At 40.5% G+C, this 139,302-nt stretch overlaps 1 protein-coding gene across 1 annotated transcript; it reads right to left on the reverse strand.

Annotated features, from left to right (window-relative positions):
- Positions 1 to 2,048: 2,048 nt before the first annotated feature.
- MBOAT2 (membrane bound glycerophospholipid O-acyltransferase 2) lies at positions 2,049 to 88,134 on the reverse strand. Its single transcript, XM_084513620.1, has 13 exons — positions 87,986 to 88,134; positions 72,710 to 72,855; positions 70,096 to 70,173; positions 31,099 to 31,194; positions 27,527 to 27,582; positions 20,253 to 20,307; positions 19,246 to 19,429; positions 13,975 to 14,167; positions 11,177 to 11,280; positions 10,772 to 10,836; positions 5,768 to 5,900; positions 2,964 to 3,115; positions 2,049 to 2,625 (listed from the first exon to the last, which is right to left on the reverse strand). Exons 1-13 carry the CDS (start codon positions 88,055 to 88,057, stop codon positions 2,403 to 2,405), a joined length of 1,557 nt encoding a protein of 518 aa, XP_084369746.1. The 5' UTR covers positions 88,058 to 88,134; the 3' UTR covers positions 2,049 to 2,402.
- Between the last annotated feature and the right edge of the window lie 51,168 nt (positions 88,135 to 139,302).

The raw sequence follows: 139,302 nt of genomic DNA on the forward strand, positions 1-139,302 counted from the left end.
CCACTAGCCTAAATCTGCTTATCTCCTGGGAGTGCTTACAACTGATTTTGTATTTCTTAATGAAGAATTCAGAAGCCTCCCTTGCAATTATTGGCACTCCTGCCAAAACAAGAAAAGAAGAATAGCAGAATAGTAATGGAAAAATGGCACATGAGATGTACTGGCATCCAAAACTGCTTGTTTGAGTAGATACATAGCCTGCACCAACAAGAAGAGGAATTCAAGTCGAACAGCAACAAATACTGAAAGAATCAACCCAAAATCTACTCACGCACACAGAAATGTGCAGTTCTATTTGTTATTTAACATGGATGTCCTTCCAAGAACAGAAAGTGGAAAACGTCTTTCCTGATTCTCTCTAATAAGGATAAATAAGCAGAAAGAAATTAGCGTGCCCTTGCTTATAAACAATGGAAGAAAAAAAAATATCATTTTGTAGAGACAAATGATTACAATGGCAACACCATGGGGAGGTCTACTTGGGTAAGCAACAGAAGGATTTAGAAATTAGATTATTTTCTTTTAAAGATAATACAGAGGTCACTGAAACACTCAATGTCCCTGCCCACCTATGACTCATTCCGTATTTAATTCCACCTTTCTGTGTCAGTTCAGCAGTGCTAACCTACATGTAATAATTTTAAAAAGTGTGTTTTCCTCCTGTGAGTTTTAAGCAAGGAGACAAAGGACAGCCACAGAACTACCACAGCAAGGAAACAGCTCTGACTTGACTTAGGGTTTGGTTCTTTAGAGAGTAAGTCAGACAAGTATCGTGACTAATTCTGCATGGCAGTGTCCCTAGAGGGCCGATGATGACCATTACTGTTCCCCTGGTATTAGGAATATTGACCCCACCAGGCCAAATTGATCAAAAATTTCAGCATCAAAATAGTATGACAAAAGTTTCATTTGCTTCATTCATTCACAGGTTACTAACCGACAAGCTGCATTATTTTTCTCCAGTAGTATTCCTTTTTTAGCTTTAAAACTGATACAATGTGTGGATAAACAGTTCATTTACTAAAATAAAATCGTATGAAAACACAGAATATATGCAATATGTAGCCCTTTAACACAGTACTTTTGCAGGGACAATCATCACAACAAATGGTCTGGAATAGATATAACCAATGCATTATTCCTTTGACTTTCTTCCAGAATTCAGTCAGTTAGATATTCTCAAGGATTTATTTCTTTCACTACGTTACCCACAAATACTATGTGAAATCTGCATTTTAAATCCTAATTTAAAAAGAAATCTTTTCCTCTAATTCATATACTTCTTTGCATAAAGGGCCATCAATGATTAAGCATAAGGAACTCGGTTATCATGGGGATTTCACATTTCACCGTATGAATTAGATCTCAAGTTATTTTTGACATTTTTACACCTCAAGCATCATCAACTAACTACTGTATGCCTTAAAATTCAAAATGACTTTGTTTTTAAGTATTAAAAATCATTTTTTGGTAAAATAGTTCTATTCTAGAACAAGTATTTCTGATATTTAAGGGTACAAACACGTTTTCATTGAAGTCCTGCTGCTTGCACAATGTCTTCAGTGTCCTACAGCTGCCTTTCCTTCTCTAGCTGCAAAGCCTACTTGGTGATGCTTTGTAGTGGTTTTATACTTTAAAGTAAAGAAACAGTATGGAGCTGTCAAGCTCTGGAAAAGGTGAACCTCCAGGTGTGTGTGGTGTTTTTTTTAATCCATTCAGAAGGGTTATGTGGAATTAGACTCTTCATCACAGAAACCTAACTATAATTTGGCATCAGTAAAGTTTACAGTTCCATAATGTACTGTAATTGTTTGAGATACTTTAAGAAAACCCTCCAAATACTGAGATGCTTATTGCAATTCCCTTTTAAAGAGGAGGTTCGAAAACCTTCTAATGACTTTGCATTTCATATTTGTATCTTCTTTATAGCATATATGATCATATATTTGAAATACGCTTTCCACAAAATCAGTCTTGAAAATACCACTTAGAAACAATTTTTCAGTAAATCGAGGGTTTAAGGCAAGTCATTCATTTGGAAAACTTCATTTCCATTTGTTAATCCTAGATTGACACAATTTTATTTTCACCCCATCAGTGCCTTGGGATACACAACGTACATTCAGCAAAGGGCACACATATGACCCTATGGACATACGTTGCAAGTCCTGAGTGCCCATTGAAATAATGGTAATATCTTCATATAAGGCGTGACCCACAGGGACATGGCATGGGAGGGGTTAATCTGTTTTGTTTCCAGTCTTGCTATTGTATGTGATTTTCCTAGGTAATGCATTCTTTTCATACTAAACATCTTTGCAAACAAATACAAACCCCTTTAAAAGGTGCTAAAAATGGGTTTCTGAAAACATACAAAATATATTCATCATAGTATTCCTCAATCACTGCTTTAGTGCTTGATATCTGCAGGTTATTTCTTCTTTCTGACTGAAACTATTATTTGTTGTGGAATAACTGTTCTTTTGCAAAAGGTTTTCTTCTTCTAGTTTTTTGGACCACACAGGCTGGGTGCTTTCATGCTTTTTACTTCCTTTTTGAGTTCTTTTCAATGGAAATACCAACAGCACCAGGATGCTGGCAATATGAAGACAGAAATAGCAGGAGCTAAAAAAAATTCAGAAAAAACACAACAACAAGTAAAAACACTGGTTCAACAAAACTCTTGACTAGTCTTATGAGATACTTAAGGAGACCTATTTGCATACAGTACTTTTCACGGTTTCTTAAACATCTTAGTTTAAACATCATGGTTTCTTAAACAAAAGTTCATGGTTTCTTAAACAAAAACCAAGCTCACATGTTAGAATACAAATAGCTTGCTCAACTGACAAATCTGATAATTATCACTAATATGATTCACTAGTATGATTCAGAAATCTTCTGCCACAGAAAATATATCTATTTCCTTTGAGTTAAAGAGAAAGGAATCAGAACGTGCTTACCTGTAAAAGGTGAGAGACGGTTTCACAGAAAGCAGTACAAATGGCACAACTGTGTAACTTATTGCTACTTGAGTTGTCATCCATGTTACAATATCATAACATAGTTTAAGAGTAGGAGATTCAACAAAATAGTGTCTGATATTGTTTCTTATCTGAAAAAGCAGATAATAGTAAGTTAGATTAGTGATAAACTAATTACTGCTATATTCCTGTATAGATTTTTTCCATGAAGTTCATAGGATGAATAGAAATGCTACCGTCTGGACAAGCATCTTGTCCGTTTAAAATACTTAAAATACATTAACTTCAAAGGGAGTCAATTCAAATTCCTTGCCTTTTAGGATAGCATGCTTCATCCAGTGCAAGAATTTTAACTACTTAGGAATTTAAACCAAATTAAAAGAATGCATACGCACCCATCTGCCCTAAATCCAGTGCATCTTCAGACTAAAATGTGGCAGGCATTCTATTCTATACCAAGACATTTTGTAAATACACAGTTTTGGAGTAAATGAAAACCAGAAGGCTTCTGCTGAAAACCCCTGTGTAATAAGCAGCTAACATAAATGGCTACGATGTATTTTAAGACTAGTGGGATAAAAACAAAAACAAAACAAAAACAAAGAAACAAAAAAAAAAAAAGAGAAAGAAAAAGAAAAAGAAACCAGAATATTCCAAATGTCAGTTCTAATGACACATGTCAGGAGTCTTAATAATAACTAATATCAGGAGGAACTATTATAAAAAGATTCATTATTTCCTATGCTAAGTCTTCTTTTGCTTGTAAAATCCTGTTTGAATAATGGAATACCGAAGGTATTTCAAAAAATCCCAAATTAGACTTGAGTTCAATTTTGTTTAAGACGAGACAGAACCTCTAATATGAGTCCACTGAACAAGTGTCTTAAGTAGGGATGTCATCAATCCCTCTTGGTAATATAGATACAAAATTGATTCCTCTGAGGTTTACGTTTTCCTCCTACTTACATTTTCCCCCCAAATAACTCCTAAATTATCTCAATCATCTGCTGACTTCCAGACTCCAACAGGGTTCCTGCACCTGACAAATACAGATTTTAGGATTGACGTGGAGGAAAATTAACTAATGCCCTCCATGAAAGGTTGTTCCACTAACGACTCCTCCGAAGGCTTCCTGCCAAAACGTAATTCTAGTCTGGCTTATGCTGATTTCCTTAAAACCCTTAAAAACATTAAAACCCTTTTTCAGTTTTCTTGCCCTTTTTACCCATATTCCCATGTACGTATCACATTCCCACTCCGACTTTGTTAGTTAAGCTAAGACAGATAAATCATTCTAGCCTCATATCCTTCTACCTTGCTGCCTGTCATCTCCCTTGCTTTCTCCTATCACCACGTACAGTGACTTGTTCCTGAGTCTGTAAAGCTTCATCCAAGTTTTACAGAATTTCTTGTAGAGAAATGGAGTACTGTAGGACCTGAAGGATGACATTTAAGATAAATCTATAATTGCCCATAGTAAACATCTGATTATGAAGCATGTAATGATTAAAGGGAATAAAACAAGTTGAATACACATTTAGGCATGACAGGAGAAGAAAATGTGAATCAGAGTTGCCAATTTGTTCAGTCTTAATAAAGGCTAATAGAGTTAAATACAAATATGCTAAAGTGCCTCTAATGTATCTTACCGGTTAGTATTAAGTACCTGTTTGTACAGCAACAGAAAATCTTTTTATTTAATATTTTATTGATTGATGGTATGAAATGGGAATACAACACAGCTTCCTAGCAAAGCCCAGGACTCAGTGCAGGAAGCGGTCTGATTTACTGGACCTGTGCTGCTGAGAAAACACAACTTCTACCTGCGAACTGTCCCTGAACCCTGGCTTTTGCCCCTCGTTGATAGATGCCAAAGTTCACTGTGACAGAGACTGGAATGGAGATGGGAAATACACTTATTCTAAAGAAAGGAGTCAATTCTGTCAAACAAAGACTATACCCACATCTCCATGAAGTAAGAGAAGCAGCTGTTTTATTACTGTTAGCAACAATCTAAATCTGAAGTACCTACCTTCCCCTAGCTATTACAGCAAAAAAGAGCAGTCTGCTTCCTTTCTCAGTCTCCTGGCTCTTTCAGTGGAAAAGCGGTCTGCTACTCTGCTCTGGGCTGACATCTGAATATTTTGCTCCTCTTTCCCCTTGAGCAGCTGAAAAACCTGCCTCTGTTCTTATTCAGCTTCTCCAGCAGGACTGTGAGAGATTTCTTGACAGATTTGCTGGGTCCATTTTGCTCTAAATAGCAGCAGCAAAAGCTTGTTATTATTACTGTGCTGCTGGTTGGACAGCTTTAAGTAGTAACTGCACTAGAGATGTTTATCTGCTGTTGAGGGGGAGTGTTCTTTAGTTGCCATCATTATAACAGTATTGGACAGAAGTTAGGGACGGGATGGAGTCTATAAATATCTAGCACTGACCCTCAAATTTAAAGCTGATGATCATCAATGATAAGAGAGTTTTTTTCAGAATGATCCTAGATAACATCTTGTTCAGCATGGCATAATAACACACAATCAGTTACAAGAGACGAAGAGTTCACACAAAAGATATGCTACAAAAGATGTTATAGGATGTGCGCACACTTGCTTGATTCTGCTAATTACTCCCTCTTTATAATTAATAATTCCCACTGTTCTCATAACTAAAAAGTAAACATTACCAGACACTGTTTGTGTCATCTGTAAAGCATATCTTTGGACTACAGAACAGTCTCAAATTTATTTCACAAAACTCATTATTTAAGAAGAAACTTGGCTGGTACTTACAGCTCGTGCTGCTAGTGTCATTAGTACTCCTGTTAAAAACGTTAAATAATATCCCGGGTAAACCCCATGCCAAATGGCAGAAAGGATGAACGTCTGGATGGTTGGGCTGAAGGTGGCTCGCTCATAGCACACTCTAACAAAAGAAAAACAAACCAAGACAAATAACATGAGAGACAGATCATCAATCTTTCCTGTTACTATTTATACATTTATACTTTTTGCAGGTTCACCTCTAACATAATATTTGTAATGCAACTGTAGTTTACTATTATTTAACAACATTGCCATTACATTATGTCGTACAAAAAATATCTAAAGCTACTCAGAGCTGCAGATTTAACCCCTCAGTGCTAACGTAAGCTGAGTGCCATCATTTGTGGTACTTATTCAGAGTGAAATGATACAGAAGCATCCAAAGACAGGTGTTGGTATTAATAAGGGATCTTGAGCCATCTAAAAATATGTTGAAAAGCTAGACTGAAGGCACAGATTATCCCACAAGCTCTTGCAGTAAGTCTGATATATATATTTCATAAAATGAAATCTGTTTACGGGTGAAGGGGAAAAGTAACAACTACCTTCAATTTTGAGTATCAGAGAGATTGTAGTTGTACATGTGTGTGTAGGGCAATCAGGTGAGCATGATGATGAAGTGATAATTAACGAGTCTAGGGACACAGGAATATTAAATAAGGAGAATGCTGAACTTTGCTGTTTAAAAACAGACTCTGAATTACTTGGCAAAGTCCTACAATAAGGAGTTCTAGAAGGACATAGGGAAAAAGGAATCCAAGAGAGGCAGTAGCTTCTAAAAGACAACATTAAATGACACAGTGACAAACCATCATGATGTGGAAGAATGATAGGAAGCATGGTAAGGTCCTGATATGGCTTCATCAAGAGTTCTTTAATGATCTGAAAACCAAAAAGCAATAGGAAATATGGAAACAGATGCATACTAAAGTGAAGCAAAAATAAACAGCACAAGCATGCATGAACAGAAATCTAAGACTAACATAGAAAAATGAGTTTTCACTAAAAAAGGGCATCGACATCAATACGTGAAAAGGTTTTTATAAATACGTAGCATGTAACAGGAAGACAGAAGAGAATGCAAGTCTATTATTGAAAGAGGAAGACAAGCTAATGATACATAAAACTGAAACATTCGCTATTTAACTATTTTACTATTTCTATATATAGAAAAGATTGTTAGGGCTAAGTAATACAGTCAGTGTTAAAGAGCAGAAGGTAAAAAGATGGGATTTGAACAGGGAAAGATCAAAAGTGTATTCTGCTAACTTATTTCAGACAAATAGATGTGATGAGTTTTATCTCACGAGTTCTTCAGTGTGGGGCACCAGTACAGCCCCCTCCCAAAGGGCTTTGCTAACAACAGCTGTTAAGATAAGAATGTGGGCCTGAAGTAGGGTGCAAGTGTATACCTGTAAGTAATACACAAAACTATCTGAGGTAATTTGCCCAAAATAGATAACCTTAATGAAGAAAGTAATGTTGGCCGGATTAAACAATAACCAGGAATTTCAAAGAGACTTTTGAAACAAAGAAGGTGTCAGCCTGAAAAGAAGTACAAAAGCAGCATGAAAAATTGCAGCAATTCAGAGATGCCTTGGAATAATACACCCAGAGCCAAAATCTGGTTTCACGTTGCCAGAGGTCACCCCACAAGCCAAAACCAAGACAGAGCAGCCCTCCATGTGGGCACCACGTAGCCTTCATCCAGGAAGGGGAATGTCAGTACAGTGTGCAATACACAGGGAGCAATATCTCACCCCTATCAGCTGCATGCTTGTGAACTCGTTGTCTCTTTTTCTAATTGGCATGTGAATCATCGGGTTCACATGAAACTGGGGAACTCACTCTCCCACTGGCAATGTGCACAAGCAGGAGGCTCACACGTGGAAAAAGGAGGTGTGTTTTTGTAACCTGCATGCCCTTTGGCGTGTAGGCAGGCTGCATGTAACTGTGGGCGTGTACGTGCATTTTTAAAACTCTTTGGGATTAGCTACAGAAAAGTGTTTAGAAATTTATTAAATCACAACATGCAGTTACAAAATTTTACCTCTTCTAGTACTGATATGAATCCTGAATGTGTATTTCACTGACTGCTGGTTAATTACGTAACATTAATATATTGATAAATGGATTAAAACTCGTTTTTCTTTAGTTTAAGCTACTTTAACTGAGCAGAATTTCCCCTGTAAGAAATTCAGGAGCTAAATATTTAACTTCATTAACTAGAAAAATATCAGTCATATCAACACAAGTCAGACAGGATACATAATAGAAACAATCATCAAGCTTCAATTCCAGAGAGTTAAAAGTAAGCTTAAAAATGCCTCTGTGGATTTTTCAATAAGAAATTCTGTTCAAATGCTTCACTTGACATTCCTAAAAGCAAACCAAGGAAACAGGGTCATCATAACAGGCTCAGAAAATCTGTTCAGATGTGGGTTGTTCAGGCTATTTGAGATTTGCTCTAGCAGTGCGAAGATGCATCAACTGCTCAGCAAGGTACTGTCCTTGGCCTGGTTCTATACGTTTATTACTAGCTTGGGTGGTAGGCTAAGAAGTGTGTTTTTCACCTTGTCTTCCCTTCCTTCTTTCTGGGAGGGAAGGTGAGGTAGAGAAGATGTGCATTGTATTCTCATCGGATAAAGAACTAGAATCCAAAATGATCTTTGACAGATGTGAAATGGTTTGAAATCAGTAAGATGAAGTCCAAAGTCTAGAACCTCTAAGAACAGTGGAAGATACAAACCAGTAACTGTGTATGTATGTAACACTAGCGGAAAAGTAATGATCATAAAGATGATGAAAAACCTGAGTATCAGCTGAGCATGAATAAAGTCGATTGCTGCTGCAAACAGAGACAGATGCAATACTGATGTACTAGCAGGAGTGTTATCTAAAGAAAAGGAAGGTAATTAAGCCATTTTAATAATTCATCCTGCCTGTACCAAGTCAGGGAAAGACCTTGGAGGTCTTAGAAGTACTACATCTACTGTAAGAAGACAAGAAGTCTGGGAAGAAGCCAGAAGAGAGAAACAAGGACCATTCAAGTTTTGCACACATAATTAGATGTTTCCTTTCAAAAGAAGAATGAACAGGCTGAGGAATTTCCCAATGAGGAAACATTATCATGATATATACATATTGCTGATGCATGCTAATGTGTAAATATCTATTTTGAAATGCATGCGTCTAACCATAATACTTCTGAACTGCTAGATTTTTCTGATATGCTCGTTAAACTTTATGATCTGTAGACCAGTTAACTGTGTAACAGTCTTTATAAAAGGGTTTGTTGTTTTTTTTTTCACACCATCGGGATTTAAAACCTATAATTCTGATGACTTCTCTTCTGAGAGCATCAGAAAAGAAACAGAAACAATATTTCTGTTTGGCATTTCTATATTTCTTGTGAGATACATATCTAAGATTTTAGGTACTTCTCTGAACGGTAAATAAGTGAGGTATTAAAGGTTTTTATATGTTTAAAGTGATGCATGAGCTTGTCTTATTTAAACTGCTGTAGCATTGCAACTAGCAAAGTGATAGGCAATCGTATTATATATTCTGTGTCACTACTTGTAGTCCTTGTGTGTAGTCATTAAAACAATCTTTTATTCAAAATTTAACTTTAAGAAAACTTTCCACCTATCTCTCTTTCACTGTGGCAAGAATCAATACATATTTAGACTATCCTCAGAGATTCTTCTCCAATTGTTCTAAAAATATTTATTAAAGAAGATGCATTAACTTATTTTGGCACCTTATTTTAATGTAAGTAAGAGCAACTGATTTGCCTTTTCTTCTCCTTCCAGTTCAAAGGTAACGGTAATATTTTCTACAGTAAACCATTTTTCCTTTAAAATCATTCAATGTAAGGGTTTGAAAGGTTACTGAAATATAACCTTACTAAGTTTTAATACTGATAAACTTCTATTCTATATATAAATTTTAAACTTGCTTTATTAAATTATATACTTTTGTATCTGTGGCATACAATTCTTCCTTGCTGTCCTAACAACAGATTCTAGTGCCTATGGAGCCAACTAGACTCACATGAAATTCCATTTCTGTTGTGTGTGTTTTGTTTTGTTTTGTTTTGTTTTTCCTGTTTGTTTAAATTTTATTACTAAGTCAGATAAATAATTAGGGAAGAAATTATGGAAAAAAAGAGCATTGACTACAAAGAAATTTGATGGAGGCAATTTCCTGCTGCCAGCCATCCAAGAATGAGATGAAGTCCTCTGAGTGATCCCAACATGGGGGGTCTAGGTTAAACTTGCACCTATTTTTAAAAGACTATCTATACGAAGATATAGATAATCCAGAAGAAGGGAAACAAAACCCTTGTACTGCTCTCAAGAACACTTTGTTTTACTTTCTAGTTACTACAAAGAAGTGGTAGAAGTAGAATCATTTACTTCACCAGGCACTATGCCTGTTTTCCAGACAAGGGAAGAAATGCATCTGGGGGATATTCATTTATCTTTTTTTTTTGACAGTACACTGTACAGTTTGATATTGCCCATGCACCCATGGAGGTGCAGAAGGAGTGCAGAAAGTTCTCTCAGAGAATGTATGGAAGTTCCTGTATCACTGTGTGGCTAAAAAACTCAGAGCTTCCATAGGCTAGAAGCCAAAGATGTATGCTTTGCCTACTGCTCTCAACTACATGCAAAGCTTTGAATGGAAACAGGAAAAAAAGAAAAGAGATTCCTCCGTAGATTAATACTTTTAGGTTCCCTATAGCCAGTGCTGAAGTTAAACAGTTTCCATCACTAGCTGACAGTTTACAATAAGTGATCAAAATTCAGAGGCTTTAATACAAGTATTATGAGAAGAATGTTCTATGCAGTTGCTAAACAACTGTACTGTTTTGTGAGCTCTAGTTTTAAATGCTAAATTATCTTCAAAGAAATATTTATTTTAGAAACTTCTGTGCAGAAAAGCTTGCCTTTAAGAAATAAATACCTTTTAAGCCAAAGAGCTGTTTGGATATTCCAGTTATCAAGAAACATCTTGAAACTTGTGGAAGACTGTAAAACAAAATAAAAACAGTTATTTCAGTAATTGTGAAATGTTACAAAATATTCCAGAATTCTGGCATATAAACTGCTCAAAAATATTTTGAGATTAACTGAATAAGGAATGTACTCAACTATTTATAAGCACAAAATATTTTGGAAATCAACCGACAAGTTAAACATATTCAAAGCAGATTCTATTTTCCATTCTTCCCTAAGGGTGTGAACTTGTCATTTCTGATTTAAAACATACTCACTATCTTGATAAACAAAATGCTTAGATAAAGTTAATGAAGTTGCAATTAAATACATACATGGGCACGTATTTTATTTAAAAGAGCAGTGAACAAACCTCTATTTGCTGGATTCTCAGATTTGATATGAGATCCCAACGTGTAACTCCATTTTTGTCGTAGCCTCTAAAGCCAAACCCTGCTGCATTATTGATTGCATCTGCTGCAGTGGGACAAAAAGAAACAAAGGAATTATAAACTGCCAGTATTACAAACATTGTGCGGTACACAGCATGTAGTTGTTCAAAATATTTGTAACATTTCAAAGGCTACACACAGATTTTTAAGTACTGAGGATCACTGCATTAGATGCTTGAACAAACAGCAAACAATCCAAGCAACATACTTGCTTTCAATTAAAAAAACTTGTACTGAAGCAAAAGAATGGGTGGCATTACTACTTGCCTCACAGTACAGATGCTTCCCTCTCTCACACAGCCTACTTAGATCTGCTTGAGCAATTTGACCGAAAAACAAACTCAATGAGATGCATCAAGACTACAAAACCATGGCTGGTTGTGATGACTTGAGACAGCAGCTCAACTCTCAGGTACACGGCTTCAGTGTTTGTTATGCAGCAGTAGCGATGTTTGAAGCCCAATAAACCTGCACGATTCAGTTAGGTGCACATTCACAGCACCACACGTAACCAGTGAAGGCCTAATAAAGTACACAGCAAATTTACTAAGCAGTGCACAATTTGTCAGACTTCCACTGATGACACGAGGCTGCTGTTAACATCTCACTTCTGAGTGTTTACAATGCATGTCAAAGCTCAAATACTTCCAAACAAAGCATATTTTTTCTGCAGGAAAGCAGCTACCATCATGTGGACTGTGCAGGAAAAAGCAAGGGGTCTCACCCTGAACATCACCTCTCGCTTTCAGTACTCACCTCTGGCTCAGCTTTGTCAGCTCAGGCACTAAAGCTTCCTCAGCTGAACTTCTCAAATTAGGATGGCCACTTAAACATAAACTGAGTCCTTCCCAAATATTGCCTCTGCTGAGCCAGGCATTGGGTGCATGCACCCAAACACCATAACCCTTTTAAAATTACATCTAGCAAGGCAAGAAAAAATCCTCAACTTTTATTACTATATTAAAAAGAATTTACTTTATACAATAGTGATACATAAGTGAAATTCATCAATTCATTTTCCTTTCTTCTCAACAGCTTTTTCAAGGTACTAATCCAACATACTCAGAAAATCAAAGATGTGATTGATCCAAACACTCTAACAGTTCTTTTCCTGAGGCTGAGTTTCTCCAACTATTCACAGGTCTTGAAGAGGGCTTTGTGATGGTTGATTTAATACAGGGTAATTTATAATATTTTTTCCCCTCATCAACAATTTTAAAAGATATCTATCTGGCTGTCACCTGCAAAGATTAGACAACAATTTTACGCTGTTAGCTGAATACATGAACTCCACAATCCCTTGCTGGCTAGAGCACAAAGACTACAGCTAGAATGCTCATTTTATTAGCTAGCATTTAGTAAGTATCATTTTATTAACAGATATTTTTTCTTTAGTGCAAAAAATAGTGATGTGCAACTTAAAAGTGTAACATCCAGTAAAAACGTTAAGGGCTCTGCACATTCAACTCGCACCATTAGAAGTTTAGATGAAGGAGAAAGCTGAAAAAAGTTACTTTGCAAACCAAAAGTACAGAATTCATATGGTATATTTTTGTCAGTATTTTACCAAAAGAATGCTAACATTACTCTGCTAGCAAACAGAAGTAGAAATCTATCTGAAGAATGACAGGGAGGAAAAGAAGAAAATTATTCAATTTTCAGCTGACTCCTGCTTTTGACAGACAATGGTATTGGTGCATAAGAGCATAATATTCAAAAATATTTCATTCCACAACAAGCCCCAGAATTACTATATCCAGACGTGCTGAAAGCACTTCATTCATTGACCGGGAATGAAACCAGCAGCTGTAAATGAGTCACGCTGCTCTGCTACACTGAGGCTTTCTTTACTGCATTGTTTCCCACAGATTTTCTCTCCTAGGACTTATGAAACAAATATGTAAAACTGAAGAGGAGGAGGAAACCAACGAAATCTGTTTTGTGAGACACATCCAATATGCCAGCTTATATAAATACAGCATTCAGTTTTCCTGTTTTGTTGTTGTTGCTGTTATTTGTTTTGTCTTTCTTTTATTTTAAATAACATATGAAAAGCAAAACATAGTTTAAACTGTATCATCTATTCAGTGTCTTAGATGGGTGACTATGGGTGCCCTGTCATTTGTCAAGTAGAATTTTTCGCAAGCAAAGACTAAAAATGAAGTGTCATCCATCAAATTCTGGAAACACCACTGCCAACACTATCTACTATTAACAACACTATTACACATCTGAATTTCAATATACTCGTTTTCCCTTCATGCTTGAAAAAAAAAAAACATCAAGCAAATTACTGCTAACGAACCAGAGAAAGAGGCTTAGAATAAGGCAAAGAATCAAAACCAAATACAAAACAAAACACAAAAGCACCCCCAGGGACTGTACATCAAACTAGTTCCATAATTTTTAAAAGGCAAAAAAGACATTGCTCATTAAAACACTGCCACTCTCCAAAAACCCTCACGTTTCACTCAGATTTGTTCAGTAGACCACGATCTCATTTGCAATACTGTCACAACATTGTGCTTAGTTTTATGATAGGTTTTGTTTCACAAAGAAAAGACACTGTTCAATATATTTGACAATCCCTTGTAATACTTAAATATAATAATGTTTGCCTAAGGCCTCAAGAGGGCACTGTCACTTCTTAATACATAGCGTGCAGCATCTCAAATGAAACTCAATGCATATAGCTGTGGGTGGTTTTTTCTGTACTTACCTAAAGTCCATGCAAAATAATATTTGGGTCTGGCAGCCATAAGAGACACGTATAGGTAGAAAAACCTTACAGGCCATGATGCTGTAGCTCGGAAGTTCTCATCAATGTTGTATTCCACAGGCAAAGTTTTGGTAATAGTCATGTGAAAGAGTAAGGAGAGTCCACAGACTAAGAGTTTCTGTGCCACAGCTATCTGAAAAGTTTAAGATAAGAGACTTTGTAAGCTTCATTTTTAGTTAGTCTTATGGTAACAAGGGCAAGTTATAATTCTCCTTCCCCAACCAAATGTATATATACAACAATTTTTCAGTAACGTTTACTACCAAATTTAAAACAGTTGGTAACATTTTATAGAGGTTCATGAAATATCTTTGTCTTGATGACACTGTGAGCACCACATCATCTGGCAAACTCAGAAAATCAAATTCAACTGCACTGAGCCACTAGAAGACCCTTTCAATAATGGGAAGATCTTTTGCAACACCAGTTTCTATTCCACTGTCAAACTGCCTAACCAAGATGCTAAGACATCGCAACACAAAGAACACAACCTAGCACAGAATGAGATGAGTACAATTCTTGCAGGGATCCCAGAAATAATGGCAAAATTTTAGTGCATTTTTGGTAATCTTTGGCGTAATACAGGTGTTCAACTGCTGCCCACCTCCATATATCAATCATCTCTGTTGGGTTACTACAATATCTAAATTCTAAACCAGTAAAATAAAGAAATAATTTATGAATTTACAACCAAAATGCCTCAGTACTATAAAGATCTGGTTTCCCAACTAGAATGATCAAGCTATATGCTCACAGACACATTAAAAATAAGTTCTTCAGCTAGAATCTGGACTCAAACTGCCCCAAAATTCAGTTTTGCTATAACCACCACAGTAAACTGTATGCTATTTTTAGGAACCCAGCATTTCTAAGTTTCTGTTATAAGATGCACAGAGCACTAATGCATGACGTTCACTGCTTTGAGTAGTTGCTATCATCCATATTCCAAGGGTGGATAGCACGGGCTGTGCAAATTCCTGTAGGAACACACTAACCAAGCACCTCCAGATCAGATGGTAACTGCTGACTTCAGAGACTGCATGCATTTCACACAGATCATCAGAGAGGATTAGAAAACCCAGCCAGTTAAACAAACCAGCTGGATAATTCAGGAGGCAACCACCTATCAACAACTAAAGCTGGGGTTTTGTTATTTTTTTCTACTTGTATTCTAATTATCTTCTTTTCAATACTTTATTACAAGAGTTCAAAGTAGTGGGCATTAGCTTTCTAAACGTGTTCCTTTGTTTTTCCAGCAGCTATTAATCCATCTCCTTCTTTGCAAGAGCAAAGAGAAAGTTCAGTTGACAAAACTTCTTGACTTCATTTTATGTAGAACCAAATGTTACTCAGTTATTACTAACACTAATCGATCTTTGATTTTGGTAGGCAATATCTAATAGATAAAAAGCTGGCTATTTATAAATACAAAAAGTATCGATCCTAAACAACGAAGACAAGTTGCGAAGACTTAATTCAATAAAATTTTCAATGAAATTCATCTTAAGAAAAAACAAGGAGCTCACACAGCTGTACTTTTACAAAATAAACTCTGCAGTTTTCAGTTTGTAGTTGCAGAACTCTACGTACTATAGGAGGGTGTTTTTATTTAAATGATGTATTTCTACTTTTTTTTTTTTTAGCTGCAACATTTAACTACAGGGACAAGTATAATAATATCCAGACACAACATGACACATTATTTAATTTTGTTGTTGTTGTTTTGGGGTTTTAAATACTACTTCACTCTATAATTTTTTAAGTCCCAGAACCCCAATCAAGCATGCTGACACCACTCAGAGGGATCAGTATAGGTGTATTAAAGTTCTTAGCAAACAAGGATGGAGATAAGCTCCTGACCCTACAAAGCCTGGGAGCTGCAGTTTCAGGACTGGTTTAAGCAGAGTTTCTGAAGAGCAATCCAAGCACAGGCTGCAATGCAAAGCAGCAGTCCTTTCTTTTTTCCTCACCTTGGCTGCAAGTTTTTCCTTCAAATGGGGTGAAATACCAATACCAGGTTTTGACTTTTTTTTTTTTTTGATAAGCTAGCTTTAGCTGGGATCAAGTGATGTGAATCAGATCACCAAGCCATGGAATGCACATTAGCATTTATATGATAAGCAAATGACTTGGAAGCCCCAAGTTAATACTTGGGTTGGCCTCGATGGATTATAAAATCACAGCCTGAGACTTGTTTAGCATACTCAAGATGTGAATACATTTACACAGAAACAGAAGGCCTCACCTGACACCACAGTAATCTATTGTTCAATTGCCCATATAAATGCATTTGGTAAAGCATCGATTCACGTCATTTTACTTAATCAGCTAGGCTATTGCTATAAACCTCTTTGCCAATGCATAAATGGGTAATAACTGGCTTTCATGTTCCTGGGAGGATTGGTCAGTTTTTACAGGGATGAAGCAACTAATTAAAAAAAGTTTGAAGTTCATTTCACTCACTCTTCAAAGTTTTCAGTGCATCAAGTTGAAAAGTAAAATGTGTTTATTGCGAAATAACTCAAAAACTGCACTCCAAAACAATTGTTCCATTAATGACTTAAGAGAACATCAGCTGCAGGATATCTTTCGCCTCATGTGAAGTAGGATATACAATTATTTTAAAACAAAAAGGTAGAAGGGCCTGACTCATTTAGTTTTGATGAATAAAAATTGAGCATACCTGTATAAAAATATCAAATATGGTTAGCACTGGGAAGGGAAAAAGATATTTAAGGTAGAAAACAGTGCCAGGAGAAAAACAAATGTGCATAAATCAGATGGCAACGCAAGCAGGTTGAAAGCTGAATTCCTAATCAGTGAAAGGAGTTCGGGAACAGCTTTCTAATTGAGGCCATAAACACTTACTGAGCTCCAGATTATATAAATATATCACTGTATGAAGAATGTAATGTATATAAAATACATATAAAAAGTAGAAAAGGATCTTCTAAGTTTATGTGAACATTTTTTGTTCTTGTTCTTGGCTGATAAACAGTAAGGAGCTCAATATCATATTGAAGTATGTTAAAGCGTATCGTTTTGTGGAGGATAGCACCTCAATTAAAAATTACAGGTAATTAAGCAAGAACTTTATAACTCGTAGGAAGAGTCTGCATAATATGCAAGAAAGCAGATATCTGCTGACAGGCATCTTGAATTTTAAGGGTAGCCATAATAAAAAGAAACTTACAAAGACAGATATTAATTTCTGAGAGTTGACACCACTTTGAGCACCAACAATTGATAGCTTGCAAAAAGGCACAATAGGAGGGATATAAGAAATGAGTTTTAATATGTTGACTTGATTCATTTAACATGCAATGAGCACAGCAAATATACTAAACCAAGTTAATATCATGCAGTCAGCACACAGTATAGAGGAGGAGGCTGGCATGAACTACTTTTGTTATATAAATGACAATTAACAAGAAATGAAACTTATATTATTACACTCAACTCAGATGAAGGATTTTTTTTTCCATTTACTACATTAACATTTGCTGATCCCCTTTATATTTCATTTTCTGAGTTACCTAACAATTTATTCTTCTTGAAATAATTAAGTAACAAGGAACACATTTAAAATATTAACATGAAGTTAATGGGCTGTAAGCATTCGTCTAGAACAAAACAATGAGTACTTTAATTGATGCAGCAAATGCAGTAAACAAATTATATCATCCATATTTCTCCAAAAGCACACAATACTCGCTGGTGTTATAAAACGCAGCCAGATTTCTCTAACACCAGTCAGGAGATGAAGTATCAACAGCATAGACAGCTTCTCTTTATGTTTATGTCAAAGGGTAATGCAGCATAAATCGCAAAAAATGTCAAGCACTTTAAGAGCAATACATTTTAAAGAAAACTGCTTACCTGAAAGAAGAACACGTTACAGGTTCATGCTTTTATTTTTATTGACTTTGTTCAAATCACTAGCAAGATTATGTGGTAAAAAGCTATGAAGACCTACCAAGCACTCAGTAGACGAATGTCCAGAAGTAGTGATATTGACAGGTTTGGTTAGTTCCATTGTTTTGCAATAAATTTACTACACAATATTTTTCTCCAGAAATAGAATTTTAGTACATAAGATGGGATGCATCTATCTATTGAGCCAAGAGGATGTTTAGAAACAAGTGTGCAACTTTGCCGACACAAGATATCAATGCAGTCTACGGACAGACCGTGAGGTGCCCATCTAGGCAGAGAAGTCTTGTTTGTCCTCCTCCCTTCTTGACGACTTGCTCAACAGCACGTTTTTATGACCTTAGGTAATTTGTCAACATGTGGAACAGCTTCAAATATTATCATTCTCCAACCACTAGTTTACATTCCTGTGGTGTGAGTTACTACAACCACACGAGGCTCGTAGAAGAGAATGTGGAAAAATCATCACCCACATGCAAAGGATGGAAGTGGATAGAGATCCACTTAATTCTTTGGATTAAAATGGAAAAGTAACAACCTTTGGGAGCTTTTGATTTTAACTCTGATCAACTGGACTTTCTTCTGTACAGATGTGTTCTCTTTTCCAACAAAAGAACAAAGAGAAAATAAAGAGACTGTATGGATGACTAGCCATACTGTTACTTTTTTCTTTTTATTTGAAAGTGTAGTAAAAGATGGACTATCCATTACAGTATACAGTTTCAGACAAGTTTGTAAACTCTCCATAGCATTATTGCTAGTCCATCTCTTACTATACCTTCAGATAAAAGAAAAAAAATATATCCATCCTTAGTACCTCTCTAGACATGTAAAACCAAAAAAGAACTATTTTGATGAGTATTTTTCAACTTAATGCATATGAATGTTTTCTACTTGCTGCATGCAGAAATGAAAAACAGCAGAATTCAAGAATTTTCATGGAACTTTGCTGGAACTGTTAAGATGTGCAGTTTGTACACGGTATATGCTTTGAAGAAAAGATGCATTAACTGCTTCATCAAAAGATGGCTTTTTACCATATAAGCTTGGTAGGAAGCACCAATTTCATTTGCTTTTGTCCACAAGATCCAGACTGGAAACCATGGAGAAAACCTGCCTTAAAGAATAAGTATTTAACTTCTGGAACAGAGAACTGTACTGTTGCTGAATGAACTCCAGATACAGCTTGGAAGTTATGCCTGTAAATGAACAGTGCAAATCAAGCTTTTCATGCAATGATTACATCAGCATCGGCACTGCAAGAGTCATACATCTTACATTTGGAGAAGGATCCGTTTGTTCATATTTTGTATCTTCCTTCCCATTTGCTTCAGACTGTTGCAGTTGGTATGATCTGCCTTCAATGAAATTAATATAGTCTTTGTAAGAGCATAACGGGCCTGCCAGGATACCCATGAAATTACAGTTGTAACTTAAATACTCCAGTAGACTTGGCATGCGTCTGCAATTCAAAGACAAGCAGCTCGTGAGATGGCATGTGTGTTACCACAGAATTTCCACAGTAGGAGAAGTCATACTGCACGTCATTGCTCACTTTAATTGCAACAAGAACCAAACGCAGAAAAGCACTTCATGTGCATTTTGCAATCACAACTTAAATCATTCTAAACACAGCATTGCTTTCCAATCTCTACTGAGCATTTTCAGACTGATGTCTTTAACTCTGGTGACTTTCTCCTTGCTCTGAGGAGGTATGTGACTAAAGTTGAGACTGGGCAAGGAGAAGAAAGGTGTTTCCCTAAGTGTTCAATTGTTTCTGTTTTCTTTTTTCCCCTCAATAACTGCATCAGTAAACAAAGGTGTGTGTTAACTGGCGATAAATTAAGTTAAGCAAAACTCCTCAAGGCAAGACTTTTGCCCAGGACAACATATTATTTTCAAGCCTCCTGAATAAAGAAAGGAAAAAATGTAAGTTAAATGCTGAAAAACAGAAATTAGACAAATATGTTCCTTCACCAACTACTTTATATGTGTACTAAGTGTTAACTAGTCTCCTATCTGATCTGGCATTAATTTGCATATAATGCATAGAACTTTGGTTTTATACTTAAGAAAAACATTCCATTTCAAGTGGTATTTTCTAGGAGAATAAATGCATGTAATTAAGTTATAAATATACAAAGCATGGACCTGTTTTAGATGAGTTTATAAACTCTCCATCTTGAACATGAACTGCAGCAATTTCACAAAGCATCAATAAAGCACACAAGCCACTGGCTTCTCCCCACCCCTAAAACTAAACTCTCAGATCACTGAAAGCCTACCTTACAGCCAAGCATCTTTGTGATGGTGTCAAATCTTCATTTTTTCGAAACATTCCTAGGGAAGAGCACAGGGAAAAGGAAAAATGAAGAAAAGCTAGAATACCACAAATTAATTAGCAGTCTTTAATCAGTAGAGCAATCCTCATGCTACAGTGTGATTATTTTTTTTATGTCCTCAAGTAGTTTCAGATATATTATAAAACATAATATTTTTGCTGGAAGTTTTGAAAAATACAGTTCCCTTACATTTTTAAGATTTCAAAATGTACAGGTTTCAAAACCTTTTACTACCAGTCAGGGAAGTCAAACTCCAAACCCCATTAACCCCGCAGTGGGACACCTCACTAGTCACACACCTTTGAAGTGTATATGAACACAGTCCAAGACAGATTTATGTTACCCAAAGCACGATGCAGACCTAAAAACCACCATCATGCTGCAAGTAAAGTTTATAAACAAGGTCCAGTGAAGCAGACACGACAGTAAAGGGTGCCTGAGTCTTCTCCATGAGCCTTAACCCCTGCCAGCAGAAGGGGGCAGGCCAAGCCCAAGCAGAGCAGCAAGGCCTAAGTCACATTCCTGTCATACCTGGCCCTTTGTGAAATGCTGGTGGCCTACTCCTGAAAAACTAGTTTCTGAATTCGTGCTGCTGTAAAAGAGAAAGGTCAACAATATAACCTTCAACACTAAATAATTATAAAATACATTAATCCGAGGGCAGGGCGCAGAACAAGCTGAGCTTCCTTCCAACAGGCCTGGATGCTTCAGCTCCTCCTGCAAGCTCGCCTCCAGCCCAGCCCCTTGTGGGGGCATCCATTCTGTGCTGTTCACATCTGCAGGCTTCCTTTGTGGCTGCAGACACTCCAAAAGTTATTTTCTAAAGCATCGCTTCCTAAGGGAAATTAAGTTTGTGGAATCCCACTTCAATTATCTTCCTCTCTAGCAGGTTCCTAAACCCAAAAGCGAATTTCCAATCAAGTGTAATGAAAGAGTAGAGGTAATATAGATATGAAATTCTAATGTGTTTTATAAAAATAGGTGATTATATAGATAATATAGAAGGAAAAGATCCTCCTCCGCTCACAGGAAGATTACCTTCAAGGCCTGCCCCTTGATGCCAGTAAATCCAAAGTCTTTGTATTTGATGTAAGCTTATATAAGGAAAGTCTTAACTGGAGTCTTTCTCTATATATATATTAAAAAACTATATATATATATGTAGGATATCAAAATCAGTAAAGTAAAGAGACAGTAAAGAGACAAGAAAAAGAGGGGGGAATCAGAACTTGCTTATACTATGGCTCATGGCAATACTTTTTACCTAAAAAGAAGGTACCTGCTGTCTTCATGTGACTCTAGGAACTGTGACCTGTAGACACTTAGGACTTAAAAACTTCACTCTTAGTCTTCAAAGCTGAGATAATAGAGGGGGCTTAGCAGACTGGCATCTCCTACAACCTGAAAAAGTGCCTTCTTCACTCCTGATCCTCCCCATTCATTCATACTCAAGGGAAAAAAAATAAATTTTAGCACAATCCTTAATTCCACACAGGCACTTTCTCTTCCCCACAATTACAGTGTCATATCTGCTCCTTAATACTACAGCAAAGATTTTTATGCTGATAAAGTGCACTGAACAAAACACGTGGGAGAAGCTTCTTGGAAGGTCCTTTAACCTTTAAGGCTGTAGCATTACAGGTCTCAGGTACTAAATCCTGGAATTTAGCACAATCTAAAAGAGAAATTCAACACAGAGACTCACATAAGATGTGGATCACACAACACAAACCATATAGGAAAGAACTTTGCAACCCCTTAAAAAACAGCCCAGAGCAGGATCCTCCCTAGCGGTTGTATCCTACTTGGATACCTTCTTCTCTGAGTCAGAAGGAGGAAGCAGTGACCACGTGTGTCCAAATTAACTTGCCCAAAGCCAGACGAATCACTAAAACAAGTTAATTAGCCAAACCTGTCTCAAACCTGTACAGTGTACAAGTAAGCCTCCTTGTAGTTCTCACCTCCCTGTCTCACTAACATTTCACTCCATCCATCAGCTTCGTGGAGGTCAGTGGCTTTCCCCATAAGCTTTTTTTGATGTCTTTTCAGTGCCTGTGTCACACTCTTGAAAGCTTTCAGGAAGCTGCTGTTAACACTTATTAATGGACAGAAAAGGGCAGAAGGTGCTTTTAAAATCATACAACAGCCCAGGCTGGAAGGGACCTTGAAAGCCCATCAATCCCAACCTTATCTAACACGAGATAAATGCATACAAGTCCATTCAATATTTCCAAGGCAGGGTATCTGCCCACGGGGTCAGAGGCCTCAAATCATAGCTGTTCCCACACACAAGAGATAAAGAAACCCCGTTTCATCAGCACGCCACTGCCAGGGAATTCATGAAGTTTTCTAACTTTTCTCTGGGGTTTGTGAGAAGTATTTTCTCCTGTCCTAAAGCAGCAAACTACTGCGATGGCTGCATCTTTCAGTTGCTACCAAAGCACACAGTGGGGATGAGAGAATACAGGTTTTATCGAACATCTGTTAGAGAGGTGAAATGATTTGGCCACTCAGCAACTATAACTCAGTTTTCTCATCTGTAAAGTAAGAAACAAGCCCACATTCCTTCCTTGCTGAAAGAATTTTGTAAATCACCCCTAGCAAAATTTATCCCCATTGGTCTAAATCATGAGGAAGCTGCACCTGTTCATTCCTCCTCAGGAGATCACATCCTAAAGGTAGCAAAATCAACATCTTTAGGTACATGCCAACATCCTTCCCTCCCTATAGGCTTTATTAAAGCCTGTTTTGACTACCACCATGCATCCTCACAATTACAACGTTATCACCACATCCTGGTATTACCTCAGCTTTGTAGTTAAGCTGCTTGAATATATCTACCTTTACATTTACATGGAAATCTGGCTATTCAGTAACTCATTAATAATGCTTAAACATGAGATTATATTACAGTAATAATACTTAAATGTGGAGATCCTATCACAAGCCTCGTCGTAACTCCAACAAATTTTAATTTGAGGTTCTGAAATGGATCACCAGCTGAGCTCAGATGCTTGCTGCTACCGAAACATTTTAAGACCTGAAGAAGACCCAGACATTCAGTACCAGTTTTAGTTGTTACTAGCACATTGGAAGCAAACAGACAAAGATGCCAGCTGAGTAAAATTGCACAGAAAGTACAAAAAAAAAGAAAGAAAAATCAGAAATTTTGAAATCCAGAAAGCCACAACAGTGAACATAGGCTGAAAACAACACTTAAAGACTTAGGGATGGAGAAATACAATATAATCCTTTAAAAACTAACGATGTGTACAGTAGTGAATGTGATTTGGTAAAATGGCCAATGTTGTCACAAACACAAGAGAGAACACTTTAAAAAAAAAAAAAAAGCTTTACAAAAATACAGATACTGCAGTTTGGATAGGACTACTCATTACCTGCCAACCAAGAAGAAATTTGCCCTTTTTTCTTTTCAATTATATTGCTTAAAAATATCCCAAGTGTATGGCGTGCTGCTACGACTGGGTGAAGCTGGTAACAACAGACAATCAAGATAACTGCGACTAACATGGGGTTTGCACATCTCCAACTTTAGGCTTCTTTCTTTTTCCTTATCTGTTTTTTCCCATTTTTCCATGTGTTTTCTCTATCCATTAAAAATATCTTCCTCCCAGGGGCCATATGGGGCAGAGACTCTGCTTTCATAATTTTCTGGGGAAAGTAGCTCTAATGGCCAATTTGGAAATCTTACAGCACTATAATAGTGCAATAGTAATACGAGCACAAAACAATCCAGCCATTGTCCTCATATGCTGCTGTTGAAGTGAAGTAAATGTGGGGAGATCAAAAAAAATATTGGTGTACGACTAGCATATAACTAAATCTTGCCAAATCATGATTCAAAGGAAAAGGCAAAAGCTAAAAACAAAGCAAACACACAAAACCCAGCCCTTTAGAGTACACTGAATATGCAACTCATCTCCTTCTAGCTCTCACAGTGAATGCAGTGCCTTACCAGATCAGCATCAATGTCTATTCTCTTGCTTTTAAAAATAGAGGGCGCCAGATACATCATCATAATGAGAAAAAAAGCAAGCAGTCTTCCAGGAACAGCACATTTAAGCACTACAAAGCTGAAAACTAATACATGAGGGATGGCAGAAGGGTGCATACAGGACAGGAAAGTTTGTTTTTTTTGTGGTCAGAAAGGATACGAGAGATAAGCCTTCAGGAACAAAGAAAAAGCTGACAGAAGAGTGTTATGGTTCTGGTCTCCTACCTGTGTCTGAATACATTTTTCTGACAAATGCAACATGGAAATATGAAGAAATAATTTGGAAGAATTACACTTCTTTCTTAGTAGATGAGTATTACATTTAAGAAGTTACTACTTTTCCTGTTTATGTCTTATGTATTATTTAATTTAAGTTAGAGAAAAGAAGTAAGAATGAGGTTGGAAGAAGCTGTAACCATTTTGCCCCTTTTAAATAGCAAATATCAAGTCTAATGTTCCCTGTTTTTGCTGACTGAATCTCTTGGTGATTTAAAAATAAGTATGTCGTGAGCTCCAGAACTTCCTTGGGTTATGAATATAACTGATGAAGAGACTCTTTGTTAAAGATTCATTAAGCACGAGAGTTCAAAACAAGCTGTCAAAGTCCATACAGATTAGTGAGATTAGATTTTGATACGGGTCCTTCCTGTAAAGATCCCCCAGCTCATACAGAATTGCAGAAAATGAGCGAGGCTCATGTGCGGGTGAGTGCATTATAAGCAAACGAGGGAGAACTCGGTATGTAACTCATCACAAATTGCAGGCATTAAGCAGTCACAGTAACTTTCTTCTCTTCTGCTCAACTTTTCTTACTTTATAATTGCAAAAGCTTCTCTGCTTGACACCATCTTCCAGCTAGGAATTTTGCATGCACATTTTTAGCCTTTCTAAACCAGCTGCAGACTATCGTCGTGTTTCTGGAACATCTGCAATGCACCCTTCCTTCTCAAAAATATGCCAGTTTTAAATTTGGTGGAAAAACGTACTTCAGACAGAATCTGAAGTACAAAAAGTTCCCTTTTCCCCCTAACTCTGTCATTAGCCTAACAAATCTGTATCTTATATCTATATTAATACACAAATCTAGATCTTGCCATACAGAATGAATATGGACACAAGCAGTCTCCAAATCATGTAAATATTTCTGCCTTTAAAGTGTGCATGTGTGATGCCAAAAATAATCTGCAAGAACTTAACACACTGACTGTTCATTTTTGGCAGTGCTCGTTTAAGCAGCAAGAACCTGTATGAAGGCAAGAACTAGCAAGGGCTTAAGTTCAAGACATAAATCACAGTACACCAAAGACATAGTCTAAGTTTATGCAGGTGTAAATTTGTGATCCAAATTGTGATTCTGAAAAGAATCATAAAATTATTAAGGTTGGAAAAGACCTCCAAGATCATCTGGTCCAACCATCCCCCTACCACCAATGTCGCCCACTAAACCATGTCCCTAAGCACCACGTCCAACCTTCCCTTGAACACCTCCAGGGACGGTGACTCCACTACAAAGCAAACTTGAATTATTCCTATGTAATTTGCATAGAATTCTCCTGCTGTAGTAAAAAATAAGCCCACAGGAAGTACCCAGGGTTGTAACAGTTACAGGCATTGTCAGTGTTTCTGTACAGAAGTACTAGAGTTGGACTTGGTATCAAGGATACCCACCAAGACTAGAAAGATTCATTAGCATGCAATGTGAGTGAGTGGCCTTTGTGATTATATCCAGTTCTTTCCAGGACCTTCATATGTAATACCAAAACCTGAACACAACGAGTAGGCTGCCAGGAAAAGATCAGGAGACTTGCCTTTACCACAAAACCAACTGTTTTCATTGATTTCTCTTGATGGATCCCTTATAAGTTGTGTCAGTTGTCTGGGGTTAAAAATCATTGTTTTAATACAATCTCATTTTCCCTTGTATATCTTTTCTCGGCATCTCCTGGCATCAGACTCATAGTTGCTCCTGAATTTATACTGGTCTCACCAACCTTTGAAATTCATGCTCAAACCGTGCTTCTAGCAGCTGTCCTTCTTCAGCTCAACTCAAGAGCTCTGCTAAACAGCAAATGCAACCAGAGAGAAAGCTTTCCAGTATTTTATCAGCTACTCCCCAGAGGCTTACAAAAAATCTAGAGGATCTCTGATGTGGGGGCAGAAAGGAAAAAAATTTCAAGATTGATGCTCCGAATTCAATGACATCCCTGAGAAATTCAGACAGAAAATAACCTAGACTTACTAGGAAACTACAAATTTTCTGTATTAAGTAGGAAAAAAAAACTAGCATAGTCTGTAATGAAACTTAAGAATAGAGCTGACTAAATGAAACATTTTTTTCAAGACTACCAGAAACACCCACATGCTTGTCCCATACCCCAACTCCACTACTTGTGCATGATGTCAGCAAGTCTAGAATAGCTCCTTCCCCTAGCAAAATAATAGTAGGAGGAAGCATTTATCTTTGATACTAGAATTATTACTTCCTTAGAATAAGTTGTTTCCTCTAATCTGCATACTCTGTACTCTAATTGATTGTAGCTTGCAAAACTAATACTGTGTGTGTTTCCTCTGGAAGTTAGACATCAGATTTTTGACCAATTAGACACGTCTAGCATTATTCATTCATTTTTGTTCATTCAAGAATTCGTACAGGAAGTGTTTTCCAGGCTTTTCATCTTTATGAATGTTGTTGCCTACAGGCTTCTCTAGGCAGTGTCTTATGAGAAAGGAAAAAAATGCAGTAACATCACTAAAGCTTGTTCGCACACAAGACAAAAAATATATTAAACTCCAAATATAACATTACTAAAGACTTCTCAGAAAAACAGGTGGCTTAATCCAGGTGTCTGGGGCCACATACCCAAATCTTCAGGTGACAGCTGTAGTTCAAGAAATTCAAGCTGATTAGATAGGTTCCCTAGATACTTCCAAACTAAGAGAAAGACAATTACTCCTTTAAATTTAAAAGTAACTAAATACCTAGACATCCTACCCCTGAAACATACATTAGGATCCATTTTTGTCACAACTAGGGCTCATTTATCTGCTGGAAAAATTTGGTAGGAGAAAAGACAAAAACATGATTATATATACTCTCCCTGTTTGCACTTTGACACGTGAGCAGTGAGTGACTAACATTCCTTAAATTCATTTTGTTTAGAACATTAAATGGAAAATTAAAGACGGTTTAAAGAAATCTTACCATCATGAATCTCAAAAGCCAAACTAGTGATCTTCTGCGTAATTATCATCATGGGACTGTTACAAGAAAAGAAAGAAACAGAAAAAAAGTTCAGAGTTTTCTTTCACATGTAAACATATCAGAGAAAATTTATACTACTAGACCAGGTTAACTGCTCTATACTGGAAGATTTCTAATACAAGGACAAAGTGGTTAGTTGTTAGAGGTCAAAACATTACAGAGTTTTCAAACTATGAAAATAATTTTCTCCTGAGATACAGTATTTGAAAAATCATGCCTTTTGTTGGTGCATTAGGTTCCACAAACACAGCCAAAGTGTTTTACATTTTACTTTCTAATAGCATAGTCTTTTGTTGTTGTTCTTGTTGTTTTAAACAGCAGGAATAGTAAAGAAAAAAAGGGCTGTAAGAACAATCTTGTGCATTATAAATTAGGGCAGGATACCAAAGCTGAACAGCAGAATTATTTATTTAGATATGCAGACCATTTTCACTGTTTCTCCTAAGAGCTGGTCCTGTGCTTAATTTTTCAGCTACAATTATTATGTGCTTCAAGTAAACATATCAGGCAAAACTAAAACCTAGCATAATTATGCTGACTCTAATGGAATTCAGTTTGTGCTGAATTTGGTACACTTGATCGGATCTTAAGCTTCCCAAGAGAGATTATTCGCTGGCTAAGTAACTCAGCTTCAACTGTATTGGAAAACCAAAAACTTTATTGTAAAATGGTAACCATCTCCATAATAGCTAAGAATTATCAACTGATAGAAATCCCAGCATTGCTAACTCCTGACAGGGGTAGTGGAGAAAAAAACATAAAGAAGGCTACCGGAATAGAATTTGGAAACTTAACTTTGAAATCAGATCTTAAAAATATATTGGAGACTTTATTTGCCTCGTAGTATCTGAGTTGCAGATATAAATAATACATATATTTAAAATATAAAATATGATATATAATTTATATGAAATATGAATAAATAAATAAATCATACTGTAGGATGAGCCCATAACTTTGTTCAAGTCTTGACTGCACTCAGCCTTTTTCACATATTTAAATTACAATAGAAAAGTAAATCCAATAGCTATCAAGTCCTCCTTTACTGACAGTATTTTGCCAGATGGATCAGTCTGTCAACTGGTATTTTTTAGGTTTTAGGTTATTTTGAAGTGCAACATATTTTCAGTCCTCAAAATGTAATCAGGGGAAAAAAAAAAAAAAAAGTTTTGCATTGTATTATCAGTGCCCTAAAAATCCTGTTATCGAGGCCAGAGTGACAGGCAAGTGTCAGCAAGAAAAGAACCCAGATGAGAATAGGCAGACTGGGAAATCCCTCATATCCCTTTCCAGCATTTAAGCTGAAGACCTGCTTGGTAGTGTCACAGATCCCTAACTGATTCTGAACAGAATGGGTTTTCCTTCTGTAATGGACATTTTCAGTAGATGGACAAGCAGAGATCCTGCTTGGCTGAAGGATGGAGCCCAGGAGGAGCTCGGCCAGACCTTGCATAAATTCTAGCTCATGCATCTGTTATTGTTATCACAGCAGACCCTGGCATTTTTTCCTTCTGAGGTGGCTATTCCAGCATCTTCAGAGGCTTGGCTGAGGAGCAACAATCTGAAAGAGGAAGAGCCCTTCCTGGAACAGTGAGGCTGTGTAGCAGAATTTTAATTTCAATTTTAATTTCCCGTTCAGGTGCTGGCAGAAGGGCAAAGGAACCTGTGGAAGGTTTGCTGGCAGCTGGGATCTGTCACTACCAAAGCCAGGATTGCAATGCTCTGCACAAGCGATGGCACCTCCAGCACGGGGTCAAATTTCCTTGGCAGATTCTCTGGGCTTGGACACCTCCAATTTGCACGATGGGCTAGGAGAAATATCTAGGTATTCATTCAAAGTTCTGTCAGGGCTAACCACTATATGAAGCCATGCTAATTTCTACAGTACCAAGAACAAACTTGAGGGTACTGGGATTCTACAACTGTTTAGGGCATTTTTGTTATTTTTGAGATTATTCTCTTCCCCTGGAACTAGAGAAAATTGGTGGAACATAGCCTTCTTCAGTTCAAGTTGCAGCATGTCGTTCTCCTCCTGTTTTGGAAGTAACATCTGTCTCAGGCCTCAAGGGAGCAGATGCAGTTTATGCCAGAGACTTAATACAATATGCATGCACCAAGCTCCCAAACCAAGGCATGAAAGGGTATTTTAAATCAGGCAGCTCCAGCACACAAGCAGAGAGACGGATCTAGGCTTTACAACAGTTCCATCCAGAGCAGACCTCATGAATCTCTGGACATGTTTAGAAAGAGGGTTTAGAAATCTCTGAAACAAACCAACACAGCCACAAAGACAGCTGGTATCTGAAAGCAATACAGTCCCATTTGAGCGAGTGTGCTCGAGCTGCTATTAATAGTTTGAGAGCAGCAACAAGCAAATGCAATTACACTGCTTCCTGGTACAGCTCAGAGCTTTGGTCACTGCAAGGCTGTACCCACTTTGGCCCTACAGTGACCTGGGAGGGACAGCATTTGGATTCTTGTTCCACTCCTAACGGTGGCATTCAACATTAGTAAATCAAGCTTTGTGTGTCTTTATGCTCATGTCTGCGTTGCAATCTCTCATTAAAGCAAGCGGAGATGTAGACAATACAGTCAGGGGCATATGTCAAGTCATCCAGCTCCCATCAAGGTGGATACGTGGTGGTGGGTCAGCTGAAATGCCCTCCAGGCTCTGCTGTCTGCATTGATTAGATCTCCTCTGCCTGGAACAACAACTTGGGTATCTGGCTCGAAGGCAGACACTTGTTTGTAGACACAAATACAGAAAGATGTTTCAGAAGGTTAAGAGCCAGCTTATAACAACAGAAAATATTAACCACAAAAGCTAGAGGCTTCAGCCTACAAGGTAGTTTCTGGGCTCTTACCAATGAGGATTGAGAAGTGACAAGGCTAACACACACAGCTGCTAGACAATACAGGTACCACTGAACTACAAAGACCAATGCCATTCACAGTATTCCTGAAAAGTATTTAATACATTTTATTATTTTGTTTTTCAAATAGGCTTGCAAATATTTTTCTTGCCTTTTTTCTTTTCCAAAATGCTCCTTTAAATCAAAGCACCATCAGGAGAAAACATTTATAGAAAATGTTGTGCTTTGTTTCTGTCTGCAGTACAAAGAAGAATCACCATTTTTTTCTTATTTTTACTTTGCATTTTGATTATATTTTGCTCATATAGAGCTCCAACCAAATATAGGTTAAGCTCATTACATAAAATGAGGACACATACAGGCATAGCTCCCTATTTCCAAGGGCTGTGTGATTACCAAACCACACCTCTGCTTGGCTTTCACTTTCTGAAACACTTCACATAATACCCAAAACAGAGCAAAGCTAAAAGCTAATTTCCTTAAAACATTCAGAGTTTCCTCATGTTGTGGGATCAGACTGCGTAAGACATACATGCAGACACAATTCAGGTTTCATCATGTGGTAGTAACGGGAAAAAAAATACAACAGATACAGCATCCCATAGCAAGGCAAGATGGGAAGATTTTTTTTCTCCTTACCCAGAAAAATCAGCAGAATACTGTCCATAATCAAAGATATAGACTCTAGTAATTTGGCACACAGTGAGGTATCCCAAAGCAAAAACGAAGCAATACCTGGAAGGAAAAGAGGAAAAAAATGCTTTTCAATTAAAAAACATTAACATTTCTCCATTAAGTCAGCAATCTTTAATTAGCTTTTAATCTCCAATTATCTCCAACAAGTATTACATAATTTGCATGTGCAAATACACTTTCATCCCAACTACTTTTGGTAATATTTATCCTACAGAACCATGTAGGTTTTTTTAAGTGCACAGTATTAAATTACAAATGCTGTTGTCATTATCATATTTGTATTCACATCAAGCATAGGATTTATAATTTAAATCCTGCTGTAAAAACCAGAAGCTCTAAAGAGAAAATGAATTTATTATTTTTAGATCAAAGTCAATCTTTGTCCATATGAGTACACAAATTAGGCAAATTATACATTGAACATCATCTCCATTGAACGTACTTCTATACATTTAAAATTCAGCACCACAAATCCCACTGCTTCTGTTTTCAGAGATTAGAAAAGATGATTGATTTTCAAATACACACATTAAAACATATCTGAGTGAAAAGGGAACAATACACCTTTATGCCTCCTGTTAAAGCTGATCCTTGCAAATATAAAAAAGATAAAAATAACCTTTTTAAAGTATTATACATTTAATTTCACATATCGTTTTTCAGTTCAGTTTTTTCTCCCTTTTTTAAGATGTAAAATGGTAAACTGATGAGGCTTGATTTGCCAATATACCTCCCAAAATTGTCAGAATCTTTACATTTAAAAAGAATGGTGAATGCCAGCAGAAGCTTCACTAACTCTGTAAAACTTTATATATGAACTTTACAGTCTTGAATATTCCCATGCAGCTAATGAAGCATTCATGGTAATGAAATCATGCTCTTGCTTAATGTTCACAAGACTAATGTTCAGCCCTGCAGCAGACCGTGCTGTACAATCAAAATCCAGTTAAAATGAAAATATTCGTACACCAAATGGAAAATCATGGGTAGGACTGTATTTAGATGAAATAGTGAGGGACGCTACAGGAGGAGTTTGGAACAAGCTTTTCCTTTCTTTTCAGAATTATTATTTTAGCAAAAAAAGTGTTTACATAATTAATTCTAAAGTCTTAGAAATTATTCTTCAACCTGGAAGTGATCCCCACCTTTGGCACACAGAACACTTGCAATTTAACTTCCAATTAAGAATTATACTAGGTATGAACTATTTAACGTTTACAAATGTCCAACCTTCAAATTAGAGAATTATTTCCTACCATATATAACACATCAGTAGCTACATTAACACTTGCTTTTTTGTGGTTTAAAAGTTTTAGGTTGCCTGCTTTAGCAATAAATAGTAGATCCTGTTTTCACCAATATAAACAATCCTTAAACAACTATTAAACTGGGTGGCTAATTGGCACAAAAACGCCTGTAATAGAAATCCAACACAATTACACAATACTTGGCTCCTAACATTTCTGAATTATTTCAGCAAGGAAAACAATTTCACACAATTAAGTACAATGTAGTGGACAGCCAATATCAGGAGCAAGATACATTGTAGAATTGAACTTTTCATGAGGTATTTTAAGATTATATTCCCAAAAATCCCACAGGTTTCACATGAACGATGACTGCGCGTTTGATTTGCCCGCTCTGAAATCGGTCCCAGTTCTTTCGTTTGCTAAAATTTCAACATGATTTTAGCTTTACCAGCCTCTTGGTTTACACACTAAATAATCGCAGACAAAAAGCAACTTGTTACGTGTAGGGATATCTACATACCCACCCATAGATACCACAAAAAAATAAAAATTAAATACTGTAGTTAGCCTATTACATTATTGCTTATTGTAATATTAGCCTACTGTAATAGGCACCAATGTCGACCACATAGTTTATCTTGTAAATACATTTACACCAAGTTTTTAACAAAACATTATGAAGACTTCTTTTACAAAGCAGAAAAGCCACAGCTGAAGAAAAGCAAATATCCTAAAAGAAGAAAAACACTGAAAATTATGGCAACCTTAGGTTCGTTTCTATATAGTCATTATGATACAGGCCTGCAACACTATATGAACATCCAGCTGAAAATTCAACTGTGAACATTCAACTGAAATGGCCAGTCATTATTTATATCTAAAGCAAAGAGTTTAAAGCGAGTTGCATTATACATTTTCACTCAGGAACATAGACTGAGGCAATGATCCTACCTGGTTATGGGCCAGTAAAATGTGCAAGAGTTTTAGAGGTACTGGCAGGTGGCTATGGATTTGCTTAAATGCCTTAGGACTTCTACAGCAGGTTAACTTTCTACAGTGAAATGATCACCTTGGCAAACAAGTGGAGAGCCACGGATATTATATACTTGGATTTCAGTAGGGTTTTTGACACTGTCTCCATAAGATTGTCACAGAGAAGCTGTTGATGGATGGGCTGCATGGGCAGCAAGGTGGATCAGAAACTACCTCAACAGCCAGGCCCAGAGCGTGGTGATAGCGGCCTGTAGTCTTGTGGGAGGCCAGTAGCTGGTGGTGTTCCTGAGGGGTCCATACACTCCAGTCCTGTTTGACACCTTCGTTAATGATCTGGATGATGGGACAGCACCCTCGGCGTGGCTGCCGGTCACACAAAACTGGGAAAAGCGCCTGATATGCCACAGGGTCACACCGCCATCCTGAGGAACCTCAACAGGCTGGAGAAATGGGCTGGCACGAACCTCTTAAAGTCCAACGAGGGAAAGTGCAAGGGCCTGCATCTGGGGAGGAACAACCCCAGGTACCAGGATGTGCTGGGGGCCACACGTGCTGGGAGCTGACAGCTGGGTCAGCTCCAAAAAAGACTCAAAACCTGAATTCAGTTGCAAGCTAAATTTAAAGCTCTGATTAGTCAAAAGTCAAACAGATTCTGACATCAAAACCCTGTGTGTCTGCATTTTGCCTAAGAATTTATTAGTTAATATCCCCATCCAAACCACAGCTTCAGTGATAGCAAGGATACTAAATGTGTCGGTGGTTCATATAATAGCTCCCAGCAGAAGATAACACAGACCCTTCTGTCCTGCTGTGACACGCTGCAGAAACTGCTGAAGAAGAAGGTGAGTTGAACCAATTTGCAGAAGCGAAGGCCATCCAGTTGGCTTTAGATATTAAACAGATAGATGTTAGATTATTTATTATTAATATCTATTATTTAGATATTAGATAGTTCATGCAGTGGCCCTCAGGCCAGTCTGGGCAGGGCAAGATGTAAAAAAAAAATGTGCTGCACACCTCAGCTGGGGAGAACGGCCCCACCTGGGACCTCTGGCAGAAGGAGCCCAGGGAGACTCAAGGTCAGCCCCTAGGGTTTTGGAGTCAGGCATACAGATCTGAGGCCTGCTGTACTCCACCTGAAAGAAGTATTGGCATCATGTGAAGGGTTTCAAACTGTTTCTGAAGTGATCGGTACTGAAGCACAGCTCCTCCTGCCTGTTACGTGCTGCGGAAGGGGAAAATGTCCCTGTGGTGCACATAAAGAAGCTGCTGGGGAAGACAGCCTGGGCTAGTCCTGCCTCAGGCAAGGCAAACCCATCCGTGGGACTGCTTTTGTTCAAGGATCTGCGCAGAAGGATGGGGAAGTCTGATGTGTACCTCAAGTGGGCCTGATGCTGGGTGAGAATAGCCCATGATCTGAATTGTATGGTGCTAATTGGTGCTACGTAATACTGTATGTCATCACTGCTACGGTTGCTATATGCCAAATCAATGCTATTACAGTAAGAACCACCCAGATCAATGAAAAATGAATTTTGACAGCACCAGACAAGCACAGCACTGAGGGAACCAGAACTGGCTTCAGCCACAATCTGATTGCTACAACAGATGGAGCCCAAAGTCATGGATTAAATGAACTCGACAGACATTTTAGAGGGATGGCTCATAGATTAAGGGCAAGTTATCTGTGTGTGTATGTACCAAGGGACAGGAAAGATACGGGTGATTAATTGGGATGTAGTAGAAAGTAGAGGACCTGAGGATGACATAGTATAGAATAAGGGGTGGATATTGTCCTAGTTTCAGATGGGATAGAGTTCGTTTTCTTCCTACTAGCTGGTATGGTGCTGTGCTTTGGGTTTAGGGTAAGAATGATGCTGCACACGGGTGGCTGAGCTGTGGCAAAGCAGTGCTCACACTGCCCGGGGCTGTTCTGCTCCTCACTGCCCTGCCAGCGAGTACCTGGGGGGGCACACGGCCAGGACAGGTGGCCCAGGCTGGCCAAAGGGGTGTCCCACACCACAGGGGACGATGCTCAGCAACAGGACTGGGGTAAAGGAGGAAAGGGGAGAATGCTTGGGGTGATGCCATTTGTCTTCCCCCAAAACCGTTCCACGCGCTGAGCCCTGCTCTCCTGGCAGTGGTTGACACCTGCCTGCCGAGGGGAAGCAAGGAATGGGTTCCCTGGTTTGTTGGCTTGCACAGGCAGCTTCTGCTTGTCCTAGTAAGCTGTCTGTGTCTCAATCCATGAATTCTCACATTTTTACTTCTCCAATTCTCACCCTCATCACATCTGGGGAGAGGGAGCGAGCGGCTGGGTGGTGCTGAGCCGCCTGCCGGGGCTAACCCACAACAACTTCTTATGTTAGGACACAACCATGCATCACAGCCAGGTTTGAAGAAACAGGCTTCTGAGATTTATTCATTTTTATTGCTTTAGCACTGCAAGTTTGAACATGGGACATAATTCTATGCAAAGACCTTCAGTAATAACTGAAAGGTCAATACATACACAAGTAAAAGATACAAAACTTGGTGCTTCATCACCTAGCGTTTCAAAATCACCTTTGCTTTACATGCAAGTGAGAAATACACCTCTCTAACCTGATGTAACCTGACATTGTCAACACTTGGCATTAAAGTCTCAGTAGGATTATTGTAGTTTGTCATGTGGCAGACCAACAGGTCCATGTAAAATAAGAAAACAATACCACACACTTTGCAAAGGCATAGCAACAACTAAATATTACCTAAATTGACCTGAAAGAAACCTGAGATTGTTTCTGGATGGAAATACAGACTTTTTACTGTTAGCAATGTCAGTAAAATAAATCACAAGAACCATATGGCAAGACACAGACAACAAGTGGCCAAAGTAAATATAAGTAATCCTCTAAGGATTTCTTACATAGATAAATAAAATCAGAGAACCACAGCAGTAATGCCTCCAATTCTATAATATTGAGTTTACTATTATTTTTCATTGGGAATTTGCCTGTGAATTAACTTGTAGTTATTTCTAAAATATTTTATGTTTACCTTATCAATGAGGAACTTGAACTTCCCAGGTAGTAAAACTAGCAGATTGTTGTTTTCTAAACATAACAAAAAAAAAAAGTTGTTCATCACTGTAAAGCATGGTAACTGGACAGAATTCGGCATATTTTTTAATCACAAAATATAAGAAAAAATAAGAAATCCATAATTATAAGCCAATTACCTTGTTCCCCTACATTTGGGAAAGGGGGGTGTCAATGACATTTCCCTCTCTGCTACCTCCCAGAGAGATAAATAAGTTCTATACTACTTCAGACGCAAATCTAGGTTTGTGTTCAAGATTCAAAGGAAGTCTTTAGGGTGCACAAAGTTGCTATAACCATCCATGGTGAATCCCACTGTCCATATAGCAAAAACAGAGATCAGAAGCCAAGATGAAAACCAAGATCATAAGTTCTCTCGACGTCATGAAGGGCTAGAAATACAAGGACACCTGCCTGTAATGAACCTGACTGTCAAATGTGCGTATGAATCCTTCAGTAATCCATGAATACAGCTCCAAAGCTTACTGGCTACAAGCTCCTGGTTTGTTCTCCCCTTTTTTCTCTTTCTTCATCAGATTTACTTTCAAGTTTTTCTAAATAAGACAGATAATGGAAACAAGGTGATAAACTCCAAAGAGAACTAAATGAGAAACCAGTGATATTTTATCCCCACTGAATGAAGATACCAAACCCAGCCATAACAACCAGGAGCTGACAGGCAGTTCGGTCAGTTAATGACAGAAAAAAAAAACAAACAAAGCAGAGCCATGTGCTGAGGACAACTATGTACATGATCAGCCTGTAACAAAAAGTAAATAAATGCAGCTTTTATGACATACTTAGTGGGGAAAAAAAGGTGCCCAACTGGCACCTTGCCTCAAGGAGAACCAGAAACATCTATTAGATCCTGCATCTGCTATGCCTACCAATATCCTCTTCCAAATCAAAGCTTAACTTTAATCATCGACTGACCAAAGCATCAGCCACCTGGGTACTTCCAGATAACCTTTGAAGTAGATATTGGCCATCATGACCTACGTGGTAGGTTTTTTTTTTTTTTGCCACATTCAGATTATGTCCACGCTGAAGTTACCATGCGGAAATGGAAAGAAAAACCCTCAGACTTCTTGATGGGATTTCAGATTCCCTTTTATGATTCCTCTAAAACAAAGCTGTCTTCCCAGAGTAGTAAAATTTACTGCTGTATTAATGAGTTAAACTGAATTGTAACTATCTTCCTGCTATGTCAACCACCAGCCCCGAATTACACAGAGCTCTCAAGAGTTTAGATTTTTGACCAATGAAGCAGATGGAAGAACTTGCAGTAGTCCATACAACGGTTTTCATTTTCCAAGTGAATCACTGCACTTCTGCCATGCAACACCGTATGCCTTGTTAATGAGAACTGTAACTCGACCAGGGAAAGTGGAGCAATGTGTTCTCCCCAGAGGAGAGCTAAAAGGTTTAGAACAGCTTGCGTCAGTCCTGTTTCTCCTGCAGGTTTATGGTGCAATTTGCTGAGCATCTCAACTCCTGTGTGTGTTCAGGTTTACTTGAAAGGATTCAAACCAGATGTGAAAATGCTTCAAAAACATCCAGGAGTACCCTTCCTGTATGCTGTCCTGATGTGGAACCAGAAAACAAGCTAAACGGACCCTTTCACCAAAAACATCCCACAGAAAAGATCAGAAAAATGAGTAAAGTTTTGCAGAGCTCAAATACATGAAGTTTTTTTACCCAACTACCACATTAATCATATGCTGTACATGAACGCAACATTACTCAATGTTAAATTTTCTCCTCCAGTACAAAAGCTGTTGGTCTTAAAAAAATCAATGTTATTCTTCTACCTATACCTGCTACTAGGTAAATAACATTCTCATGAGCAGAATTACAGAAGTAATTCACATTGGACATGAATTACTAAAAACAAGTTGCAATATGGTTATACTAATAACTAAGACACAGTGACCTGTAATGTACATTGTACTATATATAAATATTAGACACAAAGACATGAATTTAGAATTTGTCTACGACTAATTCACAGGATCTCTGTCAAAATGACCTTGCTTATCTATCAACAGATGCAACGAAATCAGGCATGTCTGAGACACTGCAGTAATGAAATAGCAGAAAGCAGAACAGATTGTCTGATATGTCTAACTTCAGCTTTTAAGTTTAAAAACAAAAACAACCAAAAGAAAAGAAAACCACCACCAACGCCCTCATACACCAGAAAATAGATTATAAGCAAACAAAACTAGATACCCCATTAGAAAGAAGGTTTTTTGCCGTACAAGTCTGCCATATTATGTTTTAATTCATTACTATTTTGAACTTCACAGACAACTAAAAATAGTCATATTTATTTTCCGCACTGAATTCAATCCTTTTAAAAACAAAAATATTAAGTAATGAAGTTTATGTTTTAATGTATTATACATTAAATATAACATTCCACATATATACACACATTTTACAATATATTAAAAAAATGCTAAGCTGCCTCTACCAATGGTACTCTGCAGAACATGCACATAAAGAGAATTTCCGTTTAACTTTGCTTAAAAAAAATAATAAAATACAAAGGTCTCTCTTATTAGCAAAGAAAATGCATTGCCCTATAGTATTACTTCTTGTCCAATCTTTTTTGGTGTTGAGTGACATCAAAAAAAGTTTGTTTTTTTTAAACCTGTAAATATATATATATACACACACACAAACACACACACACGAGTCTACATATGTATACCAAAAGGTGTTTTATTTATGTATATATATATAAACACACACACACACACAAACTTATAAACACACACATACAGATATGCACAGGCTTTAGTTCTTCTACACCACATGGATTTTCTTTTGGTTTCTGAACTTCTCCGTGGAATTCAATATATATTTTCTATTACACTCTGTATTGCTAACCAGAGTGACTACATTTAATAAATTCCTGGGCATCATTTCTGCCAGTGGAGAATATTTCCTAAAGCTTGTCCCTGTATAATCTTCTTGATTGTCCCCACAAACAGCAGAACCACTAGCACAGTTCACACCAGCACAGACCACCTTCCACTGAAATAAATAAGCAGATTTTGGTTGAATGGCTAGTTTTGCTTTTACAGGCAACCCCTTTTTAATTTAGTGTGGCCTTATTAATTCATTCCACTTGATAATCCTGCTATTTTGCCCAGCACCTCATCTATAACTAAGAAGGACATAAAGGCCCCATACAAGCAGCAGTACTAGGTCAGGCTAACTCTCCAGCTAGATCAGCATCCAGGTTTGTGTTCCTCCCCAGAAGTGGCTAAATGCAGATGCCCATGCAAGCACACAAGCAGACCAAGGAGAGAAACTACTTCTCAATGCTCTCCAAGACTCAAGCCATCAGCATCTTAGAAGCCTGGAGTCAAGCATGGCATCTACACATTTAATAACCTTCTATAAACTCCCCTCACTCCTCAAAAAATGCACATCCTTATCTTTACCACCCTCTGCTGCTCCGAATACAGGGCAGAAATAACTGCTCAGCATTTCTAAGTTTCCAGCAAAACTCCATAAAAATTAGGTACTGAAGAATCATCAAGCAGAAACACCTGCAGATACAAAGCTTCAGTCCCCGTGTCCCTCAGAGCCTTTGGTGTGCCAGCTAAGAAAGAGCAACCACATCCATCGGCTAAGCCCAGAGCTTTGCATACGCCGACCAGTCACGATCCCAGGCTAACCACAACATACATTAGCTGGCTGTATTTGTATAACCAGGGGCAGGAGTTGCATTTTTGTTTGATTTTACACTTCTGGGGGGACTCGTCATCTTATAAATAAAATATTTGGCCAAGTACCTAGCATACCTATCTCTATTTGCACAAAATCCAATGAAAATAGGAACCATGACCTTGACAAAGCCACCCTTCGGGAGCTGTCGTAACAGCTTTTGTTATTTTAGGCTCTTCCCTTGCCGTGGAAGGACAACAGCATAGTACGCTATCTTGCTGGAAGAAAGTTAAATAAACCAACCAACCTAGGGCAGTTTTTCACCAGCTAGTCGGCACATCCTACAGATTTAGCCTTGAAACAAAGCTTTCATGTCCAGTCAAAATCCATTCCTTCCATTACATTAGGAAACAATATAGGCTTATTTTTTTTTAAACGTCTAGTTACACGGCTTTAAAAGGCAGACCTGACCACCACGTAGCATCACACAATTTTTTCTGAAATTCATTTTCAGAAAAGGTGACAGAATAGCCTCAGAGTTTCCCCGTGGCTGTGTTCCAGCCCTGTGCTGAAAGCTGCCGCCTGGGTTAGGTGCTTTGCTTTTTTCCCATTGCTTGTGCCAAGGTAAAAATTGCTAAGAAATAAAGTCTTGTCCCTAGGGTCAGAGCTGACTTGTTATTAAACGCAGCTATATTAGCTGCTTCACTCCTAATGAGCGTAATTAGCTCTCATTGCTCACACTGCAAAACTCCACTTGATGCAGTTACAACATACAGTATGTTTGCGAAACTTCTGAGGGAAAAACATCAAGCAAAAAGGTCCAAAGTGCCAAAGCTCAACATCTAATTCTGTCAGCATCAAGTCCAGGCCAATAAAAATACTGATTAGAATTACTTCTGGCTGTGTAACATTTCACAGGGTAAGCTAGCCTGCCCCAACCTGTTGTTGTTAGAGGCAGAAGAGATTCCTTATTTACACAATTCCTGTTCAAAGTATAGATACACCACTGACGTACATCCTCTGGATTGCTGAGCACATGGAGCAGCTTTTAGGGTGCAGATAACCAGTCACAGAGTCAGATTATGTGGCCTTAAGCAAGTCACAATTCTCTCGTTTCAAGAGACCACCCTCTAAAACGTGAGCAATATTAATCCTTGTAATTCATCTGGAAGTCTTCTGACCCATATGCTAGTCTGTCCTCTCATTACTTCAAGCAGAGATCCAAAATGCATTGAAAAAAACGCCAAAATAGACAAAACCAGAGTGCCTATTAGGCTGTGGCCAGAAGGAAGTGCTTAAACCATCGTGCTTTGGCGATGAGCTACCTGGTCATCCTACCCTCCTCAACCTCCATGAGAAGGCTTTTGGGTCTGACAGCTGTCCTAAAGTACATTTACCAAGCAGACACATAGAAATAACAGCAGTCCTACACCACTTTTGGCACCTGCAAAGCCATTTGTTCGGCCTACCTGCCGCAGGTTGGCTTGCTCAGCCAGTCAGGCAGGGCGCAGTAAGATGGCGCTGACAGGCCTAGCAGCTGGCCTAGCCTCAGGGCCTCGTCTCCGGGCTAATTAGCGTCTGTACGAGATTCACTCAGCCAGCAGAGAGAGATAGCCAGGCCCCTTGGTTTCCCTGCACACAGCCAGGCACATGAAGCCAGGGGAAAGGAGGCTTCGTTAGCTCTCCTACACCCAGAAGCGCTGAGGATCTCTGAAGAGCTGGCTTTGTTTACTACAGATCAGCCGGAGATGTTACCCCTCACCTAATGGATTTTGATGTTTTGCTACAGAATGGTAATGTAGTGGCCTGGTAAAGTAAATCTCAAACCAAGCTAAATTAAACAACCAGTCCATTTCTATCTGCAGGATGCATTCCAAATGCACCATTAACATATGACAGCTACAGCCACAGACATTGTTGTCAAAAATGAATCCTCAAATTTTGCTATTATCCACATGCTCTCACACAGTGCTTTCTCTCACTTTGACCTCTCCCCCCTGCTCCCTCCAAATCTGGAACATCTCAAGGACGAGGAGATCAGCTCTGGGCTCTCATACACAGGAGGAACATCAACCGCAACTGAAGCATGGGGGGAGCGCTTTCGTTGCTTCCCTGGGATGGAAGAAATGCGTTGTTCACTTCATTCTTCCTCTGTGTCTCCAAAGGAACATGGAACCAGGAAGGATGGGAATAGAAAACATTGCTTTATCCTTTACTGGACTTGAAGCTGAGAGCAGAAGTTGATCCTGTCCAAAGTCTAATATTAAACTGAGATGATACCTCAGAGGTCACCCAAGTTCTGTCTCACCAGTGCGTACCGCAGTGTGTCATACCAACCCGTATTTCTGCAATCGCTTGGAAGTGTAACAGTAAACAGTGGAGATAAGAGCACCAGATCTGACCTTTATATTTTAAAAGCTGCTAACAGCATGTAACAGTTAAAAAACGTGCACAAAGAAGAAAACCTAACAGCTTCACAACATGAAACACAAAGGCAAAGTTCTCTGACCTTGGAATCTGCCTTACAAACCCCAGGCAAAGGAAGGAGATCCCTTACGCATCTTCTGATCAAGATGAATAGACATAGCTCAGAAATAAAATAGCTACTAAATTCCACAAATGCTACTATTCTAGTGCTGTGAATTTTCAGCTGTTCACCTATATTGCTATACAATATTTGCCTGCCTATATGATATTCCAGCATCACAGCACGCTGTTGATTTTATCCTTCCTCTTTCTTCCACGTGATAAACACCAGAAACATGCCCAGTGCCTTTACTTCTACAAACCAGCAGAAATCCATGGATGGAAAACAGTCTCCCTTAAGGAGGCAGGCAACAAGACAATTTCTGTAGAATATTTTTAAGGAAATAAACACGTTGGTACAGAACACTGACAGTAGGAGGCCTATTGATGAGAAAGCACTATTTTAAAATACAGCCCTACTAGCCATAATAGTTCAGCAACTGTAGACAAAAACTGCTAAAATATAAAATATTTTATAAGACTAAAACATTTTGTTTCAGCAGACCATCGAGTTTCATACAAGAACTTCAGGCAAGCACACCGGAACAAGTTCTCAACTGGCAGACCCACAATGAGGTCAATCATTAAACCCATTACCGTCGTAATCTCAGTACTTGGCAAGTATCGTCTTGGATAAAGATAAGAGCGAGCTGTTATTTTCATTCACCCACTCATCGCCCCGCTCCAGCTCCACACCCCTCCCCGGCCCCACTCACACCCCCATGTGTCACAGCTGTTGTCCGTCCTGGCCCCGGCCCAGGGCACAGTCCCAGCTGTCTCAGCCTCCCCAGCTCTGCTGCTACCCCCACATCTTCTGCAAACACCTGAGAAGGAGAAACAGGGCAACTGCAAGCCCACCAGGAGAGAGGGGGAAGTCTTGCCCAGTCCCGAGGTGATGCCAGCTGGAGTTTGCGTTCAGCCAGCCAGGAGCCGTTCTCTGCAGGCGTTAAGGATGGCAACAGCTGTGGGGATGCGATTTGCAGAGAAGGTGGTTGTGCAGCCAGAGTCAGGGCACGCAGCTTGCAGATTAATAAACAACCCAATTCCCGAAAGGTGGAATATGCAAAAGGAAAGGCCACAGGAATCAAATTTAGTTACAGGAAGGGAGGATTTGAGTATCACGGGGAAGCCAGGCGTTTGTGTTAACAGCCTAACATATCCAGAACACTGCTGAATTTTCTTTTACATTGTTTATCACAGCAAAATGCCTTTTTTTTTTTTTTATAGAGGTACTCACCAGAGGGAACAATGGCATTATTTCCCAAGCCTGTTTCTTGCTTCTCCAGAAAGGACAGACCCAGTCTTTTGCTTTCAGCAGTAACTCTCTGCCCTCTTGCCTGCAAGCTGGTCCAACCTACACCAGATCTGGAGCTCTACTCCCCCTGAGGGAGTGATCTAGTAGTCAGGCACATACCTCAAACACTGCAGCATTTCAGATAGACACTTCTCCAAAAAAAATCTGATTCATTTAAAATATAGCTTGAATGAAATGCCTGCTTTGTTCCGATGCTTATAATGCCTTTAACCTGGAAACACCTGTTCCTTCAGGTGACTTGTTTCATTTCAGGCTGGTCTTATTACATCTCAGCCCCCCCCCCCCCAAGCTAAATCATTACAATGACATAAGTTTCATATCTTGGCCGTCCTTTAATTAATGCATGGCAACAGATATAACGCATTCACATGATGCATCAGCTTTGCCACTGTCACAGTCCTTGTCATATGCTCCTGCAGAATCACATTTAGAGATCAGAATCAGCTGTCTCCTACTCCCAGCCTGGAGAAAACCTGTCGGTACCTCCATTTTCTTTGCTAAATGGTGAAGCCTGAGACAAGTTACTCCTGAAAACAGGAGTGGTAACTTACATTTTCATGCAGATTTCTTTTGTCCCACATGAAAGGAACACACTGAATCATTTCCAAGAGCGAATCTGAGCTGCTCCACAAGAAGGATATGCAATAAAAATAGCATGGCAGGAAACCAATTGTCAGCACATGTGAGCTGTACACATAATGATTATTTGCGATATATAGGAATCCTATTGCCTATTAATATGGAGATACTTCAAAATGCTGATTACTGGGAAGAATTGGTACCTGTAGACCGTTGCATGCAAGTGTACAAGGAACCCTTTATGAAAAAAACCCTGCACTTAATTTTGGAACATTTTCCCTTATTCCAGACAACAATGGGACACTGAAAAATGAATATTAATTACTAAGTGACAATCTAAGTCATGGCACAATCACTCATGGAAGTGTCACACATTAACCCCAAACAATAATTATTCAAAGCTACATTTATGGTCTCTAAGTTAGAAGGTATTTTCATAACATATCTATATTTTCTATACATATCTATTTATAATTATATATTTAGTTTTACATGGATACTGTCTCGATGCTGTCTCCATATGCATTTGAACTTAGTCATACATTCAGCCCACAGCTGCTGCTGAACTGCTTACACCCAGCTTTGTAATCTTGCCATTCTTCAGTAAAGATGATCTTCTTACACACTTTGGGCAACCAAATTATCTCACAATTCACTAAAAACGTGAATAAATATTAGAATTGCTCTGTTTACTCCAGCCAAAAGAATCATACAACCTGTCCCTAGAAACATGCTGTATAAAGTCAACAAGAAGGCGCTTTAATAACAGAAAATTTAATAATAATACATGCCAGTGGAAGAGGTTGTATAAATGCAGTTTTAGAGTCAATGCAGGAAAGATAAGAAATGTATAAGGAATGTCAGGTAGTTCACCAATTGTTCTTTGAGATGTGAAATCAAAAATCACAAGTGTTTCTCCTATGTGTGCACCTACATTAGTGCCATTTGCCTACAGCTCCTGATGAAGGTGTTCCATTACATTCCCAAATTATCGTCTCATGTTTCTTACAATCTCACTACAGACCTCAATTTACAATTCATTGCATTTTATAATTTAGTAGGAAATTCACTTAAAAATCTTTCTTGGAGTGAAAAAATAAAAGCAAGCGTATGAGTCTTACTTTAACAATTTTTTTCTCCCAGCATTCAATCACTTTTTATACTCACAGAGCAGCTGGGAAAGTTCTTCCTGCCATGGCTTTATTCCGTTTTGTACAGGCAGTGGTATGTCCAGACACAATGAGCCATTCTTCAGTTGAGCTAAGACCAGTTCTTTTTCTCGTCACAAACAGCGTGTCCAAGGAAATGAACTTCTCACTCCTGAACCTTCTGCGACACTGTCTTATCAGTGACAAAATCTTTTGCTGCTAGCAGGACTGCCTGCAGGCTACAAGTTATGTACAATAAAGGTATCTGGCAATCATTTTGCCAGCTTAAGACTTCCTTTGTGAAAGTTTTCATTAAGAAATACATTCCTTTATCTATAGGTAACAACAGTCACAACAAAAGCCTAAAAAATGAACTTACAGATTTTAAATATGAACCACAAAGAGACTGAGAAGGAAGGTTGTCTAGCATCAGTCTTGAAAAATAAAAAATCAATATTGAATTAAGAACAGAAATATGCTGAAATATCTTTTTGTCATAATTCTAGACAGTACGGAGTGAAATGTGTTTAGGCTATTAAAATACAAATATCATCACTTCAAAGCAAGTTTGTGAAATCAACAGCCAAGAAGTAATTTATATGGAATAGTTTATGCCTGTTTGTTCATAGCAGGAAATAGGGCTGCATATGTATATAAACAATTGAGATAGTTCACCGTAACACCACTCAACAGCCAAAGCAGACAAGCAGAACTATCAAGGGACAGAACACAACTTGTATAGCCTGGAAAACCCATCACATTCTTATCATAAGGCTATGAGCAGGTGACTTAAACCAAGATCCACAAATGCAAGTGTTCCTATTTATGTAGTGCTTGTTTAGGCATTCAATTTCCCAGTGTATAAATCCACAGAAGCTTGGGATTTAGGAGCTAAATTTACAGAACTATTTCTGTCCCTCCGACTGCCTTCTCTATGGAACACAAATAGAAACACCTAGCTCACAAGAGCATTCTAGGAGCAAGCATGTTAAAGATTATAATTTGCTGAGCTGCTTTAGTAATGGTCACTCTTACATCAATACCTGAACACTAAACTTGTCTGCTCTCCAAAACAAGCTTTGCTAGAAAACATGAAACATGTAGCAATGTATTAATTCTGTTCAAGTCAATTAAAAATACTAATTTTCAGATGGAATGAAATTCAGATCTCTTCCAAGCATGTTAGGCTTCACAATGTAACCCTTAAGCCTAAAAATAGCCTGATTGTCAGTCAGCCAGAAATTCTGCATGCATCCAGAATCTCCTACGCTGCACTTGCCAGGAATGTCAAGACTTCGAAAAATCACATATATTGTAACAGCGAAGACAAACTAATCTGTAACACAAGCACACAGTGTGCAATCGCTGATTATTCATTGTTGTGATGCCTAGCAGGGTCGCTGCTGCTAAGCTGCCTTCTGTGTGGCCATTATAAACCCAATTTGAGCAAAATTTCAGCTAAATGTGCATGCCACGTTCTACCCGCCTTAAAAATGGTTTAACATGTTTGGGTTTTATTCAAACACTCCCCCAGGATGTGTTTGAATCAGCTGTACTCTGGTCAGGTGAAATGAGAACCAGGGTTCATACCCCTATTTGATTTTTGCCTCATTTATTTATCAGTTAATGCTATTTTCAGAAGGCAAATAACTTCTATACAGCACCTTATATACACTCTCTGCTTGATGATCACGTAGCCATGTTCATATTCCTCCATTCTGGGCTTAATTTTAATTAGTAGTCAATATTGAGTCCTCCTGCAATGGTTTATAATGTTCCTGCTGATCTAGTTACTCACTCTCTCTCCTCCCATCTTGTTAGAGCAGTTGAGAAAGCACTCTGTAAAGACAGTGCTAGTCTGAAAATATATCATCTTTAGGCCTTTTTGTTCCTTAGAAAATGTAAATGGTTTTAGTTTGGAAAAATGTCAAGATTGAATGCTTTTCAAACTTGTCCTAGCTGTTAAGGGACAAATACAGCTTGCTGTAACACTCCTTCACATACCGAACCTTACCCAAGCGCACACAAACTAGAAAGCAGCAAAAGGAAGGGAAGTGTTGGTGGCAGCGTTGCAAGAAGAGCCCAGAATTAACAACAGGCAACCAGCTTGTAGCATTCATATTTCGCTTTGGTGAGTTCAGCCAAACACCAGAACTTCAAGTCATACTGTCTCTGGAGATGTAAAACCAAGTGTGGAATGAAATAGGAGAGGAAAAAACAAACAAGAAAAAAAAAAACACACAAGTAACAGACATCATGCAAAAAAGCATCCTATTTTGAGCTTAAGATACAGCATCAACTGTAAGCTACACTTACAGGAGAGCTTTAGTCTTGTCACAATTCATAATGAATCGATTAATGGCCAAAGCCCCAGGGGTTGTAAACTTCTAGGTTGGTTTTACTGAAGTATTCCCAGCCTGCATGAAGGCTCTGCCATAGTCAGAACAGACATTTCTACTAGAGCTGAATGCATGTAAGGTAGCCTTCAGCTGCTAGTAAATTAAAATCAGTGACAGCAAGAAAAAAAACAGCGTTTCCTTAAGTTATTTGTATCTTTGCCAGAGAACACCCTATGAGGGTATCATAAAAATACGGGCACACCTTTAGGGTAAACTCTCAACTGCCACGAGGTACAGAGGTAATACACCTCCATAATAACTTCTGTCTCAATTTATTTAAACAATGAAGCAATAAAGCTTGGTTCTCAAGGCCCACTTGGATTTTTTAATACATCGATCTTTCTGATTATCAGCTTTGAGGATAACAGCCGAAGTTGCTGATGGCTATCCAGACCCAACAGGAATCTGAGCAACCTGGCCTGACCCCATTGCTGACCCTGCTTTGAGCAGGAGGCTGGCTCAGAGACCTCTTAAGGTTCCTTCTACGTTTAGTAAGTGAACTTTCAAAAGCTCAAGTTCACTGTTAATTTTCCAAGACAAAGTGTAGTAAAGAAAATCAGTACATTTCTTAAGAAAATTTGCCAAGTAGCTGCATTCTGAGCATACAGTAGTTGGGTCTAGTAGCTTTTTTGTTCCAAAACAAGTTAATCTTCCTCAAATAATTCAAACCATTCCTAACACTTGCAAGAGAAGTTTGTGAGGTTACTGCAGGATGCAAGGTTAGGCAGACCTGTGGGAAATCAGTACTGGAGCACAACTGACATGTCACGTGGGATAAAAGTATTAACAATACTTCTGCACATCTATTATCATCACCAACTAGTAAGTTATAAAACATTACTGTATTTACAGAATTGTGCAAAAAGCACTGAGTTTATTATTATATATATACACACAAGTATAAACATGTACCTCCTATATAAAGATGTAAATTACCTAAAGCAGGATTCAAATAAGAAATTCTGTTGTGCTGTAAGGACCATAGTTAAGTCTCAGGTTTTTCTTACTGCTCTAAAGGCAAAATTATTTAGTCCCGAAGACAGATCTGTAAGTTATGGATGCCCATAACAATGAAAGCAAATGCATCATCACAGTTTTCACTATCAGACTAAAAAAAATGTGGGATTTTCTGCAGAAACAAAGATTTGTAAAGATGCTTCAAAAGAAATTATTGGAGAAATGACAGGGGAGTATCTGAGAGGTAAGGATTCAAAAAAAGTCATTTACCTTACTTAACCATGTGCTCCAACAGCCACTATGATTTTGATTTGCTGTGGGAAAATATCCTTTAAGAAAAAAAGTCTCCACGTGTGCATGCCCCAAACCACTTCGTCTAAGAAGGACAGGAGTTAAACAAAGGACCAGTTAGCCAGTTTTAAAACGATGTGTCTGGATCCCTTCCTTATGGGAAGCTTTCCAGAACTTAAGCTAAACAAAAAACAACCCTTCCCCTCTCCCCAAGCATGGCCAGAACAAGAACCAGAACCCTAAGTTTTAAATAGAAAAAATCCCTGAGCAACTAGGGCAGGCAGAACAAAAAGCACATCTCTCCCCATGTTCATTGTGTCCTTGGCAGCCCAGCCCGCGCTTCCAGCCAACTCTGCTGCTTTCTGAATGGTGGCAGACTCTGCTCCATTACCCCGAGTTTCTGGGAAGCTCTTCGTGTCCCCTCCACGGCCTGGCTGCCCATTCCTGGCTCCTCTCTGAAGCCTCCGGACGAGTCCTGGGCATCGTCTCCGTCTGCTGCCCCCTTACCCCACTGCAGCAATCCCTCATTACTTCCACGCCTAAGTAAGCATCTCAAAAGGCTGGAGCCATTTCCTCCTCCTCACTAAAGATCCACCACATCACAATGTTTGTTTGCCACGATTAATTTTGTTAGTTCAAATACATATACATATATATTAGATAAAGGATCAATCCACTAGTTCCAGCTGAAGCAGAAGCAGTTGGGAGAACCCCACGGCACAGCAATTCGGAGTAGAAAATATCTGATTACAACACAAATGTTACTGTCAGAGTGGTAGAATATGAGGGCCATTAGGAAACCTTTTAAAAGGCAAGAAGTGGGCATAACAAGAATTAATGCCAGGAACAGAGCAACAAAAGACTCAGTTTAGAATCAGTAAGAGTCATTACGGGAATCAGCTTTTAAATGTAGATATTTTCTGACTCTCAGAATACTCCACAAAACCATCTGATCCTGAAATATATTTAATTAGTAGCATTTAGCTTTAGTAACTGTCAAAAGCAACACGTCTATGCTATAAATCAGAAACCAGGTAAGAAGCACATACACTCCCTTTTAAAAGTTGAGTCTATCCTCATGAAGACTTTATCTTATTCTTCCAGCTGGAAGCCATTTCAGATTTTGAGGCCTAGTGTTAATAAACCTTCCAGCATCCTTTCAATTCAATTCATCAAGGATATTCAAGCTCTTCTTGGCTTTTCCCTCTGGTCTTCGCCCCAGGAACATCCTACAGAGTTAAAAGCTAGATTTCCATTATGTACTAAGATAGAAGTAATCCCTTGCATCTCTTAGAAGTGGAATTTTAACAATTTCTTTTTACATTCTTTGTGAGAAAGTTCTCATGCTGTCTTATACATTCATTTACATCACTATTCATAGCCCAAACTAGATATAGCATTAAAAGTAGGCACTTTCTACAAGTAACAGATTACCAGGAACAAAATACTTTTTTTTATAAATGGGATCCCTTATTGGACAGGGCAGTCCTGACTCCTACTACTTCTATTTTCCCAGAAACCACATGAACATCAAATCCAGCTTTCCATCGCAGATCCCTTACCAGTCTCCTCCCAACTGCCCTATAAAAGAATTGCAACTTTGCCTGTGCAGATAAATTTTAGGTAGGTTGTAACCTTATGCATCTTCTGTTTAACTTCTTTTCCAAGATAAACTCAAAATGTACTCAAATTCTCATCCAAGTCTCTCAACCAAGCCCCTCACTTTTTAATGACCTCTGAATCCTCAGTAATTCTGCAGTACTCCACGTGAGATAAAGTTCTGGCCTTGATGTGGAGCTCTGTGAGACAGCAGATCCCCAGTCCATATAGGAACAGCACCATGCCCCATGCACCTTGTTACTCTCCACTTCAAATCTCAGGCTTTGTGTAGATTGCTTTATGTTGCTTCTCTTAGCTGTGTTCCATGACATGCAGGTCTCATTCCTAATTTCAAGCCAACTGTTTTAAAACCAGATGAAGAATCAACTCCAATGACTGCTTTCCTGGCGTTGAACTAAGGCCGTCATTTTTCTCCACTTACTGACTTCTATCAGTTTCAAAGTTCCTTAAACTCTTCCTTTGCCCCAACAAAACACTAATATCTGCAATTGTTTGCTGCATTAGGTGGAGCATTGCCAGCAGGCCAAGGGAAGTGATCTTCCCCCTCTGCTCAGCCACAGCTGGATGGAGTATCCAGTCCAGCAGAAGGCCACAGAGATGAAGGAACTGGAGCATCAACTGGAGCATCTCTCCTCTAAGGGCTGAAGGAGCTGGGACTCTTCAGCCTAGAGAAGAGGTGGCTCAGGGGGATCTTACCTGTGTCCATCAATACCCAAAGGGAGGTGCCAAGAGGATGGAGCCAGGCTCTGCCCAGTGGTGCCCAGTGCCAGGACAAGAGGCAACTGGCACAAGGTGGAATGTGAACAGTTCTGTCTGAGCATCAGGAAGCACTTTCTTACTATGAGGGTGATAAAGAACTGGCACAGGTTGCTCAGGGAAGTTGTGAAGTCTTCTTCCTTAGAGATCTTCAAAATCCACGTGGATGTGGTCTTGGACAACCTGCTGTGGGTGGCTTTGCTGAGAGAAGGGGGTTGGACCAGACAACCTCCAGAGGTCCCTGCCAACTTCAGCCATTGGGATTCTGATCTTCAGTGTCTAATCTCCTTGAGATCATTAGTATGTTTAGTTATGAGTTGTGGGCTTGCTAAATTTTTATCCACATTTAATTTCTAGTAGTAGCTTCCTTTTAGTAGGAATATTCAATCCACAGCAACACTTTGCCTCTAACAGCAAACACTGCTTTTCACAAGGAATGGCTTTTGATCAATCTTTATTTCTAACCAAAGTTACAAAACATTCAAAAGCACATAAATCACCAGGAAGCCACAAAGACACTACTGCCAATTTCAGAAAACAACTTCAAGGATAAGATTCAAAATCTTCTCTGATGTGTCAGTGACAGGACCCAAGGAAACATCATAGAGCTATGACAGGGGAGGGTCAGGCTGGGTGTTAGGAAAAGGTTCTTCAAAAAGGTGGTTGGGCACTGGGACAGGCTCCCCAAGGCAGTGGTCACAGCCCTAAGCCTGCTGGAATTGAAGAGGCGTTTGGACAACACTCCAGACATAGGGTCCGATTTTGGGGTGGTCTATGTGGAGTCAGGAGTTGGACTGGATGATCTTTGTGTATCCCATCCAACTCAGGATATTCTGTGACTCTATGAAACTGGAAAATAGGGCAAAGGATCTTGAGTACACCCTTGAAAGTAGACAGGGGACCTCAGAAAATCACAGACACTGTACAAAAAGGTATTGGTGACAGCATCAAATCATAAGGACGTATCAGACACAGTTCTGCCTCAAACGTGCACCAGAAGAAGAAACACCAAGTATTTTGTTAACAGTAAGTGCAGCGATTAAATCAGCAGGTGGACATTAAGTTACACAAACTGCAAATAGTTTCTTAGTTGGATCAGAAAACAAAGTTACCTTGAAAGAAAATGAAGGCAGGCTTAAAAGCATCAGGTGGAGTGGAATTAAGTTGTGTGCAAAGCACCGTTCCAGCTGTAAATAATCAACCACAGAAATCTGTAATGGAAACCAACTATTAAGGAGCATTACAGCAGGAAAGGATCCGTGGAAAGGCACAGCACTGCAGAACTGACAGACGAAGCTTTTATTCTGCTTCGCATTACAAATGCCTCAACCTGTTTTGAAAAGCACATCTCCACATGACATAGAACAGCCAAAAGAAGTCCAGAAGCAGCTACACAGAAATGGAGAGAGGTCTCGAAAACACAGCCTAATGAAAGACTGAAATAGCCTTGGTCAGTCCTTATCGGAGTGAAAGCAGACAACATAAACAGAGGGCTACTGTGAAAAAAGGCTGTGAAAAAAGCAATTGAACAAGCCTCCCTACAGAAATGGAAGTTTAAACTACAGAAAATTTAGATTTAAACTAAGCTCTGGAAGAATCTAGCCTAACTGAGCACCTACACAGACTAACTAGACTGGAAATTCTTTCTGGATTTTTTTTTGTTCTTTAAACTGCCTTCGAGTAGAGGATCAGATGAGCTCTCAAATCCCTTCTAGCCTTCTCTTCCACAATTCCATTATCAGTTTTTGTTTCCTGAAGAAAATAAACATTTGTACATATGAGAGAAAAGGGATCTGGCTAAAACAGATCCAAGACGTAGATGAAAAGATGCCTGCATTTGAAGTACTCATAATTTATTGTTAGGGGGGTTGAGATGCAATAAAGAGAAAAAACAGCTGTGAACCAGTGAAGATGCTGATGATCTGGCAAGACAAACACAAGAGCAGAATGAAGGAGACACACCCATGGGAGTTGTTTTTGCAACACAGCATTTTATTACTACCTAGACTTCCTTTATATACCTCTAAACCAAGGGTAGGTGTGCTGCTGATTCACATTTTGTACAATCATTTATTTGTTTTTGAACACATTCTGTACGTTCAGCAATCAGTGTTGTTTGATTAAGGAGTCCAGCTCTGCTTTGAGGGCAGGCAGTCTACACCTCTCTTATCTTCTGGTCAATGCAAATGAATATTCTTGAGGTAGAACAAGGCTTCAGCACCAGTAACTTCAGAAACATTCGTTTTTAAGAGGGAGGTAACCCAGAACCTTTTCTTCTTTTGTTTTAAAGACTGTTCCAATATTTGTTGTATTGTATTTCTCTGCAATAAGCCACACATCACAAAACGCAAGAATAAAATGAAAATAACATAGGAAACTGAACTGAGTCAGACATGCTTTTTAATTTTTCCCCTATGTGCATCTTGCATGCACCCCACATGCTTTTTTTTTTTCCTGGAAAAACCACATGGAAAGCTTCTTCGCATTACCTTTGGAAAAGCAGGGACTGCAACAAAGAGGACAGGATCTCTGAAGAAATTCAAAAATTCAAGTAACATGCTTAGAATATTGGATTTCTTATTTTCCTATAGGAAAGGGAGAAAATATGGAGCAAGATGCAAATCTAGTGAGAGAACTATGGACAAGAATAAAAAGTTTGTGGGCAAAGCAACACTGATAGCAGTCCTGCATAAGGCTCTATTCCTAAAATGTATGTTTGGGAAAAAAAATAAACAAAAAAAAGAAGCAAATGCAAATATGTTTACCCCAAGAACAGATGTAAAGAACTTGCAGATTAAAAAAAAAAAAGTTACATTACATCAAAAGCATTGCTCCTCCTCCTTGAACAAAGATCTTGGACTCCGTAGCAGAACTGCACCCACACATGGATTCTGGGAAGACATACCCTCATCAGCATAAGAAAAAAAATGCAGCTAGTAGAGAAGCATAAAAGAAGATGAAGGCTGGAAGCCTGGAAGCACTCAAAGGCACTTCCAGCAGTGCTAATCTGATGACACAGAAGCCTTGTTTTCTTCTTTCTAGTAACTAGAGGACAGTGTAGGAAGAATGGAATATTGTTTCTAGTCTACTCCTGCCTATTCCTGGTGGTCTTCTACGTCATCTGCCATGGGGAATAAAAATCAAAACCAAAGCAATGCACTTAAAGCAAAGAAAGCCTCTGTGATTTAAGAAAACTAAGTTGGAAGTATCATATTTTTCACCTCCACAAGAAAACTTCAATTTCTAATGCAAGTTTCCCTAGTGACAAACCATTAAGAATCAAACTCTTTGTAGAAGTTGAAATAAAAAATCTAAACCTTTCTTTTAAAAGCCCTAAGTGATGACCTGCACACTAGGTGCTGGTTGGTAGACTTTCTCCACCTTCTATTTTTGGCAGCTTTGTGTAAATATCCAGGAACGGGACCTCTAGGACATTAAGGAAATCCAGAAATGCTCCTGCTATCTAGAAGTGTTTCCTCTGAAGGTGGATCTGTATTTACATACCCTATGGAAACTGCATTTCATTGTATTTACCCCGTTCAAGTAGCAGGGAGATTTGGAGTTTCACGAATGATATATCTTTCATTGCTGCAGCCAAAATCTCCAAATAGCCTATGACATTTAAAGGGTAAAGCTGCTCGTCTCCTTTTAGAAATTAAGTCACCCCCTCCCCATGGTTTAGCTGGAGAGCATGATGCAAAGATCAGGAACAAAACAAAACCCACAAACTGCATTTCTAGAAAAAGTATCAACTACCAAGCTGCAGATACAAGCTAATCAAATCAGAAGACTTTCTCCCTACTCTCTCACCTTTCACATTTTACTTCACCCTATTCTCTGCTTTTGCTGTCCCTTTGTAGCAGTCTGACACATTACCATAGCAAACGTGCAGGGTTTCTTACTTATTTAGGAACTAAGATACCCCAAGCAGGGTAGATCATCTCAAAATGCTATTTTACAAGGATCCTAAAGGAAATGAGAGGAAATTCTCAATTCAAGGAAATTCTGGCACTTGCACTGATACCATCATGTATTTGGGAGAGTTAGTTAAGCCTTTGGAAATGAACATGAGCATTAAAAACTTTTGGGAGTAGTAGGCTCTCTTATTAACACAGTTCCACATTTATCATCACAAAAAAAGAAGGAAGAGATGCAACAACTTCTTTCCTGCCTGAAGCCAGGTCTTCCTCTGCCCAAGCTTCGGTTAGAGGTTGACCTGCTGGAAATATTTATAGCAGACGTGAATGCCAGAAAGCACTGGAACACCAAGTACGTGACAGATAAATATCACCAGTTCCAATTCAAGAAAAACGAACAAGCCACCCACAAACTGGAGAGCATGGAAATGCACGGCAGCTCACTGATGAGAGGTCAAGGCACCACAGTGTGCTACAGCAAGACAGGGGAGGCAGGTAGGAGGCTGAAGGAAAGCAGCCAGGAGTTGCACAAATCGAGAACACAGCCACTACCAGGTTCTCAGAGTGAAAACCGAAAGATCCAGCTCGTGTGGGTACAGGAGGAGAGCCGAGTTCAGTTTGCAGGACAAAGAGTTCACAAAAGATGGGTGAGGGTTGTGAAAATGTCACAGACTTGGGGCTGTAGGAGCCCTCTCCTTCACTCAGCATCCAATTTTCACTACGTGTATGAGAAATTACCTTGAAGTAATTTTATGCCCAGGCTGAAGCAAATTTATGCCCAGGCTGACTGAAGCAGTTGACTAAATTTCAAATGCATAAGCATAGCACGAGCTTCTTCTCACTAAGAAACAAGAGGAAAATACAAAGTCCATTGTGTGCTTCCATTTCTGAGAAGAAGGACAGGGGACCAGAAATGTGTTGAATGGTAGAGGAACAACTAGCCCCATTAATACTCAAATGAAGAACCCATCTTTGGAAATGTTTGAGTGTCTTAAAGTATCATTCGAGTATTAAAAACTTAAAAGGGAAAACCAAACATTTTTACACTTAGATGTGAAAACCAACATCTGTGGCCTCAGACACAGCAAACAGGCTAATGGGTACTGCAGCCAGAAAGATTCATACAAAATTAAATTTGGATCATTTCAAGGCTGATGGTCATACGTATCTTAAGGTGTTTTCTTAAGGGAAAACATCCAGGTGTTTGTTATCCAAAACCAAGTTCCTTCTACTCAGAAAATACCTCACATCAGACACAAGCCAGCAGCGGGCCCTCGCTGCTACGCCTTGAGTGAGCTGCCCAGATCTGGGCTCCCCAGCACAAGAAAGACCTTGGCATACTGGAAAGAGCCCAGCAAAGAGCCATGGACATGAAGGGACTGGAGCACCTCTCCTGTGAGGAAAGGCTGCGAGAGCTGCAACTGTTCAACCTGAAGTACAAAAAGTTCAAGGATCCCCCTTTGTCTGTAAATACCTGAGAGAAGGGTAGGAAGATGACAGTCAGGCTCTTTTTAGTGATGTTCAGTGACAGGACAAGGTGCAATGGGCACACACTAGAAAACAGAAGATGCCAACTGAACACTAGGAAGCCACCTTTTATTGTGCAGATGCTGGAGCACTGGCACAGGCTGCCCACAGAGGCAGTGGAGTCTCCCTCCTTGGAGATCTTCAAAAGTCACACGGACGTGGTCCTGGGCACCCTGCTCTGGGTGTCTCTGCTTGAGCAGGGGCTGGACCAGATGCCTCCAGAGGTCTCTTCCAGTCTAAACCATTCTGAGATGCTGTGAAGGCTTCTCAGCCTGTTACAATTAACAAAACAGATTCCTTCAGGTGAGCATCAGAAAACTAAGACTTGCTCCTGTGAGTCATTCCTTGAACTCCAAGCCCAAAATTTGGCCATCAAAATAAGATGCTGGCAGAGAAGACAAAGCCACCATTTGCTGCAGGAGAAGGATCAGTGTTGAGCCTTTAATGAGAGCTTTTTGCCTTCTATTGAGACTATCATTCATTTTTTTGCCTCTGCCTCCTGAGATGCTTGGCATCTAAAGCATCCAGCAACCACTGTCCATCTGGCAGGCGTCCCACGCTGGAATCCTTCAGGATCCCTCTAAGAGGTGGCATGCTCTGAATTTCTCTGGCAAATCTGATCAATGTTTTCCCTTGCAAAAGATTTCCCATGACAGCAAATCCTTAACTGACCACACGGACAGTTCAAGGATTGTCTGCTGAAGTTACCCAACGACAAAGGCTGAGTACCCAAAGATAAGAGACGAACGGGTCAGGAAAACAATAAATACACAAAGTCCAGAATTCAAATACTAATTATTGTGTTTGGGTCGTTTGGTCTCCTCCTGTTGCACTCCATCTTCACTCAGCTGCCAAATCAACCCCGAGTTGCAGCAGTTACCTATTAATCACTACATACATGTACTACCATTCTTAATCACGTTTGCACACCAGGACACAAACATTGCAAGAATTTTCCCTCCCAAGGAGAGCAAAGGAAAGTGACCTACACAGGTTGGTCAGGCACCTGCTCAGGCACTTGATCAAATGCCATTTCAAACAAATGTCATCACTGTTAGCGTCCTGCAACATGGCAGCTGAAGCAGGGCCATCAAGAATAAACCAGACGTTCTGCCACAAAATCCCTGGGTGTTTGTAGACGGCAAAAGAGAAAGAGTAATTAAGACACGGGAACAATTCATTGATTGTTGACATTTTCACTCTTAGCATGAGAAAGACATCAAAACAAATTGTGATTGTAAGATAATGGAGAAATACACCATGGATCATCAGATAATGGCTTCATTTCACAATGTACACAAATACACAGCACCCAGTGACCGTTCTGATAAAAGATACGTTAAACAACTAGTACCCAGTGCTGACCCAAAGAACAAATTTCCAAGAATTCCTCAGCATGATGACCCTAGTCATATCTAGTTAATGCCTGTTGTGGAAGATAGTAAAGTTTGCATCTTGCAGAAGATGCAGAAATAATTATTTTGCTTCACTGATTTTGCTTATAAACACAAGCAGGTGATTCTAGTCAGGAATGGATGTATTCGGCAACACTACATTATTTTTATATTGCCCATTTTACCAAGTTTAGAAAACATCACACGCATTATGAACTGTTAAAATACCTTGTTCCTACTAACAGCAAAAGGTTGATAACCTACCAAAAGAACTGGACAGTGACAGCATCCAATTTCTGCACACATTCTAAATGCCTGATTTTGTCCTTTATACCTTATTTCTCATTTACATGAGAATAGCATTTAGGTGCAGAAATCATTTCATAGTCCTGAGGTACTTGCACTTCTACACTGCAAAGGGAAGGCCCTTGCAGGATCTTTGAAAAATGCATTGAGTAATTACATATTGTGTCAGCAGTGTGTTGCTATTCAAACTAAACTCAATCTGTTTCTAGGTGCCTTAGACTCCTTTCAGATCTCTCTACTGTTTAGATGAATTGTCTCACAGACACTAATTGCCCAAACATGAAGCATGGAAAAGTGCCAGAGAAACAAACTGGCTCCTAAAAGACACACATTTTATAGCAAAGCAAGATCAGAATAAAGCTTTTTGTCAACCTGCTTTTCAGAAGCCACCTATGGATCCAGGTTTTGCTTTCACACCCTTTTGAAAGGATTAAAAAGGCTTCGATATTTCAGTTTGCAGATATCCTGCCTGGGTGTAAATGTTGTCACATCAGACACTCACATAAAACAGTAACATCCATCCTTCTGCTCTCCAGCAGCCAGGAACAATGAAGAAACCCGACTTCTGATGAAGGTCCGACAGCAGCTCAGCAGCACGGCCCTTCCGTTCTTCTACAAAGCTCCTTCAGTCCCATTCCTACTGCATTACATTCACACAGACCAGTTCTAATTTTGTTCCATATAATCTAGTAATAATTTGCTGTATAGACAATTCCTCGTAAATCAGTCACATTGCTTACATGAATTTCCAAAGGGAATCTTCCCATCAAACTCCTGTAGTCATCAACTAAAAAAAAACAACTGCCTTAAGACATGACATTTGTGTAATAAGTGTCCTGTGCCTAAAGAACGTACCTCCAACATGTACTGAACAGTTTTCCAGAGCAGCACAACTTAAAACATCACAGACACTCCCAAAAAGATCAGAATACCAAGAAAAACACAGCCATTTACACGGCTGTTGCTTATTTAAAGTTATGCATTACTTGTATGCATTGTGTATTTCCATGAGATGATCTCTTAATAAAATACATTACTCACTCTAATCATGCACCGAAATATCCAGAGCCTCCTTTCGCAAGCCTACTGACTTCACAGTTCCTGTTGTGCCTGTGATTAGTAATGACTGCAAACTGCTCAGCACTTGTCTATATTAAGTATTTCACATTTCATTTCCAGCTTTGAAGATGAACACCATGCTACATTGTTCACAGTACTTGCATGTTCTTAAAAGACAGAGGAAAAATTGCTTCAGTACCATGTAGTCAAAATCTGTTCGGAAGTAGGACATGGAAAACTCCATCACACTCAGGTCAGATTAAAGATGGGTGTGTCCTGGTTTCAGTTAGCACAGAATTAATTTTCTTCCTAGTAGCTGGTGGAATGCTGTGTTTTGGCTTAGAATGAGAAGAGTGCTGATAACACCCCGATGCTTTAATTGTTGCAGAGCAGTGCTTATACTAAGCCAAGGACATCTCAGCCTTTGCTCTGTCCTGCCAACGGGCAGGCTGGGGGGTGCAGTAAGAGCTGGGAGGGGACAGACCCAGGACAGGTGACCCAAACTAGCCAAAGGGGTATTCCATACCATCTGACGTCATGCTAAACAATATATAGGGGTGGCTAGCCGGGGGGAGGGGGCCGGACTGCTCGGGGTTAGGCTGGGCATCGGTCAGCGGGTGGTGAGCAATTGCATTGTGCATCACTTGTTTGTACATACTATTATTACTTTCGTATTATCACCATTGTATCATCATTATTATTATTGTTATTATTATTTTGTTATTTTTTATTTTTTTTCCTGTCTTATTAAACTGTCTTTATCTCAACTCACGGGCTTCACTTTCCATTTCTCTCCCCCGTCCCAGAGAGGGAGGGGGGAGGGTGAGCGAACGGCTGCGTGGTGTTTAGCTGCCGGTCGGGTTAAACCACGACAGGGTGTCACAGACAGCCATTCATAATTTATTTTCTTATTACTTATCCACTTCTCTTAAAACATAATTAAGGGCAACTTTCAAACAGCACAGTTGGAAATTTACCATCAAAACTGTAGGTTTGCCAGCTAAAAATTATGCCAGCCTATCTACAAGGAAATATGACTCTTTTTTTTGCACAATTACCCTGCTAAAATCTCCAAGCAATCCAACCATACTGAGAAGTAAATCCCTTACACATCATTTCATGGCATAGAAGAAAAGGAATTTCTTGTTTCTACACTGAAAACCAATTTGTCTTCAAATGCAATTGAAAAGCAAATTGAAAGTAAAAACAACTTGAAATATCAAATACTGCCTCTGATATCTTTATTACCCAGCCTGTATTCCACCTGTTTCTACTAACTTAAAGATGCAAGACATTTTCTCTTGTAGTCTTTGTCTTGTTTCTCCCCCACCCCTTTTTATTATTGGTATTATTTTTCCTCAGAAAGAAGGACAGGAAGTTAGTTACTATTTGTTGCTTAACATGGTCTCCTCACACCAAAATTATCATCCCAGTTGTTTCATTGCATGTTAATTGAAAGGATCCCAGTGCACTGAATTTAACAACACTAAATCTGTTCAATTTCAAGGAAACTTGACAATACTGGGCTATCATGGAACAGGGGAAAATTAAAGAATAAAAGTAAAGCTTTTGTAGTTAGCCCAGATCAGAAAGCTGCACCGCATGAAGTCACCTCAAAGAAATGTTAAGCTGTAACAGCCATTGAAGCGAGACACCAAAAGGAAATGGCTGGCATGCTTATGACAACTGGAACCATCCAGGATCGTGTTCAGATTAAGGACGGCTTCAGTTTCACAGAACAACCTGCTGTTGTTGATCCTGCTCAAAGCAGGAAGGGCTGGACTAGGAAACACTTGCAAACTTAGCTATGTGATGATGTTATGACCTCACATATTCCCAGTAAAGGCATTTTACCTACAAAACTGATCAGCTTTAGAAGTTCATTAGCATTTTTAATAAAGATACTACATGAAATTTATTATGTTAACGGATTTTAAAATGCAGTTCACTTTTTTTTTTTTTTAACATCAGTCCTTTAAATTTACATCCTGTTTCCCTTAAAATGGTATACAAGCAGGTTTTTCAGTTTGCTTGTTGGTTTGCTTTAAAACAATGTGCACCTGTATAAGGCCATCCTCTTTCATCTCTTCACCATCTTTCAGCTCCAGCCCAGGCCCTTCGTACACCACCACTTGCAGTTCTGCAGGCGAAATGGACTTGCATAATTTACAGCCAATAGTTCCATTCTGGACAATGAAATGATTGTTTGCTGAACTTGCCATTATTACTCAAGTCAAGCCTGTCTTAAATACAAGACATTTCAAAGAATAAAGTATGCAAAAGCACGCATTTAGAGGGAAAAAAGTTGGCTGCAAGATGCAGAATCCTTGCATATAAGCTCTCTATCACAGGCGCAACTGGCTCAGTTCAGTCAATGCCATACCACCAGAATTTTTAATCAACTCTTATTAGCAGCTGTCTTTGCCAGAAGCTGAAGACGAACACAGCTTTCAGTGAACTCTTCTAGGTACAATTTATTCTGCCATTTCATTTTGTAGGGAGCCTGATTTATTTGACAACGATAGTTTGTTGAGGTAATAAACCATGCAGCAATGATACCATGACTCAGAGCTCATTTGCTAGCAGTCAAGTTGCTTGGCAGCCTGACAGGCAGAGTAATGTGCCTTGAAGAAGTATCTATATAAACGCTACAGCTTTCAAGGATTATCAGACAAATGTGCTGCCCAGAAAACATGACTTTACACACACCACCAATTCTCTTTTGCTTGATTAATTGTGCCCAGCTTCACTTCAAGCACAAAGATTACCAAAAAAATTGAGATCTATGAAAGCCAAAAAGCAACTGCTACTCAGTACCAACAGATTCCTCACGCACCCAGCCATTTTATGTTACTGCTTCCAGGGAAAGACTCTCTTCTCTCTGCCTATAGAAATGACAGAGTGAAAAAACCTACCTATCAATTTAGTTTGGGGAAGAGAACTCTTTCAACTAAACATCAATACTTGATCTATAGCTACTTCATGAAGCAGAAATCCAGAAGTTTTTTACCCAAGTTGCCTCAAGTGTGATGGAGGTTTTACATTCCAGCAACACTGTTAACATGCTTGCTCTTCTGAGAACTCCTTTCCTTGAAGGACATTAGCAATGAAGTCACAAAAAAAGAGGTAGGAAATTTAAAATACTAACTTATACTCTTCTTCCTGGAAGTAAAAAATATACTATAAGAATTTGTTGTAAGTGTGCTGAGATAGCCTGCCTCTTTTGTACCAGTGCAACTGAATGTAACACAAGACTTGAAAAATTATTCATATTGCTTTGTAGTTGGTCATCTTTACCAGCCTATTTTAAGTGCCAAGCATCACAAAGCTGCAGATTTCTGTCCTTCCTTCTACCTCCTCCTACGTAAACATCAGGGGAAAAAGAAAACTAAATGTATTTAGTAATCTAAAATTAAATGAAAGATTCACACACATTACAGATAACAATTCCAGTTCGAATGTTAATTTCTGTAATCACAAACATGATCAGCAGAGGCCTTTCCATTCAAACACTTCAGTTTTAAGAAGGATATTATATCAAGATGCTTTCAACTTACACCTTTATTGTTTTAAGTAACTCATCAAGTTCTACCAAAACACAGCCAGGAGAGTTACAGGAAGTTATTGAAGTGGATGAGCTTGTAGCAGCTGCTATTTAAAACAAACGCTTTCAAAAAAAATTCACAAGGATTACTAGGAAATTCCTTCACTGCTATTTACTTCGACAAGTGCTCACTTCAAGTCATTGAAGGCAGCCATCTATTTACAAGGCTGTTTTTGTAATGGCCAAATCTTCAGCATACAGAGAAACGCTGCCTGTTGCTAGCCACTGGTTTCATGCACACTCCCATGCAACAAACCCCCTGGTACTAATAATCATGATTTTCAAGCTCCACAAAAGTAAAGAGGGATACAGGGTTTGCTTTGTTAGCAGTTCTGTTGTTGCTGTTGTTTTTCAAACTTGGTCAGTTTTAAACTGTTAGTTGTTTTGGTGAGTAATTTGTTGTAGAAGAGATGCAGAGAGCATGTGGGAAGCAGCTATTCAACTTGAAAGAACTACAGGACGTGCCCCATCCAAGTTCTAACCCCAGACAGTCTCAAGACAGTCTCAAGCTGGTCATCTGATCTAACCACATAATGAAGTAACTTGGCAGTTCAGAACAGAACTTCTTTAGAATAAGGTTAACAAAAACAGACCCTATTTCAAGTCATAACCTTCAGTTATCTCTGTTACTTGTATTTTAACTCTGTTTTTACCTTTTCAGTATACACATACAGAGTTAAGCTCCATTCTTGCAGAAAATGAAGTCGTACTCACTTCTCCAAACAAACAAGTCTTTGAGATTTCATATAAAAGACTTCATATAACTAGGAAGACCATCTAGGAACCAGACCATACGCTTTCCAATTAAAAAAACATGCTAACCAATTCAACAAGTGAGGTGAAGCACCCTCCTGCACAGAAGTCTGTTAGCATTTCTAATAGCAAAGATCAGTCTCCAGCTACTTTCCTAAAATGGGAATCTTGTTTCCAGTACCTTTAACTCACTTTCCATAATGCTTTGTTAAAAGAAAATTTCTCTCCATTTTATCTCCTTTATGAAAGTTCTGTTCCTCTTGCAGTCCTCCAAAGAACTTGAATAAACAGGACCTGATAGGGTTCAATCCCCAAAATCACTGCTATGGCTCTTTCCATGTGATTCAGTTTTTCCAAATCATTTCTTAATCATGGTTACTAGAACAGGACAAAGTTCTGCAAGTAATCTCACTGCTGCTTATGGAAAACAAAAAAGGATGAGCTTTTTATATATTTGAGATTTGCATTAGGTGTTTTAGCTACAACACTGCTTATGCTGAAGCAGTTACATATAACAGCCATTAATCCCTATATAGACATCAACAAGTACAATCCCTTTTCATAGTGAAAAACCACACACCCCTTCTAAATTGAAAACTTAGTCTTGTTAGTTGATAACCATTGAAATATTCTCCTAAATACAGTCATTGATCAGCCTTGGAAGTTATTTCTAATAGGGGAGGATGAAGCTGCTATGCATACTGTAGAAGTTACGCAGTTTCAGGTGTATATGATTCTCATCTATGCAGAAATTAGTTTTAAATTGCTTTTTAATCAAATACACATTTCCTAAGAATAGAATTTTGGGGGTTCTTTTTGTTTGTTTTGCATACAGCATCCACCTGATAAGGCAACAAAATTTGCTCAGTGACAAAACAGGGCTTGCTTTTTCTTTGCTTTTTCTTTAAGGTTGCAGAACCTTAAACCTGTAGATCTGATATTCCCAGCACCACACCCATCTTGAATTTATCTTTGGCTGAATGATACAAGAACTGTAGAAACAGAAACAAAAATTTTGTTTGTATATGCAGAACAGCTTGCAGCTGCTAATACTCCAATGAGTTCTGAATCCAGGTATTTTTACTGCTATGGCCACTGTCCTTTGGCAGCTACCTATGTAGCAGACATTTTACTCAAGTTACATAAATAAATTACAAACTTAAACTGAGAAGTTATGCCGGATAGCTTACAGTTCTCTGGATGCCCTCATGCCTTCAAAGAAATGTAATTATACTGGCAGGCTTCCAATCCTAGTTTTGCTGAAAATTATTACTAGAAATTGATAGCATTTCTTATTCAAATCCTTCATTATTAGGTCGTTATTTCACTCTGTTGATTTGGTGATGACTGATTTTAGATGCGTCATCAGATCCTCTTCTGAAGACAAAAAAAATAATTCTTTATATCACACATTGTCTTCATAGACCTTCAAATCACCACACTTGTTTTTCTCCATCATAGTCTCCATATTAAGGAGACAGATTTCTGCAAGACATCCTTATTATCATTAGGTTTACTTATTTGCATTTCTCTGGTGGACACTGACTGTATTTGTAATCCCTTCACCGCAATGTTTACAGATAGTATCTCTGGCAAAACATTAGGAGCTCACAATGCCAGTCCTCAACCAGCAACTAGTACTTCTTCAACTTCTACAAAGTATTTGAATGACTTTAACCTACTGAAGTTAGTCGAAAACAATGTGACTATGGTGGCTTCTCTTCTTTAACTGCTAAAAAGAGAACTAAGAAACAACTAAAATAGATTAAATCCCCTTTTAAAAATAGCTTTCCAATAAGTAATCACTAGTATTCTACAGAAGTGACATATAAGAAGTATTATACATAATTCTGATAGGAGAGTATTTCATAAAGAGATGTACAGAAGTGTTCTACGGAACAACCAGTCAAATGTCCAAAACTTTTACAAAAAAACTCTGGAAAACCAGAAGTATCTATAAAAAATAGCAGTTCTATGCACACACATACTCAAGTCATTAAATATTTACCACCAGTAGTTTCCAGGTCCTTCATTCATTTTCTTTTTACACCTTACATATGACAGACAATAGCTACGTGAATTTTGTTTTCTAAAGCCAGAATTTACCTACCGAAGTTTCAGTAGTTCAATGCTAGACTTCTGGATCAAGAAAACTATCATCCTGCAACTGCGAGCGTAATGCAGAACATCTCAGCCACCAATAGCACACCCATTGCTTGGTTTTACATCGGCAGATTTACAAGGTTTGACAGGACTGATGTTAAATGAACAGATTTACTTTCTACACAGACGCAGCTGGGACTTCAGTCTTATCAGTGAAGTGACTGAGAAAACTCCTGACTTCAGTGAGGCAACTGTGAGCCCTATAATTGACTTTCCTTTCTGCACAGGCCAAGGGACATTATTTACCAACCATAAAATGAACAATTAAGTCAGAAGAGAAACAGTTGCCTAGAAGCCTTAAAAAGCTTGTCATCAAGTCACCTGTGCAAGATCTGCTTACATAACTCCGAGCCAGCAGTAGCCAGATGCTTTAAGGAAAAGCCCTCTGACATTTGGGCTTTTGTCTCCTATGAGAAGTCGCAGTTTCACAATCACAGAATTAAACAAAAAATTATAAGGAAAAAACATCAGCACCGTATCAGTTACCAAATGCAAACTTATTGCAATTGAGACCTTGTTAAACAAATCTTGCATTTTCACAACTGAGCCATGAAAGCACCAGAAGTAAATATTAACACAGCTCAGTCACAAATACAAAAATAAGAGCTTTTGAGCTGCTCAGGAAAGCTAATGTCACTCTTCCCCCTTTTGCAGGAGTATGCTCTTTTAACTAAGACTGATGTATAAAGATGACAAATCCAAGTCTCAGATCTCCTTCGACTCATTAGCCTTTTCCCCAAAGTTGCTAACACAAAGGCAAGGTTTCCTTTCTTCTTTGTGTTTTTTTTTTTTATTTATTTATTTATTTATTTTTAACTCCCCCACACCTTCCCCCATGGACAAGGATAATGGTTTTCCCAATCCATATACTCATCTGCAGGACAGCAGGTAGGGAAAGAAGGAACCTTATTTCAGTTATTTAATTTGGATAAATCAAAGGAAAATATTTATTACAATATGAAAGTGCTTTTTCAATATAAAATCATCTGAATCCATATTTACGTTATGTACAGGTATTTGATATTTTATGGTCTAAGTTTAAGAAGGTTATGAACAAAGGTAACCTCTGACTAGGACTGCCAGCAGTGGCTGGGCCCTTCTACCACCTATGCAATAAATCCCCAAACTTGAAATAAGTAGGCATATATGAACAGGTAATGTGAATAGGTGGATAAATACACACATACCAGCAGGACATGAGCCATACCACCTGGCCTCAGGACTGGAGAACCAGAGTGAGTCCTGGAAAGCTGTTAGAGTAACATATTCACAGCAAGAAGACACAGGCATGTAGAGATACCACAAAATATTACTTGTCCTGGGATACTGTGGCAATCGAGGGAAAGAACTTTGAACAGTCTTTTTTGTTACCTCCTAAGAGCAGCTCTCGGAGTTTCCTAGACAGCATCCAAGCATTGCCCTAGTGCTAGCTGATGGAGGCCACAGCTGTACCAAATGGGTACTGCCCACAGCCCAGCACTCAAGCTCGCTTCCTGGCCCTACTTCTATGTCCTATTTATTTAGCAGCATGACCATCAATATGTTTTTTGAATCCAGGAAGCTGAAGTCGAATTTTTCTACTGCTGCCAGAAAATAGCCAGCAGAACTATTGTGTTTCCACACTCCCAGATGTTTAAAATTTCTCTTCACTCTGCTGTATCAGCAGAAATCAGCTGAAAGGCCTAACTATGAATGGGCTTATAAAAAAATACTAGACATCAAACTAACTATATCTCAAGTTTAGTTTCAACACCTGTTTTTAACGACTTAAATCTTGCACTCCAAGTGTTATTTCTAGACTTACTGATCACTCTTCATATTTTATTTTGCATAACTATGCAGCATAAGTGTTCCCTTTTTACTTAAATTCATTAGATAGCATCATTAAAATAAGGTTAGTGGAAGATGTTCATTGGATATTTACTTGAAACAAAAATATTGCAGTTCAAATGAAGCCTATTTCTCTAGTCAGCATAAAGCACAATAAATTATTTGCTTCAGAAGTTACTTGTTTTCCTTACCATTCTTAGGAGTAGAGCTCATTTTAACCTACTTGTAACATGGGATGCAATCAACTTGAAATAACTGCTTTGTAACTAAAATTGCTCTATTTGTTACATTTTTTCCCTCCACTAAAAGAGAAGATTCCCAGTTTTATCCAATTAACTCACACTGCGATACAGCAACAGAAGCCTGGTAAGCAAATCTAGAATTTACCCTCCAATGAGCAGCAGCTAGGAATAACAGAGAACATATACTGAGCTGTGCAGAGCACAATCATTTCAGCAGATCAGGCCATGGAGCTGAACCATTTGGGTTGAATCAAGAGCTAGTTGGTCCCATGTTCCAACACAGGAACATTAACACACGCATGCCCACCTGCCTCTCCTTACTAGCCATGACCATGAGATTGCTTTTGACAAGAAGCATACGTAATTTGTCACAACAAAGCCCCAAACAGACCTGCCTGGGACCTCCTTTGCAACACTTAACTGTATTCATAGTTTCTTTCAATTAGAAGCTATATGGCTTAATATTCTGACTTTCTCCTATTTCGGACGAGAAATCAATACCAATAGTTGCTTCTGAGCAACTTCTTACCAAAGCAACTAGTAGGAAATGAACTGGCCATCCGATCAACTAGTGTTTTCTCACATCTGTAGTTGTTTGGATGTCAACTTTTGAAGACAACCCTGAAAATATGAACCTAACAGTGTATATTTCAAAAACCATGATAAACTTATGTTCAGTAACAGGACAAAGAAGCAGAGTGTTCTGACAGACAGGATCACAAACGAAGGCCACCCTGGCTTTGCAATTTCTGTGTAAGGCAATTTTCCTTCTTGGTTCTTTTACCAGCATCTTTCCTGACAGCTTCCTACATGTCAGGAACCTGTTCAAGCACGGATTTGCTGATTTGCTAAACATTTATGCAGGAATTAACTCAGTGGGAACCTAATTTGGTTCTGATCTCCAGACTAGCGGAATATTAAAACATATGCATACAGTAATAACAGGCATGCATTTCCTGGGTTTAAGACTAATTTTTAAAAAGTTCTGTTCCAGGTAGATTCAGATACTGCTAATCTAACCAACGTATTCATACAAACCTCCAATAATGTCCTATAAATGTAACTTTATGACAATATTTTTAACTTAAGACAGCATTCACACTGCGTTTTTCTTACAAAACAAAGGAAAGAGAGGAGGGCAAACACATAGTACCTTAACAAAATCTCATGCAAATTTTCTTGCCTTCAGACATCTTCCTTCTACTAGCACTGGATGTTATCAAGTCTCATTTGGACAGTTAACTCATATTTGTGAGACACTTAGAATTATTAAGTAATGGCAAAAAAATCAGGTGCTAAGAACACAAGGGAAGTCTCAGTGGGGATACTGTCAATTGTAGCAAGCTTTAGATGTTATAAAAGGAGGCAAAAATACCCAGACGAACCATTTTCCTCCTAGAAACAAAACCACAGTTAGCAGAATTCAAACACTGTAAGACCTGAATGTTCCAGTACAACCAGAAGCACAGCACATATACACAGTTAGAAGAAAACTTAACAGTAACATTCTTTAAAAGTTTTTTTCTTTTTTGAAAAGAATGGGTACTTACTTGTGCATATTTTCCACTCCTATTATGATCATGATATAGTAGGAAATTCCACTTTGTATAACAAAATGTAAGGCATACCTAGGAAGAAAAAAAATAAATTAATGCATTTCCATTAATGACAATAAACCACATGCATTTATTTATTTAATGTAAAATTAAAAAGACTTGTCAAAATCTAAATCACTTCTTCCAAAGAAAGTTCTGTTTAGGTTTTCTGCAAGCCTCCCTTCTGTTGACAGCTTCCCCCTTTAGCACAGCATGGATGAACAAAGACTACAGACTTAGCTAGCGTTTTCCAGCTGATAAACAAGAATACATTAAACGTTAATAATCCCTAAAAATACAAAGACTAGGTCTTGTAATACTTTCATCTGGCATTGTTTCATGTATAAATAACATGAATGTTTTGTATCTTTTTACCTATTTGCCACAACAGATCTCAAATAAGGCCAACAATATCACTTGTTTTGTACCTCTTCACTATATTTTTATATTTATATTATGTTTATATATATATTATATTTAATTATATTTAAATATGATTTTTCATATATTGATTTTAAAGAAGCTAGCAGAGCACTTGTGGCAAGCCATTGCCAGTGATGAAGGAACACAGTCCTCAGTAAGCTGATTCTCCCTCACTTCAGGTGCCTCCGTAACATATTTATGTGTGCTCAAGTGACATACTGATCTGGTTTGGGAAATTTTCCCCATGAAAAGCATCCTAAAAAGCAGCTAATATTCTGTTATACTGACACTGTGGGATTTTTTTTTCAGTTTATCAGCCATTTCCTAACTTCACTCCTCATCCATTCACATGGAAATGTCTTCAAAGTAATTCAACCAGTTCTATCCAACTACAATCCTACAAAGTCTAAAGATGATGAACTGAGGGATGACAACTCACTTCAGTATTAACTGACCCTAAAAATTATGACTTTTTATGGAAAATAAGATATAATCTGCACTTGCTGTCATGATTCCCTAATAGGGAGTCTCATCTAAGTTATAACTACCTAAAATTCTTCCTGTCTGACATCACCATCACAAGCATTACAAAAAAAACAAAAAACAAAAAACATAAAAACCTCAAAAAACATTGCACAACATACACTGAGAAATAAAGAATTGGTACAGGTGAAACAAATACCAACCTTTTAAAGAAGAGGTACTTTTAATATCTCACTTAAACTATGTTATATTCTGCCTTTTTAAAAAGCCTTTCATTCCAAGATTATAAGAAAAAAGCATTTAGTAAAATACAAGTTCATAGCCAAAATAATTGCTTTAAGTATGATACAGAGCAAACTAGAATAAGCTGGATCTCTACCACAGTGTAAGACTTTTCTGGTTTCTTTTTTACAGCATACTGCCAATGAGAGTCTTCCATAATCTTTATGTCTGTTGGGATTGAAGGTTCTTTCTTTCTTTCTCGAGCCTCCCATCCACGACTTGAGTTACGAATATTTGGTAGCAGTTAATTCCAAGCTGCAGTTAATGATTTCTGTTTCCAAAGCAATGGATACAGAACGAGCTTCTAAAGCTTACATGGCTCTCATGAAAGCCACACACATTAGTCTCCTGTATCCTTCTTCTCATTTCCTGCTAAGGGCTGTAAGTCTTTGACATCACATCACTGTCTCAAAGCAGAATAAAAGAACCAAAAGTTTAATACGTGCATGGGAGTTATGCAATTATACAAACAAGTAAACTGCATATGTAAATCCAAAGAATAAAAGTTACTGATTTTTGTTTTCCAAAATTTAAAAGTAGTATCTACAAACTAATGTGGGGAAGTCTCTGCAACGTGCCAATGTAGAGGCCAAACCTGTGGTTTGGAATTCCAGATTTATTTATGCACACATGGTGCGTGCACAGCCACACGTGCACATGCTGTATGAATCTTCCCACCTGCACTCCAGCTTGAGGGAAAGAATTAATTCCCATAGTTCAGCAGCATTTTACAGAAGCTGGTATAAATTTAAGCTCTCTATACACTTAAGAGAGCAATTTGTTTACCATGCATAGAACTAAACTGGTTCTTAATTTATCTTAAAACTATTTGGGAAGATACGAGCCATTTCCTAATTTTGAAGAGAAAATATTACTAAGCCAGAAGTATCCTCTTTATAAACCCTACCATCATTCTGTCTTGCTATGCTGCACAAAGATCAAAATATGGAAGCAGCAATCACAGAAGATTTTCTGCATTTCTGGTTACTTTTCCTACAAAAAGTCAGATTATATTCAATATTCAGAAAAGGACACAGTGAGTTAGCTCATGCAGCGCATATTTAAGAGAAATTTTTAGCCATCACATTGTGCAATGCCTCAAGAAAATACTTTTCAAGCAAGTTTACAGAAAAACTGGTAAAAATTAAACAAACTGCACCTGTCCCATCCACCCAAAACCCCAGGAAGAAATTATGTTAGTTATCAGCTCACAAATGGAAGGTCTTTCAAAACTCGTGCACTGCATCACAAAACTTAAGCCTCTTTCTGGACATTTGCAGCAGCTAAAAAACCACAGGTAATACAATTCTTCATATGAAAGATGCACCCAAGAAACGATAAAATTACAAATCCCTGAGAAGTGAAATGAAGTGCAACTTACCATCCAAAACAAAAAAGTGCAAGATAAAGGCCCAAAAGGGTTGCAACAACGTGCCTTATAAACGGACTAGTTTTGCTTGAATGAAGGTATGTTCGAAACCAAATAGCCGCGAGCAAGGCAAACAGTTGGCACACTACAAAGTTGACCTGTATAAAAGAGAAAAACAAATTCTCTCACACTTGTGTATTAAAAATTTACAAAAATATCTATGAACTATTAGCAATCTGCAGAACTTCCAGCTCTCCAGTGGCTCTTGTCACACCACATCACCTTCAGAGCTTCTCCTAAGAGCCACCCCTCCATAAAACACAAGCCAATCCTCCCATGAGCTATGAAGAAGAAAAGGTTCATCAAACCTTTACAGGCAGCCTGTGCATGTACCAAAAAAAGAAGCTGTAACTTCTAAATATTTTCCTGCAGGTTTTCTGTATACCAAGCCAGCCTTCTCTCAACCATGGAATCACTTATACTCTCCCAGTAATGCAAAGATACGGATTTGTAGGGTGGGTTTTTTTGTTCCCTTTTTTTGTGTGTGTTTTTTTAAATTAGCAGAACTTGGAAATGCATATCACATACACACATCACTGGCAGACCACTTCCACAGCCTAGGCAGAAGCAAGGCCCAAGGCAGCACACTCCAGCAGTATACAAGCAGATGTGGTACATGCTGCGCTGCCTTCCTCTACAGTCGAGTGGATGCTGAAATTCCTCCTCCCTTCAGGGCATTTATTGCAGAATATACAAAGTCTCCTGCATATTACTTATTTAAAGGCACTAGGGTACTGAAAGCAAAAAGCAGAATTAAAAACACCAAACCGAGGAGTAAAGAGAATTATTCTGAGCGTGGCCTTGAACAACATTTAACAGTAAGAACACACGACAAAGAAATAATTTCCTGAAATATAGCAGCTGCTACCAAAACTGGCCCAAGCTACAAAAAGCTGGATGAATTCCTTTATTTAGAAAGGAGTATTTCCCACACCACTGATTTTCTCCTTGCTAGAAAACTGCTTAACAACTTGGTGTCTAAGAGCAGCATCCCAAGCAAGACCTTGGGGAGCACTGCTTTGGCCTGTAAGCTCATTTCCACATGCAGCACGCTTGGCTAGCCCTCAGCACACCAGTTTTAGCCTGTTTGATGTCATTTAAGTGAAATATACACTTAATCTGAATTCCACAGGGCCCAACAGTGACACTATTTTTATGTTTGTGACAGCAGGGCTAACATTGGTGCCTCAGCCACACAGGGAACACCGCTGGCACCCTAACGCAGCCGGCCCAGCCCTTCAGTTCTCTGCCAGGCTTCAAGCAGGAACAGGTACAGGTGTGACAGTGCACAACCATGTACGTGTTTCAAGTAGGAATTAATTAACACCAGCTACCTGCAGAACTCATTAACAGTTTCACAGATGCCCTGTTTGTAAATTCAAGAACTCCCCTTTTTCCATACGACTCTAAAACTATTAAGAGTTAGCAGGGAAAGAAGCTGGGAACACAAGGCTGTTAAAACCAGGAGCAGGTTCCCTAAAACCCATTACACACACTTAGCCATCCATTCTTGTACTCCCACATTTACATTATGCTTTTAACGGTATCTGAAAAATCCTAAATGAAAGGGGAAATATCCTGTCAGGGCATAATTTGACCTGTTTTCTCTCCATTATACGTAATGATGCAAATGAAACAGATTTATGGCTTGGGATGAGCCTGTGGATTTAGTTGAAAAGGTTCATACAAAACAGTCAGGTTTAATGAGCCCCTGAGAAAAAGGAACAAACTGACGTTTTAAGGAGAGAGCAAGAAAGAAAAAATAGAGCCAAAGTAATTGACTATGAACTCAGTTCTGACATTTGTTTTGAATATTTATACAGAAATGATGCTACGTGTGCTACAGCGCAACCATGTTCCTGACCTCAAGAACTGGCACTCCTGACAGACTTGGACAGCGAGGAAGGCAGAAGAAAATGGGGATAAATACAGAACACAAGCAAGGAGAAGAGGCAGATTTACACTACCCAGAAATCAGTGTGTTGGCTGCATCCGGATCAGTTTGGTGCCTCACGATGCCCCTCTTTCTGAGATTACCCCTAAAAGCAGGGCAGCAAGACCTGGGGAAGCAAAGTCATCACCTGGCTCCTACGATGACCACAGCAAGGAGGAGAAGCTGAAAGCTACACACCTCCAGGTCAGCCTTTACACGTACCTGCTTCTGGCAACACTCTGCTGCTCTGTTCTGTTCTCCACCAGCAGGGTTTCTGCTTCGTTCAGCAAATGGACAACTGCCAAGTCTTTGCCCTCACCCTACAGCCCATTAAATACTTACATCTGCATCCTACGCTGAATACAAAGCCTTACCTCTCCCCAGACATGTTTATGCAGATCTGACCACAGCATGGAAGACTACACAACGAAATCCCAAAGCGTGAAGTAAATGCCCGCTACTTTTGGCTGTGGGATTTCAGGCAGTGTCTAGTTTTTTAGTCAATACTTTTAACACAACTTCAACTGAAGCTGTGCTTTGAAAATATAACTTCAGCTGCTCTTATGAGTATTCAACACTCCTATAAATAAGGCCCAAAATACCGCAAAATGCAAGGAAAACTGAAGATCATCCTTATGACATTTTCATATCATGATTTCTTCATATCACCAAAACTCTGTGGTGGACACAGAGGTGGAAAGCAGCCAGGGACTTACATTCTCAGCAGGGAAAGGAGCTCACATGGAAGAGTTCATGACCTCTGCGGGGCTGTATGACAGCTGTATTGATAATCTTCATCTGATGCTTGCTGTGACTTTTAAGCATATGATATCACAAGCTAAATATTCACTTAGTATGCATTTTGAGTATCTGATTCCTTACATTTTAAAACAAATTGAAACCCAGCACCCCTACCACAAAGTCAGTGCTTCTATCTAATTGTGATTACCAGTTGTTGCTTCCATTCAAAGGGCAGATTTCTACCACTTTTCCTATCCAAAGTAGCTACTCATTTCCACATGGAAATGAGGACAATCCCTTGCTGATAACATAGGAGGTCTAAGGAGAAACAGAGGCTCCCAAATCCCACCCTATTCACGTTGCATTTCAGCACCTAGAGTGTTTTAGTGAAGATCAGGATGGCATCTGGAGCAACTCGCCCAATCACCCTCGCTTAAAGATGCTTCAGCATGCGTTGTACACCAGTGTCCAAGTAACACAACTCATATAAAAATACCTATTTTTTTTTAAAGCTGAATCAGAAGACATATTCCAAAGGAAAATGGACATTTAGTCTATGGGCTAGAACTAGGCAGGTTGAGGTTTCCCAAAATCATTACAGCATCAGTGCCGGGTCCTCAGTGCCAACAAGCTCGTTCAACAGGTACTGCCCTCCAGTTCTTACCAAAGTGAAGAAAGCCAAAATTCAGCATTCAGCCTTTTCTTAATTACAACTCCCATCTTAACCCAGCATCAAGCTTCAGCAAGAGCTCCACGCTGAGCTACATAAAGATCTGCAGATATACAACTTGGCTTGAAGCAGAGCCCAAAAATTATCCAGCTGGCTCGAGGACAAAGAGAACAGCCACTCAGACAACAAATGAGGAGGGAGGTACAAGGACAGAGCTGGACATCATCATCCTGAAAGTCTCCACAGAAAACACGTGGAGCCAAGCAGCTAGTTTGTTTGCAGATACTACATCCAGTAACCTCCACATCTGGCAACGATATACTTGTGTACCTTCTGCTAATTTATGTCAAACTCCTATAACATATTGAGCATGGGCAGAATAAAACTTAAACACCTCGTGATTTGGTCAGGCTTGAGCAGAACACCCACCAAGAACAAAGATGACGTTCATGAAAGCAGGACGATTGATTCCTCAAACCAAGCTCTAACTTGTCTCCCCCTAGTCATAAAAGCCATCCCTATAAGCAGCTCTGCTTTTACTGAGGAAATAGAAGACCCAATCCAATGAAGTTCAGACTTTTTGGGGTGAAACTTGTTTCTCCATGCATTGTCTCTGTTTTTTTCACCCCTGCAGAGTTGTAATTTAGCAAATTTATAAGAAAAAAATAGAATTTTTGGCCTCCTCACGTTACAGGACATACCAGCTTATAGTGACAACAACACCCCAAAGTCCCAGATAACTTTCAATTACATCTTGCTGTATAGGCATGGAGAGGAATAAAAAAAAAAATCTTACAACAGTGATGCAAATTATCATTTGGCAGTGATTCATGTAGGTACCTGTTAAATACCACTTTGACACACTAAGCTCTTACAAAACCTGCTGTATGTATTCGAGCAATTGAGAATTAAATCTGTGCAAGCCCAGCTGTATGGCCAGTGCAACTGATAAGCAGGTTTTGTGCAAAACGTAAGCCATCAGGACAAATTCGCAGTTTCAATGTTTGGGCTGTTCTTCCTTAGCCACTCCAGCAAATCCATTATACTATTAACTGTGTTAAACTATCTACATCATAAATTTCATAAATTGCATACACTCTGCAAAAAAAAAAGTCAATAGAAAGTTTATAATAAAACTTAAAAAAAGACATTAATTTTAGCCTTTTAAAAGTTTAAATGTAATTATGACATGCATTTGTAATAAAAATTGTTTCTTGGGAAAAAAAGTATTTGAGAGAACAATTCTTTATGTAAAGAGGAGGAGAGAGGTCAGTGACGGCTCAGAGGGATTTTCATTGTTGAGAGGGAGTTTTGGCAAAACATTTGACTTCAACAGTAGAAATCGCCAACCTTCTGACAGCAGCATCTTTAATAAACCATTAGAAGTGTTTTAAAAAGTCCATGTTAAAATGAAATATAGGAGATTATTTTTCTTATGAAGCTCGTTTTTAACATACTGCTGTGCAATTTTTATGTAGTAATTAAGACTCGAGGCCCAGCTTCCTCTTCACATCAGCTATATTTCAATACCAAAAGCCAAGCGTCGCAGCCAAGCCCTCCAGCTCCTCCTTCACAGCACAGAAGGCATTTGCCTCATTCCGAAGAGCAGCCAAAGCAGCAGCAAGGGATGCTACCGATATAGCCGATTCCTAACTGGATGGCACAAATTAATCACAGCAGCTCGTACAGCCTACATTCCTCAGAGAAGCAGTAATATTGTTGTATCAGGTTCTGCTCACCAGCTCCTGCAAGGCACCGCCAGGTGGTCGGACATACAACACACACGGTAAGGTACCTTAGAAAAGGTACAGGGAGCACCAAATTAAGATTGAGGAGATTTAGATTTTACTTTCTCCTCTGCCAATGATCCACCCAAACTCCCCAAGAAGTCACCTTTTTCTTTGTGCTTCTTTATTTTCTTATTTTTTAAGAAGTGTGCTCTGATCAGAAGATAAAAAACACTGTTCAAACCTGTAAGCTGCAGTGAGTGCCTATGGCCTCAAGAACACATTTTTGATGTATTAAAGTCAATTTTTTTTTCCTCTCAATTCTCCATTTGAGAAAAAAAGAGCAATTTAGTTCTTACTTTCCCCCATGTTGCCATACAGTGGTATGTATCTTCCATGGAACTGAGTTTTTTTGAGCTGCAAGACGCCAGCATCACTCCTTATCTCCTTATCTAGCCATTTTTTGGTTCCCCATTCTGTCACAGAAACAAAGTGATCTTCCTTGTTTCCCACATCACCCTTTAGGGCTAGTAAGCAAAACACATTGAGCATTATTCCTTTTTCTTCTGTCTTTTCAACAACTCTGGTTATTGGAGAGAAAAGCCAATCAAAACATTTTAGAGTATCAATTATAAAAGCACTTTGAAGAGAGCTCTTGCAAGAGTTAGCAAATTAAGACAGAATAACATACATTTTCTTTAAAAAGAAGCACTGATCTTCAAGCTGAGGCTTGGATTTTTTTTTAATAAATGTTATTAGCAGAAGCATTGTAAACACAAACCCTTCCAAGCATCGCATGGGGTGACACACACTTGTCATAAATTGCCAAACCTTGCTGTAACTGGTGAAGCGTCAGCTATGCCTGGTTTCTCAGATGTCAGTATTAGCTCGTTCTTGCTGCCAGTTTAGTCAAAGCCATTTCCCTTCCCACCAAAGCACTCAGTTGAAGACTTGAAAACATCTACAGATGTTCCCCAAAATCTACTTTTCACACAGGGGAGCGGATACTTCTCCACAGCAACCGCAGAGCGGTACAAATGGATCATCTGCTGTCCAATTTCTAACCTCCATCCAGTGTGACAGCAAAGGAACAAACAGCTTGTACAATTAGCCAGCAACTGCCTACTGCCAAACCACTAAGAAACAAAGAGCGAGAACAATTATTGGAAAGCAGCAATTTTCCAACTATTCCCCCCAAAAAAAATCAAAAAAAGCAATCCCATGACAAGAATCTAAATCAGAGCATTTAGTAATTTTCTTCAACTTCTTGGGAAAAGTTGGAAAGAATTCCAGAGAAACAGATTAAGTTGAAGGATATTTGATAGCTCAGTTCAGAGCACATTTCTCTAACTGGCAGGAGGAGGCAGGCATTCCTCTTACAACTCAAAGCTCATAAATCCTGTGGCAATGCTTTTAAAAAGTACGTTTTTGGTTCAAATACCACCAAGCATCTTCCATGATGAAGATTTAACTAAGTAGCACTCTGCCTTGAAGTCTCAACCTCACCTTACACCTGAAATACAAGGAAATAGAGGAAAAGCAGCAGTGGTTATTTTGGGTAATATCAGTATGGGAAACGTTGAGACACCTCGTTCTTTGTAGCAAAGGTTGTGTTACTCTACGTTCATACAGCACCCAAGGGGAGGGGACAGTCATTTTCAAGCTGGCCTTCAAGCTCAGCTCCTCTCCAAGCAGCCCGTGCTTTAGGTCTGTGCTCCAGCCATTGTCCTTCAGCACTGCTGGCAAGTGCTTTTCAACACCACACTAATATACTTCATATGAAATTACTGGCAGCTGGAAGGACTTAGATTTTGGATGCTGTCTTCCCAAGTTGATTTTAGTCCAAAATCAAAGACAGACATGGCATACGTTAATAGTAGTATTTCTATTTCCAGTATCAACTTCCAGTTTCTAGCATGCAACTCTTCAGCATGCTGGAGAACATCCTGAAGAACATGATGGAGACCCCAGCAATCTGGTTCGTGCAGTCAATGAGCACCAAATCCAGCCAGCTTTCCAAAATAGCGCTTACAAAATCATCACTCAAGGTATGAAAAACCATAACACTAAGGGCTTACAGTAAAACCATGGATGTGTTTTACAGTAAAAACAACCAATACTCGCTCATTCATCAAGGATGGGAAGAGGACTGTTGAAGGATATCCTTTCTGACCAGCTCACAAGGACTCAGCATTATAGATACTGAGCTTTGAACAGCTACATAGTCACACCAATAGCCAAAATCTAGGAAGCAAGTCTGCTTCAAAAGGTGAAAATTGGAGTAAGAATGATGTTTTGTTGTTGTTTGTTGTGTTTTTTGTTTTTTTTCCCTTCCTCCCCCTCAAAACTGTAGCAGCCTAACACTTCTGGTGAGCAGAAACTGGTTTGGGCAGGTAAAGATCACAGATTACCAAGGAAAAAAGGCTTGCACCATCGAAACAACAGTCTGGGACTGTTTGGAAGCACTCTTTGTCAACACAAGGACCAACCCTATAACTGAGTTTTGGGAAGTGTGCCTCTTTATCACATGCACATCACAACTAACACCAAAATCTCTACTGAGACAGAAACATGCAAGATATCTAAATGTGTATTTGAATGAGAAGCTTTTAATTGAGTATTAAATACTCAGAGCCTGATTTAAAAAAAAAAAGTGACCAGTTTATCAGAACTCACTTTTCTAGCTATTTAAAAAGACAGCAAAAAATTACCATCCATGGGAGTATCCTTTTCAGATATAAGCAGAAGCAGACACATTCCCAGACAGTGCTGTTGTGTTCTGCTATGTGAGAAACTGAAACCGAAATGCAGCTCAAAATAAGCAACACAAACTTACAAAGGAAGACCCTTGTTTATAAAGCCTGCAGAAATCCAGCAACAGCGCTAGGCCCTTACTTAGCAAGGCAAACAAACGTTCCCCATCCCCAAAACATAATTCAGCCTCAGTGTTCTCCATTTAAAAAGGCTTCAGTGCTCTCTCCCTTAAATAACCACCATCTACCTCAATAAGTCTACTTCTCCACTTCCATTTCCCTTTTTCTCTTCCCAATTTGGGATCACTTAGAACCACAGAATGGTTTGGGTTGGAAGAGGCCTTAAAGATCATCTAACTCCAACCCCCTGCCATGGGCAGGGACACCTCCCACCAGCCCAGGTTGCCCAAAGCCCCATCCAGCCTGGCCTTGAGCACCTCCAGGGATGGGGCGTCCACAGCTTCTCTGGGCAGCCTGTGCCAGGGCCTCACCATCCACATAGTAAAGAATTTCTTCCTTACATCTCATCTAAATCTTCATTTGTGGCAAGTCAGCCACCCCCAATGCCTCCAAGTGCCAAACAGCCCCGTACACTCCTACAATACACCCTAGAAGCTGCAGAAGCAATGGGCACTACCCAGAGCTGTGATTGCTTCTCAACTTAAGCATTTTAAAAGGAAATGGAATTAAGTAACACCTAATAACTCTTAAGCAATGAGAGTTATGCCTCCACATTGAAATATCTTCTCTAACTTCTTATATTTAACCCCACAACAGGAGGATTAGGAATTTTCTACAGGGGAAGCATCAGCAGTGCAGAATGTAGCCCTGCAGTTATTCAACCCAACAGGCTGCCCACAAGTACCAAAATACCAGCACCTCCGTCTTCAGCTTAAGCCACTTTCAAAGTAAATAGAAACTCTCAAATCCCGGCTAGGGCAGTAAAATTGCACTATTACAGCCAACCCGAAATAGCTCCTTCCCCTTTGGATGCATTATTGCAGAACAGGAGGCAGAGGTACGGATCCCTTGCAAGGAGGGCTGAGCTACTGGAAACCATTTACAATAAGCAAAGTGAAAGAGCCAGACAGCTCTGCTCACTTCAACAAAAGCTAAAATACAAAAAAATATATATATACCAGCTTAAACTACGTTCCAAGGTAAAGAAAGTGAAATATCTGTAACTGAAGAACTGCATCAATGTGCTTTTTAAAATACTATACTGATGCACACGTGAAATAAACAGGCTTTCACCTGGCTACCTGCAGTTCCCCCACCTTCTGAGAGAAAACAAAGCCCCACAGCCTAACCTCCCTTGGCCAAAAGCTTGGGAAATGAGCAAAAAGCTGGGCAGCTGTTTCTCACAGAAAGCCCAGATCACCCAAAACAAGAAAGGTACCGAAGATGTGCCGTAATTAAGGCTGCAAAGCAGAGCTTCATCAGGTCAGAACAGGAGCAGGCAGGCAGGAGTTAAAAATCAACAAACGCTGAGGCTAATGAGCGACCAAGATGACTTGTTTCATCTTTAGCCCTGTTCAGAGCACCCTTTAAATCAGCGCTGTGCCCACCCCAGCCCGCAGAGCAGAACCAGCCCTACAGCTGCAGTGGGATTTACAACAGCACCTCTTCAAAAATAAACACCAAGCCACACAGCAGCAACTGCACTTGCAGTAAAATACATGTAAGTTCCTCTTGTCATCTTCAGAGTGCCTTAATGCTTTTTATCTGTTTGCCTGTTCTCTGGCCACCCCAGCATTTCTTTTCAGCATCCCAGGACTGCAGCGTTCCCGTGGCAATTTCAGAGCAGCACTGTGAAGGCAGAAATGACTTCTACTCAACTCAGGAAGCTTTTTTTTTTTTTTTAAATACCAGCTAAATGGATTGCCTAAGGAAGGGAAAAACAGTTTGACAAAACAAAGCAGGTGACTCCAGGCTGTTCAGGTAAAGCCTGTTTATTTTAGATGCTTACTGCAGAAACCCTGGGCTGGAATTACGCTCGAGTTTTTCCACTACTTCACAAAAACCGTGAGAAATCCCCACTCTCAACGTGAGCAAGGCAGTACCAACATGGAAACTCACTGCTGCCTCTGTAAAAATTACAGAATTGAAGTCGACATATGGTTTATGTCTTTGCAACAGTGTTCATCAACGTGAAACCAGAGGTACTCCTTCCTTGCACCAAGACTTTCCTCCACCCAACAGCTGATCCATCTTCTCCAGCAGCGTATCCAGTGTTTGTCGTCTTTTCTTTTCCAGTTCTGTTGCAGCTCCCGCTCCTTTTTTCAAGGCAGTCGCTTCTCCCATTGATTTTCTTCTCTTTCATTCCAACTCCATCCTTCTCCACACCTCTCGCACGACAGAGCAATTCCAACCAGCAACACCCAGCGAGTTAAGTCAACACCTGAGCACTAAATTCCATTAAAGGTGTCACTGCAGAGAGACTGGACCCACGAAATGATGCATTCCCTCCCTTCAACTAGTTCAAGGGAAGTTAAGAAACAGGTAAAAATATCCCTGCACTTCAGTAGCAAGTCTAAAATACCTGAACCATCCATTCCTTGAGCATGGCACACACAGAAATGACATGGGCACTTCCTTTGGCTTCTTTTCACACCCTGCAGCCTGTGTGGATTGTCACAGGAGATCTCGCTTTGCTTCACACCCTTCATTCTTCTGACTGCTGCCAGCAGCAGATAAGGAAAGACCAGCACAAAGTAGGGGCAGAGGTTTTTTGTCCTACCGCTCCCTTATCTGCGGTGTTTGGATTTTACACACCCATCAATACCACTCTTACTCACTTTTATTACTCATAAGTTTCCTGGGTTACATCGGGAGGGGGGAAAAATCAATACGTTGCTTCATATTTCAGAGCTACACACAGAAGCAATGGTAAGGAAGAATAAAACCTGGGGTACTCTTCACTTGGCCTTTTTATTTATTATTAGTGTTGTAATTCTTAATACAAATGAGGTCTAACACAAATTCTGGATGGCTAGACAAACTCTTTAATTTCTCCCCTATATTTGAACAAAAAGGCTTTCATTAGACTAAAGCATTTCAGCCCTCAGGAGGCTACGTTAGGTTGCCTGGGTAGAAAACAAGAGAGACTAAGGCATCACAAATGCTTAAAACTTTGGAAAATAACAAGAGATGTGTGTCCAGATGCTTCCTGCAGGCAAACTGGGTGCATGCTGCTGCTAAGCAAAATGATGCCGCATACCAGCTCCAAGCCTGGTCTTCTACACAAGCTCCAGCTGTGGCTCATCTCCAAAGCATCCAAATAAAGTCAAAAAAAAAAATTAACAACAGATACATCACACCAAACATATGCATATATGAAGGGAAAAAAATAAGATTTTGACTACTCTTGAGGACAAGAAGGAGAAAGGTGAAGGCTTGGCGTGCATCAATACTCACTGCTTGCATGCCAAGCAGTCAGGGCACGTTGAAAGGAACTCAGGCAAACCCTCCGCATGGGGAAACGCACGCTGCCAGTGATGCGAAGATGCAGCAGGCTTGCCTGCAATCTCTAAATTAAAAGAATTTATATGGTTCATATAGCTTTTTATGCCTATTCTTTAAAAAGGTCAGTCTAGATTCTGCAAATCTTGGTAGCACTCATGTAGAAAATTCTATCTATTCTACACAAATAAGCAAATTATTCAAATAAAAGCTAAAATCAGTGTGGGAGGGGAAAACAAGTAGAGAAACAGCAAGGAAATTTGGTGACTTGTGTTGAAAAATGCTGTTTTTCTTTATTTCTTATGTGAGGTGTATAACCACACACAATATTTTATTCGATCCACGTATCTCCACGTAGCTACACCACGACTGCACTCTTCCTTTTCTTATCTAGCAGATGATCACTACAGTTAGCTGATCCAGCTCCCCAGCCCAGAACTCCAAATCTCAAGATCAATCTCTCAGACAACCACACCAACAGCTGAGGCTCACGTATTGTGGTAACCGACCTCCCATCTCCCTGCCAGCTCCTCCTTTATAAGGGTTGGCTGTTTCTATGGCAAATGAACCGCAGGAATATTTCAACTAATTTTTGCCAATTTTCAGACCAAAAAAATTTTGCTCCCTCTGGTGGAAGCAGTGAGAGCAGAGATTATGCTCTGAACTTGACTTACCCCGAGGAGACCCAAAGCCAAGAAGAAAGCTCTGCTCTCCTAGGACCATTCTCATCTCAGCACAGATTTAAATGCCTCCAATTTAATGGCAGAAGAGCTGATACATCTGCAATAGAAGCAATTTGCCAAGATATACTCAGCAAGACGGTGCCAGAAGTAGAAATGAACCACAGCCCAGCACGCTATCCTGTCAAGGCTTCACCTCGGAGAAGGAAGAAAGCAGCAGACACACAGACATGACAGCAACACTAGACAGCCAAGAAAACTAGAAGCACAGGTGAGAAACAAGACAGTAATAAAACACGTACAGTTGTAACCCTGATGCATTACGGAACATAGAATCCCCTAGCAGCCATCCTTTCATGGCAATTCTCGCCACACTTCTCTTTATCTGTAAGGGGGAGGAAGGACGTTACTTTTATTCCCTCTCTCCTCCAACAAGACAGAAGGAGAACAGCGGTGCAATTATGTGCGTTCACTCTTCATTAACTTTAAGGACCCAAGAAGACAGTTGTCATCAACAGGACACTTCCTTTGCTGAGCAGCAAACTTTAGTGCTTCAAGAAGTGAAAAGACAGATCTTACATTAGGCTTTCCACCCCCATGGAGTGCAAAAAAACTTTTGCTATGACAAAATACACAAGAAGTAGGCAAGTTTGCCTTCCCAAACCTCCAGACGCTCTTCTAGGTTGTCGTTCATACCAACCATCTTCCCTAGCTACAAAGGACTGCAAGTAATAAGAACAAAATCCTCTTTAATGAAGGAAGCAGCCCATGAAGAATGCATCAGCTTTTCCAAGCAGACATTTCAGTTACCTTAGTGCAAGAGAAGAGCTAAAGGAAGGGTTAACACAGGGGCAAGTTATCAGTAACACCCTGTTGGGGGATACACACAGAAGAGGAAAACGAGTTCTTCTCCATTCCAGTAGCTAACTGGTACTCTGGTACCAAGAGGAAAAGTCGAGGAACAGCAATCTTAAAGAAACAAAGCTTTTATCTGGCAACACAGCTGGGCACAGAGGAGATTCTTCTTCTTACAACTATGCCAAAGGGCTCGGGTGGAGCTGTCACTCTGCATCTTCCACACTGGTCCCTAACTGGCATGTAACCAGGCTTAGGTCCGTGCCCCCAGCTCTACCAAAGGTGAAGTCCAAAAGGAACTGATTCCTCTCGCTCAACCACATGAATTCCGATCTGATTGATTAGACTGAAACTAGAGAGAGAAGCTTCACCTTTCACTGAAGTTTCCACTTACATTCCCTGCCAAAAAGGCGAGCTTCTTGGGCCGTTTGTTTGAATACCCAGGCAGCAGAGAAGCACTGACACACACTATCTGGATTTGGCTCCCAGACTTACACACCTCCGCCCTCAGTAAAACTTTAGGGCAGGATAATTACAGAACCTAACGGCTTAATTGTAGATCATGGCATTTCACATATAATTAGCATCTACTTGTGGTCAAAACCAAAACATACAAGTGGAGAAACAGATCTCACCCATCTCTATCCATTGGTTCCAAGTGCTACTACGGCACATTGCTCTAGAGCCCCCATTTCAAGTACCTGCTCGGATTAGGTAGCAGAACAACCTACTTACTAATCAGAACCCCCTTTTTCTTCTTTTATTTCTTTTCTCCTCACACACACAGCTACATTTTCATCCTGGTATGTGTATAGTATCACTGAATGCCACACATAACCCTTGAGCACACACACAGACTATCAGCACTTTCTCTTCTCTGCCCTCATTCTCCCCCACGTTTGATTTGATTACACTGAACACATTTCACATTCTTCCTGTATTACAAGCTTACGATCAAGACAGACTCTTAAGCTGAGAGGTTACAGAAATCTGACTTTGAGTGTTGGGTTTTTTGCTTGTTTGTGATCACTTAAAGGTGCATTCTCCTTAGTGCTGCATAATCCTATAACCCTTCAATTCATGCTTCAGTCACAAGGTTCTTCACACACACCTGGGCCTGCATTTTCTATGGTCCACTGATGTGGAAAAAACAAAACATGTATGTTTTTAGCCGCTTATCAGAAAGTCTTTTAAACCCTGTGGCTAGCCACCCTCCATTGTGATTATCCCCCAAAGCTTCAGAGCTTCAAGCACAGCGCTTTACAAAACCATCTTGCCTTTCCAGGGGCATCTGTTGCAACACATTCAATACAGGGAAGTTTTCCAGGCTTTGATAAAAAGTAACTTCATTACCATCAAAATGCCATATCAGCAGGACTTAAAATAAATTGGGTACAAGCAGCACCACGTCACGAAGCCATTAAATTTATGGCTGCTGTTACGAATAGATAATTACATGACACCAGCATCACGCCACGAAGAGAGGGTCACCTCTTGTTATTTCTTTTACAGTACCCTGAGGAAGTGCCCATTTAATGGCAATCGATGCGTGGCACCTGCCTGGAAGGACTCCACAGGTCGGAGGCACGGAGCCATGTGGCGCCACCGGCCCAGGATGCGGGCAGCACCGCAACTTCTGCACCACATCCACCCCACCAGCCCGGCTCAAATTCACCGGCTTTTGGCAGGTTTCTAGAAGAGATATTTCCGTAGGTGTATTTAACCTCAGGTTGCCTCACCTCCGTTTGAACAAAAGGAAGGAAAACGAGGAAAAGCACATAGTTTGGGCACTTCCAAAAGTCACTAAATGCGCTCCTCGCTCTGTGTTTGGCATCTCATTGCTTTTTTCCACTCATTTTACAGAGAGGAACCACCACCTCCCTCTACGTGAGGGCGCCTCCTGACCTGCTCCATTCATTCACACGTTACCACCGATTATTTTTTCCCCCAAGAATTCCCCATGTGAAGTTCCTGGGTGCTGTAAGCGAGGAGCCACTTCCAAATCCCTCACACCTTTATAAGCCCCTATACATCCCCTATAAGCCCCTATAGGGCACCGTTCCCCCCACAACCACCCCACACCACCCCAACCCCCCCCAAAAGCCAAAAAAAAAACACAAAACCCCCACAAATAAACAAATTTTCATTCCGCAGCCCCACCAAGCACCCCCAGGACCCCTCCTACCACACAATACCCAGCCACCACAGGCTGTGGCTCCCGGGGGAGGGGGCTCACCCCACGCCCCCCACACCCCAAAAAACGACTCTAGGATCCTGGCCGCCCCCTTCCACCCCACAGGAGGCTGATGGGGGGGGGTGAGGCGATGAGGGGGCTCCGGGCTCGCTGCGTGCCCCCCCCCCCCCCCAAATGCATCAGCGGATGGCTGGGCGCTCCCCTCAGCCTCACCTGGTCGACGGGCAGGCGCACGGCGTTGCTGAGGGGCTGCAGCAGCGTGGAGCCCGTGGTGCTGGTGGCCATGGTGCGGCGGCGGCGCCCCGCTCCCCCGCGGGCTGAGGCCGGAGGCGGCGCTGCCCTCACCCGCCGCTAACGGCAACAACGGCGGCCGCGGCCCCGCACGGAGCCCTGACAACAAGGGGCCGAGCGCGGCCCCCGCCGCAGACTGACGGCGCCCCCGGCCAATCGCAGCGCGGGGCCGGCGCGGAGTGACGGGAGGGTTGGCCCAATCGCGAGGCGTGCCCGAGGGGTGTGGGAGGGGCCAAGCGGCTGGGCGGGAGGGGGCTGTGGGGAGGGGGGAGATGGAGGCGGGAGGGGCGGTGGTGGGGGTGACGGGGGGAGGATGTGCGGGTGGTGGCTCCGGGGAGGGGGCGGTGGGGACGGGGTTTGGGGATAATGGGGGTGGGTTTGAGGATAATGGGGGTGGGTTTGGGATGGGGGTGGTTTGGGCATGGGGTGGGTGAGGTGAGGGGAAGCGAAGCGCAGGGCGGCCCCGCCTTGGCTGCGGGACGGTGAGGTGGGGCTGCGCGCAGGTAGCGCGCTGGGCCGGGGCGGCTGCCTCAGGGCGGCAGGTCTGGGGTGACAGCCCCCGGGGACAGCCCCTGTCCGGCTTCCCGTGTCCAGAGAGGGCTTCAGCTGGGCAGGGACCTCCCGAGGCCCCCGGCCCAGCCCCTGCTCCAGCAGGGCCACCCAGAGCAGGGTGCCCAGCACCACGGCCAGGTGGTGCTGAAGGTCCCCAAGGAGGAGACCCCACCGCCTCACTGGGCAGCCCACACAGCACAGGAGGGCTCCTGGTGTTCAAATGAAACCTTCTCTGCTCCAGTTTCTGCCCACTGCCTCTTCTCCTGGCACTGGGCACCACTGGGCAGAGCCTGGCTCCATCTTTGCAGCCCCCCTTCAAGTATTTACAGACCCTGATGCCAGACCCCTGAGCCTCCTCTTCTCTAGGCGGGGAGCAGTCTCAGCTCTCTTAGCCTCTCCTCACAGAGGACCTGCTCCAGTTCACAGTATCCTAAAGAGTTCTCAAAAAAATCCAAAAATGGACCTACAACCACCCATTGACTTAAGGAGGGCTGTCTACCATGGCTATAAGCCACAGTTTGTAGTTTATTAAGGGCCTGCTTCTTACATACAGAAACCTGAAACACTACAATCCCAAGTGCCTTTCCAGTAGGTTCAGGCTAGCAGTAGTTTCCCTACAGAATCACACCAGCAGTAACAAACGTGTGTGTAGCACAGCCCTTCCTCCTGCCCAGTGAATGCTCGATAATGTGAAACAAAGAGAAGTCTTCAGTGACTTGATGTGAGGACACGTAGCAACCTCTGCCAGATGATCTCGTGCAGCAGGGTATTTATTAAATGTCTCTGGTTTAGTACCCTGTCCTGCTTTTACATTAGAGTTTTCTGTTGCGTTAGTGTTCACGTTTATTCTTATAAAATCAGCTTTTACCTTTGTTGTTCTAAATGATGTAGAGAAGGAGCTTACAAAGGAACATACTGCCCTTATCTATAACTGCTCAAGAATCCTGAGTCTCCTGAGAGAAAACTGGTTATTCCTTGCACTTTTATTAAACATTCTTTTTTACAATTATTGTGTATTTTATCTGTAAGCTATGCTATAACCTGTAGTGAGAATTTCATTTTAAGTATGTGAAAGATGAAATGCCTTGTCCCATATCATGCCAACAGCCTGAACCAGTCTGGAATAGCGTTGAGGTGGAGTGATTTGCATACCCATTTAAGTTCACAGTTAATGCTAATTGGTAGTAACTGGAAAATGGAGGTAAGTGTAATTATCTGAAAACATCCGGTGTTTCTCTTACTGAATTGAAGACCACACTCTGCACTTATGTTTTAGCTTCTGGTACGGTCTTTTGTCTGCATTTAAAGAGACTGGTTAATAGGTACAAATAAGTGGTTTTAATTAGATTTCTTCACTGCGTGACAGGCAATTACAATTGTGGTAGCATCTGCAGCTTTGGAAGAAATTGCATGATGTTTTTGTAGTAAAGGAAAGAGAGCTGCTTTCAGAAAGAGAAAAAAAAAATAATAACCTCCACCTTTTCCCAATTAATTCTGAATCAGTTCATTAAATCTGAGCCTGCAAATGTATATACATGTGAGTAACTTTAGGGGAGTACAGTACCACTAGACTCAGTCTGCATTAGCCTATACATATGAATATATGCATATAAAGACTAAGCTCATTGTACCTGCTTTAATAAGTAGACATATACCTACGCACAAATCTTTGGAAATCTTAACCTAAACATTCTCACATGAAACTGCAGAAGGGTTGCTTTAGAGAAGGCTGATAGCTAATTCTGAATCATAGTCTAGTCACAAGGAACGATTCTGGTGCATCTATATAAATCCATGGAGGTGGTGTTACTGAGAGTTTCATGAAATATTCCCAGCAAGTAATTGACCTACTGAATGAAAATCTTGGTTTCAATTAACAAATTGTCTGAAAACAAGCTCGTGATATCACAGCATAAAATATCAGTTGGTTTTAAAACATAACCCTTATTTTTCTGTTAATTTTCACTCTTTTTTCAATGTACGTGTTCTTGCAGTGCTGAGAAAATACAAAAATACGCTCCCTCATATGACGCCCGGGATCTTAGGAGTTCATACTTGAAAGATATGATATCTATACTGTAAACCACATTATCATTACAAACAGTTTGCAGCTAAGGCTTTAAGTTACATGATTTCATCTGTCACAAGTTTCCATTGGAGAATGCAGTGTTTTGGGAAGATACTCTTGTGCTGTTATTTAGGAAGTTGTGTGTTGGGGAAGACAATGTCAGAAAAATTCATCTTGAAAACAGTCAGAAAATAACAGTCCCTTTGTACTGACATGGCAGATACGTTAGGTGCAAGAACAAAAAGGATCCTGCCCCAGAGAGCTCAAAATCTTAGTTTGCAATCAAAAATGAAGTATGCAAATGTCACTTGAAAAGAAAGCAACAGGAAAATAAGCAACTTTTGCAGTAGAAAATGTAGCCTGTCTTTGATATTGGCTGTAAATTGTATGATGAGGACTTTCACAGGCATTGCAGTAAAACTAGGTCTCTTGCTGCTTTATTTTTTCTTTAAAAAAAAATCATTACGTATGTTTTCATAAGTTTTCAGAGAATTTCCTCCCTCTGCAAAAACATTGTGTTGCCTGTGGGAAGATGAAGCATTGGCTGGAGAAAGGTGGCATCCCACATCGCACTGACATGATGACAGTGCGATTAGTCCCAAAAGTTAAATACAAGAATTTTTTTGTATGATTCCATGAAAAAGAAGGTTAGAGAGTGAGATGAAGAAGCTAATGTACCCAGACTAGTGAACCTATAAAACTTGGTCATCATATAAGTGGAAAGGTTTTACTTAATTTCATACTGTTAGAAATATTTGCATGTAATGAGCAAGAACTTCCATAAGGAAATTCCAGCAAAAGCTGTCAGTCAAAGTGCAGGAGGGGATGTGTTGATTTAAATAATCCCTGGAGAGTGTCTTGGCATAGCATGAACTACTTTTGATGTTCTGCGATTAAGTTTTTATGGTTCCATAAGCGCTCACAGTTCTTGTTTAACAATGAGCACAAAGGCATCTCTCAGCCCTAGAGAGGTTACTTGATCTGTCAGAACAGTGTAACGCTGAGGTAGCAAACACTTCCTATAACCTTTGTTTCGTTGAATGACCATTGAAGAGAGTCAGTTGTTTACAGTACTAATCCTACCAGATGACACTAACCCACGAAGAACAAACAGAGAAGGTCTGTGGCAGAGGATAGGAAATGGCAGTGGGGTAATGTTATTAGATGCTCCTCATAGTATACAGTATTTATTTTTTTTACATTTTTTTAGCATTAGTTATATCAAGTTGATCACTTTTCCACAGTAAAGTCTTATTTTACCTTGACCTACCTGGCTTTGCTTAGCCTAAAATATTTGAGACTTAACTCCAAAGAGAAAAATATTCCTGCTAAAGCTGATGCCTATCAAACTGAATTACTCTTCATAAAAATTTTCCTATTGAAATTTTGCCATTTGTATCTTTGTCTCACCTTCCCTCCAAATCAGTCTTTCGCCATCTCCTCAAATATTCCAAACGTACTATAAGCTTCACATGCATTGGCTGTTTGCTAATCTAATATAACCTTTAATTAGTCAGTTCTGCTATGAAGTTGGTTTCTCCTACAAAAACAGTCTGAGGGAGTTGGGATTGTTCAACATAAAGAAGAGAAGGCCCCCAGGAGACCTTAGGCCTTCCAGTACCTAAAGGGGGCCTACAGGAAAGCTGGGGAGGGACTAATTGTGAGGGAGTGTCGGGATAGGACACAGGGGGTAATGGCTTTAAACTAAAAAAAGAATAGGTTTAGATTAGATATAAGGAAGAAATCCTTCACTATGAGGGCAGTGATGCACTGGTACAGGCTGCCCAGAGAAGCTGTGGATGCCCCATCCCTGGAGGTGTTCAAGGCCAGGTTGGATGGGGCTTTGGGCTACCTGAGGTAGTGGGAGGTGACCCTGTAAGTACCTTTCTACAGTCAGTAGCTCAAATCTACCTTTCACTTTTTTTAGCAGAACACTTTGGCTTTAGATTTTTGACTTGCACTTGTGTTTCACTCCTACAGCTGTTCTGAAAGCAAACAAGCTTCTCAGCTTTTAAGGTAGCAATCAGTTTCTATCATAAAACAGATTTGGGCCAACTTTCTTTCATCTAAGTACTTAAATTCTGTGGTGGGAAAATGCATTGGTGTCACTTGTGAACATAAACTCCTGTGCCACTCAGACCATTTTATGTTTCAATTATACAGTGTCTGTTAACAAAATCAAGCAGAGCTTGTAAAGGCAGACAAGGAAAAGCTCACTTTCCTTTTCAACTGCTGCAAATATCAGCTCTCTGGTGCAGATCTTAGAAATGATAATTTTCTCACTAAAGGAACTTCATGCTTGCATGACAAGGACAAAACAACTGACTTCAGCAACAAGGAGTTGCTCTTAGGAATGGGTCGCCTTTTCAAAGCAAACTCTACTCGTAAAATAGCTTATGGGAAAGCGATACAGACTGCACAGTATTTCAAAATGTAATAACTGAAGTGCCATGTGTAAATGGGGTATTGTTGTCACTTTGGTGATTGAAAAGTTTGGGGAGTAAAGGTCCTTTTTCAGAACAGAACTAAAAGCAATGAGCTTCAAAGCTGAATTACAAGTTCAAGAGCAGTCATGCTGGGCTTTGTTAGGTATGTACCAGACTATGAGACATAAGGTAGATGGGAGAGGCTGGTGGTAACCTGGAGAGGAATCTACTTGTCAGTCTATAAAACTATAGTAAAGAACTGACAAGTCTACATATTTAATGGCCTTAACTACAAAAAAAAAAAAAAAAAAAAAAAAAAAAAAAAAAACACAAACAAACACAAAGCAAACATTCATATTAAATGCATACAAATGAATGTACCGTTGATAAATTGCTTAGTTTACTTTCCTGTTATATTGCAACAGCAAGCCATGGAAATAACTGCTTTTAACAGGTTTCTCAGGTTTCTGGGCTGTCTTTGTATTGTGTCTCCTTTGCTGAAAGGCGAGACCTGACTTTTCTTCATATCTGATGTTACAGCTTCTCAAAGTGATCCTTGCCATTTCGCGAGTTCAGTTCCCAGGGTTACTCCCACTAGCCCTAGGTGAGTGCAACAAGATAGGACTAAGCCTCTTCTTTATACGGATTAATTGTTTCTGAAAGAATAATGCACTTTCTTCTTGCCAGGGTTGCTTAAGAGTTGCTTTTAATGCCAAGATAAGCTTAGAGAGTAAAGTAAGTTTTTTCTGAGAGCAAAGGTTGAAGTGTAGGAGAGGGTGCAAAATACATAATAAAAATGCAATTTAAAATTCTGCTTACCAAATAATTTTTCCTTTCAGTTGCTTCATGCCAACAGTTAAGAGAGAGAAAGGGAGAGCTGTGGGACTTCAGTAAGGCTTTTGACACCATTTTCCACAGCATTCTCCTCAAGAAACTGGCTGCTCATGACTTGGACTGGCACACGCTTCATTGGGTTAGAAACTGGCTGGATAGCCGGGCCCAAAGAGTCGTGGTGAATGGAGCCAAGTCCAGTTGGAGGCCAGTCACTAGTGGCATTCCCCAGGGCTCGGTACTGGGGCCAGTCCTCTTTAATATCTTCATTGATGATCTGGACGAGGGCATCGAGTGCACCCTCAGTAAGTTCACAGATGACACCAAGTTAGGTGCGTGTGTCTATCTGCTCGAGGGCAGGAAGGCTCTGCAGGAGGATCTGGATAGGCTGCACTGATGGGCTGAGGTCAACTGCATGAAGTTCAACAAGGCCAAATGCCGGGTCCTGCACCTGGGGCGCAATAACCCCAAGCAGAGCTACAGGCTGGGAGAGGAATGGTTGGAGAGCTGCCAGGCAGAGAAGGACCTGGGAGTGATGGTGGATAGTCGGCTGAATATGAGCCAGCAGTGTGCTCAGGTGGCCAAGAAGGCCAACAGCATCCTGGCTTGCATAAGAAAGGGTGGCCAGCAGGGCTAGGGAAGAGATTGTCCCCCTGTACTCAGCTCTGGTGAGGCCGCACCTCAAGTACTGTGTTCAGTTTTGGGCCCCTTGCTACAAGAAGGACATTGAGGTGCTTGAGCGTGTGCAGAGAAGGGCGATGAAGCTGGTGAGGGGCCTGGAGAACAAGTCCTACAAGGAGCGGCTGAGGGAGCTGGGCTTGTTCAGCCTGGAGAAGAAGAGGCTCAGGGGTGACCTTATTGCTCTCTACAGGTACCTCAAAGGAGGCTGTAGCAAGGTGGGGGTTGGCCTGTTCTCCCACGTGCCTGGTGACAGGACGAGGGGGAATGGGCTAAAGTTGCACCAGGGGAGTTTTAGGTTGGATGTTAGGAAAAACGTCTTTACTGAAAGGGTTGTGAGGCACTGGAATGGGCTACCCAGGGAAATGATTGAGTAACCATCCCTGAAGGTCTTTAAAAGACGTTTAGATGTAGAGCTTAGGGATATGGTTTAGTGGAGGACTTGTTAGTGTTAGGTCAGAGGTTGGACTAGGTGATCTTGGAGGTCTCTTCCAACCTAGATGATTCTGTGATTCTATGTTATGTTATTTACTTTTTCTGTCCCCCAGGACTGGCTTGCCCTGAATAGCTTTCTGAGTCCTTACGGCCATTGCTACTTAGCTCAGGATGGTTCTCTGTGTTCTTAAGTGTTCATGTGTAATCCTTATTCTGCTGCTGTTCTCCTAGAGGGCTTTCTTAAGTTAGTCCTTGTGTTTTCTTTTGAGCTTAAGTTACTCTGTTATTTTTGGAAGATTTTGTAACTTTTTGTCGTAAGACTTCTTGAGAGTCCACGCATCTTACTAGTTTTATTGTCTGCCATTCATTTTAAAATCTGTATAAAACTGCACCTACCGATATTAGAAAGGGTGGGTTCAGTCCTATGACACTTCATTTCCACTCCTGTCATCATTCCCACTGTCTCCTCCACACAGAGTTTTGAAGCTCCTGCTCTTAAAATTCCTCCCTTGCTACTTCTGGCTCTGGCAGTCAGCACAGCTTGAGGTACCTCCTCTTTGCCAGCCAGTGAGTCATGTCAGGCTGCACAGTGGACAAAACTGATGGAGTGAGCAGAAATAGGGTGTCAGCTGGTGAATGGAAAGGAGGTACTAGGGATGGGATGCCACAGCCTGGAACAGCCCAATGCAATTAAATTTGTCACTGAGTCAGAGCCTGAATGTTTCTGCGTTTGTTCCAGGACCCACCTGCTTCCCCAGTTCTTTTCTCCAGCTTTATATGACAAGCAAGAAGCTGTTGCCATATGTCCTAGCGGGGAAGCCTTCCCTTTGCAGAGCAGCAGGGTAAGGGAATCTTGCTCAGCTTGGAGACCTGAGAAGAAATGGTCCTGGAGCCTTGCACCAGCCAGCCACTGAGCATAAAAATACTTCATTGCAATTTGATTTTGTTATTTGTGTCTCAATGTCCCATCTGTTAAATGGCCCTCTGCAAGCATATGGGCCTTGTCCAAACACAAATTTGTGAGATGTAGTTATAATAATGTAGTCCTCCCCACAAAACACACAAAGCTTTAATGAATAACATTCTGGGCACTGCAGCCAAAGATGCACGCTAGTATTCAGGTTTCTGAGTGCTACTTCAAGTCGTGTATGAGCTCGGGTGTATGTTCCATTTATACATGCAGTGCTATTTGCATCAGTAAATTCATGAGGTTGTTGGACCACCCTGTCAGTCAAACAGCAGCCTCACCAAAATTGCAGTGCACAAACCTGAAATGCTCTAGGATATAATAGCTACGTATTGATTGATTTATTTATTTACCTTGCAGAAAACCTGTCCAGTAGACTGAAGAAGGATTTTAGTGAATTGAGCATACTAATCATACTAATACATACATAAAAAATCAAATGTTCTTCCTCGACAGTTAAATTATTATTACATTAAATATATTTTATACATTTAATACATATCATGCACAATGGTTCATTCTTTTGGTGCCCTAGACTGTATGAGAGCAGAGCTTGGTTACTATGCCCTTCATAATTTCCAAAATTGATATTTGTGGTGACAGTAAAATTAACCTGTTCCTAAAATATACTGTGCTTGTGGAGAATATTTGAAATAGGGCTGTGAAAGTTTAAACAGACTGAACTGGCTTAATTTGGTAGCCACTTCATCATTTCTGTGAAAAGTAAGATATCTGTGTGTAACAAAAACAGTTCATAACACCAGCTTGCTCTGCTCTCTTATGGAGATGAAAATAGTCCAACTTCATGTCTCAACATTTTGTCTACACAGCATTCATGTAGGGAGCAAATCTGTCTGATACCTTGCTGCTTGTTTTACTTCCTTCTGCTCTTAGTTTTGATATTTTTATTGAACTTTCTGACAGCATTTCCTTTTAATAAGGGGTTGTGAGTACTAAAGATTTCATAGGAACACTGGCTGTATCTCCTTTTCTTGTTTAAATATGAAGTACAATTACTACAAAATTGAGAGAACAATGAAGAGCTTGACTGTTCTTAGTTCCCATTTCAAAGTACCATGCTATAATGAAATCCTGTGAGAAAATGTAGAACAGGCAATAAATTCCAAAATACAGAGTTATTCTGTGAAAGTCACTGCCAGAAAATAACAGCCATTTTAAGGGCATTTTAAATATCATCAACAGTCGATATCATTTACAATTACAAGGGATATAAATCTTTAAGCTCTGGGTTTCTAGTTATCAAGCTAAGCAACTGATATCTATTATGTGGAATAAATGTGTGTGCGTGTTATTGTACAGTTCACTTTTCCAAGTTTTTTGCACTTCTTTTGAAATATTTAGCTACCATCAGAGAGGATGCTAGACCACTGATCTGATTCCCTAGCACTGTGAAGGTGTTCCACTTCTTCCTAACTGTACCCATTTCTATTAGAGAGTTATTGTGTCACGGTGGAGAAATACTAACTTAGGGATCCTGCAGTATATGGCATTACAGGGGACCGCTGAAGCAGACTAGAGCACTGTTCCTGTAATGCTGCAGTCAGGCTAATGCTGTGAATCGTATGATTGATGTCCTAGGGGCTGCACTCCCTGCTGGTTTAAACAGGAAGCTCTTCTCGTATCATTTCAGTTCAGCAAACAAGGCCACTTCCTTAACAATACAATAACAGGAATTTGATCAGAAACTTCAAAATTCTGTTCTCGAAGGCATGAAGCTGATTGCTTTCATTCTTGCATTATCTGCAGTTATTAGGCATAAAAGTTGTGCTTCTTGTTTAAAAAAAAATAGGTTTTCCTCGTATTCTTTTCACAAGGAGGAATCTGGCTTTTTTATGATTGCTAAAACATCACCCCCTTTTTGCTAGAGATTTCTCATTCTTCTTTATTCCCTTCAACTAGATTTACATTGCCAATATCACATTGTGATTCGGCAGGAAAATGCACTCAGCTACTTCTAAGTACTTTTCTTCTTTTAATGTCCCTATGTGGTTCACCACTGGGAGCAGCAGTTTTAGGCACACATTGTTCAGGTGCTGGTTGCTCTAGAGGTAAGCCTCTTCCACTGCCTGTGTTCATTTGCTGCTTCTATTCAGATATGAGAAATATTACAGCTAAATAAAACAGAATTATTTATATTGCAGAACTAAATTATCTGTCTTGGTTTTTTGCTGGTAAGATTTGCTTTCAGGGCCATGGAGGTCAGTGAAAAAGACCAGAGCTCTGAAGACTTAACCTCAGCAGAGGCAAATCGAGTTAGAAAATGTAGAAACAAATAAAACATACACAGGTCCATAGGATCTGGTGGGATTCATCCATGAGTGCAGGGCTGCTCTCGATGATATATGAAAGGTCATAGCAGTCAGAGGAGGTTCCTGGGGACTGTAAGAAAGCAAATGTCATGCCTGTTTTCAAGAAGGGCAGGAAGAAGAATCCAGGGGACTATAATCCTGTCAGCCTTACCTCAGTCTCTGGGATGGTGATAGAGCACCATCCCTCCTGGAAAATATTTTCAAGCATACAGACAAGATGGTTGGGAGTTATCAACATGGATTTAAGCAGAGGAAATTGTGCCTGAACAATCTGGCTTTGCAGGCAAGGGGAGAGTGATGGATGTCGCTTATCCCTATTTTAGCAAGGCTTTTGACATCATCTCCCATAACATCTGCATAGACAAACAAGTGAAGTAAAGACTGGATAAATGAAGGTGGACTGAAACCTGGCTGTACTTTTGGGCTCAAAGGGTTGTGATCAGTGGTACAAAGTCCAGCTGGAGACCAGGCCCTTGTGCAGTACCACAGGGGTTGATGCAGGGCCCAGTACTTGTTCAACTTCTTCATTAAGAACCAGGTGATGGGACAGAGTGCACCCTCAGCACGTTGACAGATGATACAAAGCTGGGAGGAGTGGTTGATAAACCAGGTGGGTGTGCTGCCTTTCAGAGGGACATTGACAGACAGGAACCTCACAAAGTTCAACAAAGGGAAATCTGAGTCCTGCACCTGGGGAGGAACAACCCCATGCATACATGTAGTACACATTGAAGGCTGACTGGCTGCAGAGCAGCTTTTCAGAGAAGGATCTAGGGTTCCTGGTGGACAAAAAATTTACCATGAACCAGCAATGTGAACTAACAGCAAGGAAGGCCAACGGCATCCTAAACATTGCCAGCAGGCCAAGGGTTGGGAATAGTCTTTTCTAGTGAGTGCTGTGTCAAGTTTTGGGCTCCCCAGCACAAGAGAAGCATGCACATAGTAGAACAAGTTCAGTGAAAGATCACAAGGGTATTTAAGAGAATGTGTCATAGAAGGAGAGGCTGGGAGAGCAGGAAATGTTTAGCTCGAAGGAGGGAAGGCTTGTGCAAATCTTATCCATGTGTGGAAATATCAGAAGTAAAGGACAACAGAATCACAGAATCATCTAGGTTGGAAGAGACCTCCAAGATCACCGAGTCCAATCTCTGACCCCATCTGGATCCCATCTGGCCCCATCGACTTTTCAGACAGGACCTTCTGTGAAGCTGTTTTATTCACGATTGCAATGTTGAGTGTCCTGCATGCAGGAACACCCAGCAAAAGTCTGTCATAACCTTGTGTTACCTATGCACGGGACCTCCCGCAATTATTTTTCAACAGTCTTGGGAATCTGGAGAGGTCCCAGTCTACTGGAAGCTGGCAAATGTTGTGCCAGTTTTCTAGGAGGGCAAGAACAAAGACTCTGGCAACTACAGGCCTGTCAGTCTCACCTCAGTGCCTGGTCAAATTATGGAGAACATTATCCTGGGAGTTATATGGTGCACAGCTGGGGGACAGTGCAGTCATAGGTCCAAACCAACATGGGTTCAGGGTGGGTCCTGTTTAACAAACTTGGTTTCATTTTTTTGATAAGATCACCCATCCAGTCCATCAAGAGAAGTCAAGGGATTGTCCCACCCTGCTCTGTGCTGTGCGACCTCACCTCGAGCACTGTGTGCAGTTCTGGGCACCACAGCACAAAAACGACATGAAACTGTTGGAGAGTGTCCAGAGGAGGGCTACAGGATGGTGAAGGGCCCAGAGGGGAAGACGTATGAGGGCACTGGGCCTGTTCAGCCTTGGGAAGACGAGTCTGAGGGGGGGCCTCATCGCGACCTACAGCTTCCTCATGACGGGGAGCGGAGGGGCAGATCTCTTCTCTTTAGTGAGATCTCTTCTCTTTAGTGACCACTGACAGGACCAAGGGAATGGGGTCAAGCTCAGGCAGGGGAGGTTCAGGCTGGACATCAGGAAGAGGTTCATCACCAAGAGGGTGGTCACACACTGGGACAGGAGTTTAAGAAGTGTTTGGACTGTGATGGGAGCAGTTGGGTCTCCTCGTGTCGCACAAATCCACCATTCAGACTCCATACAGCACACCGGCAACACGCGGCGCTGAGGAGGGTGCTGAGCTGTTCTCCTTGCCCTGCTAGAGGAGCCAGGACAGGCAGCAGAACTGTAGCTCCAGAAGGAGTGCAATTGGAGCCCACAGAATCAGCTCCTCAGCTAAATACTCCCCGGGGCTGTGGCATTTCCTGACCCGGTGTGGTACAGACACTCACAGACAAAGCGTTTGTTCAAATAAACAATATATATTACAATAAATAATAAACAATATATAAACAATATAATAAAAATTGCAATATATATTGCAATTTTTGCACAGCTCAGAGCTCCTGGAGTGAGTGGACACTCCCCAGGAGCCCAGATGGTCACTGTCCAGGTGGAAAGAGGAGTCTCTGCTTCAAGCTTCCCTGCAGCGGTGTCTTCAGCTGCACGGGGTGTGCCTCCCCCAGGGGTGGTTTTGCTGCAGAGATGCCGACTTTCTGTGGGCCCTGAATTAAGCCCAGGAAAGTCAATGCGAAGAAAATTTCCGAAACCATGGTCTGCAAGAATTGAGATAGAAGGGGGTTAGCTGGGTGGGAGTTGGCTGGCGGCTGAGGGAGCCGGGGTAGGAGCCGCAGACCCCCGGGGTCAGGTAGGAGAGGGGGTGAGGGAGCTGGGAGGCAGCAGGGACTGCGGCCAGAGCTGGTGGTGACAGCCATGAGCCCTGCCCTGAATGGCTGGGCCCTTGCTGCAGGCTTAGCAGCCCTCGGTGGGCTGGTGTTTGTGCCCCAGCCCTGGCCCAGCCCAGCCTTCCCCCTGCTGCTTCACTCACCTCGCCAATGGCTCAGGACAAAGTGAAGCAGCACTGCCCATGGCTGCCTTAAAAGCAGTCCCCCCATTGTGACATGTCCTCTGTGCTGGCACCCGTGCCCTCACCCCGCCACAGCCCCCCACAACCCTGGCATTGTCCGAGTGCCGGAGCTCCTTGGGCTCCCCTTGCATGGCCTGTGGGAGCCCCCAGGGCTGTCTGCAGAGAGGTGCCCGGCGCTGCCGGCAGCTCGTTCCTGCCATGCCTGTGAGGAAAAATGTCAATAATTTTTACAGAATCACAGAATCATCTAGGTTGGAAGAGACCTTCAATATCACTGAGTCCAACCTGTGACCTAACCCTAACCAGTCCTCCACTAAACCATATCACTACATCTAAATGTCTTCTAAAGACCTCCAGAGATGATGACTCAACCACTTCCCTGGGCAGCCCATTCCAATGCCTAACAACCCCCTCAGTAAAGAAGTTCTTCCTAATATCCAACCTAAACCTCCCCTGGCACAACTTTAGCCTATTCCCCCTCGTCCTGTCACCAGGCACTTGGGAGAATAGACCAACCCCCAGACTGGGGACTGGGGACAACAGAACCAGCATCTTTTCAGTGCTGCCCAGTCAAAGGACAAGAGGCAGGGAGCACAAGTTGAAAGACAGAAAATTCCACGTACATATAAGAAATACCCATTTCACAGTGAGGGTAGTCAAACACTGATGTAGGTTTCCCAGAGGGTTTGTGGAGTGTTCAGCCTTGGAGATCCTCAAAACCCAACTGGGTAAGGCTTTGAGCAACCTCCTGTAGTTGATCCAGCTTTGAGCACAGTGGGGCTTGAACTGTACCGTCTGATGGGGTCCCTTCCAGCCTCAACTGTTACTATTTTGTGATTCTACCTAAATACAGTAGACAAAAAGTTTTGGGGTAAATTTCACTCTTTGCAAGCAGAGCATAACAGCACAAGGAGCCAGGCACAGCCTCATGTTTCATTGTTGGCCAGGAGCTTCTAGTCAAGAATCCAGGATTTGTGCATACCAGAAGTGAAATACATATAAACAGACAAATGCTTGAAGAGCAGACTTCAACAGTTCCCTTTGGCACTCTTTGCTAAACCACTAGTAGATGACCTCCAAATTGGAATTTCCAGTGGTAAGGAGATTTTTGACTGAAAAGGTCATACAAAATCCTTCTTAATTTATGTTTAAATCTGTTAATGCAAGGAACCTGCTGAAACAATGATTCAACCATGCATAGGCTTGTAATTTTAATGTATTTGAAGAACCTGATTAAACTCCTAACTTAAGAAATTGCTAAGTGTGGCTCTTATGTATATGTGCAACAATATCAGTAAATAAAGGGGGAATAGCACAAAGATGCTTTTCTCCATCTTTTTAATGAATCCTTGTTCAGTATCTCTCTTATACTTTCAGGCCTTTGGAATTGTCTGGGTTGGTGCCACGTCCTGGACAGTGCTATGGGTATTGCTCAGATAAACCTCTCCTTTCCTTGCCATGAAAAAAGAGCAGTTTATTCCTATCTGTGCTTATACCTACTCGAGATTAAGTTCTATTTTCTCTTTCTCTCTCTCTCTTTTTTTCTTCCTTCATTTCCCCTTCCATCTCCTTGTGGGCCATGGCTTAGCATGTACCTAGAGGCACAGCACACTTAAACTTTAGGTTCTCCTTTGGATAAGTGATCCTACAGCCTTTCTTCCTCTGCATGTTCTTCAGCAATTCAGACATTTCTATTGGATCCTCAGTGTTATCTGTGTAGGCTTTAACAGAGATTCAACAACTTACCTTTTATATCTTGATAGGCTCCAATAGTCTCTTTTAGGTCAATGTGAACTAGCCTGTCCAGAACAACTGCAAAGGCTTTTCTCTTTAGTAACAGATGGGTGCTTGCATGGTTGGGAAAGAAGATAAAGGCTGGGCCTATATTTTTCATGCTCCCTTGACAATCTTCTTCTTCAAACTGTGTTATGGAAGAGGACTAGCAGAGTCTCCAGCATGATGGTTCTATATAAAAAACATGAAAAGATTTGGTTCTTGCTCTAAACTTTTACACTAAAAGGAGATAAATGTCATGAAAATCAGTTAAATTACTGAGTTTTGGCACTGGTAAGCAAGTTGAAGAGGTAAAGCTGGGTCACATAAGATAGAGAATATTCATCAACCTTTGCAATGCGTAACTATTTACCTTGTGTACTGTTCCTCCCATAGACTCTAAAAAAGCTGTCAAAATCCCATATATTAAATTTTGCAGCACTGTAGAGCAGAGGCATAGGTATGTGTTTTATACATGACATGAAAAAGCCTGTTGACAGACATGCTTGTGTTGAAGGGATTAGATGGTGTATGCTCCTTAACTGCACCATTCTCGTACTTGCTTATGTACACACTTTGGTTTGTCCTGCAAGCTGGGAAGTGCAAAGCCTTTTTTTGATTTTTTTTTTATCTCATGCTGCTTTTTGGAATTTATCCCAGGTCATAATACTCACGCGCATGCTGTGCTGCTTGGAACTTGTGGGCTATGTTATCCTGGGAGGAGCATTGTAGGTTTCCTAGAGGATCCAGTAAAACAGCCTATTTCCCTCTGGGAAAGAGTGGTTTGCCTTTCTTCACTAGCCCAAAGCTAGAGACTATTTTAATCCCCCAAAGTCTGCACTTTGCTGATCTAGCAAAATACTCCATTTTTTGTGCTTACTGATGTGTGGAAAAAAAAATAAAAAAGAAAAGAAGAAGTAGAAAAAAGCATAGATCTTTGTCTGCAAGTCATGTATCGGGGAGCAATGCACAGACACATTGCACAAAGACACTACAGTTCTAAGCAGGAGATAAAGCAGGAAGGGCAGATGCAGTACAGATGTGGAAGATCGAATACGTGGCTACCTAGTGGGCTTTTCAGAGCAGGATAACTGCCATTGCCTGAATTGCTCATATTTTCCCTGTGGACAGAACAATACCAATGATCCCAGAACCTCTGCCTGAGGAACCTGCCTCAAATCTACAAGGTCTGAATCAGGAAATGATAAATGATAGAGATTGGCTACCCCAGCCTGGTGTTTAGTGCTGGCAAGTCCACTATTAGACACAATGGGTAAACCATGCTACCAGGAACACATCTGAAACATTACCTAGTTTTTTTTAGAATGGTCTAGAATGGACTGGAATACAAATATCCACTTGACTGCATCATTTGAAAGAGCCACATTAACCTCAGAAAGTAGTATTACTTTGTCCTGCAGGATTAAAAGACTGTTGGGGAGTGTTCATAATCACCTCATGAGGCTCCGCTTCCTCATGTTCTGAAACAAATGATCACTGTCCTCCTTGGACAGCTGAAACCTCCTGCCAGGCATATTGCTCCCTGTCACAGCTCATGGGGATGTGAGCCTCTCATCTCCTGACGTGGCCTGAAAGCATCCTCAGATAATATGGGACATGCCAAACATTTTGTTCTTACTTGCTCAAAGGTAACAGAGTTCCACAGTCATAAAGCAATCATGTAAGAAATGTTGACCTAGGCCAAGAGAGGCTAGTGAAATTAATGTCAAACATGTTTACTTCCCTGCTTTTTACAGGCACTTTAATAAGTAATTGCCTACAACCGTGTACAGTGTTAAGTTGCAAAATACCTTGCAACACCTTGCCCTCATTTCTTCCAGACCTTGTGGTCTATATTTGCTTAAGCTTCTAGTGTCTAGGGCTGTTCTTCTGCCTACGGTGTTTTGTCACAGATTAATTTTTGGACTTCATTAGGCAAGCGCTTAATTACTATGGGGAGCAGTATGACATGTTTAAACAGAGAGGCGTACTAAATTCTCAGAGTGTACAAGAAAATATTCAAGGAGCCCTGTAAGATTGCTAAAGGAAAAGCAAATGTACTTTCTAACTGTGTGAGTGTGTGCAAACAGGTCAAAATTCAAGCACCTGAAATGCCAACACTGGGGTATGAGGTGTGATTTCTTCTGCATTTCAGGGTCTTTTCCCTGACACATCTTCATTTGGCAAGGACTAAAGAGGTTGTCTGACCATTAAGTGAGACCACACAAGTGTCTCCTACAATGCTTGTCTTTGCCTTTTTCATTCTCTGGGAAAAAACAGACCAAAGATTCAGAGGAGTTTTGGATGCCTGCCCCTGGACTTGGAGGGAAAGTCATGGGACAGGGATCGTGTGTCTTGGTGTCTGTAGTGGCTGCTTCTCAGAGCTCTGACAAAAGTGCCAGAAGAGCATTTTCTTCTGGCCCGACACTATGATGACCACATGCTTGTGCTCCTCAATTAGATAGTTAGGTGGTTGGTCCCTCTGTTTTTGTAATGTCTACAATGGGAAAAAACAGTCCATTCTGTATTCTTTTTCAGATAGCAAGACATGGATTCTCAGTACAAGAATTACTTACTTCTACATTAGAGAATCACAGTTTTCAGATTTTATTTATTTTATTTTATGTTGTTTCATCTTTGGTCTCAGCAGTCTGTAGCAGTTTCTGGAAAAAGGTGTCAAGGCAGCAACAGACCGTATTAAGAGAAGTTGGGTTTTATTTAGCGCTTTGTTTAAGTTACTTCTATAGGCTTACTGACTTCCAGTGGAAAGTGATTTGCCTCTCAGCATTGCTGTGGTTAAGCAGATGATGAGAGCCCCAAGCATGGCACTGTGTGACTTTCTCACAACCTGGGAAAGCTGCTGGGTTAGATGACGTCCTAGAGATCCCTGAATGGGGAAAAGAGGAAACCTTCCTGGCCAGCATGGCCAGTCTCCCAGCCTGCACAAAGCTTTTTAAGAGCCTTCTGAACACACAATGAGCAAGTGAAAGGACATACATTCTCAATTACACAGAAGCTTGAACACAAAGCATGTTATTAATTGGCCAAATCCATTCCTAACATGCCTTCTCCCTTACATATTGGCAGCTGTTACTTCACAGCCATCAGGACAGATCTGGAGGAGCACTGATCGGCTGCCGACGTACCTGCCTGTTGGGTGATACCTGCCGAGCAGCACGCCCACAAGCACAGCTTCTCTGGCACAGAGGGAGAAGAAGTGAATGGGTTGCTATTTATCACCAGGATCTTCCATGATTTAGCTCTGAAAACTGAATGCTCAAAGGAGCCGTTGCCAAAAAGCATTGGCTGCTGCGCTGTCTGGGACAGCTTCCATGTAAGACAAACCAGTACAGACTTCTGGTGACTTTTAACTTTAGCAAATACCATCCACTAAAGCAGCCCCACAGCTGAAAAGCTAAATCACAGCTTAACTTTGGTAAAACTTTTCCTCAGTCTAGTTCACCAACACTGTGCTTATGCAGATTATTTTATCAGCAAAGTGCAAGCTGCAGTATTTCCCCACACTATAAACCCTCTTCACCTCGGGGACAAACCCTCTGTGAAAAAAGGATCTCATTAGCATAAACGAACCCACCAAGAGGATGAAGTTTAAGTATGTGGTTGACTTAAAAGCTCTGCAGCACTGGTGCTGTTACAGGATTTTGGTTAAGGTCTTTGAGACAGGGTTGGAGAAGCATTCTCATGGGGTCTGAAAGAGCAGATCCATACAAGAAGTCTCACTGCAAAAGAATAAAATAATAATAAAAAAAATAATCTCAAGTATACAAGACAGTTTATTTAAGAGAAAAAAAAAAAAAAAAATCACATCAGGCTAGCTATAGTTTCATTTGCAAATCACCACACCACACCTGGCTGGAGGCAGCGGTCAAACCAAGCAATGCAGCACAAGCCATCAGCTGCTTCCAACAGCGACTTTCTGCATGAGTTCACCACACTTGCCTACAAGCGTACAAAACCAGCCTGGTTTCCCTAGGTCGAGATTTATGCACGTAACTGCATATATAAAAATATTTTAACTTTTGTGTGACGATTGCTGAGACTTGTTTTATTACATAATTTAAAAATAATAATAATAATAATCCCCATGGCAATTCTGTGTGGTACAATTGCTTAGCTGATGTATATAGAAACACCCCTGGCTGGCAGTCCTCCAGGCAAGCAGCAGGCATGCACCATAGTTCGGTTTCTTCCACAGATCAGAGCCTGCCCGTCTGTCAGAAGAACAGGATCCTTCCTGACAGTGTGACTCCCTGCAGTCATCTATCCAGAAATCTCTTCCCTTCTGCACAGAAATTTTCCTCAAAGGTGTAAATCAGCACTCGCGGCTTTGGGGCTCTCATTCAGGACACAGAGGGATCCCTCCTGGTCCATCGGGGCCTTGGATTATTCTCCCAGCTCCTGGAGGAATGGTTTGTTGTGGAGTTTGTTGTAGCTTCAGACACTGATGGAAACTTGGGCACGTCCAGGCATGGTTGGGGCCTTTCGGGAAGCCGGGCTGCCTCTGCTGCGCTCCCTGGATGCCGCGAGCAGCCTGCCTCCACACGAATTGCTGCCGTGTGCTGGATTTACCATCTGAAGGCACGGGGCCTCGTGTGTCCCCAGCAGGCTCTTCCTGCTCGTGCGATTCGGGTCGGTAGCCCAATTCGGTGATGACAGGCTGAAGGCCAGACAGAGCTGTAAAATGCTGCCCGTGTAGTGTGATGGAATGGGACAGCTTGTCAGAAAGACACAAGGACAGGAGATCTGGGGATGGTGAGTGAAGGACGGAGGCGTTTACATCCCAGCATCTTGCGGTTTTGCTGCAGCCACGGTGCAAATTAGCAGGATCAAGTGCAGACAGCAGGTGTACAAGTGCAATCTGATCCTGGCTTACAGAGTCAGGCCGCCCTTACGCCACAGATCAAATATAGGGATGTGGAGGGCTGGTGCTCAGCGAGCCGGGCAGAAATGTGGGCACGAGCACACGCCCAGGCACCGCTGAGCAGGCAGCAATCCCCATGTGGTCATGAGGGCAAACCACATGAGAGATGGGTCTGGAAAGCTGGCAGGCAAATTTGTAACCACACAGCCCTGAAAGGCAGCCTTGCCATTGCCAGGCCTGCTCTGCCCGAGCTTTTCTTGTCCTGGCTGCAGCGTTGTTTTGCTTGGTTTAGCTGGGCCAGCAATTCCTTTCATTGGCCAGGTGTCTGTATCTCATTTGTGTGCTACCACAATCGCTTTATGTAGATAGCAGTAACAAGGGGTTGTTCTAGACAGGGAGAGAGATTTACGACAGCCAGAATTCACACACAGCAACACGGGAGCTGCTACGATGGCACTGAGCAGAGGAGATGTGGGATGCGAGGCAGAAGTGTGCAGGTGCAGGAAGGTAAGAGGTGAGGCACAGGCAGGCACTGGAGATCCTGCAGCTGTAAACGGCTCCGTAACGGCCAACTAAGAGAAACTGCAGGCCTGCAGCTGGACAAGATTGGTTTTAGGAGTAATAAAGAAAACAAGGAAATAGTAAAGAGCACCATATGTCATAAATTCAGATGTTACCTGGAACTGCAGACTGATAATAAAGACAAAGGTGTAAATGTGTGTCAGCAAATATCTGTGTTCCTAAGTTGAAGGAAGAAGAGGGAGGAGAAAAGAAGAAAGGAGGAGGAAATCATCAGCATAAGCGTCATATTCCTCCCAGCAAAGTACTCCAGCTTGCTGTAACATCCCCCTACACCAACGCCTGCATGAAATCACTGCCTGTAGGACCCAGAAGAACAGTTTAAAGGAGAGCACAATGCCAGGAAAAGGGGGTAGAAACTAAGAGTGCGTTACAATTTCAGTTGTAGTATTACTATTAGTGCAACATTTTATGTATTTAAGTATGCTATCTGCATTATTATTATTTGTTTTTCTGTAATAATTAGATATAGACAAATGATTCCCAAATGAGACTGTGAAGATTTGTGATATATTAATAATAAATTCTTGTATTTGCTCTTTTATATATATATATAGGGTACAGTTCTTCTTTGTCCATAAGCAAGGTTTTGAACATAACAAAATTCAACACAGATTTTCTTTATTTGTATAGTTATTGGAAGAGAGGCATTATACTGAGTGGAGGCTTTGTAGATCAGACTGGGTGCCTTCTCAACATGCAATTCAGCAAATACATGGCAGAAGTACCTACATCATCCTGATTCATCCAGCATGTATTTTCACTATGTGACTAGACTCTTATTTCCCACAGGCTTTAAGCCTGAGATTTCTTAATTTAACCTATGATCTAATTAAGTACTTGTGACTCTACCATAAAACTATTGTCTGTAGTATTCTGTTTTCTCTTCTTGTCACTGTTCTAAAGTAACCCTCTAGATTGAATGCAAGATTACTCAGGAGCTCAGATTTAAATGCTAATTAATGTTTAAAGATAAACAATAGCAATTACTACTAATTGCATGTGCAGAGTTTTTCTTACCCAGTAAGTGCATAGCACTTTACAAATATTGATGGAGTCAGTCTTGCAGTGCCAAGGAAACTTAAGCACAGATTTTGGCACTCGATGTGAAACAAGTCTGGTGATACATGTGTAAGATGTAAGCGTGTAATGGTTTACGCTGATTTCCTAAGGCCGTTGACTCACTGTGTAACCAAAACCTGGTTAAAGGAGCTGGGGAGTGGCTGTGTGGGACAAGGGGCAAAGACCGTACAGCCTGGAAGGCTGCTAGGGCGGGACACTGTAAATGCAAGGCAGAAAGTTTGAACTGAGATTTATTTCCTCGCTTTATTTCTTTCTATGGTTGTCAGGTTCCAGAAAGGGATGAATTACATCGAATATGACATTGAGCAGGTTGGGCTCGACATCTGTTCGCATCAGAGTTGCATCTGCTTTGAGATGGGAAATTGGAAGAACCGAGCATAAGAGCAACACTGGAGCAGGGAGTATCAAATAAGCACAGCCACTCTCAGCCCTTACATATTTCTTGCAGCAAATTAATCAAGTTGATTTATAAGCTCTGTTACAGTTTGCCCTTATCGTTCCCATTGGAAATTTTTTTTTTCAGAGTCTCACTAGTTTGTTCTAATGTCACTAAAAATCACTTTGGGTACTTTAATACCCACCATGCACTTGTGTTTGAAAAGCATATTTCCTTTCATGTGTTTCTTTACGTCAAAATTGAATTTAAAGTCACATTCCCACTGACAGCTCTGCACTCAGAGCTGTGCTTAGAGAGCACCTGGTGTTGTTGCTGTTTTTGGTGTGTTAAATCATCCCTGTGTTGATTTCTTCCCTCGATGCCAGTGCCCTGAAGTAATTCCAGACAGAAAGACAGAAGAAAATAAGAAAAAAAATATTAAAAAAGACCGTGCCAGACTGGCATGAATGGGGAGAAGAAAGAAGCTTTAGCCACCTGCTCTCCCTCCCCAGTTATTAACTGGGTACTTTAAAGGCGACCATGGGAAACAGGGCAAGAAAAAACTGCAAAATTACCCAGCTTACTCAATGGCCTGGTTCTATTATGTCTTTTATTAAAAAATCCACTGGTGTTGGTAGTTGATATTTGGACCTACAGATACGAACTTGTTCTTAATGTGAAATAAAAAATATATATTTTTTGTAAATGCTTAAACAAAAGAAGTAAACATGACAATAAAGTAGAACATGACTTTGTCTGCAGAATGATGTTATATCGGTGTAAGTAATTTTCTCTAAGAGCAACAATTTTACTACAGTGAAGTGCGTTTGCTATCCCTTTGATGTTTTTGTTGTAGGTGTTTTCTTTAATTGTTCTGTTTACACGTTCCTGCCTTTTTTTGAATTAGCTACTTAGTATGCGGGATTGACAGCCTGGAATCCCATGTTCACTTGTCCCTGCATTATGGGATTATTTTTTTTTTTCTTTTCCTTTGGCAACGTTCGTGGATTCTTAGAAGAAAGAATGGAGATCAGATTAACAAAGCTGTATGCTTGCCTTACTGGCATTAAATAAACATTGTACATCTCGAGCAGTTTGAGCCATTCAATCCATTTTAAGCCATTTTCAAAACACAGTCAGACAGCCTGGCAAAGCCCCTGCTGAGCTCTGCTATTCTTAAGAAGAAAACGATGCACTTGCCTTTGGAGTGACTTATCAATTTTGGCTTACAAGTACACCCAAAAATCAAATGTAAAAATGTAAAGTTGAAATGTCTCAGGCAAAAGAGTTGTTTGTAGGTTTGTTACAGCAGTAGAAAATTCTCTGTCATATACATTTCTCCCCAGAGCAGCAAGATGGTATCTCACTAATTTGGATGCTTTGTTTCCAGTCCACCATTGCAGGGCACTTTAATAATCTGTTGTGTGAAGCATAGGCTAAAATCTGCAAAACTCTTTTCTATAGAATAAAAGCTAATGCCTCCAAGTTCTTGTGTTTTTATTCCTTTGCTGACTGCTGCTTTCCAGCACATGTTCTCCTAACTGACCAGCTGCTGAATCTCATCTTTGAACGCATTGAAGATGAAGCTGTACAACTCTTTTCCCTGAGCTAAGTAGAAAACAAGGTTATGTTTGTGGACTAGGTCCAACATAATAGCTTTAATGAACATAAAAAGTTAGAAGCTTGGAACATTCATGTTGAGCCAAAAGTAATTCTGTAGATAAATTTATTTTAAGCTTACATACTGCTGGGATATCACAGAATCACAGACTGGTTGAGCTTGGCAGGGACCTCTGGAGTTCATCTGGTCCAGCCCCCCTGCTCAAACAGGGTCACCCAGAGCAGGGTGCCCAGGACCACCTCCAGGTGGGTTGTGATTATCTCCGGAGAAGGAGGCTCCACCACCTCTCTGGGCAGCCTGTTCCACTGCTCCGTCACCCTCATGGTAAAGAAGTTTTACCTCATGTCACCATCTTTTGTGATCAAATATCTGCTGAGAAGCCCTACTGAGATAGACATTGAATGACACCGTTGTAGCTTCAGCTGACATATACCCACTAATAACCTGGAACATTTTTAGCACAGACAGCAGCCCTTCCAGAAGCTGCCAGTGTGCTCCTTTCACATCTGGTTCAGAGCCTTCTGCATTTCCAACGACACACGCATTGTGCAGAAAAAGCAGTGAGCTCTCTCACTTCCAATCATCTGTTCAATGTCTTATAAAGCATTACTTGTCCTTGTTTTGCAGAGCTGCCTCAGTTGGTGTCTCTCTGGTCTCCCGTTCTCCAGGCACTGCCCACCTCTTGCTTGCTCGCCTCTTCATCCATTGCCATGTAACTGTGAGAAAAGCCAGTCATGATGCACAGGGCAGCACCAGTGCTCCTCCTCACAGGAGGAATTTCATCACCTGTCCAGCTGTCTCCACCAGATGAACGTTTTTTTGGGAGCATCACCAGACAGGAGAAAGTCTCAGCTGCAAAAACCTTGTATTGGCAGTCTGGTTTCTCCCATGATCGTCAGAGGCCCGGTAAGGTTCTCCTGATCCATCCATCCTGTAATTAGGCAATGAGAAATGGTAGTCCCACTGTGATGGGTTCCTTATGCAACTGGTTGTGTCTGTGGGTTTGGCTGCCAGCTTCCTCCCCAGGTAAGGCTGTTTGGGGATCTCAGCACCACCACTCTGCTCCAGGTATGGCAGCTGAGGTGGACTGGGCCTTCACAGAACCTCCGCATCTGTTAGAAATCCGTCTGGTTCTCTGAAAGATGAAAAGTTCTTTCCCTCCTGATTGTAAGTGCGATGGAAAAATCAGAAACTGAGGTTTCAGAAGATAAATAGCCCGGATTGCATGGAATGTATGAATTCTGCAGTATCTCAGTGGTCCAATTAAACCATTTTCTTTATGAAGACTCAGCTTCATGAAAAACTGAGTATACCAATAAAACTGTGAGTCATCGTGCCTTTCTTATTGATTCTTGTTATCTTTCTGTGTCCGCGGCAACAATAAACATGATTTATATGCAGTGTGTTTAATTTCCCGTGGTGTTCTAATCTTGCGTTGGTGTGGGGGGAAAGTCAATGAAGACGGATGGTGAGCAGCATGCAAAGTGAGAGGCAGGCAGAAAACGTGGCCAGAAATGCAGGAAGCTCATATTGCAGAGATAAGTAACGCTTTTACATCTCTAAAGCTGATGCCATTTAAAGTATATTAAAAGAAAGGGAATAATATGACTGGTAAGGCAGAAAGATGGGCCCGTCTGTACCCACAAAACACACCAATTTAAATCCCCTTGTGCGGATGAATCATAATGCAGTGCGTAATACTGACTAATATTCCTTCCCTCCGCAGCACTGCTGAGCAGGACCAAGTTTCTCTGAGGATGCTCAGATAGCAGTCTTCTGTAAAGTCCAAATAACCTAACCTATACCAGTCCTAAAGAGGTCCTACCTGCTGCAGGAATTCTCCTCATCGAGGCACGTGGACCATAAGCCACACAGGTTATCATAGAAACTTAACACAGTGTCTTCATGTGCATCTTCTGGTAGCTACCTGTGCATAGGTCTTAAGTTCCATGGTGGCATCATTTGCAAAAGAAAAAAAAAAATACATTTTCTAAAGTATGGGCGGACGAGTGGAAATTTACTACAGGCTATTTCTAGGTTCCTTAATTTCAGAGACACTTTTGGGGCTTTTCTTGCTTTGGGACAACATTGGAATTGGCTCTGAAAGCCCCTGCTTTCATTTATTGGCTGTGATACCATCCTCTATACAATTGTGTTCCAGTTCCTGTTGAAATGGTGCTATTTAGCTGCACTCTATTTATCTTTCCACGAAGACACTGAAGTCTCCAGCCCCTGACAGCGTCGTGACCCTCCTGCCTCCACATGGACCTCTGCAGACAGCCACACAATGCAGAAGGGGCTCCGCTGGCTGCCCATGAGAACTGGAGTGACGATGAGATGCCAGAGGAGTTCCTTGAAGTGGGAGTTGGCATCGAGGGCTGCTACCAGGAAAGTACTTCAGAGTGAAGGTGAAAACCCATATTGACTTTGTTCCTCTTAAAATGACTTCTCGTGGCTCAAGAAGCCAAGAGCATTGATTTAAAAGCACGTCGGTCACAGACACAGAAAACTTCAAGGTGAAGAAACTACACATCTGGAAATGCTGTACACCTCTGCAGAAAAGAAAGAAGAGGGGGAAAGCAAAACAAAATCCCTTTCCAAGGAGCAGCTATTTGCAGGGCAGTTGCAGCCAGTGGAGAATCCCAGCTTTGTCTCCCTTTGTTGCTTTTGGAGTAAGAAAAAGGTCACATTCTAAGGCAACAATAGTCTTTGTGAGCAACTGCTTCTTCACAGCTCGTTTTGCGGTCTTGCTAGTGAATTATTTTACTTTTTCTTCCAGGGAAATGCAGCCCTACAGTTAGAGGCAGGCGTTTTGGGTTCTGTTCCTCTCCCTTCTCCAGTGAATACAGAGATCCTTAACCTACTTTTACGTTATTATGAGGCTCGGAGCCTGTGCCTGCTCCCTTTGAGGACAACTGGAAGGCTGCCATTGACTTCAAAAAGAGCATGGGCAGGCTTCTTGTTAGTTAACATTCGTAAAGTGCTCAGAGATACTTAGGCAACAGATGTTACATAAATGCGATTAATATTATAACTTTGCTATCGTGCCGGCAATGCTATATTGCAACTTTGTCAGCAGGCATCTTAATTCAGGCTGAAGGGCTGCGTGCTGGCAGGATTAGGGTTTAGTGAAATGCAGGTAAATGATCTTTCCAAATGCCATGCAACACAACTATTCATCTGCTTAAAAGAAACTTCTGCCTTAGTCCCTTAGAATAAGGAAAAGTCTTGGGGGTGTGTTTCTGTTTGTGTGAAAACTCTCTTAAAGTATACATTAACACTAGCTCTTTATTTCTGGTACAATTATAAAACAGAGTGGTTTAGATGTCATATGCTTGAATCATCACAGATGTCCAGGGGATAGCAATGTGATGATAGATACAGAAGGGAAATATGATTTAATCCTGATCGTTCGACCATTCACGTTAGCTTTTTTCAGTTAATTGTTAAAATTTAATTTTACCTTCCAGTGAAACAGAGAAGTCCGCTAAGACTGGTGTGTAGAGTTTGGAGGAATTTTTAACTTTCAAATTCCATGAGAACAAAGTTACAAGTTTTGCAGCACTTATGTTTCAAAATCCATTGGCATTGTAAGTGATTTCAGACAGGGATCTTCTAATTAACTTGAGTGGAATTGCTGAAACCTGCCAGCTTGAGACCATTACAGGCAGAGACTTGAAAAAGATCGCAGGTTCCTGGAAAGGCAATCAGGTGAACACAAGTTGTTGAAATCGCTTATTAATAGGTAAAGGCAATCGGTGTTGATACCAAAAGGTAAAGGTAATACTCACCATAAATGATGGGCAACAGATCCCTGTTTGCTTGTTTCAGATTGCAATCAATGGAATTTGTGGATCACCATTGGGTAATATACTTGAAGAAGAAAGCAATCTTGTAAACATGAACAGTTCAATGATAAAATAAAAATATAGAAGGCACCAAAGGAAGCCTACTACATATTTGCTGGGGGAAAACATAATGAACGTTATCAAATCAAATCAAATATTCAGCACTTCTACTTCCTTGTTTCTTTCATGGCTCGAAACACATAAGAAAGCCTTTTAGGCAATATAGACAAGTGTTTTACCAATCTTTAATGGTGGAGAACCTGGGGTGCATGGATGGATAGGTCAAATGTTTCATGAAGTGCAACTTTCTTTTCTTTTTTTACTTCTTAGACACATAATGTGAGATGTTTGGAGTCTGATGTGAAGAAGAAGTACTTAGCCTGTTATTCCAGTCATGGCCTGACAAACATCGTGCCAGTTCATGCAGTTATTGATATCTTTGGTGTCTGAACACCATGAGAGGATGTTCAACTGTTATTCTCTCTGACTTCTGCTTTGCAGGCATTTTCAAGATTAGCATTTCCAAGACTACTGCTCCCTACTGTATGAGCATGACCTTTCGTTCTCTTAAATTATTTGCCAATATTAAAATCCAGGATGCTTCTCTATCTATCAAGTGATACAGATCTTTTCCTACAAATGTGGGGTTTGCATCCATAATTTCCATGCTGTCAGCCTCTGTGCTACACAGGGATATTGCAGGTGGCTCCAAATGAGCTCGGTACAGGCTCGTGCTGCTGAACAAACCCATGTTCCCTGCTGTCTCCGTACCTGGCCGGTTCCTTTCAGCCACGCACCGGCTCTGGAGTGCACACAGTTTCTTAGCCAGTTCAATCAACGGCAAGGAGCAGACCTAGATAGGGAAGTGGAATTTGGTTTATTTATTTGTATTTATCGAATTTATGGCCTGCTGGTCATAACCCCAAAGGGGCATGCAAGTGCAACTGGCAGGGCTGGCTGAGGAAGCTGAGTCAGAGAGGTGTGGGGAAGCTTCTTACAACACTTTGTTGCACTATGTGACTGCAACCTTTCCCCTCTCTGTAAAGCCTAGGAGCAGCTAACAGACTCAGTGATCCTTGTGGTCCAGCTTGGGATATATGCTATAACTATTTTATATAGTCTGCAAGGTGACTGATTAAAAATGTACGTTAATGTATAGCTACGTAAATTCCGTAGTGGAGTTAAATTATCAATCTGAGTAATAGGGGTGGGCATCTCTACCTCGCCTCTATTCAAATACAGACAACTCAGTGTTTTATGCCTGTAAAAGCTTTATGCTGAAGTCTGGACGGAAAAGTTTTCTGTAGGTGCTTCATTTAAGGTGTGTTCTCCAAGTGACACAGTCAGTGGGTGGCTGTGCCTGACGTGTGACGCATTGAACCCTTTAACAAGTGTTTCTTGTTTCTGCTTGGAATTTATCTAGCACCAGTATAATTTGAACGTATTTTAGAGGGACGTTTCTCCCCTGTATTTAGCACAGCCATTCACTGAGGCAGTGCCGGTCCTGACTAGCAGCTACCAGTCACTGTCATCCCTGATGCAGCTCCACTGAAACAAATGGAATTTGCCTCAGAGACTCAGCTTAATGTAATCCACCCTGCAAAATACATCCACAATCATATTTTGATGATAAACTTGATGTACTTTTTTCTTCATTTTATTTTTTTTAATAAAACTTCCCCCCAGTTATGTAGCTTCCTTTTCTCTACAGTGCTTCACAAGAGTGGGCAACTCTCGACCAGGATGGAGCCTGTGCCGTAGAACAAGGTCACCAATTTCAAACAAGGGCTTGCCATTTAACAAATTGATTTTTTTTTCTTCAAATTAGTATACTCCTGAGCTGAAGCAAGAAAACTAGAATGCAGACTGACCAGCACAGAGAGTACACATCATGGAAAACTGTAAATCTGTTTTATGCCTGCCCAGAGCATTCAGGAAATTATTCCTTATATTTGGTTTCATGTCCTCTTAATTCAGAGAGACTCTGACCTTATTGAATAAACGCTGTAGCAGGGTCCTTATATCATGCAGAAGAAGTTTTGTGATAAGGCAAGAAACAAAAAAGCTGTCCAGAGCATTATTTCACCGAGCTAACTTGATAGAGCTGATGTATTAAAGAGGATGTCTACCTGTACAGACAGTTATTTGTGTCAGTTTTAATAAGGATCTTATATCAAGCCCACACAGATGCTGAGTACTCTCTTTCTGGCCCCAAAGCCCCTCTCACCACCAAACCACAGCCCAGCTCTTTAAGTGAATCCTCTGTGCTGTGACCACTGCCAGCAGAGTTTGATGTGATGACCACAGAAGACAGCAAGTCTCGTTATTATTTTTCTGGATTTGGACACCTCTCCCATAGGTGAGCTAAATTCTGAGTACCACTGCTCAGTTCTTGTCCCCTTCAGCTCTCAAAAACACTTGAGCTGCATCATTCCTGCTCCAGTACTAATGATCTGATCGATGATTTCTCTACTGAGATTTTTACATGAACCTTTTTGTTCTCTTTTTGTTCACTCTGAACTGAGCTACAGCCACAACCAGGCGTGGAACAATATTTGTCAAACGTGGTGATTTGTGTAGCTATCCATAGCCACCGGTGCACTCTTTGTCCTTCACCACCGCCATTCTGCTGTTGTGCTCCATGATACGCAGTCTGTTGCTGAACTGTTTACTATTTCTTACTTTATTTTTAATCAGTTACTGTTAAACAGTTAAGCAAGGACAGACAACGAGGAGGCTGACCCTGGGCTGTAGAAAAGAGCCAATATTTTCAATTACATGGTCAGTTTATTATTTCTGCCCTCTAGCAGAAAGGTAGAATCCAGACTCCAGAATAAGACACTAACTTTTTATTGCTAATGTTTGGCTGGCTATGGATAATAGATTTAAACTGTTATAGTCCTAATGAGTTCACCACAGTAACTTAATTAAGCAATTGAACATGACAGGCAATGCATTCTAGGGGGATTATTGCATGCCTTTAGGAAAACATAAAATAAAAAGCAAGGGATTTCAGCTACCAAGAAATCTCTGAAAACAAATCTCCTGTCCACCTTGTTGAAACTAAAGAAAGCAGAAAAGAAAATATGCTAGTGTTAGATTTAGCAGTCTGAGGGTGTTTATCACTGCTTGGAAAAATCTGGCCAGAATAGAGTATTTCTTTCTCATAACGCATTGCACTGTGATTTTAACCCTGGAACCACAAAACAAGGCAAGCAGTGGTTTAGTGCTAGGACCCTTTTCTGTATATTCTGATATAGACCTTAAGGAGTCCTTTTGAGGAATGGGCAGAAATGGAAACATCTCCTTTCCTGGAGGTTTGTCTCCTTTTTTGAAGGCAACTGCAGAGGCAGTTGCCCAAATCATTTATTTCACTAGAATCACAAGAAAAACTGACATTTTGCTATCTAACTAGAAATAAATTTTATCTGCATAAGCCAGGTACATATCACAAGTACTTTATGGACAGGAACTACCAGTGTTGCTGTACTAGTAATGCCTTCCCAGTTAAGACCTTCCCTGTAGGTTTTCATTAGGTAACATTACATCATTTCCAAATTAATTACATGAATTACAACAAACAAACAATCAAACAAAACAAACAAACAAAACAACAACAACAACAACAACAACACACATTAATTACAAAACCTTACATTCAGGTTTTCTTACCTAAATTGAAAACTCAAAACCAAACCAAGAGGTTCTCGTTCTTTTCAGACTTTTTGAGATCAGTATGCTGCACACTGCATGGAGAAATAATGGACTTTGATTAAATCTTTGTCAATCTGCAGCAATGAAATAAAGAAGAACATGGAGGGTATTGTGTCTAAGCCTGCAATTGCAGGTTTTGGCCTTCTTTTGATCTCTGCTTTTCTATTTGAGCTCTGCTACAAGATCTCATTGGGGTATATTCAGACTTCAGTACCCGAAGTGTCCCTGCTGGATACGTGATCAGTGTCAAGTGCAGGTAGGAGCTAGGTACCAACATTTTCATTTAACATGCACTCTTTACTGTATTGATATTGTGTAATGATTTTAAGGCTATTTGAAAAACAAACCATGAACTTCATCTTTAGCTTTCTCACCACACATTCCTTACCCTTCCTACTGTTATCAAATATATCAAATATTCCTCTCATGCCTTGTATTTGAAATCAGTGATAAATTGTGTCTTCACGGCAACATATGAAGAACAGCAGATCAAAAGATCGAAATGTTTGATTTATTCTGGTCTTAGCAAGTGGCCAGAATGCAGAAGATGCCATTTCTATTTAGATAGTTACACCTGAGCAACCACTGGTGTATGGATCTGTGCTGATGAAGGAGAAAGAGAGCTACTAAGGTGCCTGCAGCGCTTCTCATCTCACGCCTCACCCAGATGCTGTGGAGACATTTCAGCCACCCTGACATCAGAGCACAGGCTGACATTCCCTTTTGTTACCTTTCCCTGCTATCTGTCTTAATCACAAAGGGAACATACTGTGCTTTCTATGTTTAGATCTCTAATTAGTTTACTCAATAGGTATAGTCATCTTCATTTTGCACTACCATAAGATGAAATCATTTCCTTGACACCTCACCCCAAATCATTTATATGTATGCTTTTATATCTCTCACAATCCTAATAATGGATTCTCTTTAACAATATCGAGTAGCAATTAGCTTTGCATGTTAGCTATGCCCCACATCTCACCTTGAGGTGTTTATTTCCCAGTAAACTCCACATGAGACTTGTGCCTGCCTTGTGCCAGACCACTGCAGAGAGTGGGACACACACAGCAACAGAAATGAAGATTTCAGCCTCATTCCATGCAAGCTAAGTAATGCAAACTTTGAGTTTTTCCCTGCTTACTCTGATAATCCAGAAATAAAAACCCAGGTGTATGCTGACATCTAATTTCTCCCAGCTATTTGTAAGCATAACTCTTCTGGAGCAGATATATAGTTCACTTTATCTTCTTCCTGGGCTGATAAGGTGATGCATATAGAGCTTAAGTAATTTAAAAAAAAAAAAAAAAAAAAAAAAAAAAAAAGGACAGCCGTGCTTCTCAAAATTATTTAAAAAAATCATGACTCCCAGCCCCTTTTTCTGTCCATTTACCATTCCTCATTATAATTAAGGACGGCAAAGTCACTCTCACAAGGCTCAGTTTTTTGAAAAGTTCATGCTTCTTTTCTATTATTTTTTTCACATCTGTTCTGTTGAATTGTTTTCAAAGAAGAGAAAGTTTAAAGGAACCTCGAAAAAAGTTTTTGGCGATCACCTTGGCAGCAGCACATGTATTCCTTTTGGCAAGGTCGCCACACTGCCGCATACAAAACCCCCACTTCCATTAGGCTGGGCTGACTTTTAAGAAGCTTTTTCACCAGAGCGTACAATTTGGTCTGTGTGTCCTCTTTTGTATCCATTATTAACTCACAGTGTGGGCTATAAAACCAAGCTTCCTTATGTGGTGCCAACTGGCATCTGTCACCACTCTCTCCTTATCTGCTGCCTCTGCCAGTTCCCAGCATTAAACGAGGCCATGCCACGCTGTCGTTGGGATTAGACCTAATGCACCGAGGTCTGCCTGCCCTGGTTATTTTTATCAATTTAGTCAGATTTCCAATCTGGGCAGCCGAGCCCCAGAAATGCTGGGTGGTTTTTCTGCTTCCCAGGTTTAATGAGCAGCAACTCCACATCGATGCAGACCCTGGCTGCTGGCTCTCTCTCACGTTAGTTTGTGTGCTGCAGAGCACACGGAGGAGATGCAAAACCCAGCAGCGCAGGAGCAGCAGATCTGGGAGGGTTATTTCCATACCACTGCCACGCCTGTCCAGGGCTTGGAAGGACCAGGGGACACAAGGAAGGGGAACTGCCTGCCTCTGGTGGGATTCAGCTAACGCTCTGCAGCTATCGACTGGAAAATTTTGCTCCTCCCATTTCCTAACCTAGCTGTATCTTTATTAGAGGCTGGGAGATAAAATGGACAAGCAGATACCCGGGTTTATAACTTCCTCCACTAACGTTCAGCTATGACTAGACAGAGGCATCGTACGATCCAAGTAGCGACATCCAAAGTAGGCCAAATGCCAGAGCACAAAGAGCAGTGGCACGAACGTGAAATCAACTGTTCGGTTCCCATGGGTGAAAGAAAGCAAATGACCTCACCGCAGAGACAGAAAGCTTCTGGTGGCTATCAAAGGCCTGTGCAGGGTTATCCTCACCCACTCTCGTAAGAGTTCTGGCCCAGGCCCCTTTTAGATACACACCATCTCTTACAAGGTGTTTCAGATAGGAATACATTCCCAGTGCTTGAAAATATTTTCCTTCACAGCCACATCAGGTTTCTCCTCAGATTTCTCCCTTTATGTCCTTTCTTAGTACTGCACAAAATTCTTCAGTTTCCTTGCTGTTTACACCTTTCCCAATGCTTATTTGCTTGTTAAACCCCTCCGTACCCCTTCTGCATTCTTTAAATTCCACACCATAAATTTTTGGTGTATTAACTCACTGCTCTGAAAGTAATACAAAGCATCAGGCCTACTATGAAGAAAATAGGGATAATAACGATGAGGAAAAAATGGAAACTAAGCAAGCTTCCAAGGTAAAAAGTTGCAGAACTCTTCCACGGGATGTTATAAGCAGTAAAAATCTCCACATGTCCAGAAAACAACTAGATTTGTGGAAGGAAAGCACCTCAAATGCTATGAAAGAGCAAGTTATCACCTCTCAGCAGTTCCACTGCAAATCAATGAGAAGGATGGGAGATGAGGTGGGGAAGAATCACTGCGAGCTTCCTGGCCACTGCCAGGGAGAGGTTAATGAACTAGATGAACCTCTGGCCTTATTCAATGCACCAGCTCGTACGTGTTTTTTTTTTGTTTTGTTTTGTTTTTTTTTAATTATCAATTTGGATTACTTGCCTGTTTGCTTCAATTTATCTACCGTATCAATCGGAAACTGCACCGAGAAGACAAATGGCTATATTCATCATTGTGTTTCCAGGACGGAGGTCGGTGCTGCAGTACCTGGCCTGATAAAGGCACAGGCTTAAGACTTTCTCAAAGGAGTTTCAGAAAGAGCTCCTCAAGGTGTGTCCTCGTGTGGACGTGAGTGTGTAGCTGGGTGTGAAGGAGTCACCAGGCAGCCCAGCATTGTGGGGCCAAGCACAGCCCTGCCTGCAGCACTGCCTGGGCACTGGAAGCACCATGCATAATTCAGCTCCACCAGCCTCCGCGCTAGCAGGATGCATTGCTTACTGAAGCCCAGGGTAGTACTCCTTACGAGCAGAACATCAACACCCTGCAGTGCAACACTACTTACAGCCACCGAGGAGCCCCATTCTCCCTGCATGAAGTTTGTCAGGATGAGCTCCAGGTCACTGCCTGAGGTTTCACTAACTCAAGCTTACACATTCAGGCCACTACATCTCATTTTCCTATCCACAGATTCCCCTTTCCTCCCTTTCCTCTTTTTCTGTTTCACTCGAGTGTGATGCTTGGTTTGCATCATTCATAAGAGGAAGTAATGGTGGGTAAGTGCCCCGAGCTTAGTGACTGTATTTGGGTCAGCAAGAGGTGAAACAGTTGGTGGAGGCTCATAGAAACAAACCAGAATGGGTTTCACATCTCTGTTTTCTTATATTATAGAAAACTCCATTTATCTAGTCTGAGGTGGAATTCAATATTGGATTTAACATCTTTAATTTACCTCAGTGGAGTAATTAAAAAAATCAGACTAATGAAGTTTAAAAAACAAACAAACAAACAAACAGCATTTGATTGTTCCTTTAAGCTTAAATGCAGTGATTTATTGTTTAGAAATATGAAGCCCAAACACTCAATATATCCCACTCTCTACTGGGAGAAAAATTGTCCAAAGCAGTCAAACTTCAGCTTGATTCATTGCCACCCCTGTCACAAGCGAGGCATTGCAAATTGCAGACCTTACCAGGCAGGTGTAGCCTCTGACTACATTTCTCCATAAGCAGATACAGAAATTACAGCCCCAATAGTTTTAAAATTCTTGTAGTTTTGTAGTTTTATTCCTTTAGATAGCTTTTGCCTATTTGTCTACCAATGTAACAAATGTAGGATTCAAAGATCAATTATGTACTATTTTCATGAACATTTAATGTATTCTGCGATCATCTTACTCGGGCTAAGATAGTGACAAGCATCTGTGTTTATCATGCAGTTCAGGCTATTTTTTTACTCTGGGAAGTCGAGAAAAATATTCCCTCCCTGTACCTAACAGCTTCAGTAAAGTGCCCCTTGCATTTGCTATACTTGAGTCCCATCTCTTCCTGAACATCAAGATTTCTGAACCAGAGAGAAAATGTAAGGCAGGGGGTATAATCACAGGGAGCAGACCCGGGCCTTTTGAGGATGCTGTGGGGTTTCCAAAAAGAAACTAAAATCTTTCTTGCAGATTAAAACTTCTACCTTTCCCTGGTGGGTGAAGTCAAAGCTCAATCTACCTGGAAGTGAAGAAATCATCATTTCTTAAAGAGCCACTATAAATGGCTCAGTTATAAATAAAAGCTGCAAAATAAATACTTCGTGCAAGAGACTATTTTTTAAGGCAGGAATATTGCACGGTGTTTTAATAAAAAAATCCAGTGCTTTCTCCATCCTTTGACAATGAAAACCAGATTCTTTCTTGCACTTTGAGGGCCACTGTTTCTCCTGGATTTAATTCTTGGATATTGTGGTGTTCCCTGAGCCTCCATCCTCCAGCAAATAAAGAGAAGGATTGGAGTTCATCTTCCACCAGGCAATGAAATGTGTCAGCGAATGCTCCCGAGGACAAATGCTGCCAGCTGCAGATGTTCCCTGATGCACTTCACTCCTCTTTACTGTACTTCTCTTCCCTTTCCATCCTATAAAATATTTGGGGCAGACACTCCACTCTGAACTGATTCATACCTGCTGAGATCAGTGTTCAAGAGCTCAGGAATAAAAGAACCTTTTTCATTTATTTGTTTTTACCTTATTAAACCAAAGCCAGATTGTGTCAAATTATGTATTTGGTTGTATCACAATCATCTTAGCACATGTATCTGCAGTATTCAGCAACTTACAAACACATGTTCATACAAATAGCTTTATGCATGAGATATTTACAGTGGTTTGGGGGTTACTCAAGTACTGATGTCCTCATGTGTTTGCATATGCAGGATCAGGGCACAGCTTTCTGGGTAGTCATTTCTAGACAGGGACATGATACGCTGTGTTTCACACTGTGACAGATCTTGTAGTAATACCAAAATCTTCAAGAAAGAATCTCACAAGAGTGTGACTCAGACCAGTCTTGACTGTCAGCATGAGAAAGGAATCAAATGCTCAGGGAAAAAAAAAAAAAAAAAAAAAAAAAAGGAAGCATCAAAGCAAGGAGCCACAGCTTTGTAACTGTTCTGTAGCATCTAAAGCCAAACCCAGCTGCCACCTGGCTGACATGAAGATAGTGAATGCCAATTAAAAAGGAAAAATACAGATAATGAAGAACGTGAGATGGAGGACTACCCAAGGAATTCACATGAACCTGACTTTACTTGAAACCAGATGATCAGAGATAAGACTAGTAAAACGAAATAACTCAGGCAGAACATACCTGACATGTTCAACCTTTGCAGAGATTGGAAAAGCCTTAAGCCTTGTTTTGAAGTCTGGTGTTCACACTACAAGACCATAGCTGTAATTTTCTGGACAATATTCACATCAAATATTTTTCATGGTAAAAATATTGAAAAATAAACATTTTTTCACAAAGTGGGAATTTCTTAAAACATTTCCTATTTTCAAACACAACTTTAGAATTACTTAATCAAACTTTGCGTTCTACTTTTTTTTTTTTTCCCTGTGAATTTAGCAGGTTTTCTATGTTGTTTTGACTTGATAATTGAAAATTCTATTTCTGCATGAAGTGTCATATGCTGCCTTACAACATATGCATATGCAACATATGCATATGCTGCATTACAACAACACATAAGAGCCTCACAATCATTTATCTCCCAGAAATTTGATTTTATTTTTAACCTGTTTTTAATTTAAATATTTTTAATTGATTCAGTGTAGCCATATGAAGTTCCTCATGGCTAAGGAATACTTTATTAATGTACTTGCAAAGTTACATATATATTAGACATTTTTCTACAGAAATCTCAAGTGGAATTTGGTCTGAAACTCACTAAAATCTGGTCTGTTGGTATGCAGCAACCTGTGGGGAGTGCTGGTCTTCCTCCTGTTCAGGCTTACAGCTTCTGGACATCACTTGTGCTGTGTGCCTGTAGACCACTGAGGATTTATTCCACATCCACTTTATTGCCAAGTACCTTACTCTGTTGCTTTGTTTGGGATTTCTAGGCATATGACAGCCTGGCAGAAGATAAAATTTGGAGTCCAAATACAATTACATCAGTATCCCAGTAGAGGCATCTGGTGACTAAAGATCCTGGACAAATAAACTTGTATTGAGCACCCAGTTCTACAGTCCCTACTCCTGTAGCCCTCTAGCACAGCAATGGTGTCTGGTGAAATAAAGAAAGCAACCTCAGGAAGATTTTATTTTTGGCATCAGTGGATGAAAGTTTTACTATTAATTATCTTCCTTCACCACTAATCTTACCCTTTTTTCCATTTTTCAGCAGGGTGCTCCCTGATTTCCTCTCAGCAGGTTAAAGAAGTCTTTCTAAAGAAGTCTCCCTTGCCTGTAGGTGACATGTTCAGGGCCCCCAACAGTCCCAGCACCCTCCCCTCCATTTTATCAGCATCCATCCTAACTGGACAAAAATAAAAGCAAGAAGAAAAAAAAAAATCCAGCCTGAAAGCTGTATTTCAGATGGAGCCTCAGCAATACTAAATAGAGAGAGACAAGGCAGTTACCCAGCAAATGAAGCCATGGCTATAAGCTTGCTAAATAACTGGATATTTTCATTTAGGAGTAAAGTGTCCTCAGAATACTTGACCAAAAATGCAGCAGTTGAGGTCAGCCTGGCCCCACACAGGAGCAGAGCCCTTTGGGGTGCATTGTCAATGCCTTCAGCTGCCAGAATTTAACAAGATCTCCCTTAGTGATGGGGTATGAGCACAGAGCACCTGCCACCCAGGCAGTCAGGACAAATGATTCAAGTGCTATTTTTCGGTTCCCTCACCAGCTGAGCCTGGTGGCAAGGGTGGGAACGGGAACCGCCTCAACTGGGACCAGTAGCTGCTGCAGCTCACCAGCTCCAAGGGACACGGTGACACACACGCCTTCCTGGTGACAGCTGTGAGCAACCACCAGACATTAACCCCAACTACCACAAAAACGAACAAACAAACAAATCCCCAAAACCCATAGCTACTCTTCAGTGAGATTTGACCAGCTCTTGCAGGTCTCAAAGGGAGCTTGATTCTTGGTGTTGGCTCTTCATTTGTGGTACTGCTCTGACGGAAAGCAGGTGTGGGTCACGTTTATGCTGGTCCTTGAGGGTGCTTGGCAGGAACATCTTTGTTGTTTTCTGCTCTCCACAGGATCTGAGGTTTTGTTCTGCTCAGGCAGGGCTTTGTCACATCTGCCACAGCTTTCTCCATGCCTGTCGCAGACGCAGCTGGACCCATGCTGCAGGTGATCCTGTCTCGGCCTCTCTTTCCTGTCTCAGGAAACTTTCCAGGCTGTGGGGTGGAATTAAAGAGCTGAAGGAACTAAAGTTTCGAGAGTTTCGAGGGGCAGGATCTCCCTCTGGAGGCCTTCAGCAGCAACTGCCTGGCTCAGCTCCCACCGAGGCCTGGGGGGAGAGGAGCTCTGGGAGAGCCCAAAGGTGCCACAAGGCAGATACCCCACACCTTGCCCTGCTTTCTGCTTCCCCCTACAGCCCCAAGGCTTCTGCCTGATGTGGCTGCAGCCTGACAGCAGCTCCAAAAGTTCCCGGACCCCCCTCAGCCCCAGATTCAGCGGGTATCTGTATACATAGAGCCTTTGGAAGAGCAGGGAGAAGGGGTGAGGCTGTTTCTGAACAGGGTTCCCCCTGCCCTGTGCTCTGAACATGGGGCTGGGGGCTACCTACGCAGCAGGGACCCCTCTTTGGGGCTGCTTAAACGTAACACCCCATCTGACCTGCTGCATGACATTTTTGTCAAGTATATTTGGCTTACAGTGAAGAAATTCTATAAGTAGAACCAAAGATATCTAGACAAGCAGTCCTTAAAAAATAAATACATAAAAATGTTACATTTGTAAGTTTAAAATATCTCCCCACCCCCTTTTTTCCTGCTAACTGAAATAACCTGTATTGAGAATTTAGCATCAACCTTTACAATAGCAAACTACATGTATCATGTTAGGTTAAATGTGTTTCACTTCGTACTTTTTGCTCTTCTTGTACTCCGTTTTTTAATTTCACATCAAAATAATTAATTTTTGTCTGTGTCTTTTGAGCCTATGTCGATCACTTATCCCAGTTTCCTTCAATACCAGTGAGCTGCATCTCATTGCCTTCTGTCGCACTTTTAAGAGATCTAGTCAGTCTGAAATGTAGTAAGTTGTAAAAGATGTTTGAAAATACCATCCTGTAATGTCAGTACCTGGGAATAAATCAAAAGCTTCCATGGAATTTCAGCCAGTTTAGCTGGAATAAAATTCTGGACTAAAGAAGCCCTTTGAAATTGTACTGCTCAGTGCATTGAATACAAAGTAATAAAAAAGCATCTTTAGTACATTTAAGATCAGGGTTTTTTTGTTTGTTGTTGTTGTTGTTGTTTGTTTGTTTGTTTAATAACAGATAATAGTTTTTTCTTGGATATTGAAAACATATGTAAGCTTAAAAAATAAAATAAAATTTAAAAAAGATAACTACCGACTCATAATCTGAAGGGGAGATTGGAGTGGAAGCCCATGCATAGCCATAAATAAAACAGGAGCTATCACTTCAGTAATAATAAGTCTCAGATACTTCAGATATAAGGTATTGAGCTGGTTCTGCTGCTTGCCTCGGTGAAGGCAGGCACGGCGAGGTGCTGCTGCATCAGCTCACTGCGAGGGGCAACCAAGAAGCAGCACCTGCAGTGCACAGATGAGGGGGGGATTATGTTGAAGGATGTACATGCTAACTGTACAGACATGTCTGTTCTTTCAACAGCAACAACGAAATCATTCTGCTTAAAACATGCACTTTACCGAGAGGCTGCTGTACCTTCCTTTGGAAATGTCTCAGGTTTTGCACTGGACTTGTGATCTCAGCAAATCACTCTGAAGGTAATGATGTGTGGCCAGCCACTTCCTCATGTCTGAGACTGTGCTAAAGCCGGTAACTTGCATTAAAAGCAAATCCAGACCTATACAATCAGCTCAATTTCCATGACAGGATCCGAGGACAGGATCCCAGCACTGTCTCTGATACGCAGAGTGTGTTGAGCTATATTTCACTCCTGCACTTGTACAGTTTCAGCAGGGGGCATAGCTAAGCCAGAAAAGCACATAAGCATCAGATTCATTTATACACCTAGGAAACTGTTACCAGCATGCACAACTCCTTCTAATTCAGCAACAGACCTCACAGTGAGCTGGATGTAGACTTACCAAAAACAAAGTTAAAAACTTTTGGTGCAGGGCAGGAATCCTGGGGAGGGTTTTTAAGTGAGGAGGGTGAATGCACCTGAAAACTCTCATTTTCACTACAAGACTAGAATGGCTACAGGCTTATTGCCTTTTCACTAAATTTCAAGACCCCACCCTTCAATCTGTTTTTGTCAGACGAGACATTGCTTTTGAGAGGAAATAATTAAATCAGGAACAGGTAGAAAAAGAAGAGGGACACTTAGCAGTTTGTTACTTTAGGAGAAAAGAAAGAATCCTGCCCATCACTGACTTCAAGTAGTACATATTCTGCAGCCCTGAATAGAGGATGCTCAGCTTAAATCAGTAGTTTCAAACCATCGGCACTGGACAAAGCTACAGACCCTACTATAACACACTTTGTGCCCATGTTCTTCTCCGGGATTTCTGCATTTGTAATGGTTTTACTCTTGATCAAAGCCCTGACACTACTGGGTATGCATATAACTGGGTAGCATATATACAGGGGGATGTGCCCACACAAATTGGGCTTAATATATTTGATGTAGTTTTGCTCTTTCCATCCTCGCTAGGGACACTCTGGAAAACCCAAAGATGAATTTATTAGGTTGTAAGTGGTCCTTCAGGCTCTTCCAAGAGGGTTTTGAGAAGAGGAAATGAATACAAAGACAAATAAAACTTCACCCCCTGAAGAACTGGGGAGAAAAAAAATATGTCTGTAAGCAAGAAATTTATGGATCTAAGTGAGAAACTATTCACCTCTTCCAAGAAGTGTCTGATGTGTAAAAATATGGCAACCTGAATTAATTTCATATGTCGTTTGTCCCAATTGCTCTGTATGCCATTTTCCTGTCAAAAGCTGGTTTCACAGTTGTGTCTTTCAAAAAAAAAAAAAAAAAAAAAAAACTGTAAGGAAAAAGGTGAATAATATACATTTGTAATTGCTCTTTCAGCTGCAGGTCCTTTGCACCATCTCCTTCAGGAAGAAACAAATCAAAGTTACACAGGAGAAAGCAGTAGTTACAACCATGATGATTGCTACTTCCCATTATTTTGCAGATTATTTAACAATTAAATAAGAGGAAGGATGTTCTTGTGCGATCAGTGATGTTGGAACTATAAAGCAAAACACCACCCAAAGAAATGAGTTTAAGGGCATGGTTTTAAACACAGCAAAGCTGTTCCCATGGCAGGCTGCTGCTAAAATGCAGTCCCGTTTCCCTTCCCCACCCATGACCATGTGCAACAGCCTTGGGTTGATCCTTGCCTGATCCTACCATGAGCTGGTTCAAAAATCAAAGCTAAGAAAAAAAGAAAAGAGCTAGAGTGAGGGAAGGCTTGGGGACAGGTATCTGCAGTATGGGGACAGGAACAAGCTGGGTTGTCCCCATCCAGCAGCAGTCACTGCCACAGCTTCCAAATGGAAACCTGCCCCTTTCTGCCTTGTATTTCCCTTTAGTGACTGATTTTTGAGAAGACCTCCATTGGATAGAGAATCTTTTAAGGTTTGTGTCTTTTATTACAGTCTTCTTCATTCAGCTAAAAGTAAGTATTCTTACTTAAAAGTAAGTAATCACCTAAAGGTAAGTATCGCTTTGCATCTTGTAGATGCAAGGTTTTCTCTAATGCCTTTGGCTTTCTCCAACACTACAGGGTTTGTTTGTTTGTTTGTTTGTTTGTTTGTTTGTTTTTTCCAATTTATTATCAGTGATTTTAAGGATAACAAGTCGAGGCTGTTGTTTCTCTCAAGCAAGGAGTTTGAGAGAATTTCTGACCGTTTAATATATTCACCAAAATCTCTTTCATTCATCTTGTAAATATTTCTTAGTTATCTCTCTTAATCAAATTTTGCTTGTAATTTCTTCTTTGGGAAAGCTAAAGTCTTTCAAATACCAAAAAAAATTAGACAGACAGTAACTATTTCAATATCTGGCTAGTCTTATCTATCTTCAGTTGGAAGTGTTGTTTCTGAAGAAGAAGAAGGAAGAAGAAGAAGAAGAAGAAGAAGAAGAAGAAGAAGAAGAAGAAGAAGAAGAAGAAGAAGAAGAAGGAGGAGGAGGAGGAGGAGGAGGAGGAGGAGGAGGAGGAGGAGGAGGAGGAGGAGAAGATTGTTAGCTGCCATCAAAGAACTTCAAGAAATGTTATATATATTTCCTTTCAACATCCCACAAATGACTGAGGATTGCTTACTTCCACGTTACTCTATCCACCTGCTCTTCAGACCTGTAAGGCACGTTGCTAAGAAGTGCCACTAAGATGCCAGCCCCGTCTCATAGAGCCACTGCTGGAGAGGGTCCTGCATGGAGAGGGGCCTGACCTGGGAGGAAGAAGAAGTTGTGAAAGAGGCAAATGCCATCACCAGGGGTTGAGAAGACATGAGACATGACTTTAACATGGTAATCACATGGTTATTTAATGCTGTGCAAAAAATATCTTTTATCAGTATACGAGTGATAGCTCAGTTGTGACAGTTTGGAAGTTGGAGAGAGTGGCAGAATCTAGCTGCAAAATTCAGTGCATTTAGAGAACAGTTGAACAGGAAAATGGCTCGGCTTCCTGAGGTAGGGAAGGATTTATGATTGGCAACACAAAGAGTAGGGGCATAACAAAAATATTCAGTGGAAGTTTACCTTTTTGCATTTCAACAGTATTTTATTTGCAATATTAGTGAAGACGTTTGTTGGAAATTCTGGCTAATTTCCAACACACCCTGGTATAAAGGTTTGCCACTGTAGCAACTTATCAAGACATCATCAAGGTAGACCAAATGTAAGATTTTCTGTAAGATTTTCAGCAGGTGCAATAAAGCTGCATATCCCTCCAGACGGGTAAGGGCATACCAGGAGGGATGGCTCCAGAATTTAATTTAATGTTTATCAGCATTAAGAGTTTGGTGGAAAACATTCTGAATAATAATTAATTGATGATATGATGATTGTATTTGTGCAAGTACTTTGTTCTCCCATGAGCTCTGTCTTTAACTGCATCCTAGCATGGCATTAGCTGTGTCTGCATTTTGCTTTATTGTTCAAGTTCAGTCATTCTTTCCATTTCTAGAGCCACCACAGAATTCATAATTAAACAATTCCATGTAAAAGAAAAATGCATTCTGCTATAATTAAACTCCCTCTGTGTGCTGCAAATATCATAACAAGTCAATCAGCCATCTGAAATTTGTTCAAATGACTACAATTCTTGTAGCCTAAATTCAGATAATGGTCCTTTAAATTCAGAGCACATGAACAATGGTTAAATAAGAATTTTTCCAAAGGAATAATAAAAGGAGGAAAAAAGAAAACTTCTCTGGAAACAATAATGACCATATAATACTCCACCCCAAACTTCTAGCAACAGCAAGGCAGTGTCTGTACATTAACAACTGAGCAAACCACATGGTCTTTCTCCTTCATCTTCTCCTGCTATACGATTTAGAATCATAATCTTGCTGCATGTTGCAAGGATGAAGGTCCTCAACTCCTCCTAAACTTCTACTGGTATCTATAATTGTGTAAGAACCTAAAGCACATAATCACTTCTGCCAGCCTACAGCTTTAAACAAAAAATCAAGTGATGGGCAGAAGATAAATATTGTAGAAACTCTAGCTGGATCTTCATCATGTCCATAGTTTTTTTCCTGTAGGCAGTGTGATCAGATACTAACCTTTACATAATATGTTATCCAAGATTCCTCTCCTTGCAATTCTAGAACTAAGCCTTAAGAAGGTAAACAACTGTCAAGAGACCTGTGATAAAATCATCAGAATCAGCACCGTGTGGAAATGCAGAACCTTAGGAATATTATGCGACAAAGATGGAAAGTAGACTACAAGAGGTAAAAGTCATTGCACACACAATATGGCAATCACTTCAAGATTAAGCATTTTTCGGGTCACAGACATTCTTGTCTCTGCTGATTCATCCACAGATCACATCATGTCTGATTCTTTTTTTCCCAATTAAATAAAATGAAATCTTATTATCTGATTGCTTTTCTGGCAAGGACACAGTGTTTTCCTCTTGCACTTCTTAAAAAGAGATGCAGATTCTTTAACAGCTGGACGTCCAACAGCAATGATCTCATTCTTTAAATCTGTAGCATCAAAACAAGACAGAAATAACCTTTGAGTGCAGTGAATACTTTTGATGAGATTAAGGTCCTATGCAGGAAATGGGACACAGAATTGTTTTGAAAATCCTTAATATGTGTCTTCAGAAAAAAGCTGAACTGACTTTTGGAAAGGAAGGATGAAGTGGGTTTAGTATTTTCTTATGGCTGCACCATAATTAAAGCTATTGTTGCCAGGCTAATTTATACTCACTAAAAGCTTCTGCGTTCCCCTTTGATTGCATGAGGAATTTGACAGCAGGATGGAAGAAGTTTTTCCAGTATCCTGGGTAATCCCCGCTCTTCCTACCCATTGCTAAAACCATTCTTTGCATTAGTGTGGTTTTCAGCTGCATTTTATATCTGAAAGCAGAGCTCTTAGTTGGTGAAATTAATTCCAAAACATTGTGAATAATGCTACAGACAGAGCTATAAATCATCATGCCAATAACGGGTAAAGTTGAAAAAAAAAAAGTATTCCTAGGAAACTCAAATTGTAATGTTTTTGTATATTTTAGGCACTCTGGCAAGCACTGCACTTCAACTTGATTGACTCTGTGCACTATCCCTCAGGTTGCCCTGAAGATTCAGGTTTTTCACAAGGTCTGTACAAATCTCTTTGTGTCTCCATGAGATCCAGAGTCCTGAGGAGCCAAAAGAAGCAGTGAGCAGGTATGTACGTGACTTCCTGAAAAGCCCTCAGCTCCTGCTTCCTGAACGGCACTGCTTAGCACCAAAACACCAGGTGATTTTCAGAAGCGAGATAACTAACCTAGCTCACTTCCCTTGGGAGTTTTAGGGGGTTTCTCTTTTTTTTTATATATATATATTTTTTTTTCCTTTTTTTTTTTTTTTTTTTCCTAGCTAAGGAGTTTAAATAAATGTTGGGTGTATGCTGGAACTAGAGAAGGAGAGCAACACTTGTGAATGCAAGGGATGTTCCCACTTGGACAGATCTTTCTCACATTTACTTGAAAAGTAGTTATACTTCTCTACATGTGCCCATATATATGAAAACATCATTTACTGTAATAACAAACAGGATACTTCGGTCTCTGGAAAGAACTGCAGGGGGCTTTAGAAAGAGCTACATCCTTCCTGTAGCAACCAACGACAGCAGCTACCACTGTGAGGCCAAATTGCAATTAATGGTCCTGGTTAATGTCATCTGGAGTCCCCCTGAAGCCCCAGCAGCACACAGCACTTTGACAAGCTCCTAGGATGGGTCAGGCCAAAGGCTGCTTACTGCCCAAATTTCTGCCTCGAGCTCTCTCTTTTCCCATCATCCAAACAGGTACCCAGGCTAATAAATGGGGATTTGGGGCCTTTGCTCTCCTTTGGGGGAGAGAGGAGGCAGTAATTCCAAGGACTGCAGCTGCGTGACAAGGACCATTGCGACTTAAGTCATGCAGAAGCACATCCAGCAAGCTGCCATTTCAATATTCCATTATTCCAAATGTCAGAGGACAGTGCTGCAGATGGACAACAAACCAGCTGTCCCACACACTCATCTGAGGGCCAGGCTGTCTTCTGTGCTGCTGTCACGGGCTCAGGATGATTAGGGATTGAGCTCTACAAAAACATATCTCTTATGGCCTCCTCATGCACTTGGCAGTTTCCTTGAAGAGCTGACAAAACTGCTTGAAAATAAAGCAGCTGTGCCTGTGTGTAGATGCTGATAATGACACAAACAATTAGAGCTGGTCAAAAACACAAACACTGAGTTTTTTAATATTCTGCCCTAAATAAGGATGAAATTAATAGTTTTTTTTAATCTAAGATGAAAATTTTTAAAATATTTTAATTATAATCAGAAATATAAAAGTTATAATAATGCATTGTAACATAGAAATAGAGCATTTCCTTCCTTAACATGTTAACCTTTTAAAGAGGCAGAAAAAACAATATTCTCTTGAATTTTGTTTTGTAATTTTCCACTGAAAATATTAACACATGGAAACAAAACCAACAAAACACTTTGATTTTACAGAGTCACACTTTTACAAGGGAAATCATTCTGTAACAGAATTTTTAATTGCCTCAGCAGGTTATGTTTTAAATTATCCTGAAGTGGATGAAAGGAGAATGACTGTAAAAACAATTACACAGTGATATATGCCATCAGCACACTTCTTAAACTAACATTTGCTCAACGGATGTATGAGATTGTTTTTCTTTAACCTGATGTTACTTTATTTGAGAGAGGGTACTGAAACTGAGCAATCTCTTTCAAACACTGTCACCATCTGGAAAAGACACTTGACTCTTATCAGTCACCTTGTACCACAGTGGCCTCCAGATATGCCCCAGCTTGGGCTACCAAGATGGAAACACACCCTTTTTGTTGATCAAAAATGGGTCATACAGGTATCAAATGGGCAGATCTATGAACAAAAGGTGAAAGGGCTTTGCCAGACCAGGTTAAGCAGCCTCACACCTTCACTCAAAACGTGGGGGATAGAGGTACGACAAACTTTTCATCATGTGGAAACTAGTGACTGGTTTCATGAGCAGCTTCTCATGGACCCAGAGCTCCCACAGAGATGTCCTTGGTGGACATCAAATCCCACCTGCACACAAAAGTACCCTGAGCTCTACAACCAGGAGAAGCTTGCTGTATCACAGGGAAGTGTTATTGCAAGCCAGTTCATGAACATATCCTTATATTTTTCCCTGGAAGTCTTCAAAAGACGTTTAGATGTAGAGCTTAGGGAAATGGTTTAGTGGGGACTGTTAGCATTAGGTCAGAGGTTGGACTCGATGATCTTGAGGTCTCTTCCAACCTAGAAATTCTGTGATTCTGTGATTCTGTGATTTTAGAGACAGATAGGCCTTATGTCTGCTTTTCTGACTACCCACCTATCACAAGACTTCCAATCTTGTGACAACGTGCACCAAACAAAGTGTACGTATTTTGTTGGAGGCCCTTTTACTCCAAAGTTCACACTCCTCCTGCAAGAGCCCTCAGTCTGCTCACCAGGCCTCCCAGGCTGCTCCAGCCTCCCTTTCTCATCTCAAGCTGCACCCAAATTCATCCGAGCAGATCCCCTTACTGCTGGCCTGGGCTCAGGAGAAGAAGGAAGAAGTTCCTCCCCCAGGCAATCACTAAAAAGGATGTTTTGGCTGTGCTGCTCTATTGTGTTTCCAAAGGAAAGCCTCCCATCTCTTGATTGTCTGTTCATATGCACCCTGGCAGGCCTACCTGACTCACACCATCTGCTGTTCCTCTGCTTGGGGAAAGAAATTAGTCTCTTCAGTCTCTGCAGGGAACCGTATAAAAACAAATGATGAAAAACTAGTTGTCTCTAACGTATCGCGAAGGCTTAAACCAGTGGTATTTATATCCCGAGCTACGTTAAATTTAGGCTGTGGGCAAATGCCCAGATCTTTTTGCGAGTTGTTGCAAACGTTTGTTAACAGTAAACATGTGACATTAGTATCCAGGATGTCTGTGAAGCAAGGGATGTTAAAACAACACTTCTGCAGACAACTTGTTCAGAATATATTTTTGGAAACTTGCAACTGAAGTATGCTCCCTACCTTGACATCAGTTGTAGATTTACTATCTCAAGGCCTGAATGTTAGGGGAAAAAAGTCCTTTAAAAAAAAAAACAAGAATGTCTTCAATGTTTAAACAAATAGAGTAAGAATTGATTAAAAAAAAATGTGACTGTGGAAATTATGCCCTTTATTCACTTTTATGGAAGTCCTTTTCTATACCTCACCTCTTTATCCAGGATGTATCATTGCTTTATTGTGATGCTTTGGGTCAATGAGATTTTTATCTGAGCTGATAAGAAGGGCAAATCTTTAAGGAAAAAAAAAAATGAATATTAATTAATTGTGCCAGAATTTACTAGGTTTCTTGAGAAAACTTTCTGAGAGGATTGAAGGGGCATTTAAAAATTGAAGCTTTTTTTTTTTTTTTTTTTGAAAAAAAAAAGAGTACTTAAAGATGGAAATGTTAAATCTTATTCATAGAAAGTCTGGAGGGTGGTAACCTACAACAGCAGTTAGTAATAATCCTATTTCTTTTGCTTTAAGGAGCAAAATAGCTGTGAAATCTGCATCTTAGAAAAAATCTTAGATTACGTAGCTTTATTGGCTGCTTTTTTTAAGCAGGAGTTGTCTGACACTGCCATAGTAGTGTCAGAAGGTGTTCGCTTCATAAACCATCTCTCTGATTAGACTGTGGGCAGATATCTTAGCATTAAGGCTATTAGACTGGTTGATTTCATTAAGTTTAGGAATACATTTTCCATAAGTGTTTTATTTTTTCTTTCAAACAATAAGATTAGAATTAAATACACACACGTCTTTCTTTAATCAATGCATATTGTGAAGGACCTCCCACACAGCTCATATTGTTCCTGTGATCTTTTTCCTGCTTGCAGAGGATAATAACCTGCTGCTTCCCAAGTACACATCCCCTTGAAAAGGACCTTGCACCTTTTTGTGAAAGGTCTGCTCCTTCTCAGTGCTGTCAGATTAAGTTTCTCTGTTTCAGTGCAGCAGTGTTCTGTAGCCAGCTGGAACTTTCTTGCCTTTCCTGTCCTTTTTTTCATACTGCTTTCAAGTAGTGGGACAGGATCAACATCTTTCTGGAAGTTTCCAAAAGAGACATGAAGTACCTTGCATCCCAGATTTTCAGCCAGCCATAGGGGAAGTTTTAGACTTAATGTCTTTCTGTCTGAAATTGTTTTCATCATTGCCCTGGTACTAAATCATATCCCAGAAAGTGAATACAAAATAATAAATAACAGAGTGGTACCATATTTACCTTGAATTTGTAGCAAGATGTTTTACACAGCAAGGACAACCAGAATTCACATCCTCTGTACCATACAGACATGGGGTCGTTGTGCTAAGGGATTTCCAGGAGTGACATCTAAAGGTAACACTACTTGGAAGGTCATTATCATGGTCTGCTACAGCGGTGATAGATGCCCCACGGTCTTAAAGAACTGCACCAAGCTACTAACAGACACTGCGTTATCATTAGTAAGCAGTTTGGGTAAAAGATTTTTGTGAAGACTAGAAGTGGTAAGTACTCTTTAGTCACGATTAATGCCAGCACTGTGGACAGAAAAGGTCAACACTGAAATATCTGGCAGATTCAGAGACCGACCGCATGTTGCCATGACCTAATTCTATCCAACTTACTACAGAGACTTCTTTATCACAACCAGCAAAAATATTCCATTAAAATGGAAAAGTCTGGTGATTTCTACACTTTCCCACTTGAATAACAAAAGAGGGAATAACATCTCAGTGCTGACTACCATCGGCACAGTGAACTTGTATCACCGTACAAATGCTACCCGGTGGTAGAAAGCGTTTCCTCACTCACCTTAAAGTGATTGCAATAAGCTAATTAAGGATTTTATACTCTGCTAGATGATTGTCTGCTTATGTGTAAAGGAGATTTTGTGTAGTCAAGGTTGGCAGCGTACATGTGCATGCTCCAAATAATACCTTCTCACCTCGCAAACCCTAAGCTGCCTCTAGACACAAGTAATTGCAGGCAGATTGCAAGCGTTGGCCTCTGGGCAAAAAGGGTGGTGGCAACTGCTTTATGTACAGAATTGGATTGTATTGGTCCTAAGCCTTCAGTTAGGCTTTCCTCTGAAAGCCGTGAAATTAAAAAATGTGTTTTTCTTAGTCTGTTATTAATTGACATTATTTCTAGTTATACCACCTTGCACCCTTTTTCTTGGCTTTCACTGAGAGAAATGGCTAAGCAGACAGTACCCACGAGGTCGTGATCGCCTTCCATCTCCTTCATTTCAGTGCCAATTACATACAGGGAACTGTAGAGCAAGGAGCAAGGAACTGTAAAAGAGATAGAAAAAGGAACAAACATAACATTTTAAAGAACAACATGGATGATGTTACATCCTTCCCTTCCCTTCCCTTCCCTTCCCTTCCCTTCCCTTCCCTTCCCTTCCCTTCCCTTCCCTTCCCTTCCCTTCCCTTCCCTTCCCTTCCCTTCCCTTCCCTTCCCTTCCCTTCCCTTCCCTTCCCTTCCCTTCCCTTCCCTTCCCTTCCCTTCCCTTCCCTTCCCTTCCCTTCCCTTCCCCTTCTCCTTTTTTCCTACATGCACATTCCAATTCCATGAAGTAAAGCACAAACAGCCATGCTGGTTGCAAAACTACGGAGAGCAGTAACCACTAACAAAGCTTTGCTTTTCCACTTTTCCGTGACAAAAAATCTTATCCATTAACAGGCTCAAAAGAAAAGGCA

The sequence above is a fragment of the Aythya ferina genome, assembly GCF_964211825.1.
Source record: "Aythya ferina genome assembly, chromosome: 3".
NCBI lineage: Eukaryota > Metazoa > Chordata > Aves > Anseriformes > Anatidae > Aythya > Aythya ferina.

Excerpts from the sequence above, each read along its gene's own strand:
- MBOAT2 (XM_084513620.1), bottom strand. The coding sequence starts at position 88,057 with ATGGCCACCAGCACCACGGGCTCCACGCTGCTGCAGCCCCTCAGCAAC. Across the intron at positions 72,856-87,985 it reads TGCGCCTGCCCGTCGACCAG|GTCAACTTTGTAGTGTGCCA; the intron begins GTGAGGCTGAGG and ends TCTTTTATACAG. Across the intron at positions 20,308-27,526 it reads GGCTTTTGAGATTCATGATG|GAATGTTTCGAAAAAATGAA; the intron begins GTAAGATTTCTT and ends GCTCTTCCCTAG.